A 144179-nucleotide genomic window follows, 5' to 3' on the forward strand; every position below is an offset into this window, starting at 1 on the left:
TCTCCGGACTCTGCTAAAATCACGAGCGAGTTAACGTCGCCACTGCCTTCGAATCCCGCAAGAGTTGACTTAATCATAAGAACGGGACGCGAAAATCGCTTCGAGTAAAACGAGCCCCCTGGGAGGAGTCGCGATCGGCCTCCTTTTGCTTTCTTTACCTTCAACTCGATCCACTGTTGCCAACTTACCCGGATTACAGTGGACTTACGATCTTATAGCCATAAGAAAAACTTTACCCGTTAAAGTGCTCCAGTGTTTCTTTTTTTGTTATTTAAAACGTTAGTGTAAAGAGGCGATCTACTTTAGAAGAACCTCTTATCCGCCTCGTAGTCGAGAATTTAAAAGACCTCCATTTCAAAGGTGTCGTATAATTTGATATTCTCGGCAACATCTATGACGAAACGTTTTAGTGTTAACATGATCTTACGTTAGATAATTCATGGACGTCAACTGCCATTAGGACCTTGTTAAATACGACACTAAACAAATAGGCGAACATTTAATAATAATCATTAAAAATTTGTGTAATGTCTAACACGCCAAAACGTTTTTGTTCAACTATGATTCTTCTAACAAATGTAAATAAGGTTTCGAATACAATGAACAAAAATACAAAATTTGATACGGTAAAATAGGTGTCTTGAGGGCGTAAGGGTATTACGCTAGCTTATGGCACTGTATTAATTTTGAACCGTAGTAACTTTGGCGGTGACAGAACTAAGACACCGACACATAATTCACTTTGTTACGCAAATGAAACTAGCGCTTAATTTACTGTTATAATTTAGTGAATTCCTTTACAACACTCGCCGTGTACCTACACCGTTTCCACTGTGGCTACGGGCTGTGGGTTTTTGGGTAGGATTTATTGGTGCTACGTTATGTACGTGATACATAACTTATGACTGAAATAATAAATTAAACAACGATCTACAAAAACATATATATATAAAATTAAAAAAGTTTATAGTCAATAAAATAATATTGGATCAATGTTAGGATTTATTAAAATCAATTTAAAGTATAAAAAAAATGTTATAAAAAAAACATTTATTCCGAGTTTCAAGTACTTTCGAATTACCATACTAGATATGAGCAACCGCACGTGAAATTGGCAAAAAAAAAAACGAAAGGGGAAATCACACGGCGTAGTAACGCGGGCCGACTCGGTTCTCGAACTACATTACACTTTACATAAAAACATTGCGTTGAACGACAACGGGGCATCAACTTTCCCAGCCAAGACATAAGCGAAATTGAATTACACATATTGAAAAAGAAATGTGTAGCTCCTTGGTGGGCGTGGTTTTGTTCAAGGCCCCTCCTACTCAGTCATCCGCGCATGAATCGCGGCTGCATCGCTTGAGAATCGCTAGCGTGCCGCGTGACACAGACGATGCCCAGTGCGAGTTGAGATACGCACCGGGCCTGTGTCGCATCCGCACGCTACTTCTGAACTCTTCTCGTGACACATTTTACGCGAAGTAACTTTTGGTGTTTACATTTCAAAAAAATATTAAATAAATAGTTTTTTTTTTTAATGTGTCCATAGACAATATTGGATGTTTAAAATGTAAAGAAGTTTTAGTTTTATTGTGAAACTATGAGTGCAGTGTTAAGAACGCATGTGTTGTATAATTAATAAATAATTATTATAAACTGATTCTAAAATGTTAATTATCAAATATATAAAATCTGGGTAGGTATCTTATTTATAAAATTAACACATTAAGTATAATTATATGTTATCATAATAATAATATTTTTTTTTATATTATGAAGTATAGTAGTCGTAGTTTGAATTATTATTTGTATTTTATTGTAAATAACTACTATCAAACGTATGTAATCGCTTTTATAATTTTAAATTAAATTTCTTGAAATAATCTATATAATTTAAATAACTTTTAATTTAACTTTAGATTAAAACAAAGTGTAATTAAAATTTTGCTAAGTATAATTAATTTAATTCGACGAAATGTTTGTTTAGTTTAGTTCAAGATAAATTCTTAAGTCAGGAGATTACTTTAAATGGAAATTACGTTAGTCTAGGATTAAATTAATTGAACGCGTAGTCAAAGGCGTTGAGAAACTAGAAAATATTTAATTTAATTTATAATCGTTGAAATAAATTTTAATTAAAACATTCGATTTTAAAGTATAAATTTTATATAAGATATTAACATTTTTAAATTAATTTCCTTCAAATCACTAACTGTATTTTGAGCTTTTTAAATGTAATCGATATATTAATGTAACAATAAGTATACTTCGTACATATACTTTTTATATATTTTTTTTTTATTCCGTCAAAGTTGTGATTTCAAATCACGTATAATCGAGCAGGCTTACAAATGTATCAGGTACTGTTAAGCGGTAGAATGATTATATTTTAGTATTATGTGAAGTTTTTGCATTTTCGATATTTATAAAACTTTTTCCTATAGCACACAAACCGCCACCATATTTACCCCTTTAAGGAGTGAATTAAAAAAGTACTAAATCGTTTTAGCGGTTTAAACGTGCCAAGCTAACAGACTGAGTTACTTTCACATTTATAATATTAAGCATAGATAGATCTATACATATAATGACTTTTATCAATTGACTTTACACGTAATTTTAATCTCTATTTACTTAAATATACTATGTAATAAAAAAAAATTGCAACCAACAAAAGGCGAATACATTACCATATTAGTTTCGTTGCTGCATGATTGAGACGCTTTGACTATATTTAATAAAAAAATATATAAGGCCATACGAATGAACAAAAAATGTCGAGCGCTGGTTGTACCATAAAAATTATTTTTAAATAAAAAAAATAAATGATCAGAAGTATTTTTAAACGTCGTAAAAAACATCCTAAACTATGTAAAAGTATTTATAAAAGTAATTAATAAAGTAAGTAATATCTATCTAAGTAGTAATGTATGTCTTGAAATATCTTATAATATTAATGTTACGTAAAAGAAACATTTTATATATTCCAGATTAATTAGTAAACTACAATAAAACTTCGTCAGATAATTATTCTAAGCAAAGAAGTATTAAGGACTTTGTTCAACATTGAACTTTCGCTCGGTTTCAAATAGTAAAACTTTAAATTTACGTACTCCGTAAATTATACTGGCTAAAATATTAAATCGTCATAAGGCTTAGTTTGCACTGCGAAATTATAACGTGCGATTTCTTCACGCGGTTTATACACGTATCGGATTATGTCAATGGAGTTGTGTGAAAAAGAGTGTGCTTATTGTTTGAGGTTTACTATTATAAAATCTCAGAAGAAAATAAAAGGTTGGAAGAAAACAATTAGTACACTCTCGTCTCAGGTTATATATGTAAAGCGCGCGTTATTATTTCCGGTCATATCGAATTAACATGCATGAGTAAAAGTGTCAGGGAAGGTAAAGAGCGTGACCCTCGTTTGTTCTTTACTGACTTATTAACTATTCTAATCACCTTTGCACATCAAAAATATATGCTTAAGTTACATAATAATCAATAATACATTATTAATTTATCCATTTATTTTATTAATAACGTTAAAATGTGTAATCGTTATGATTTAAAAATATCTTTCAACAAAATTATAGACTGATATTTTCTTCTTAATCAATTAAGGTAATACAAGTAAGGAGCATTTTGTTGCTTCCATTGAAATTAAAGAAGATAATGAGTAGATGAAGAAGAAGATACGTTAAGAAAGGTCCATGTGTCGAATAGCACTTTGCCCTGTGACCGTATCTAGGAAATTGTTGTCATTTTAAAGTTTATTTTACTCAAAAAATTATGACCAAAGTCAATGCCAACTATATTGTCCGTCTAGCGTCAAAATGAAACAATGTATCGAATCGAGATGGCCCAGTGGTTGGAACGCGTGCATCTTAACCGATGATTGCGGGTTCAAACCCAGGCAAGCACCGCTGCTTCATGTGCTTAATTTGTCTTTAAAATTCATCTCGTGCTCAGCGGTTAAGGAAAACTGCGTGTGACAAATTTCATAGAAATTCTGCCACATGTGTATTCCACCAACCTACATTGGAACAGCGTGGTGGAATATGTTCCAAACCTTCTCTTCAAAGGGAGAGGAGGTCTATAACCCATCAGTGGGAATTTACAGGCTGTTGTTGTATCTGTGTAATAAAATAGAAATAATTTGTGCTCAATATTCGACGAATTCTCTATTGTCTCTTTTGTCGCAAATACAAACTTGTTTACCACGCGAATTTTTAAATCGCGAACGCGTGCTCGCACACTATAGCATGTGTTTAAAATTTCCAAAAATAAACCCACGCGGCGTTTTTCTTCGCGGTGTGAAATAGCCCTTACATTTCATTTTATATGTTGGTAATCTTATAATAATACTGATCATGTTTGTGAATAAAAGTCTTATCGTCTTATATTTTTGGATCAAAATTGACTTATAAAAATTACCAAATGATTTTTAAATCGGATATCCAAATGACAATTATACCTTGCTGTCATTCGCTAATCGACATCTTCCATTAGCGATTCCTTAACGATAACAAATATATAAAAGTAAATCTTAATTATTATTTTGCAGCTTTGACATTCGACGTCGGTGTTGCCACTATTTCGTGTAAAATTACTCTTGTTTGAACTCAATAAAAAACATTCCAACAGACCGATTCCCATAAGCAACTCTTCACATAAGTTGCCGATATATTACTGAATAAAAATAAATAGCGCTGAAATCACTTTTTACAATTTTAAATTTCATACCGATGATACTTTTGTAATTAAGGTTAATTTTCATCGCCGCAAAACAGATTACGAATTTAATTTTTAATCTTTTAAATATATCTGTTAATAAATGTATTGTTCTTGATACTGGCGACTCGCCCCGGATTCGCATGGGTGCAATACTGTGTAGAAACTGCAGTAAAAATGTGTTTATTTACGACATCACTTTAAAACCTCTAAAATTATCAGTGCACCACTACTGTATTGTCTATGCATTATATACAAAAACCAACCTCTCAAATCATTCTATCTATTAACAAAAAAGCGCATCAAAATCCGTTACGTAATTTTAAAAATAGCATACATAGTGACATACTACGATACTAATAAAATATCGAAACGTCTTAAATTTAAAATATACATTAAAAATTTTAAACGTAAAAAGTAAATTATTAGTTTTGAATAACAGAAAACGTTAATAGGTTACAAATAATTTAAGATTTTAAATTAACCTGGTTATTTTTATTACTAAAGCTATTAATTTCGGAATATTTACCATGTTTACATGGTAAATATGCAACTTTAAATACAACCTTTAGTAATACAAACTAATTCAGTTTTTTTTTTCATTAAAATCAGTGAGTAATTTTAAATATTTATATTTTTCTTCGTATTATATAATTGTATCCGAACGTTGAACTTTCACAGTGTAAAAATATTAATGTCACATATGTGTCGGGCGACAAAGAAGGAATTATCCGGTATGGCGCCACGCTAGGTATAAAATCGAGTTTATTTATAATATCCTCTTCAATTATGCATTTCATATAATAACATATGTATTAATAATTTTATAGAGTGCATATTTGAGATTGTTTTTTATCTGTCATATAATAATATGATAGATAATAAAATATTTTATGTTATTCTGATAACAGTTTTCGAGATTTACTTGGATGTGTATAGGAACTGGAATGTTCCACTTTTGCATTGTAAAGAGGCACAGATTAAAAAAAATAGATATGTTCGACATCAATGTGTGTACAAAAATATATTAAAATATACAATATCCATGAAAACTTTTCTGTATAAATTATATTTGAATATTTAATCTCTAGTAATGATAATTTCGTATAAAATTAGTTTTATTCTATTGTTTTTGCTTTAATTACTTAAACAATTAAATCACTTAAATTACTAATTGAAATCACTTAATTTTTTTTTATACGGCATAAAGTAACACAAAGGCCTAAACGTCGATTAAGCCAAAACTTTTACCCCTAACACCCTACAAAAGAAATAATGTTTTTGTTTTATAAATTCATACTCCCAAGTAAATTATTAAATGATACGTAAATTTATTTACTCATTTTTTTATTTTGAAGATTGATAGCATATTTCTGTTTTATTAAATATGTATTATTTATAGTATATATTATTCTTAAAAACATCTCGAGTTAATTTTTATAAAACATCTCTGTATATCATAGATTCAATAGATTTTTTTTTTACTTATTCATTAACTTAAAAGCATCTTGAAAGCCAAACAAGAAGCTTCGTCAGTTTTATACAAAATGAGGATCAACATAATTTAATATTCTATTCATTTTCTGTATGAATATCTGTGTACGAAAAAAAAAATTTAAGAGCTTTCGAAAAAGCCAGTTCAATGCTTGAAGCTTTAATCCGAACATCTCAACTCTACGCAAATTAATACTTTCTTGTATTACGTATTGTTTAAATCATCAATTGTTTTTTTTTTATATTTTAGACAAATTTCCGATCTGTCTATTTGTAAGGCGATTTGTTAACACTGTATATATAAATATTATATATATATATATATATATATATAAACATTCATGTACATACAATTCACTTTTCGTATTATAACCTATTATGTATATATATATTTGCTTACTACAAATATTTACAGCAATGATTTGAGATAAAATAAGATTAACTTTCAAATTTTTCAGTCATACACGTATGGTATGTATTTCATTTTATACGTTCTAATAAAATATATTCAACGTTAAAAAAGTTTATACTACGTAGAGTGTATTTTTTTTATTGATGGAGTTGACATTTTTATTCGTAAAACTTATGTAATTATAAGCACTGAGCATACAGAGTTCTGTAGATTACATTATGATTACGATACTGCGTGATTATGGTATTTTATACTTTTAAGTTCAGTAGGGTTAGGTTATTACAAAGGACAGTCCGTTTTTAGTTTAATAATCAATTATTCGATGGTATGATAATGATAATAAGTACACAATTTCATTTCATTTGTAAGGCCGAGAAAATATAAAAATCGAATTATAATATTCCAGTACACATTAAATCAAGTTGATAAAAACGAGTTCAGACCGTAACATGACGTAAAAACAAAGTCACTTCAATAATGAAAATGACATATGATATTGAAATAATTGCTATAAATGCGTCGTTTTATAAATTAACGGGTCAAATATTTGTTAGTTTGATTTAGAATATAATTAATAATGTATCGTACGGTGCGTGTAATTGATTATTATTTTATCAGAACAACGGTCGTATTGATGTTTTCCGACGAGGGTAAGCGAGATAGTTTAATGTGGTCATTAATTTAATCCGATACCAAATGCGATATTATATTTATCTACTCGCTTGTAGTTTAAAAATATTTTTGTAATTTATATTTTTTTATATGGTATAGGTTGGCGGACGAGTATATGGGCCACCTGATGGTAAGTGGTCACCATCACCCATAGACAATGACGCTGTAAGAAATATTAACTATTCCTTACATCGTCAATGTGCCACTAACCTTGGGAAGTAAGGTGTTATGTCCCTTGTGCCTGTAGTTACACTGGCTCACTCACCCTACAAAACGAAACATAACAATGCTGAGTACTGTTATTTAGCGGTATAATAACTGATGAGTGGGAGGTACCTATCCAGACGGGAGAGTGAGACTGCATCGTTAGTTCGTATGACTAGCTGATAAGGCTTTAAATCTTCGATTCAAATCCTTATCATACTCTAAATTTTGAAGATTTTTATCAATATTTTTTTTATTAAAAACACAACTGATGTTAAAGCCCTTTCAATTATTAATTTTATGAAAATTTGGTGATACTTGCTCAAATAACACTTTCCTGTTGGTCATGCGTGTAATTTCTCAATACGTGGCTGTCACATAGACTACGGAGATTCTTAATCTTAAAGATGAGTCAAAATAATCGAATGGCGCTCGATAATAGTGATTAAATAACATCTTATATGCGTACTAAAATGATTGTATTAGCTAACATTATTATATATAACTTTTTAAATATTTAGTGATGTTAACTAATTTCTTTACTAAGATTTTCTAATATATTATTTTTCAGTGTACACACTTTACACTTATTTTTATTATTACAAATACTTTTAAATTGTTTAACGATTCAGCAATGCTATTATAAGATTATTTTTAAAATGTTATTTTTATTTAAATTATTATTCGACTGCTGATATACTTAGGATATTATTCACAAAAGTCACCATTGGATTTATAACAAGCACTAGTGCGCTAAACTAAGCACTGTGTTCAGACTTACATTTTAATACATACTTAGCCTAAAATTAAAAACATATATCTCAAAAAAGCAAGGGACCGTGTTATATGAAACAAAAGAAATCGTTTGACACAAACAGGACGTAATAAATATCTATTACAGCTTACGCGATAGAGGTTTTTAGTCGCTTATCTTAATAGTGTGTGAAATACAGCTTAGTAGATTTGCAGTTACGAGTAACGCTACATTTCCTGAGCGTTGAGTAATTTAAAGACGGCTACCACTGATATCTGAAGGCACGGACATCCATTAGCCCAACAATAAGGTAGAGGTGTGTTATAAATTATAAAAAGGTATACTTACTCCTTAATTTATATGGAACGATTAAATGTCTGTTTTGTCGGTGATTTAATCAAACGTTTCCATGTTTATCATTAATTAATGGGTCGATTTAATTAAATGAATATTATATTTGTACGGTTTCATTTTTATATTGAAATATATGCTGATATGACAAGTATAATGTAATTTAACTGCAAGGAAGATGAATCAAGCATTGTGCGATTCCAAAAATATTTTTTCAATCCAACAGGCGCTTTTAAATTTCCAGACAGACTTACCCACTCGATTGAATATTAATAAAATTAAGAATTGTCAATTCAAATATTATTATAATCATAATATTTATTTAATATATTAATTATGTAATTCATGCTTGTCAATTCCAATTACTTTTTTTAATTTAACAAAAAAAATATTGTAGCCTAAGTTACTCGTTATTATATCAGTTATCTGCAAGTGAAAGCCCCGTCAAAATCGGTCCAGCCGTCCAGAGATTAGCCGGAACAAACAGACAAAAATTGTAAAAAAATGTTATTTGGACCATGTATAAATACATATACATTTAGTAAAAAAGACCTATTTTAATATTATAAACAGACACTCCAATTTTATTTTATGTATATACGAATTGACAAGCATGAATGAATTTTGTGATTTTCGCTAAATGGGTGATTGAGTCGGACGAAACCTACCATATAAAATGTAGAACAAACCTTTACACAAATCTTCATATTACAGTAGGGCATTCATTATTAATTATATTATTTATAAAGTGGACTGTTAACTGGAGTATTGTTATAAAATAGATCATATTATTTCATTTAATCCGACTAATACAGAACGAAGCTTTCGAAAATCTATTTCCATCGTAATCTTCACAAATTAGATAACCTCTAAATGTATTCCGTCTAAGTGGTTAATATTTTTCTTGGCATCGTGCCAATTTCAACACACTCACACAAAGTAAAGTTAAATACAATTAACTTTCATAACACTTTGTACAATTACCTTGGACTATAGAAGTTGTATGAAATTGTTAATAGTTCTTTCGAGCAGGTTATTTTTAATTATTTCGCTGCCTTCCCAGCGGTCGTGTCATACGAGCTAAAATATAAAAGTTAATTATACAGTACGACTCAAAAAAAAAAACAAACGACAAATGGAATCTACAATGTATTTAATAAAGTCATTTTATTTACTCTAAATTGTGAAAAAACGTCATTTACATAATTTATTTTGAATAATTATATCATAACAAAGACAATAATTTTATTGAAATGACAATACAGTAAATTCATAGAAGCCTTATCCCAATTATATTTTGGATCGGCACAGCATGTTTTCTCCTTCCATACTTCTCTGTCGGACGTCATCTCACAATTAACATTCTAAATAGCCATATCTTCTTTCATAGAAGCAATAAATAACTCACGTCAAATATGATAACTGAAATAAAATCGCAGCATCAGAGAACGTCCGGCGAAAATCAATAGGCCGACCAATAGGTGCCTATCATTTAGACATCTAGCGTTGCGTACGCGGGTTACAGCAGAGCTGTAAAGCTAGCCGTTGATATTCGTGCATGTTGTATGACGGGCCACTTTTTGTCCGACACGTCACACTGACAATTCATTAGGCCTCGCTGGCTATGATATTAATTAAGGGATGCCTTCAGCGGAAGCCTCGTATGCAACGATAAGTAAATTGATATAATCACTTATGTACAATAACAATGTTTATATGTAAACTAGTTTTCGTCTACAGCTTTGACTAGATGCTATGCAGGTACTTAGTGGTAAAGCTTTGTGCAAGCACCTGGGTACCATGGTACCATTCATTCATCAGATACTCTATTTGAAGAGTGAGTCTTGATTTTCCATCCCAAAGAAGAGAAAAACAGTCAACTTTGTCTTGTAAAAAAACATACAACAGTAAATTAAACGGGATAGTCATTTTTATTGCATCTTCGAAGGTATTCACTTTTACGACTAAGAACTTAAATGTATTAAAAAAATATTTTTTATGGATATTGAACTTTACTGTAGCCCTTAAACAGTATTAGAATTAAAAAACAGTTGCGCTATCCGCTAGCTCACAATTTATAGTTTGTAAATCTTATTTACAAAATTTGAACGACACGCCTTTTCAACAAGCATTTCGGCGAACCAACCTACCAATACAATAATTCCAAATAAGATTTCCTTTCCATATATAAATACCAAATGTCAAATAAAATTTCGCCTGACCTTATAAATCAATTTATAAGGCTAAGCGAATGACTTTCACACAATATGACAAATGACGACAAAACCTTATAGCTTTTAATAATTAATATCAAAATATTATGCAAGCATAATACGAGAAGGATACGAGTAAATCAATAAATAACATATTGATTGTGAAATAACCACTATCGCAAACTCGTACAAGAAAACACCCTGATCTGAGTAGAAGAATCAGTGAAAAATCTTAGCGGGATTTTTCACTGGTTCGGATTATTTAAACATGTATGCGATATCACTAAAAAAGCCAGAAGGCCGTCGTTTCATTCCCAAGGTATGCTATCAATCATGAACTCTGGTTTTATAAAAAGCTTTTGCCCAGCGTACCTTTACAACTTTTTTTATTTTGACCGTTTTCTGGGATCCTGTTGTAAAGCCGTGTTCATTTCCATGCAGTAGAGTAACAGTTATGAGTATTGTGTTTATTCCTTGTTATGAATATAACATTTTCTCACCGAATAATGAATATTTTTCTGTTCATACATTACATTATATAATATTTAGAGAAGACACAGTTACTGTTTTGATTCCATTAAGTACTCTCTCTAGAGGTCAACACTATCCATAGACATGGACGCCGTAAGAAATTTTAATTATTCTAAGGAATTCGCGAATTCACCACCAACTTTGGAAATTGAGATGATATGTCCCTTGTTACCTTTAGTTACACGTGTTCACTCACCCTTCGAACCAGAACCATGCACTATTGGCGGTAAAATATATGATGAATAGATGACACCCAGACGGATTCGCACAAAGCCCAGCACCAAGTTTTATACACAAAGATCTACTAAGACTGATATAAACATTTGTCTGCACTTACAATGCTTTATCTGAATACATACTCTAAGGGAACGCTAAGGAACTAATCCCTTCAAAGAGTTGTGAGAATATATTCATGTGCATATACCAACTTAAAAGCTACTGAATTTGATATTTATCTTAAACGACATTATAATTTAAATTAAATTGAACGCTATGGTATTTTTGATCTAATCAATAATGATTTAGTAATTTTTAATAAATCTTGGTACGTATTAAGTAAGGTGCGTCATTTTTATTGTGATCGATCGTATAGTTATCATATATAAACGAATGATACTAATTCTTTACAATTATAATTATATAATTGAATTTTTTGCCAAACTCAGTAGGAGTTTGGTAAAGAATTCAACGTTCAGAAAAAAATATATTGCTTCACTTAAAAAAAAATAATAAAACTAGACCAGTCAGATATTTCTTAAGAACTTAAAATCATCTTAATTTTTTTTCAACTTAAAAAATACATAAAAAATATTTCTAAAACAAAAAATAAAAACTATAGTAATAAGGGAGTTACAATCAGCTAAGCGACTGTCCTTGTACCTTCAAGAACAGATTATATAATAAACATGAATTTTAAATGAGATTCACAAGCTCAGGTCAAAGTAGCAAGAAGTCCTTATTAATCATCTCTTAATCGTTGAATATTCAAAATATGCATACAATGTGCAAGAACATAATAAAATAGATTTACATGTGGTCAAATTCCTTACTTATTAGCAAACATATTTTCATCAACCTTTTGTATTCTCATTAATAAGCATGCTACTTAGTAGCATTGCTTTTAAATAGCATTTATTCATAATTAAGAGGTGAAGTTAAATTAATGATTCGATTTGAAGCAAATAGTCATTTTGTTGACATTCAATATTTAGACGCACGAGAGCTATTTTCCGTATTCATACTAATCACTTTATTGCGCCAAAGCATCAGGGATCGCGACCACATGCCCGGCCTGATTACACTGCTTTATAATTGCTCTTACAAATGAGTTGAAATTGCCAACGCCGATACTGTAATGTTTTCAGTTGATCGTTCATTAATTTGTGTATATTGTGTCAGTTTTAACATTTGTCTGATCAATGCGGTAAGCTTTGTGACTGATTTTGTATTGTTATTTAGAATATTACTTTTTGATGTGTATTTCGAGGGAAATTTAGCTCATCAAACTTCTGATAGACAATTTGATATTTTTTATAAATCTTCATTTTAATTTATGTAATCGTATCCAATTTTAAAATACTCATTATGCGATTAAAAATTACAACTATGTTGCATAAATTTTTATTTTGAAAACTAGATATATTAATTTGATCAGTGTACTATAAAACAAGTGTATTGTTATTTAGAGTATAACTTTTTGATGCCTATTTTGAAGGAAATGTGGCTGATGAATCTTCTAATATTTAATTTGATAATTTTCAAATTCTTGTTTCAAATGTATGCAATTGTTAAACAATTTTAAAATACGAATCACTATCCTAATAAAAATTAAAAAAAAAATGTTACATAAATTCTCGTTTTGGAAACTAGATATATTAAATTAATCACAATAAACGATTTAAAAAAATCATTAAAGAATTGCACTGTCTACATCTCGACTTAATAATCAGATCAGGACACAATAGGGGCCACATTAACAGACTGACTTAATTACGTAAAAGTGAAACAGTTTATTTCAGTATCAATCGATATGTGGTAGCAAAGATTAATAATAAAACACTCGAGCCACAATATAATGTTTTTAAAGCTGTAGGTCGCTTGAAAGACGACCTAAGTTGAGATAAGATTTGAAATCTTAATCATCTTTATGCGCCAACAAAAACGAGTCATGCGAAACAACCCTAAAAACTTGATTACTTTAAAACTATTCCTCGCAAATTGAAATAATTCACCCAGTCCGAGCGCATAACTTTAAAGTAACTTATGAACGAGCATAAAGAGGCTTTACACAATACGATAATGTCGTGCGATGCACGCAGCACGGAAGGGAAACGCGTTATGGCACTCACATTAATTACGACTTCCTATGGTTATAGTCTACGTCAAGAACACATTGATTCAACGTCTATTATTGTCTTATATAATGACTCACAATGTCGTTAATTTCCAAATAAATGTAATTATTTATACGTTTTAATCTATCTAATAATATTAAAGAATATTTTAGCTTTTAAAAAATGTGTTATAAGTGGAATCTAATCTCTTCGAGGGATACTTATTCGATCCTATATTTGGAATAATTTATTTTAATTATATTGATAGTATGTATTATATTCAAAGGATTCCGAAAGATTATTTATTTATAGATTCATTGTTTCAAAAATATATATAACTCACTATCTATGTCAATACATAAATACTGTATGAAATGTATGTTCCTGTTATAATGAAGTACACTCAACCTGATTTACAACTTAAGTTTTTTATCCACAACTTTAACGTTTATGGGTTTACTCTACATTTACTATATTACAATGGTTATGTACATACATTATTAACAGTAAATAATTACATTATTTAAATTAAATCAAAATAAATTTTAAAGCTTTATGAATTGTTACTATAAACGAAATTAACCAGAATATACCCAAACCGAAAATTCAAAAAGGCTCTAGAAAGTACTTTTGATTTTGTCTTTAAACAAGATTAATTTAAACCTAAGGCTAGCTACTCAGTAGTTACTCTTTATCAACGATTAGGTTAAATATTTACTTTATTCTGATTGGAAATCTAAGATAATTAACTCCACACCATTTAGGTGACTAAATCTTAATAGTTAGTCATAAGAAGGATTACGTCATTTTTTGATATATACACGCTAAATCAATATTTTCTTATCATATGACTTAAATATCTTATCGAACATTTTGCCGCCAAACAACAACACAACGCAGTATTTTGTTTGGTTAAAATAGTAAATGAGCCAATATACTCATGAGACATAATATTGTAATACCCAAGCTTGGTGGTCCAAGCTTGGTGGTCCAAGCTTGGATATTAAAACATTATGTCTCGCATAGCCAATGTACCAACATTGGCGGTAATGTACCAACATGGATGGATGGAGAGGGATGGATAAAATTTGTTATCCGCCAACCTATATGACGTTAAGTTGGCAAAGCTAAGTATATAAGTAATTTTATATAGAAGCGAACACTCTGTTCAATGAAGGATATATTGAATTTCTGTAAATGGAAACCAGGTGTAACAAATTTGCCTCTACTCTTCGTTTAAACAATGTTTGTTACCAGCTTATAACTCACGCTGGTGACTGCCAACTAACGCTATTTTCGGCTAAAATTTACAAGCATTACCACTGAGTTATATCAGCGGATACTGTATGTACCTACAAATAAAATAATCACAATTAATTCATTTCCGCATTTTAAAGCAAAAGGATATTTTCCGATTGTCGTATGTTTTATTCTTTAATATAACATCTTATTTTCGTTTAATTCAAGAAAACTTTTTGCAAAGTTTGCATTGCTTGTTTCTCAAGACTTTTGCCTTTAATTCGTAAATATTTTTGTTCGTAGAAAAAGTTTATCGACGTTCAGCCTTTGTGTTTGTTATAATCAAATTCACAACTTGGAAAATTTAATATAATTAACGTGGAATATTAAAGCGTAATCTTAATTATAATATTTTTGTAAACTTATTAATACTTATCGACCTGTGTCGGCGCTGCACAGACTTGACACAGAGTGTAAAGACGGCAACCTAATGTCCCAGTTTTTAATGCCGTAAACCCACGGTTAGGAAATTGGTGCCACACCTCGGGAAACAAGTAAATACTTATTCCTGCAGATTCCGGCGGATGAGAAAATGGACCAAATGATGGTAAGTGGTGACCACCGCCCATAGACAATGACGCCGTAGGAAATATTAAATATTTGTAACATCACCAGTGCATCAACGTTGGGATCTCAGATATTATGTCCCTTACGCCTGTAGTTACACTAGCTAACTCACCCTTTAAACCGGAACACAACAATACTGAGTACTATTGTTTTGCGGTAGATTATCTAATGAGTGGGTGGTACCTACCCAAACGAGCTTGCACAAAGTCCTTGCAGTAAATCCTTCACTTGACATGTCACTGGTCATGTAAATTCTAAGCCATAGATTAAATTAGTTATGGCAAAGAAAGTATATTTATGTTTGCGCACACATATCGCCAATAAAACACGTTCTGCGTAATAGTATAAAGAATGTTCGAATGTGTGAAAGGGAAATATCTTACGTCCTTTTTTATTCCCTAATACCGTGTATGCAAAATTTTATAATGATCATTTGAATAGTGAAGATAATATACCAGTGCATTTATAATATTAGTTAAGATCAACCACCGCGCCCGAAACTAGGCCAGGAAGAAATTATTAAGCCTTATCCTTGTCAATCGTATATTTTAATCTAATTAAGTTCAGAGCAAGTAAAGGCTTAGTAGCGCACGCAAATTACAAGAGGCACACATAAAATTGCACACCCTTAGACAGCGTTAAATTTGTTCTACAGACACTTCACGGCAGTAATTTATTAAATCCTCCTGACGCTTTTTATAACAGCGAAGTTTTTGAAAGTGTACAAACATTTTAAAGATACCTTATTAAAAACAATCTCATTCTTTATATATATGAAAGCGTTTGTATGCGTTCGTAAATTAACTCTTACACGATGGATTAATTTTGATGTTTTTAGGGTTCCCAAAGAGTGAAATGGATCATTAAACTAAGAATCCACTGGCCGTATTTCCGACCGTCTGCCTGTCTGCCACCAGGCTGTAATCTCGTGAACCGTGGAAGCTAAATATTTGAAATTTTCACAGATGATGTATTTCTGTTGCCGCTATAACAACAAATACCAAAAAACAGAATTAAATAGATATTTAAGAAGGCTCTGATACAGCAGACATGACTCGTTTTTATAGATAATGATACGAAATCCTCTCGAGCAATCCTACTCGGACTTGGCCAGGATTTTTTCCATACTGTAGTTTTGTTTAAGTTATACTTGGTATATTACAAATAAATAATAATTATAAAAAATATACCAAGATTTTATTGTACTCGAGCAGTACATCCCACCTCATTATATATGTATATCACTTACTCATCACATATTTTACCGCCAAACAGCAATAACTAGTGTTATGATATTGTGATCCGGTTTCAACGGTGAATGAGCCAGTGCAATTTCATCCATAAGGATATTAGCCTGAAATATCTATCTAGACAATTATCCTATTCGATCGTTTGAAATTACTTTCGATAAACACGACTAATTTTCTAATGTCAGGTTCCTATTTAACGTTCTGTATCCTAAATTAGTAATCGATCGTTTTTGAATTACTAATAGACAACGACAAATTTGATACTCGAATTTGAAACTTATATAACTTTTTGATAGGTATGATTTTGACTTACGCCTCGTAGACAATTCATAAAATCGTTTCATGTGTTAATCGGATATATTTTTTACTTTTATAAAATTCGAACACACGCTTCAAATTTTTAAAATACGTTCTCTCAATCAAACAAAATTTTCCGTCCTTCTAGCCATTCACTTTTTCTTTCTTTTTAAAAAGGTAGTTTTTTAAGTTAAGTTATTTGAGTATTTTTTTTGTATTACTATTGAACCATAGAGACATTTACATACCTGTATATGTGAGCATATCTTTACTAATATTATTATAATTAATGGAAATAGTTTAATTTCGTAAGTAAAATAATGATGACTTTCTTTAATCAATCCTCTAAGGTATGAAATGGAGGGGGGGGGGCAACGGTTTGTTGATTTGTGCAAATTTTAGGCAGTTCAAACAGGAAAAACCGCATGTTCATCTTGTTGTCAATAAATTATGTTATTCTTAAAATAATTAAGACAAAAATAAACGACTATAAACTTTATTCATCACTACATAGTACCTATATATTTTTACCTTAAATAGGCGGATGAGCAAATGTGCCATTGGTGTTGAGTGGCCAACAATGGTTCCGTACACCGCCAATATACGACCAATACGCCTTTACTTGTAGTCTCTTTCGGTTCTTTTCAACCATACTGATTAAATAATCTGTGTCAAGTTCATATAATATACAACCTGTACGGTGTGACCTATATTATTTAAAACTAAGTATGTAATACATCATAAACACAAATTTAGAACATGTATAACTCAATTAGTTTAAGGATCGTTTGGAATTCACGGCTTCATTACAAATACGCAAGCATATATCAGTTGCTACGATAATTATGTAATGCTTAATAATTACTTGATGGTAGGGCTTTGTGTAAGCCCGATTGGGGAGGTACCACCCACTTAGCATACATTATACCACTAAGCAGCAATACTTTGGATTATTGTTGTTTGAAGGATGAATGAGCAAGTGTAGGCACAAAAGACACCGTATCTCAGGAATGCTTAAAAGTACTCAATAGATTACGGTGATCACTTATCATCAAGTAAGTGCCAAACCACATATATATACTACAAAAATAATTATCATTTGTACGTTTATCATGCGTTATAAATATTTTATGTAAATCCTTATTCTATCCGTGTGAATTTGAAACTGTATTTAATAAATAATAAGAATTAAACGCAATCATAACATATTATTTAAGATTTACAGAACAATAATGTCTGTCAAATTAATAATAAACCAATATTTAAAAAACTCAACTTTCGTTATACTTACTGGTTTGATCAATTATTTCTTGTCATTGATAAATAAGATATAAACTCAATACAATATCATATTACTGTTAAAAAAGTGAGGCTTTGGAATTTGTTTATATCTATACAATAAAGTTACATACATATAACTCTAGTTATACTTTAATACTCTCTCATACACACACAGACATACTTTGCAATGAAAATTGTGGAAAAAGAGTAACTATTTTTTTTTTCGGTTTTCATGCCTGTTAGTTCTCGGTAGAATCTATGTTCCTAACTGGTAGTAGCTTTATATTTAATTCAAAATTGTTACATGACGATTCAAATGTAATTTTTGAGCCTTTTTGAATAAAGAATGACGTGATACTGATTTTGATTTTGATTATTTTCAAAATTAAACAATACATCAATGTTACGAAAATACTCTTAATCACCGTAACCAAAGAAATAATAAAAATGCAACAATATCTGTCATTAGGGATCTTTAACTCTCCTATTTGGAGAGTGATAATAATAATAAACAGCACAAAAGATCAAAAAATCATACGTAATTTAAATTTCATTACAAAGTATGTTCACATCTTATATAAAAAGAAATATCAATTCCAAAACTCTGCCAAATTTCGAATCATTGTAAAAATAAAGTCTAGCAATACTAGTGGCTTTAAAAGCTTACACGAAGAAGTCGCTCGGGTAGCGCTGGTAGTGAGTATTTTATTGAAAACTATCTCAAGTTTCGTTATCTTTATAAATAGTTCACAGAAATTTACTTAAGAAATGGAATTTAATATATTTGACTACGCTTGAGAAACTATGAAACAATTAGTTTTATAATTTTCTAACTCACTAGTTAACTTTATGTTCTACATGCTTGTAGCTTGAAATAGTGAGCTAGTTCAAGAACACATTAAAGGGTTTACCATTATTGATCCCATATCCCATTTTTGACTATGTATTGTCAAATCACAAGTATTTCAATACCAATTTACATGACCAGCTCAAACCAAGAGATTTAGTTAGTAATTACCAACTTAATATATTGGTTTTATTAGTGAAATGTCAGCGAAAACCTCAATCAATTAAGGAATTACTAATATTTCTCAGCTTATCACTTGTGTTAGGAATAGGGACGTCAATAACCCAAACGGTCGACCCAGCTAAGCGGCCCGTAAACCTTTGCGCTATGGACGCTCTGTATAGTTTTTCTATGAAGAAATTCTCGGTAGCAGCCCGGAGAAAGAAAATAATGAGAGTGAAGGTATTAGAAGTGCGCTTGTTTTCGCACATGAATTTTGTGTTCGAAACTCGATTCGATTTTCAAATATTTATGTATAGTCAGTAAATATCAATAAGTGTGACTATAGATACCAACTTTATATTTGACCTAAATATATTAAGTGAATTTTAATAAACGTAACTTTGGCCGAAATATGATTTAATTTTATCTCGCTACGTTACGAGGCCGCGAGCGAATCTTTGATATCAAATTCCTTTAGAACAGACCGCACGTACTCGTAGCTCCCATGCCGCATTCACTCATATATTAGATAACGTTCGACTGTTTTCTCGCAGACAGTATATGAATAAAAATACATTACCATAACTATATCGTAAGGATACTTTAGTTACAATTCATGGCGTTTAAAATATTCACGAATACAAATGCATCGTATTTATTAAGGCTAAATAATACTATTCCTTGGTTAAGAGGTCAAAATTAATGGTCTTGGATTGTAAATCATTCTGAAAAGTTATGTCCATTATATGATCTCCTGGTGGGCAGTTGTGACCTCTTACTATTGGAGATTTTTTGTGCACCCAAAATTTGGTGAGTAAAGGGCCTCCAAAAAAGTTTTGGAAATTGTTTACGAACGAAGTTTACCGAGCGATATTTTTATTCACAGTCGATTACAAAATGAATTTAAAAAGCAAATCAAGTACATGACAACACGTGGTATTGAACACGTGGTATACGTCACATTTGAACGGTATTCGGATCGTTCGATCAACCGCACTTTTGTATGAACTTTTATATTCTACTGCCAATATTTAGTATTCTTGTCTTCTGTTTTGAAAGGCCTAGTGCTACAGACATAAAAAAAACTATTGCTATTCTCAAGGTCGATGGTGCATTGGTGATGTAAGGAATGGCCAAGATTTTTCGGCGCCAATATTTACGGCAGATGTTACCAAAGTTAATATTAGGTGACCCATTTACCGGTGCACCTACAAATGCTATAAAACAAAACAAGTACAAAAAACTCAGAGAAAATGACAAAAATGTTGGAATGGCTTTATATAAGAAATTCTTTAATAAAAATGTTAAGGAACACTAAAAAATTTAAACAGTAATGTTATATTGAATTTCATTTTTGCAGAAGAACGTGAACAATGGACTTGAATAGAAGCTATAGTTTATGCTGTATAATGGAAGATTTAAGATGCAAAGAACTGAAGGTCGGTGGTAGATGGCAGCGGAGGACGGTAGCCCGCTGAAGCAACATGGCAGCGGGCGCGCGTGCGCGAGGCGGAGGACCTCTAGCGCGTTTACTGGTGCTGGCTGTTCTACAAGTCAATTTTATAGGTAACATAAAATTATTATATTATTAGGTAATTCAACTAATATTGTAATGTTTCCTAACTTTTAAACACCTATCTTTTTCCAACTTTTTTTCGCTCAAAAACTTTTCAAAAATCGTAAGAAATAAATTTAGTCATTTAGAATCTGCTTATGAATTGACTGCCTTTAAATTTTGGTATTCTACCAGTGAACGTTCCAGTATTCGTATAAATTCATTCACCGTGGCCATCTGTCTGTCCATCTGCCAAGACAAATGGCCAAATGCCAACTTCTAGTGAAATACAAATATTTTATAAGATTCGAACAAATTCCGATTCCAATCAATTTAGCCAACTAGAACTGTTACAACGACAATGAAAAAATCTTTTCTTTCATAATGAATACTTCAAATATGAGCATTATTTATAATATAAAAATGAATTTAGTTATGTTAAAAGCCTTCAACATTATTTGACTCATCAAAATATCATTTGCCACATATATTTTAAATCCGTCAAAATTATAACTTTCCGCTAGATGGCGCTGCAACAGATGAACTTCCATGCCGATCAACAAATCACAATAATGATTATAATTGATTTTGACAAATAGGCCAACCGTTGGTAATTGGTCACCAATGCCAATAAATATTGATACTGCAAGAAATATTGATCATTATTTTTGGGAACTAAGATGTTATAACCCTTGTGCCTGTAGACACACACACACATACATAACAACGTTTGCCGGATTTTACTAGTGTTTATATAAATTTATGACAGCTGTTAGATATATAAAAATTGTATTCAACGATTCGCATCATATAATCAAGTCATAAAGTATATATATAAAAAATATAATTAAAAAGTTTTAACGCTTTATAAAGCGATGCACCACGTTTTCGCAGATAGCGTTTTGCCCACACTAAATGTAAATGCAACAGCGAGATTGCCAAATAATACAGTACCGTACATTTACGACATTTGTGTAGTCCATCCAGAGTTTTGCAGTTTTCATCTAACAAAGTGCAAGCTTTCACAGCGTTTGCGTGAATTTCTACTTTATGACAATACACGGCCCGTTTGCGCGGTTATAAAAACATTCACACAAAAGATTATAGCGGGAACGGTTTATATGATATGAGGCGGCAAACCGTCAGTTGTCAAGTTAAATTAAAAATATTTACTTTAATGGACGCGTGCTTGTTTTGCAACTAAGTCGTGTGAGTTTTTAACTTATTCACTTTCAACTTCGTTTATATTCTGGATTCACTACAAATTACTGTTACCTGATTACAAACAATTATGGCAATAATTCCGATGATTTATTTTATTATTATGAAAATTTGAAAAAAGAATAAACAAATGTGACTTCTTTCTGATTTTAAAAAAACGCGATCATAATTAGAATGATTTGTTTTATCGTATTTTAAATTTAAAAATAGAATGCTAACAATTAACTGTAATTAATTTACTAATAACATAGAATCCTACCTTAACATTGATCGTTCATTGGTCCATTGTGCTATTGGTAAATATCGACTAATAACAGTGATGACATTCGTCAACGTTTCTTAGGTTTAAAATGAATAAATGTGGAGGCCCGGAGACAACCAGACAGTCTGGATAAACGGGTTGTAGTAGAGAAAATCGAAGGCAAGAGATCACGCGGTGGACTACCTACCCGCTGGTCCGACCAGATTCAAAATATAACGGGACTTACTATTCCGACTGCCCTGAGAATAGTCACGGGCAGAGTGGTGTGGAGGAAGCTAGTCGACACATCGGTAAAAGCATTTCAGGACAAGCACGACCTTCAGTAATCAAGCATACGAAAAAGAAGTGGAAGAAAGCAATGCTAAAATATCATTTTTGATGTCTGCTAATAAACATGCCAAATCTTTGATAATAACATTCCGAAACGGATATAATTTTAGATACAATATTAAAATAGAGAAAAAAAATGTAATGTACGTATGTATTGTATACGTCACTATTGCTGCCAAATATATTTTATTTCAAAATAATATTAACATTGTACGAACGAAGTTGATTTCACTATATATTATTCACTATATGACACACAATTGATTGTACAACGTTTGAAAATAATTCAATGTCAGGAAATAAAATTATTATTAAAAGTGAATGGGAATCTAAACAATTCCAAAAAATAATAATAACATGTAATATAACCGTTTATAATAGAAAGAGAAAGATAAAAAGAGAAAGAGAGGGAAAGGTTGCTTGGAGGCGGTGGGGGGTTGCGTCTCATAACGCTTTTTTTGTTCGTGATGATTTTCACCAGTACTATTGCAAGCCGCGTGAAAAGTCTAAATTCCAATTAAAATGTCTTTCGAAATATTCATATACCTAAATTAGAAACTTATTAAACTTCAAAAAGAAGATTTTCAATTACATCAAAGAAAATATTATAAAAATAACACAATACATTTATTTTTATTTAAATACTTAAATCAACTAATTACATCGTATTGGAGTCGGAGTCTGCGAAAGCAGGGCAAAGCAAAATTAATTAATAAATGTAATTATTTCATCTAATAATAAGGAAAGAAAAACTTTACTGTTTGCGATAGATAAACAAATAGTATCAGTTCAATGTAGCATTGCTGGTATTTAAAATACATATTTGTATTAAAATAGTCTTATTGATATCTCATTTATTAATAAGAACGACAACAACACCAGCCTATAAATTCCCACTGCTGGGCTAAAGGCCTCTTCTCCATTTTAGGAGAAGGTTTGTAACATATTCCACAACGCTGTTCCAATGCGGGTTGATGGAATACACATGTGGCAGAATTTCTATGAAATTTGTCTCATGCAGGTTGCCTCACAATGTTTTCCTTCACCGCTGAGCACGAGATGAATTATAAAGACAAATTAAGCACATGAATCAGCGATGCTTGCCTGGGTTTGAACCCGCAATCATCGGTTAAGATGCACGCGTTCTAACCACTGGGCCATCTCGACTCGACTGATAAGAACAGTAATAATTTTTTGTAAAATCTTTCTCTGTAAAGATAAGACTTTTGCCAAAAGGTCACCTTTAATGGCTGCATGTTTACTTTTTATTATTAATATATTTACAAAACTTTGTGATTGACAAAGTTCAAGTTCTCTCAATTTGGGTAATACAGAAGGTACTTATTTGAATAATTAATTCATAAGAAAATTACTTGTAACGATTATCATTATCACATATAATAATATATTATTTGTACTTCACTTCCACGTAATCTAATCTAACTACACTCGATTGCTTGTTAGATCAGTTGTGGTGAGGTGTAAGAAATTTCGTAAGACTTGTAATTTTTAAAATTATATCTTTCTTTTGAAAGTATCAAACTTAATAATTTTCCTCCTCGCCTTTTTGAAAAGGTTTGCAGCCTATACCACGCCACGAAGCTCCATTGTGGATTGGTGGTAGGTTATCATCCACCACGTGCCGCTTTCTTCAAGATGTTTTCCTTCGCCATCAAGCGAGATGTGTTATAAATACAAATTAAGCACTTTAATTCTGTGGTGCTTGTTCTAGGATTGAACTCACGATCATCGGTTAACATTTGAGTTTTGTGAACGGGGCCTACATGGCCGTGTATTATGTCGGTACTATAATTTAATTTCAAATTAAATTAGGAAAATTTACGCTTGATCTCTATGCAACTATTAACTCGCCACATAACGCGATCGTGAGACGTCAGAAAGTAATATGCGGCAATTAGTATTATGCGAATATAGTAATTATATTAATGGAATAAACGTACCAAAATAGCGTACATACTATCACCGTAAATCACTTTTCAACGTTCACGAGTGAGTGATGTTTTTCGTGTTCAGTCTTAATGAATAGCGAGCTTTATATACTATCTACAACACATAGTTTAAAGACCTTATTGGAATAATAATTATGATTATTAATTTGAAAACAAATGAACCACAAATATGAGTTATTTACAAAAGGTTATAAGTAACATTCACAATTATCTTTCTTACGCAACTCCTTTATTTAATGCGTAATATTAATCCTTTATATATTTTTTCAACCTAAATTAACATCAAAAATCATAAATCGTTTATTTTCGTTACACTTCGTTGATTGGCTGACCAGTCTAAAAATTTTAACATTTTTCCGAAGAAATACCGAGAAAGCCCACTGTTACTGACGGATAGACAGACACGAAAGTGATCTTTAAAAGGTTCCTTTTTCCATCAGATTTGAGAAATCTAAAAAAAAATATTAATATTTTTAAACAACAAGTACATTTAGTAAAATAACATTTAAGATCTCTCGTCTGAACCTTCAAGAATATTATCGAAGCAATATTATGTTTTTGGAATGGTGTTCTTTTACGAATTTCCTTTACAAATAACAAAAATATATTATATATTATACTATATAAATCCCGCTGAGTTTCTTTCGTAGATTCTTCTCAGGTTCTAGATTTTAAATTCCGATTAAATAATTGCGAGCCGATGGTAGATTGTCGACTATCAATAAGCAAGTGTAATCACTTCTATATGGAATAAAGATTTTTTACATTTGACTTTTTTGCGAAATGGCAGAAATCTTCACGTAAGTTCGACTCGATGGGACATAACGCATTTCGCGCTATGTCGACCTTATCGTTTTATTATTTTAAATACGGGTTCCGTTTAAAAAAATACATTATTTTATTTTACAGGATTTTTAGCAATATATAATCAGAAAGTAACATCGTTCCAACTAGGTTTACGACAAATTTTTAACAGTCTTTTACACAATGAATAAATTGTATTATAGTTGTAGTTACACAATATGAAATTGTTGTTATACAATTACCAACACAACAATATAAAATAAAGTATGAGAATATTAAATGCCGTAAGAATTATTAACCATTTCTTACATCGGCAATGCGTCACCAACCTTAGAACTAAGATGTTACGTCCTTGTGCCTGTGTGTGTAACTACACACTAGATCACTCACCATTCAAACCGGAACACAACAATACTGAGTACCGCTGTTTGTTTAGTGGGTGGGTTGTACCTGCCTAGACGGGCTTATAAAAACCCTACCACCGCGTGACTTATTACTAGGGGTTATATCCTAGATAACAAATTTAAAAGAAAAATTAAGAACAACTTTGGAAAACGTGAAAAAATTGTGCAGATAGATATTATGAAAAACCATTTGTATTGCTTACTTTAAGTAAAAAAAGTAAAAACATCTGAATAAATACAATACGTTGAACGAGACATTTGCAAATGAATATTTAGCCATTTTTAAAGCGATTCATTCGACGTTGATAAAAATATAAAAGCGGCAGAGTAACATGGATGAACCCTTTCAGAGCTCAAAGCGCTGGCTGCTTGAAGTCCTCATTGAAAAACGGTACACGGTCAAAACATCGGATCGCTTAAAACACGCATGATAGCTTCGTCCTTACAAAAATCGTTTTTTATCCTACTCACCAAAAGTCACTTACGGTAATAGGTAAGACAGGAAATTCATTTTTACCGATGTGAATTTTTGATTAATCATTCTTTATATTGATTTACAAACAAAGCATATTTAAAGTATGTTTGTATATAGGGACTGAAAAGCCTCTGCCTAGCTCAGCCGAGCGTACACCGCGACTGACGGAATTAAATTAATCTCGTTGTAAAATTTTCACTTGCCACCTTATCTCGCGTCGTATTGTCGTTTTATTGTGCCTACCCCTGAAACCATTAGCGAAAATGTCACAGCGCTGGCATTGTAATCGCGCGCCCGCGGCTGGTCCGCACAATGATGCGGCCATTCGACCCCGCCCGTGTACGCCCGCCCTTACCTTTACGCTATGATACAAATTTGACTGTCTATAATAAGCCTCGTATAATTTCGAGAATTCATACATCACCCTCACTCAATTTGAATTACGAGCGAAGTGCCATCGTAAACAAAGGTATAAGGCAAATGCTTTTAGAACGTACGCATATATTCTGGCGAATTCGTTTAATATGACTGAGAAGGAATTCCTCGTATGCGAGTCTAGAAATCTCGCGTGGACTCGTGAAGATTCCGCTCACGTTGTAAGCAAGTGGCCGACAAAGGAAAAAGGGCTTGCATACCTTATTACCACCTTTTTACAAAATCCCTACTTACGCCTATGTGAAACACGACACACTCGGGTAATTTAAATAAATAACCAAGCAAGTATCTACGTGATACCACTGATAATACCTTCCATGATACAGTGTACAGATTTCCTATGCAAATGTTGTAATTACGTGCTTTTGGTGTATTACATTTTTATGAAAATCCTTAACGAAAATTCGAAATATTTCTTTATTCTTTGACGGAACCAATTAGAAAATTCCTGCATATTTTTCTTCGTCAGAATGTCACTGCGGCTTTGCTCGCAATTAATCAGAAAGTCAATGAGCCATTTTGTTTGGACATATCTGATGAACCATCCTTCCCTAGCGGATAACGCAGGAACATTGCGTTGAATTAAAGTTATACTTGCTATAAAATATTTCAGAATTTTAACATAAAACGCTGTATTGTAAAAATAGTGAGTTCGATGACCTCATGAAACGTTTGGAAGGGAAACTAGAGGAAGGAAAATGTAGAAACAATGCGAATATTTATAGTTGTTATCTTATTTGCATGCAATTCAAAATATTGCTCCACCATACACCATGAGTCGTATTGCCTCCCGACTTGTTTATAGAATATTTACTCATAAACATGCAGATTGCTGGTGGGACGCGTTTTTATGTAAAAGAGGGAAAGGGGAGCTATTTTATTTATTGCCCTCTTGACATGGTGCGGCGACAGAATGAGAGATTTCCACGAGTGCATTTCAGAATTAAATCTCTTTAAGCAATCAGCGTCTAGTGGAAAAAGTGTCAACTCAGAATATTATCAAATAGGGGCTCACGTTTTATTGAAATGAAGACTTATGTTGTTTTATATTTATGATATTTTTTTTATATGTAATTTTTAAAATAAAAAAGAAAGTTTGGGTAAATAGAATATTAAATCTAATTGCATTGGACGATTTTCGCATATTCAAGCAGCTTGGTGAAATGAGCTCTAATTGTTCATTTTTATAAGCACGGGGGAAAATCCCTTTCGGAATGTGTGAGCATATATTAAGTAGAAATATTCTTTAGTAACATTAATTCAAAAAGATTTCATAAAATTATCTATACATGTAATAAAATTGAAATGTCTGTTAATATTAAAATTTTTACAAAATGCATATGTATGTATCTATATACATACATATATGTATGTATCTATATACATACATATGCACCCTATGGTACATGTACCAAAATAGCATTGTTTGCCTGTCTGTCTGTTTGTTATGATTAATCTATGGAACGGCTGGATTAATTTTGACCTGACTTTCACTGACAGAAAGCTGATGTAATAAGGAGTTACTTAGACTACAAGAATAACTTTAGTTAGTTTAAATCAAGCACGTAGGAAGTCGCGGGCATAGCTAGTTCATTTATAAATTTAGCTTTTTCTCGTAAATCTAATATTTATTTCATATAACAGAATATAAAAGAGTTCGTAACATAATTATTAAACCGTTTTCACTTATTTTGTAATCATCCAGCTTTTCGGCGTCCGACGTTATTGATCGAAATATGTCCGCCATGCATTCCAATTCCGTGTTAAAATCTTTTAAAAATAGTAAAGTCGGCACATTTTTTTGTTCTCAGCGTTTGTCGTTTTCATAATACTGATTGATTATATAATCAGCAATTAAATTTTTAAGTAAAATAACGTATAGTACTGATACTGATACTATTTATTTTGGACTATTATTCACATTAAATAGAAAACTCTTTATTAAAATAGTTGGTGGTTTGTTTTGAATCCAAACCGTATTGGATTCTATATATATATATTCGGTCTACAATGGCTATCGGGCATACATGGTGTTTATAAATAAAGATTTTACAGCAATAATTATGTGATATGAAAATTAGACAAATAACAGACACGGCGGCTTAGTAATGGTACTGATTTCAGTCCAAACAAGTTTCAAGGTTAAAACGGCCATTACTCAGTATTATTATTTTGACTCAGTCAAAAATCAGAAAATTGTCAATGCAAAAAAGACTTTAAATGCCAACCAAAGTCACGGCGCATCGCGAGTTAAATATAATTACGTACTTTTCATAAAAATAACACTTTAAAATGCTTTCCTATTTCTAGACGAAGGATCGTACAAGTTTGATTATCGTGAACGTAAATAAATAAAATAAGAATCGATTTCGAGTTCGTGATTCATTTCGAAAACAAAGGATATAAGTCTCCTTCTGCTCGAATTGTAAATAATATTTTTATACTCGGAGACATAAATGTTTTTGAAAATATTTGCAGAGCGCATTTCGAGATTCGATGGTTTAATAAAGAATGAGGAAGTAAAAATTTTATATTCAAATGTTATACCGTATTCTGTAGTTTTTCTTGGACTATTTTTTATTCGATAGCAACTCGTCAAGAGCTTATACGATATCCATTTACGTTTTTAATTTAACTAACATTCATCGTAACTACGTATATCTGATATCTGGCATCTTGTCAAAATAATACCAATTTATTTTAACTCATTTTTATGTTCTGAGAGAATAAAAAGATAAGTTTTACAACCAAAAACCAACTGCAGAAGAAATTGCAAACAAAAATTCTGATATGCTATTTTTATAATAAAACTATCATATATATTTTTAAAAAATAGTCAATTTATTGTAATGGAGTTATCTATGTATTAAAATGTCATAATTATAGTAAAACAATCAACGTACATAATCCCTTATTGAAATATTAAATGATAAATTGCAATCTAAATCTGTTTTATCAACAGTGCGAGCGATAAATGAGTTTGTTATATTTATATTAAATTTTTAATTCAAAACACAAACTGACCTGACCTGATATAAATATGTTATGAATGACTATATGTAAATATACTTGTATTATCTCGTGCTTGATAATTAACAACATCGTGATATAACCGAAGCCAAATTCTAGCAAACTATTGCCCAGCTATGAGATTTTAACAGACTATCACTTAAATTTACTTGGTAATAAGGTTTTGAGCACATTCATCCATGAAGGTACCACCGTATCACGTATTCTACTGATATACCGCAATTCTATTTACTTTTCCGTAAAGGTTGGAAGAGAAAGTGACCCAGTGTAGCTACAAACAGAGAGCCATAATATCTTAGTTCCCCAAGAACCGCCATGGGGATGTGAGGAATGGCTCATAGTATTTCTTACGGCTTAAATATACATTGGCAGTTATCAAATAGTCCATCCATCCAAAGAAAATTCGTATTTCTCAATTTGAAAACAATAACATTTATATGAAAGAGTTAAAGTACCTACATTTTAAATACATTAACTGAGTATTTATCATACATAATATAAATAACAATAATTATTACATCAAATTAGTTAGCACTTGAAAACATTTCATTAAATGTGAATAGCATAATAATACAATAGATATTGCATTTTTTCTTAAGAAGTATTTAAGACTTACCTTCTGCATCTGAGTGGAATGAGCGCCTTTTAAAATTTCAAGCGCGATTATACATATTTTTTTATTTCATAACAACTTCGAGGAAAGCCTCGGAGTTACACAAATAATCCGGAAAATAGTTTTGCGCCTCGACGCCTCATAACAACATATTTTGCGTTAGTCTGTTGCTTTAATGCCTTATTCCCGCTAAAGTCTGCCTTTAAAGTAAGAGGTCTATTTAAAGCTCTCCCCTCGAGCTATAAGCTATTATAGAAGGATAGTGGTTAATAAAACAATAAGATTTATGTTACTTAGAGATATTTTCGAACAGTCATTTTTATCAACATTACTTTTTTTTTAATACAGTAGTAAATGAGACGAAAGCAATTTTTGTAAAGCCTAACAAACAAAAACTAAAACCAGCCAAAAACAAATATCTTAAAGTAACTGTATGTCGCAACTTCAAAGACTTTTGAATATCGAACGTAATTTTCATTCAATGATAAAATAATGGTATTTATAATATATAACGTAATAAATTAGCAATTTTGCAATGTAACAAAAGTAAATTCAGATGTTTATTATAAAAATACCCTCCATAATTATGTACATTGGGTAATGACCAAACAATCTACGGATAATTTCGGGAATGGTCTCGAGAGGTTCCTGAATCCTCTTTCCACCGACTCATTCACGGATTCGATAATCACCGCTGAGTTCCCTGAGTTTTCCTCCTAATGTCGCTTGGCACTGACGACGCTAATAAACTGGCAATTCTCGTACTAATCGTAAACAAAATTCTTTGATTAATTACACAATAGTATTTTACATTAACTGCCTGTAAATTTCCCTGCTGGGCTGGGATAAGACGTCAAAATCAAAATCACAATAAACTTGATTAAAGTAGGCTTTTACAAGCACTTTTGAATTGTCATTTTACAATTAAGTGAAGCTACCACCTGTTCGGAAAGTAGATTCTACCGAGAAGAACCAGCAAGAAACTCCGTAGTTACTCTTTTTCAACATTTAAAAAATATAAAGTCAAGTTAGTTAAATACAATTATTTAAATTAATATATCCTGCTTGGAAGTCAACAGGTATTAACTCCACGCTTTTTTATCATCTATAAAATCTTGTATCCAATGGAAATAGAAGCGATCCCAGTAATTACAGGCCTATTTAAATACTCTTTCAGTAACTCTTTTAGTAAAATTTTGAAAAAATAATATTTTTACTCAACTTCTTATCCATTTCGGTACAAATACTATTTTTCATAGTGAGCAATTTGGTTTTACAAGAGGTCGATCAACAACTGATTCAGGAATTGCGCTTCTTAAACATATTAACGATGCTTGGGAGAAATCACAGAATGCTATTGGAGTATTCTGAGATTTATCTAAAGCATTTGATTGTGTAGAACACGAGACGCTCCTTTATAAGCTCAAATATTACGGTGTTAAAGGTAAGGCTCTTGATCTCATTGCTTCATACTTAATTCAAAGAATCCAGCAAGTTTTTATTAATGGAATAAAGTCTTCTGGATCTACGTTAAAAATGGGTGTTCCACAAGGTTCAATTTTTGGGTCCCTTTCTATTTCTGGTATATATAAATGATCTTCCTTAAGGTATTTGTGATATAGTATTGTTTGCTAATGATACTTCACTGATTTTTAAGGTCGACAGGAAAAAAACTGACTATAACGATGTGAACGGTGCATTATCACAGATACACGATTAGTTTAAAGTCAATAATTTGGTTTTAAATGCTCAAAAAACAAAATGTGTACATTTTACCCTACCCAATGTTAGGAAGCAAAATTATATATATACATATATTATATCTTTAAGCGGTGGCCGGCTTGATGTAGCCGGTGTTCTTGGGAATAGAATTGGATTCCAGACTTCAGTGGAGTCCACATTTATCATCCCTAACAGGAAGATTCAGCTCCGCAGCATACGCGGTTAAAAAAGTTAGAGTTATTTTGGCTATTTTCACGGTATTATGTCATATGGTATATTACTTTGGGGTGGGTTTATAATATTGGAGCTAGAGACTCTCTTTGGGATGTTTTTAACAGAGTAGGAATACTCATTGTTGCGTAGTAATATATTTACAACAATATCATGTATATTCACAGTAACATTGATGACTTTGATAAAATAAGTGATAATCATTGTATTTGCACTAGAAGTAAGGATAAGCTTATAAGGCCAAGTTTCCGACTCCGCAAAGTCAATAAATCTTTCTTGGGGCAAGGTATCAATTTCTACAATAAAATTATGCAGACATTTTTTTATAAACGATTTAAATTTACGAAACGACAAAGTTAAAAATGTCTGCGGAATTTTATTATAGAAACGGATACCTTGCCGCAAGAAAGATTTATTGACTTTGCGGAGTCGGTCATCTACCATTAAGGTGAAGGTTTAGAGCATATTCCACCATGCCGCTCCAATCCGGGAACCAAGGCGATACTATTTGCTTGTTAAATGTTATTTAATGTTCAAATTATCGAAATTCTTTACTTAGCATTCTTATTATTGTGTTAGAAAATTATACCTACATATATATAATTAAAACCTATTTTCCAAATATCGTCTAATTGGTCTTAACAACGACAACGACAGCCTGTAAATTCCCACTGCTGGGCTAAAGGCCTCCTCTCCATTTGAGGAGAAGGTTTGGAACATGTTCTACCACGCTGTTCCAATGCCAATGGTAGAATACACATGTGGTACATTTTCTATGAAATTTGTCACATGTAGGTTTCCTCACGGTGTTTTCCCTCACCGCTGAGCACGAGATGAATTATAAAGACAAATTACAGCGGTGCTTGTCTGGGTTTGAACCAGCAATCATCGGTTAAGATGCACGCGTTCTAACCACTGGGCCATCTCGACTCATTCATTCATTGGTATTCAATTCATATCAAATATCATCAAATTCAATTCAGACGTGAAAAACATCAGACAGATAGACAGACACAGTCTCTTCAATATATTATTCATCAATATGGAAAAAAATTAATTGGTACAAATTTAGTTCCAGTAATTCCTGTTAAATTTTATTCTATTTACATTTCAATTATATTATTATATAATTTTGGAGACGGTGATTATTAATTAGTATGTAACGATTAGTGTGTTAAATAAATATTAACAACACGATATTTTCGTTAAACAATTGCTCTAAAATCAAATGAAAGCATAAATCTCTGAATTGTTATAATAAATTAATTTATTTAATAATATTAAATTTAGATCCTATAGAATCAAATTAAAACATTATTATTATTATGCTTGTCAGAATTATCATAATTGAAATTATGTTACGAGTATGTATGTAACTCACACTGAGTGACTGTTTGAGTTTCGTCGAGTACTGCTCTAAGCCTTTCGTTATAATTCTAATAGCCAAGAAGAGTACAATGACCTTGAATTTTTTTATGGTATAGGTTGGCGGACGAGCATATGGGCCACCTGATGGTATGTGGTCACCATCACCCATAGACAATGACGCTCTAAGAAATATTAACTATTCCTTACATCGTCAATGTGCCACCAACCTTGGGAACTAAGATGTTATGTCCCTTATGCCTATAGTTACACTGGCTCACTCACCCTTCAAAGCAGAACACAACAATACTGAGTACTGTTATTTATGTTACCTACCCAGACGGGCTTGCACAAAGCCCTACCACCAAGCGCAAACAACGTACGATCCAAATATATACTTAATAATTAACTTTCAGCTGGTAAAGGTTTATTACAGATATATTGTAATATAGAACAGTGATGTCAATCATCTTCATGTCAGTGATGTCATCATTGCTACGCATGCTGATCGATATAAAACTATTATTATTATTACTATTAGACGACCTCCATGGTCGAGTGGTGTGTACACCGGTTTTCATGGGTACGCCACTCTGAGGTCCCGGGTTCGATTCCCGGCCGAGTCGATGTAGATAACCATTAGTTTTCTATGTTGTCTTGGATCTGGGTGTTTGTGGTACCGTCGTTACTTCTGATTTCCATAAAACAAGTGCTTCAGCTACTTACATCGCGATCAGAGTAATGTATGTGATGTCTCATATTTATTTATTTATTTATCGTTGTTCTTATAACAATAAGGTGCATTGTACTGTATCGAGAAGTTATCGAAAAATAACTCGTATTTAGTAGTAAAATAACATATTTGTAATATCGTTGAAATATATTATATAATAATCCGTTCGAAATTCGAAATTCTAAACCGAGCGTAAAAGTTTGTTTTTAAACATGCCATGAAACGAGTGGTGTGCAAAGAAGATAAAACCCTAGGGTTGTCTACGACAAGTGACGACGGTCACGTTTTTAATTACCTCCGTTCTATCCGTAACGTGTCACTAGACTATTTTGTCTGTACGTGGATAAAACTAAGACAGATTTAGAGGATCTACTACACATATAAATTGTACTTATTTAATAGTTGTTGTTATGACTTTCATCGTTTTCGTACTGTTTATTTATAAAGCACACATAACTAATTACTGTCAATGACATATTATTGTACAAAAATAATGCTACACTACAATTATACGTATTATTATTGTCTTATTAATTAATAATTATTACTAAAAAAATAATTGACAATTAATAAAATATATTGTTAAATATTTAGCAAAAAATTGCTTCAAAATATTTTGAATCTTGTACAATTCAGACGTGAAAATGTAGATATTATCTAGATGGAAATTATTCATTTCAATTTCAGTTTTTGGTTAAATTGATTGGCGCAAAATTAGTACAAATAACAGGCGATCCGTTTTAAATATTGATTAAGAAATAAGGATTAATTTGAAACACATTTATTTATTGAAATATATAATAATACATATAATTTTAAATATGTGTTGATTATAAAATTTGCTGATTGCTTCGTGCGGATTAATGGGCCCATAAAAACTCAAAAAAGCGTTTTAAATAATATCTCTAGCTTTATAATATTATTTATTGATTTGGATAGACGGAAACCCATCATATTCATATATTTTACCGACACGTAGTTTGGATGGACAAGGATGAATAAACCAGTATAACTACAGGAATAAAGGACCTACAATCTTATTTCCCAAAGTTGGTGGCGCATTTACGATGAAAGAAATCATTAGAATTTCTTACATCACCAACATCTATGGACAGGTATATATATTATCAACTATCTCGTAACAAAAATAGTTCAGTTTATGTAACCTAGATGACCCAATGGTCAGAACGCGTGTATCTTAACCGATGTTTACGGGCTCAAACCTAGGTAAGTAGCACTGATTTTTTATCCATAATTTGTGTTTATAATACATCTCGTGCTCGGCGGTGAAGGGAAACATCGCAAGGAAACCTGCATGTGACTGATTTCAACCAAATTCTGACACATGTGTATCCATCAAGCTGAATCAGAGTGTGATGCTCTAAATTATCTCCTCAAAAGGGATGCCATTATTATTATTATTATTATTATTAGCCCAACAGTGGGAAATTAACCGACTTTTAATGGGAAAGAAAATAGTGACAAGATGGAGATCAAAATGTATTTTGTATATATAGTTAAACATAAATACATGTAGGATTTTTTAAATAAATAAATAATCATATCAGATTTAACATTGTTTTGTATACGAATAACACAAAACCACAAAAAACTACATCGTAACGCTTTTGTCTTATCCGTTCACTTAAGTTTATAGCGTTAATAAAATTCGAACTGTGACAAACGGTTTTATGTGATGTAAAATCGTTAGAGGATTGACAAACGTAAGCAAAAGTTAAAGAAAAAAAACGTACCGTTGATGAAAAAAGAATCCTGTATTGTAAAATTAAATCACATAATAATATATTTTGTCAACTAGCCTCTAATGACACTTCAATCCATACTAATATTATAAAATACGAAGGTAACTCTGCATGTCTGTCTGTCTCGTTTTCACGATAAAACTACTGGACCGATTAAAATGAAATTTAGAACACTCTAGAGCCTGAAAAGGGACAAAGGCTACTTTTTTGGAAAGAGGGGTAAGACCTCTTTGTATACCAATCATCAACGTAATAATTTTAGTTAATTTGAAAATATATAATATAGTAACAGCTAGTCTTATATTATATTTTTATTAAATGTAAAGTGTTTTGTATGCTAATTATAATTATTTCCACAAAGTACTTTTTAGATGATAATTATGCTCTTTAATTAGGAAGCTGTATATTTATTATATATTTATTGTATAAATTTCGTTTTTTATGTTTCCTGTAAACTTCTATTGATGAAATCCAATCTAGCCCTGTTTGACTTTAGACGTTCGTGAAATAGCATACTGTTTTAAGATATGTTTGTGAATATCACTTCAATGAATTATAAAAGCAGTAGAAACCGCTTCATATGATATTATTCAATAAAATTATTTAGTATAAATCATTACAATTTCCATGTTTCAAATCTGCGCGAGAGTGACTACGTATTAAAAAAAATGTTTTAAAACTTTTTGAAACAATAACGTAATACAAAAGATGCAAGTATAAGTGAATATTCAAAGCCGAGAGGAGCTCATAAATGTTTATTTAAGCTTTGTCTAAGTTGCCACCGCTATTTCACGCACCGAACTTTTCGTTGACGAAATTTATTCATGAAGTGATCCCTTGTAAATACATTCGGGAGTTTATTGTCGTAATGAACGCGATGGATGAATGATATGGCTTATGAAAACAGTCTTATCTTAACATGCCGCTAGTTAATTTATATTTTTATATATTGTTTTCTATTCACGAAACGAGACGTTTAATCTATTGCTGCGCTACGTGTAGTAGGATTTCCTGACGTAATTCGAAGATGTAATTGGCACTTACGAATCCAAAGGCTAGAGATAGATGTATGAATATGACAGAATACTACTGTTCCACACTATCAATAATTAAATGTAAGTGTCAATTATATATAGTATGGATAAATAAAACAAATGGTTCCTGGAATATAATAACCAATATGTGTGTTACACACCGTTGTTGAATATCTGAGTCGGGATTCATATCCTTACAAAGTATGTGTAATTAGACATTATGCTATCTATTATGTATATGTTATAAAATTAGACTGTCTGTTTGTAATAGAAAAATTACCACTTTTTACTAAATATAGTATACACATACTGGTACATATACCCAAATTATTTTTTTATCAATTTTTGTCTGTCTGTCTGTTTGTTCCGGCTAATCTCTGAAACAGTTACTTTTATTTTAGAAGTATTTAAATATTAATAATAGTAGTAGTATTTAAACTGCAATGTCCAAATACTGTCTAGTACCGGGGGGCATGCCAACGTCTTTCCAACGACTTAATATCACAAAAGCTGCCTAATGCAGAATTAACTAGTTGTAGTAAAATTTGCGAACTGATTGCAATCACTTTTTTGTTAAATTCATAAGAGCACGAAGTCATCGGCATACATACAGTATTTAATTTAAACTTCATTTATCTTGTACCTATTAGAATGTTTAGGTGAAATCTTCCAATTCAATTACAAGCTAATCAAACCGTTTGCGTTAAAATTTTGCACGCACTAAACGCTAATGACAGTATAATCTCCCTGTCTCTCTTGCTATGTAGGTCTATCTCTTTCTCTCTTATATAATAAAGGGCTTTTCTTGCAATAAATATTATTTGGAAACAAAGACAAGGAAAGCAAAACGTTATATTTTAAATAATATCATTTAAGTAAGACCAGTTCTACTACTATTTAATTATTTACAAGATCAAAATAAATATTAGCTAAGATACTTCACATAACATTGGGATTGTGTGAACTAAATGACCCTGCCCTCGTGTGAAAACGGTTTAGCCATTAAACTTGATCTTTACACAAAATAGCTGTTCTAAATTGAATTCTTACCCATTTTGCGGCTTGTTCCCAAATGCAGATCTCAGCCTTTCCTTCGGTGTGGTCGCATACCGTGATCAAATTGAAAATTCCACGAGACTATCCTTAAAGACATAACTGTATATACTCGATACGAAGTCAATATATTAAAATTCAAGAATGCTTCCCCCGACTTAGCTTTAAAGGGGATATCTGAAATTGTTAGCATTATCGATAAGAGAGGGTTTTTTCCGTAATTATTTTTTTACATAACCAGTTTTATCTGGTTATCTGTTTATCTAACAATGTACGAAAGTAACCCTGTCTGTATGTCTCGCTTTCTCCCCAAAACTTATGGACCGATTTGAATGTAATTTGGTGCACAATAGTTTAGAGCCTGCGAAAGGACATAGGCTACTTTTTTGGAAACAAATAGGTAAGACCTCTTTGTATTCTAATCATCAACGTAATATTTTAAGTTAATTTCTAAATATATTAATATTCTACACGATCAAAGCTAACATCTAGCTAGTTATAAATTATGTAATATAACATCTAGTTAGTTATATTATAATAAATTCTTCTATATTATAACACTGTATATTGACAAAGAGCACTGCGCTTTTAAGACTACTTTATATTCTTTGAAAATGCTCGTAATATAAGCTATGAAACTACGTTCAACGATCAAATGCTGTTTCGCGTATTATAATTAAATTAGTAAACAAATAAAAAAAAAATCGAGTATTTAACCGCCATTTTCATTTACTAAAGCTACCATTTGTTCGAAAAATATATTTTGACAAGAACACTTAGTACGAGAAACTACGAGTACTTATTCAAATACATCAACAATATAAATTCTAATTTATCTGCGAATTTAAACGAACACTGCTTACATATAATTTAACATAGATATAACCTTGTTTTGATAAATTAACATTAAAACCATTTAATTAATAAACGTTTGGATACAAATAAATATACTTACTTTTGCATCCAACTTCATTAAAAAGTATCTTTTTTCTCTCTTTTTTTTAACTCACAGTGGTCAATTAAATTGGTCAATTAAAAAAAAAAATTGTAATGGATAACAATTTATTTATTTCAAGCTTGTCATCAATTGTACTGTACTGGGTTTTAACCTTTGAGTTATACCACTTATCGAACGAACAAACAAATATATTCATAATACAATTTTATGAATCACCTTCTTACGAGGAAGACAATAAGAATATACTAGAGGCACGCGAAACTTCACAATTATTCAACAGATTATTACATTTTTTGAAACCTGTGATGAAACCTATGAATGGGGGTTTGTTTTGATTTAAATTCCTTGTAAACGGACGACGTCGATTTACAAGTTTTACATTTATATTTTTCATTTTACACAGCAATAGCGCTCTACACGGTCAGTAACTTACTTCCGCTCTCTAAAATAATTTCTTTGTTAAATCATAACAATTTAGTAAATTGCAATCCAGAATATTTCATATTTTGCACATCTAAGGCTGAAGCTCATCAAAATAAGACCATAACCGATCTATTATATACAGATATCGTCCAGTATAACATTTATTTATTAAGTATTTATATTAATTTTCATAATAGCTGTAATATATCAAAACGTGTTATAAATATAAATTAATTAGTCTTATCATTCGATGCTGAACTTTAACGAGTATTACCTACTTATAGTTATTAAGGTTCGCCCTTAACTCGTATTAAACAAAACCGTTTAAAACTTTTAATATGTTAAAAGAGATTTATTCACGGAGAACATGTCCTATCAAAATATCTCGGGCCACACGTTATGTCGGCACATTCTTCTCCTAAATTGAAATTCTCGAACGCTCTGGCTTCGTAAACGGGACGGGGTCATGAGCCAAAAGACAAATAGAATGTTCGATTAATACTATCAAATATTATATTTTATTCAAACTTAAGGAGTAATATATTTGACATTATATGGCAGGTTATTATAACGTTACTGTCATAGTATTATGTTATGTGTGACGACTGGACTAAAGCCTCCTTTCTGTTTGAGGAGATAGCTTGGAACGTATTCCATAACGCTGCTCCGTGACATGTGACAGACAGACATATGGATGATTTTCATCTGATTCAAGTTCAAAAATTAAGCGTATGAAACTTCAAAAATATCTTCGGTTAAGACTGACATGTTTATAACATTGAAACCAGGGGAGTACCTATGTATAAACTACAATGAATTCCGCCTAAATATTAAAACTAATATTTAACTAATATGATTGTATTTTTTATGTTGAAAAAGAATAACTACTGAGTTTCTTGTCGGTTCTTTTCAGTAGAATCTACTTTCCGAACCGGTGGTAGCTTCACTTAATTGTTAAATGACGATTCAAAAGTGCTTGTGAAACCCTACCTGAATAAAGTTTATTTGGATTTGATTTAAGTAACTTTTGATTAAAAATATGAAATGAGAATTCGAAATTAATAGGATAAACATTTAGTAAAATAACAATTGTAGTATTGCGCAATATGCGACCTGTATGCCATTTTTAAGAAGCATTATATGACAAACGGAGAAGGTGGGGATTAAAAAAGCAGTATGACCTAAATTACAAAATAAATCAAGACATACAAACATAATTATATTATTACAGTTATTAATATTGATATTTTAAATAAATAATAACTGTAATAATAAAAATAATCATGTTAATTTTAAATCTTATTAATTATATTATTCGACAAGTTCGCAGAAATTTTTCGATCGGATTCAATAAACGTTATACAATATTTTTTGTACGTTTAAGTAAAACCAAGTTTTAAATCGACTCGCAGTTCTTTTATTTTAATTTTAAGAAGCTTCTAACTAATAAAAGTACACATCACATTGTCACAGACTGTAAAAAACAAAACAAAAGAAAAGTGTTGTCATTTTACTATATTTAATTATACAATCATTTATATAAGTTTTATAGATATCTCAAGTACCTTCAAAAAGTATTTATATTAATTCGAAATTTATGATTCGTTTAAACTTCGAACCTAAGAATCAGAATTATAAAGCACCCACTATACAAACGAGGCAATGCGCTTGTGTTATGCATATCATAATTATGTTTTAATTTAATCAAACGTAGCCATTGCGGTCATTTTACACCTGTTGTGGTTCCGTGACGCTACATTACGTTGCAATTTACATTACTCTTATGTAACACGTGATACTTTTAATGACGATTATTGCGTTATTCTCATAAAGTTTCCAATCATTCAGCATCAATTGCGTATTTTTTATCAGCATTCATATTTTTTGGTCGATTACTCCAATATTACACCAGCAATACAAATGTGTTGCTCCAGTTTTATTGTCATCAAAATTAAAAACTAATATTTACACGTAATCCGATCAAAGAAATATGCTGATTAAAGCAAGTAGCAAAGATCTCTTTTTCAATGCGCATTAGCTGACATCAGCTGTCTCTCTTTGTACTAATTCATCAAATCATTGATAATTGTCATAAAACTAAGTGCTGTAGCATATAAGAGTAGCATATATATTCACCGAAGTGCATCTTGACTGTCTTTGTGACGATTAGTGAAGACTGCGTCTCGATGGTATAAGGATAACAACGTAATATTTTTTTTATTTATTTGTAAGCAGACGAACAAATAACCAAACACCACTCCAAAATATTAGTTTAAGATACATAAAATATATCATAGACATAAAAGCACCGGCAAAGTTAGTTTCGATCAAGATGTTCAGTAAAGAATCGCAGGTTCAATGCTGACCCCTTGGGATATTGTCGTTGTCACTTCTAGCACGAGTTTTACGACTAATTGAACTATTACTAGTAGAAAAACCAATGACACTAGGTCAATTGGACTACCATTGGCTGTTGATTTGATTTTAAAAAATTGTATACCTCGGTTTCGATTAATTTACATTTTAATTTTTAAGTACATATAAGTATCAATAATAATTTTTAATTTATTAGCTATAACAATAAATAAGACAGTCTAAACAAAATTCTAATACGCATTGATCCAAGGCACTAGAGTTTCTTAACAAAACAACATGTCTGACAAAGGAATAAAATAAAGTCTATTCAGAATATTTGAAATCGATAGCACTATCAAAATGCGCCTGCACTAGTCAAAGGCCGGCCGCCCGACCGCTTCAAAAGCCTTCGTACGGACCAACCCTTACGTTCTCAGATTAATACTGGACGTGGGAGTCCTCACTTTTATTTTAAATCTTATCTGTTCTGTGGTTCAAACTCGAATACGAATAATACCTTAGAATGTTTCGTTTCACGATATATGTTTTATTATTTATGTATACATATTTGGTTTATATTTTTTTTATTGATATATATTTTTAATATAATTAAGACAAGAATAAGTAGTTTTTTTTGTTAATTAATTACTACTATTCTTGTATACAGTATTTATTCTTTGATTTATACCTGTAATAATTTTATTAATTTGTTTTAGTATGTCATAAGTTTAATACTGGCATAGATGTGATTTAAATGTTAAAGATCGTTACCGGGAGAAACTAAAGAAAAATAAAATGTTTGGCGAAAAAAGACTAAGTATTACTTTAATACATTATGTTTAAGTATTCATTATCGTCATTTTTGTATTGCTTTGTTCATCATATTTTATTGATCATTCACATAATATTACTCAACTTTAAATACGAGAGCATATAGCCAATCAAAATTCTGTTACAAGTATTTTTTAATTGATATAATATGTTGCCGGTAGTGAAAACATGCATTAATTTTGATGAACGGTAATGAACGAATTTATAAATTAAATGAATTATAAAGATTGGCGGTATTGCCGAAACGATGGTACAATTTCGCAATGAGCGGTTAACCTAATACGTTGAAAATATATCTTTGTAATGTTTGTTTGTATGTTTACATTAATCACCATAACCAATGAACCCAAATTGAATTTCGGACTTCATAATCAATGCGTAAATTTACTTTTTAAATTAAAGGTGGATGGGTAATTGTGGCACCTGATGGTAAGTGGTCACCACAGCATACGCTTTGGTGCTGTAATAAATATTAACTATTTCTAACATCGGAACTGCACTATGAACTTGGTTATGATGTTATGTTCCGTTTACCTGTAGTCAGATTGGCTCAGACTTGCTCTTTAGTTACAATATCTGATAGATACGTTGAAATAAAACTAGTTATAACGGATTTGAATCGCGTATATTAATTATTTTTGGCATCCCGACGTTTCGAGCACTTTACGGCGTTCGTGGTCACGGGTAGAGTCAGTCTACCCGTGACCACCAAAAAATAATTAATATACGCGATTTAAATTCGTTATAACTAGTTTTATTTCATTGTGTAATCGCAAAAATTTAAGACAACATTATCTTATAGATACGTTTCCAGATTTAAACAAACCTTACATAACATAATAAACCAAATTTATATTTATTTATTTATTATTAATTAATTTATTTATTTAATTATTTATTATAATTTATTTATTTATTATAATGTCCTATGCCAACCGGTTGCCTGGAAGAGATCGCTCTTCTAGCGATAAGGCCGCCGATTGTATACTGTATAACATTGTTTTTTTTTTCTGTTTTAAAATTTTATGTACTTTGCTTGGTGTACAATAAAGTATATTTCATTCATTCATTCATTCAAATTTCCTAACTTTATTTCCAAAACATGCTGTTAAGATTGGAAACAATCGTGCTTCGTTAATCTTCATAAACGAAAATAAAATCACAATCACTTCCTATAACTTTTTGCTCGGAAATAATTTTTCGCAGCAATTTTCCGCTTCGTGCTTTTTTTTTTATTTCTTTTAATACATAATCGTATTTTAATTTTAAAATGAGTAAGTAATCTCGTTGGAATTTACATAATCAGAGGGAAATTTTCATTACAAGAACTTCGTGTAGTACAAGTAAATTAAAATGCAAAACGTATCGCTTTTCAAAGACGAAAAACGATTTTATGTCACAAAACCAAGTTCCACCAAAGAAGTTTCAACAAAAAAGTCTTCATTGAATGCAGCAATTATTTAGCTTAGTCATGCATTATATTTCCGTTCATTAGATGTATATTTATTTAATTTACAACGGCTGGATGCCGGCGATAAGCTGAGGGCGTGCGCGCCTTAGACTCCGTCGACTGAATAACAATGCACGGGTAGCTAAAATGTTACAGTTATTTAAGAAAATTATTCATACAACTCTAAAAGAGACTTTATACATTTCTCTTTAGTAGCAACATTTTATACACTTTAAGTAAATCGACTCGCAATACTTTGACGCTTGACGCGTAACAAAATTAAGTTAAAAGAATTCACTTACAAGAAAATTCTCTACTATTTTACAGGGAATAAAGTACAGAAGATAAGATAAGCTTAAGCTGCCGAGCTGTAAATGTAATTTGCTTAATAATTGAGAGCACGTCTTTAATACTTAAAACGATATTGTGTTATTATTCTTTATTTAAATCGAAATTTTATGTTTGACAAATGTCAAACCATCTGGTCAAAACAAATGAATTACAAAACGCCCTACAAACTTATGTTCGTTCAAAGAATATGGCAGGCTCAAATCTGAACATGCCCTGGTTATTTTATTTGACTTTTATTATAGGAGAACTATATCACAAACGTATTAATGAAGTTATATATTAAAGAAAAACATAATTGGTGTCAATATTAAAATGAAATTGTTAACACTTACAAAGCCTTCATATACCAAAATTATATTCCATTCACATTTATTAAACAATAATGATTAATATCCAACTTTTGGTTATGTCTATACAATACGGTATTTAAGTTATACATGATTTAAGAAATCTTGTAAGGAAGTAAATATGTATAACCGTTAAAAGACAAAAATGAACATCGAACAAAAATACTATACAATACTCACAGTCGAACAAAATACTCGTAGATTTATGTGAACCTTTACACGCGTAGAACATGGTGTAAGTTGACCCCCGTCAGAAGCGCAAAGTGCTTCGATAACCGGCGAAACCGCGGCCCATCGCTTTTTGATAGCATCACTTTCGAAACTTGCCATCTGGTGGCCATTAGGTCCGGGATCGGGATATTGAAAAAGTGATACGCCGAACACGCTTAGGCTGCACACACATGGACGAAAATGAGAACGGTTTATTTTTTTTACAAAAGAAGTATTCTCGGATAATTTATTGAATATTCTAATATTGTAAACAGGCTTTGGCTATTCCAGTCTTTTATCTCAACTAGATTTATTAATTGGAATGATGCTTATAAAATATGACATTCAATAAAATGGGTCTAAATTAATATTTGCTTAGTAATTAACCAGCGAAACTTCCCAGCTCCGCGCGGGTGTAATGCTGATACTAAATATACTACAGAATGTCTTACAACGTTCACAGATTTTCAGTTATTAGGCAATACAAACCGCTACGCCTTACGACATCAATTTAGAACTAAAAATATCTGTGTTTCTCTGCTAAATTGTGCATGTATTACCTACTACGCATAAAACTTCCTCTTGAATCAATTTATTTAAAAAAAAATCGCATCAAAATAGTGTATTTTAAAGATCAAAAAGTATACATAGGGACAAACGCCTGTAATGTAAAGTATATAATATGTGTGATACTATGTCATGGCAAGTATTTTTAATGCGTATCCAAAAAAAACTTTTAAATCAATATATATTAAACTTATACTAGAAAGCGTTTTGGTACATAAATAGCTGCGCCTCGCAGTTTACCCCGTTTTAAATTTAGACTATTGACGCGAAAACCTGAATTTCGTGTTCTCGTAACACATAAATAACAAATTTCACAAAATGCATGTTGCAGATATCCATCGCATTTAATCAAATAGAACATATCTTTGCCTGATTCTCTAAAAAAAAATAATAATAATAAATCTAATGAATTGAGTGGTTAAAAAGCGTGCATCTAAACCGGTGACTGCGGGTTCAAACCCAGACAAGAACCACTATATATGTATATGTGCTTAATTTGTGTTTATAATTCATCTCGTGCTCGGCGGTGAAGGAAAACATCGTGATACACTAATGTCTAATTTAATCGAAATTCTGCCACGTGTGTTTCACCAACCCGAATTAGAACAGCGTGGTGGAATATGTTCCAAACCCTCTCCTTAATGAGGAGGCCTTAGACCAGCAGTGGGAGATTTACAGGCTGTTACTGAATAAATCTAAAGTAGTTAAAGTTAGCTTATAAATGATTCATTCCGAATCTCACTCGCTATTTCTCGTACATTTCAATACCTAGTAAATAAAGTAAACGGGAGTCAAACTAAATTATTTTACCTTTTAATTGGTATTCGGTTTATCCGTAGTGTAGTTCTTTTATTTATCTTACACGAGTAATTCGTTTTCCCGTGAGAATAGTTTCAACACGTGCCTTGTCTAGACCAATTGACTGTAATGGACTTTCTGGGCTTTTTCGATTTATTTACTGGGGAAGTCAGTTTGGCTATAATTGTTCGGATATTTAATTATAACGTTGCTGTATTATATTCTATATTTGAAAAAAAAAAAACAACGACCAAACAGATTTTTGACTACTGGCATATTATAAAAAAACTTGATTTAGTTTTTTTTTACGTTTTAACGCAAAGGATGATTAATATGTATACAACTTTTATATCATTTTAGTTTATAATATTTTGACTTGTAAAAGATTTAAATTGTATTTATTACTATACATATTTTTGAGATATATCATATTATGGTAACGAAGTCGGAGAAAAAATATCGCATATTAGTTACTTTGGAAAGAATTGCTGGTGGTTTTAGAAATGCTATGATATTTTTAAAAATACGCATGACATATTTCATCTTGTAAAGCCATAGTTGAACTTTTATATATCTTTACTTAAACAACGGCACGGGGCAAAATCCTTATTTAATCCTCGCGAATTCGCGACGCTAGTAAGCATAAAATCAAGTCAAAATATATAATAATCAAGTAAGCTTTTTTACGGTTATTTTTAAAGCTAGTTTTTCTTTTCCAGTGGTATGGTTTTATGCAAGCCCGTCTCAACTAACACCCATTCCTCGGATATTCTACTACCTAATTACTTTGTATTTCTTAAATATTGAAAAAGAGTAACCACTGAGTTTCTTAACGGTTCTTCTCGGTAGAATCTGCTTCCCGAACCGGTGGTAGCTTCACTTAATTGTAAAATGACCATTAAAAAGTGCTTGTATACGCCTACTTGAATAAAGTTTATTTTGATTTTGACTATACAGCAATACTTAGTATGTTATGTTGCAATTTGAAGGGTAAGTAAGTGTACAGGCACAAGGGACATAACATATTACTTATAAGGTTAGAGGTGCATTGGTGATGTAAGGGACGGTTGTATTACTTACAGTAGGTATTAATGTCAAGTGATAGGCGCTTACCATATTTGCCCGTCCATCAACTTATATCATAAAAAAATACTATACAGAAATCTACCACTCTTTCACAAAGTGGATTCTCACTGAGAAAAACTAATGAGAAATCGAAAATTATCCTTTCTAATAATTATGATTTTTGTAATAATGTGAATATTACCGTCTATTCATAATTCACGCTTGAACATATGGCATTGTTCGCGAGGAATTGAAATTAAGTTTGTTAGAAAAATCCTACAAATTGCATACAATTCAGGTCATAATGTCTATAATGATATGAAATAATGTCTTTGACGATAACTGCTAATGATAGTTAAATTTGTGTTACAGATTATTAATATTTTTAGGTATTTTTTTTAAATAAGTATTCAATAAGATAGTCAATGGTTTGATTTTAATCCTTGAGTTATTAAGAAACCTAATTGTTTCAAAAACAAGTTTCACAAGCAAAACTAGCTCAAAATACTAATGGACATACCGTATCATAATATCGAAAACTTTTCATAAATAAAAAAAATACATATAAGAAAACAAAATACGGGTCCGTGCACTATGAATCGTGTAGATTAAATCTCTTCTACCGTTGAAATTGAAAAGCGAAACAAGTAATTGATCAATCGAATCTGTCCACATTTCAAAACCGAGTAGACTAAGGCCTCAGCAATTAAGTCGCTCGAAATATTTAATGAACAGTGCTAGTTCCGCGGCGGAAATGACACTTAATCGGCTTAACTTTGCCTCAAAACTTACCCCAAACGACCCCTCCCCCCGCTGCCCCGCACCCTGCCCACCCTCGGACAATATGCTGCATCAAAGAAGTTGGAGAATGTGCAATTATGAGATTGTTTTAATTTAGAAACAATGTTGTTGAAGAATTTCCCTACTTCGACTGCGCTCTGCAAACCAGAACCAAAATTCTTGGTTTTGTATTACATTGTTTTAGGTTTATTGCCTGCCTTCTGATCTTACAATTTATTTTTGCGCAGCGCTCCCCCGCGGGAGTCTTTAACGCGATCATGTTTGTAAACTCGAATGTGGTTTGCTTTTTTCAGTAAATAACGTAACTCGGATGTTTCGTTGTTTACGAATTCAGTAAACGTATTTAGGGGTTTGTTTATACGATAATATTTAGAAAGAAAAATTGTTCTTTACTGATTTTGATAAATTACATTTATCTATCATTCGAATTACAATTCCAAATTTAAATTATTCTTTTTATTTTTTCTTAAAAATAAATGTCTCAATTTATGTACATACTTTTCTTATTACCATTCAACAAGGTCTTATCCAGTAAGAAAATCGCACTGAGTTTCATACTAACTCACTGTCTGAAACTGTCTTTCCGTCTCTCACGACCAAACCGCTTAACCCAATTTGATGAAATTTGGTATGAAGTAAACTTGAACTTCCAGGAAAGTCATGTGCTACTTTTTTGCCTAATACATGCCAACCATCACCCTAAAACGCGAGCTAAGCCGCGGAGATCACGAACTTTGTGTACAACGTTTTTTGCCCTTGCTTTTGGTATATCTATATTAAATTGGTAATTTTTGTTTATTTTATGCTTGAAATCTTAATGCTTAAAACACCAATTTAGAATACTGGCCGCTGCGTATAAAATATAAACAACAATATTTACTTAAAATAATGTACCTACATTTTATATAATCAGCGGCAATCATTGTATGAACACAAGAAGTAAAGTTAAATTTATTATAGTAAGTTTCTGAGTTCTCAAAGTCAATACGAACATCCTTCCTGGGGCAGGTATCCGTTTCTATAATTAGATACTGCGAATTTTACATTTATACAGTTTTCAATTTGAATTCCATATTTAAAAAATATACATACATAGATAGGACTTATTATACTATACAAGAATACATAATTGATAAAAAAGATTACACATCATTTCATTGTATACACTTAATACTTTTAATATCCGATGGTACGGCAATGGACGACTGGAGAAAATTCAGACACAATACCAAAGACTCGCCAAAGCACGTATGGAGATAATTTAGATGTTGTGATATACATTACGTGCTTTCTAAGACTCGAGAATATACATTTTCAACAATATACAATTCATGTCAAATTTGCGATAGCTTCTGAAAATTTATCGAAAAATTTAATTACTTTTACAATATTTTCAACATGGTGGAAGGGCTTTGTGCAAGCCCGTCTAGGTAGGTACCACCCACTCATCAGTTATTCTACCGCCAAATAACAGTACTCTGTATTGTTGTGTTCCGGTTTGAAGGGTGAATGAGCCAGTGTAACTACAGGCACAAGGGACATCTTAGTTCCCAAGGTTGGTGGCACATTGACGATGTAAAGAATAGTTAATATTTCTTACAGCGTCATTGTCTAGGGGTGATGGTGACCACTTACCATCAGGTGGCCCATATGCTCGTCCGCCAACCTATTCCATAAAAAATAGCACTTGAAATTCGATTCGAATACTAGTCCTAGTCTTATCAGCTAGTTTCTAGATCCGTATTATATTAAGCTGTTAATTAGGATGTTCACGAGTAAATTTCCCACTGCTGAGCTTGGCTGCTTCGATGCGGTTTGCAAGATACACATGTGGTAGAATTTCATTGAAATTAGACGCGATGTTTTCCTTTATCGCTGAGTTCGAGATAAATTTTAAATACAAATGTAAAGTCAGTGTTGCTTGCCTCATAATGAGTCCGTAATCACCGAATAAGATGATCCAGCTATTCAAATTTTTTATAAGTTCGTTGCCTTCACATTTGGTTGATCCAAGCATTTATACGCATTCATTGTATAACAAAAGTAAGTAAATATAAGTATTTAACTTAGCTTAAAGTTGACTTTTTAGGATCATACAAAGTTTAACTTTCAAACGACATGAATTTATAAAAACTTTTTGAAGTCGTTACGCTGTTTGAAGGAGGGCAAGGCTGCAGTTCGTGCCACTAGAGTCACACTTGGATTTGTTTGCCACAACTAGTTAAATGTTCGCTGAAACTTTATTTAGGATACCGAAGTATAAGAGATGTCGTAGTCTAGTTATTGTTGTGAAGTCCATTTTGAGAGGCTGTAGGGAGAAGTTTATTTATCGCCTATTGTTATGACATTCTGCCCACATTCTATGTTAGATATACGACATATCTTGAAATTAAAGTGATGTACTGAAACCTTATTTGTAGTTTATGTAGTAGAGTTTCATTTAATAATAAAAATAAAAATGTTTTATTTCGGACAACTTTGATCCATAAAATTGTTAGTAAATAGGAAATAGTTTAAAAACTTATATCTATATTAGTAGCTATACAATAATTAATAATTTACAACTAAAAAGGACGTAGTCCTCTGTGCCATTTGGCTGATCAGAATATAGATTTCGCTCAGTATACTGTGGCTGCTACCACGCACTTTGTTTAGAAATGAAGCGGTCTTCTTCCTAACGATTGCATCAAATAAGAGGCGCCATACTATATTTATTAATTGATATTTATTAATTGAAACTTTCAGATTTATAATATTAAGATAGATATTCAAACCAAGCTGTATAAATATCAGGTCAGAAGGATCAGAAGTATGTATAATGCTCACTACGAAAAATTAACCTTAAATATGCAATACATACTGTAGTAAAGAATCAACTTGTTTTTTTTTCTCACCTTACTTTTCTAACAGAGTATGCTGCGGAGCTAAGTCTGTTAGGGGCGATAAACTATGGTTTCGCTGAACTTCCGAATCTAAAGTGATTCTTTATGACATTGTAGTATGTTACAATAGATCTTTAATTTTATTTAATTGTAAGCAATCACCCGATCCATCTCACGGGTCAAAAAAATTACTATTTTGTATGTTACTATATTAGAAACATTCACGCAAAACCTGATAGATATACAAACTCATTCGAATGAATATCATCACAAAAGCAAGTACTATTTGTGTTTTTAAAATGCTACAGCTTCCTCTAGTCACAACTACCAGTTACAACATGTTTATAATATAGACAAAACATTGTCTGTCATTTTTTTTATGGTATAGGTTGGCGGACGAGCATAAGGGGCAACCTGATGGTAAGTGGTTACCATCACCCATAGACAATGACGCTGTTAGAAATATTAACTATTCCTTACATCGTCAATGTGTCAACCTTGGGAAATAAGCTGCTATGTCCATTGTACACACTGTGGTAGTTACACTGGCTCACTCACTAGACTCGTAGAATATCTGATAAGTGGGTGGTGCCTACCCAGGCGGGCTTGCACAAAGCCCTACCACCAAGTAAATGATATGAGTAATACCACCCAACCTATGTTCAGTGGTTACCACCGATCATTTTTTTTTTTTTTTTTTTTTTTTTTTTTTTTTTTTTTTTTTTTTTTTTTTTTTTTTTTTTTTTTTATCGCTGGAAAAACGCATTACGCGTTTCCCCCACATGATGTTGTATTGTGGAGGGGTATGTGGGGCTCGCCAGCGCTGAAGGCACCGGAATACCCACTAAAAAACCAGCGGTACCCACTCCGTCTCTAGGGGGGGCATCACGGGATCGCTTACGCATTCTACCGTGACGTCCCGACGGTTGGCCCACCATGAGCTTCCAAGCTAGAGGAGTTCCCGGGGTACAGAGAACATCTCTACTCCCGGCGACGTTTACAGCTGGAGGACCACCGATCATAGGACACTGCTTATAAAATACATAAACCATTTATTACATAGCCAATGCGCGATTATACCTGGGAGTCGATATGTTATATCCCTTGTGTCTGTAGTTATGCTGACTCACTCACCCTTCAAATCGGAACACAAAGATACGAATGCTGTATGGCGGTAGAAAATTTGATCAGTCAGTATGCTATCCAGACGGATATAACAACGCCTTTATTTCTTTCATATTCAAACAATACCAATTACCTTATGACTCCCTTGGTCTAAACCAAGTGATAAGTCGTTTTAATTACGAATTTATCTTTAATTAGACATATTATTAACAGAAATTATCAAAAAGTAATATTTAGACGAATAAGAGAACTGACAATATATTCGTTCTAAAGTTTTCAGAATAACGTTACTTAATTTCCGTTAGACGATTTATAGACTAGTAATCGAAACATGAGTGTCGAAAACTATTGTAGCTCAAATTTGTGTGCTATTCGAACATGTATAAGAACTAAATGACTTCGTATTACATTTAGACTTATGACCTATAAGCAATTGACATCGATATTTAATTTCATAACTAAATTCTTTATTATCTGTCAAATGATTGTAAATAAAAAAGCCTTGTAATATTTTATATACCATACACTCAGAAAGCTTTTACATTTTGTTGCTTTATATATTTTCAATGATATTAAAACGTCTTATATAACAATGTGGACGTTGTCACAAACATCTCATATTATTTGCAAGGATGTATATTTTCGCTAATACTTTAGTATTATTAGAGCTGAAGATATCAAATTTAAATTCTGTAACGTAAAATGCGACTTAAATTAAAAGTCTAACAAAATATTTTCTCTAGTAAAACGTTTTCCTAGTCGTAACTTCATGATATACAGTAGGCCATCGTTTACTGGTAACAACAATAGGACATAATTCACTATGCTCCCGTCGAGAGACTGAACGGAATCACTGAACCAAATTGCAAATGAAACAGTATTCATCCCCGTATCGGATCTTCAAGTCTGCATGTATTTTACTTCATTAAAGTAAATAAATGAATACTTTTTTAAGCGACTGTTAATATATTAAATAAAGAATTCTATTTTTAAAAAGTTTACGCGTTCATTATTTTTAAATTTAGATCGATGTTCTATATGTATGTGTTATAAAAAGATTACATTTCAATTTTAAAATGTTAAATTTTTCAAAATTAAATAAGAATTTAAAATTGGAACGTCATTTTTTTTATAATACGCTTAACATTACAAATACGTTGTAAGTCATGTTCTGTTAAAATTAGAGCCTTTGTCAAGAACATTGCCGTTTCTGCAATAAAAAAAAACGAAATGTCAAACTTTTCAATCAAAACATTACAATTCTACGCTGATATCTAACACCCTGATCCTCTATTTACAAAGACCGTCGCCAAGGCTCGGACACTTACTATTCACCCTGTAGTCCGGAATCATTTCGTTCGATAGAAATGTGTTCAGGGAATGTAAAGCAACACTTGCAATAACGATCCGACTCAAACAGACTTATTTTTATCTTCTATTTTCACCAGTATGTTCGACTTTTCCGTGTAACACATGACCCTGATACACGTTAAGTCACTATTTATTCTCGCTATCCAAATTTTGAATAAAGAAGCCGTTACATAAGTCGTTTTATTTATACTGAATCGTAACGATGGTTGCGGGTTCAAGCCAGGATAAGCGTCTCTGAATTATCACGTTGTTAAATGGTATTTATAACACATCTCGAGCTTGGTGGTGAAGGTTAATATCATAAGCATATCTGCATGTGATGCCTTGTGTTCTGTGACATTTTTTAAGAAAAAGCCTAGCTCGGGATAACTGGCCGTATTGCATAACTTTTGTTTTCATTGTATTTGAAATTAGAATTAAGAATATAAAAACTCTTTTGTATCAATATTTGTTTTCAAAAATATTTTTTATAGTTGTATTCAAAATCCGGTTGATTCTGTACTATATATAATATCGACGCATTTCAAATGTCAAAACAATATATGTTATAACATTTAACGCGAATAACTGATTATCGACGAAAGCCGCATAAAATCTGTTGCGTAGCTGAAGAGATCACCGTAGAGTCGGTGGGAAGCGCTTTACACTATGCAAAGATTGTGTGGATAAAACAGATCGTTTTACTTTAAACAATTAAATTTGAAAGCATTGCTTGATTAAATCTATATTAATATTCGTAAACACGTAAAACTAGACTAAACTAAACTATGCTCATTTCGGAGAAGACTATGTATATAATCAAGCAGGACATAACGATTATCGATGGTTTCACTTGAATGTATATAATAAAGAAATTTCAAAAATGGAACGCTATTAAAATAGAACAAAGCATAAGTAAAGATATAAATTATAACGAACTTCATTTGGAATTCAAGTGACTTCAAACATTGAATTATTATTAGAATCATCCGAAGATTCTTCCGATTGTATCTGAAAGATAATATAATATATGTATATATTAAGGGAATGTGCATAAGGTAAATAAAAATTACAAATATTTGTTAGGTAAATTATATTTTTAATTTAAAAATTAACGAAACGTTCCATTGAAACAATTATACAAAAACTCATTAAAGATAACAATATACATAAGGCCCAAATGAGAATTTGTCCGAACCCAATATAGAAACGGCTTACATATCCGTAGGTATGCGCTGGCATTTGAATGTGGCAACATTTGCACTGAAGCCTCAATTGACCCATTTGGGCTCACCACGTGCTTACAACGGCGATATATCGAGATGCTTTTGAGTTTCTTTTTGTATAAAAAACACAATATATAAATAAAAAAAATATTTTAACTCTACTAATTTAATTAATACGCTTGAATCTTATGTTAAAAAATATATTTACAAATTGACACTAGTTGCTCTGTACCGTCTTCGTACTATTAAATTCATACAAAGTAACATACTAGAAATTAAAAAATAAGCTTTCTTAGTATATGGAATTGACTAAACATAAATTATAAAAATTAACTGTTACAAAGAGTTTTTTGTCGGTTCTCCTTAGTAGAATCTACATTCATAAACGGCTGTATCTTTATGTTATTCTAGAAAATATGATTATATAATTCTTTCATATGTGCTTACATCGTGATTTTTTTGTCATGAAAATAATACTTTATGTCATCTAACTCATGACATTTGACCGCTCTATAGTTCGATCGTGTACATTTTTGACCAAGTAAATGTTACAGAACTTAGTAGTAGGCCTCTTCTCCCCAAACAACAATACTCAGTAGTGTTGCTTTCCGGTTTGAAAAGTCAGTGTGCCAGTAACAGGCACAAATAACAATGATAATAAACCGAATGTTTGATATTTCATACGATGCCAATGTCTAGTGATGATAGGCGGGCTACATACATATTATATTATAAAAAAATAAATCATAAAAACACTTAAAAAATTCAATTAAATGTAATAGGTTAAGTACCTAATTAAAACCTTAACTAGCAATGCATAGGTATTTTACGTAGGAATGGTTAATACTTCTCATAGCACCAGTGTCTAGCTAGCTATGGTGAGTACGACTATTTTATAAAAAAATATTCATTTAGTATAATTCGTAAGAATAATTAATGATTTTTTATTCAATTATACTCAGTAGAATTTACATCTACAGTGGTAGTTGTATGTTTAATTAATCTTGTAAAATGACAATTCAAAAGTGTTTGCACGATTCTACTTGAATTAAGTACATATAATATTTTTGGTCTTGCTCACAGGCGAGTGTGAAACATTTTAATATAAAATTTCCAAAAGGATTTTGTATCGATTTTTTACTTTTATTATATATTTTTTATTTTTCATGTGTTATTTGTTCCCTATATATTGTGAATATATGAATTAATACAATTAAACAATAACAATTCTTTTTATATATACTTTTTGACTTCCTCCTCAAAAAAAATAATAATTAATGTTATGACGTTTCATTCAATTTCGTTAACAAAACACAATTATATATTATTAAGTTACAAATACAATTAAAACAAAACGAATCTATTTAAAAACCTTTGTCTCACGAAATTTGGTGCCGTCACTAACATAACTCGATATTCAATTAAAATTAAACAAATAATAATAAAGTTTAAATAATTTATTAGACTTTATATAAAACATAAATTTATTTCGAAATTAAAGCTATTACCGATTACAAAGAGCAGTGCAAGTCAGCGCAGCATCCAACTCAATGAATGTAGAGCCAATCTTCCGCTAGATGTGTCTACAAATAATTCAACCATCGCTATTCTGTGAGCAAATAGATAGTCCTCACTTCCGACACATGTTTCCTCGGACAGGACACGAGGCACTGGTCACGTAGAATATTGACGCCTCGAGCCATCCATTTGCCGGGCAAAATACGGTATCTCAGCCAAGATATATTATTTTTAGGTTTTAAAAAGAGAAGTGTTCGGTTGATATTTGTATTCCAAATACAAAATAATATAAAAAAAAAACATTTATATTTCGAATTAATTGTCTGTAATCGTATACATTTAGTAGCTTTTTAATTTGCAGTGATTGTGTTAGTATTCACGTATTGTGCCCTAAATTTAAATTCATACAAATACTCTTTGATGTATTCGCACTGGCCATGTATGACATGATTTATACGTATATGATTTATACGTCAGTCGTTAATCATTCACGCATGTTAGTGCTAAGACCATACACACTGTCCGCATCAATTGTATCAGCACTGTCATTCTGTAAGAACTCACTCAGTATCTCACTCATGAAATGTTGACCAATTTTGTATAGTATGTAACATCACATTCTGACGTTTAATAATCGAGTTTTGTAGTGATTTTAGATTTTATTTTTAAGAATACCTGTTTTGATCATGGGTTATGAGAAGTATCGACTTTTAAGTCCTACATTATAAAAAGTTATGCAAATAAATTTTGTTTGATATTTAATTTGTTATAAAAGAGTAATTATTTTTTAAATATTTTTACTAGTTAGCAACCCAACCCTACTTCGCACGATTGCAATGTATTCGTGACAACAATGAATATGATTAATTTATTTCGCTTTATAATCAGTCCATTTGGTTTATAAATTGGAATTCGAATAACTTTAACTGCCAAAATCAAAATGTCAAGATGTATTGTTACAGCCAATTTTCCCAATACCCGTTTCAGCGAATGAATCGGTTGCACGTAATTTAGAATCGATTCTAAAGTCTCTATTCGAATGATTGATTGAGAAATTGTAAACCGTTTAGTGATACGAAAATACGCTTTCCAATTTCTGTAGTGTTTCGCCACGTGTTCTTAGAAAATAAAGGTATACTATTTTTATAGGATATTTTAAGAATTAAACTTTTTTAATACATTGCTTTGATGAATCGAGTAAGGCTTAGGCGTTAGCTTAAATGTACTAAATAGATTTTAATTTACTAATCACATTCATAGTTACTTAGAATAGTATTTACTGATTATATATACTATCCATCCTTTATTATCTACTTCTATTATTGAAAAACGCAACAAAATTTGTTGATTGCTTAAAAAGTTAGCAGAGTTACAGAGACAAAGGCAGTAAACGACTTTGTTTTGAATTTGTACTGATTTTTATTGTACTAAAATTTATATACAATTATTAAATCAATTGTACTAAACTATTACAAAACATAAGCGTATAATATAAATAGATTCCTGTACGTTAAATGATTCACGTACTACTTATAGTTTGCACACACAGTTATTAGTTACGAATATGTCGTTGGTGTGTCTTATAAATAAAATCATTTATAGGGTACACGAGTGTTTAGCCTCTAATCTAGGCATAAGCTATCTGTAGTCTCAATTTCAACCCCGTTTCAAAGCCGTTTATCAATCAAAATCACTTCATCACTTTTGAATCGTCATTTTACAATTAAGTGAAGCTACCACCGGTTCGGAAAATAGAATCTACCGCGAAGAACCGGAAAGAAACTCAGTAGTTACTATTTTTCAACATTTAAAAAATACAAAGTAATGTTAGTTAATACAATTATTTAAATTAATATATCCTGCTCGGACGTCAACAGGTATAAACTGCACGCTTTTTATCATCTATAAAATCTTGTATCGAATAATATGTTTTTTTTTACCAATGTGTTTTTTACAAACGATTTGAATTTACAAAACGGTAAAGTCAAAATGTCTGCGGAATTTTACTATAGAAATTGAGTAATAAATAGCCAAACGTATGAAAGTCAAACACTTTCACAATATTTTTCACCTTCCAATCTGAATACTACAAACTAACTATATACTTAAAATTATGTGGTAACATTAGCACACTATAAATATAATTTAATTAATCATATACATTAGTCGTCTTTGTGCGGAATTGAAATTGATTTGCATATTATAGTATTTAAACCGATTTGTATTGATCATAATTTCTGTTAGTACCGTTTGCAAAGGAGCCCTTTTATTTATTCATGATTTAAAGTACAGTAAAGGAGCTGAGATGGCCCAGTGGTTAGAACGCGTGCATCTTGACCGATGATTGCGGGTTCAAACCCAGGCGAGCACCACGATATATATGTGATTAATTTGTGTTTATAATTCATCTCGTGCTCGGCGGTGAAGGAAAACATCGTGAGGAAACCTGCATGTGTCTAATTTCATCGAAATTCTGCCACATGTACATTCCACCAACCCGCATCGGAACAGCGTGTTGAAATATGTTCCAAACCCTCTCCTTAATGGAAGAGGGGGCCTTATATCAGCAGTGGGATATGTACAGGCTGTTACTTTACTTTACTAAACAACAACCTGTAGATAATACACTACTGGGGTATGGTTCTGATTAAAGGTTAAACACATATACAGTACCAGACCTAATTGTACCTGAGTATGAGTTTGTTGGTAAGCTATTTTGCTTACCCCAACGCTAGGTAGGTACCTGCTTATCATATATTCTACCGTTTAACAGATTGCTGTTCACCAAACAAACAAGAAATAGAAAATATTAATTTATTTAGTATTGCTGTTTTCTCTTTTAAACGGTACGCGAGCCCAACTAAGGCACGAGGCACACAACAATTAGTTCCCACGTGGGTGGTGCATACCACTAGGTATATGATTGATTAATATTTCTGTCCTTAACCATCATTCGGCCGTTTCCCGCCAACCTATACGACATGAAAAAAAATATACCTTAAACATAATAAAACTCATAATGCTTCGTCCTTGATCACAATCTCCAATTAAGGTTCACGAGCTCTAACACTAAGTCATCTTAAATTCAATTAATTTTTTTTAGATAAAGTCTTTATTAACATAAGAATTAACAACATTAAATGCTTAAGTATATATATACAAATATGAACTAAAACTAGTTACTGTATAAATCTTGACCGCGTGGAATGGTGGCTAGAATGCTAGCAGCATTTCCCCGTTGAATCGCAATTCCGATCCTCTGGGCAAAAACGAACCAGCCCTCCTGTCAATAATGCAATAATTATAATATATTTAATCAAACTACACCTTGAAGAAATGTGAATAGTTTTTTTTTAAAAAGGGACCATTGTTTGAAAAATTCGAAACGAACTTGTGTTAAAACAATATTATCAACACTATGATAATCCTTTTTTATTTCATAGGGGCTGATTTTAAAGATATAAAGCAATAACAATAAATTAACAGATGGACAGTGCGATACGGAAGCGATTGCGTTCATTTCGATTTACTTTAATGCGGAGATACACCTATTTAAAAACAGACACGTACAGATTACGTCGATTAAAAACATTGTTTTTCATTTGCGTTTTATTGCAAAGATGTGAACGTAGCTTAATGATAATGCTATTATTAATAATATATCTGTTATACACGTACATTATTGCAATTCGATTTTTAAATCCCAAATATTTTTGATAAAAAAGTAATGCTTTTTTTTTTGTTTTCAGCTCTAGGTCTGGAACCGGATTTCCTGTATCCCCTGGAGAACGTGACGATAGCGCAGGGGAGGGACGCAACCTTCACCTGTGTGGTCAATAACCTGGGTGGTTATAGGGTGAGTGGCGACTCCGCCACCGCCAGGGTGTGTATCAAACCAACTCAATACAGCTAGATCGAATAGACGAGCACCCTCACTCAGCACTTGATATTGAGGTCTATAGTTGTACGCCTGGTAGTCTCTTAACATGATTTATTCAGAAGCCAAATTGATTTTCAGCGGGGTCTCGATTGCATAGAACTGAATAGTAATGAAGGTCTGAGGGCTATAGCAAGGCGGTAAATCAAAGGTTTTGCCAGGACTGATATTATTAGCGATTTGTAAAAAGCCTTCATTAAAATATGCAATACTAAATACGCTTTGTTCTACACCAAAAACTATTTACAAAATAGAGGTTATGATGCCTAAGAATGAATCTCTTCCAGAAAACCTGAAAAGTATATGAAATTTAATAAATCAGTTGTGTTTAAAAAAATGTTAACATAGGTTTATTTTTATATGAATGTTTTTTTATCACATAATAATATATTTGTTGTATGACATTATTTCGTGTTTTATGACGTCATATTAAATTAAGCAAAGCGTGTAATCGAAGGTAATATTTCTTAACTCAAATAAATTCCTAATCAATATATAAACTAAAATGTTTATCATATATATAATTTTAAATTTGATCGAATTAATTGATTTATGAGAAAAAATGCTCATATGATGATATGAATGATGATTGATTAAAAATGACATTCGCTGAAAATCAATTAAGGCTTTCTAAATTATAGACCTCAACAGAATAGTCCTCTGCACCAACTTTCACACTTCTTAGTACACAATCTTCAATGCACTTCTACTCACCTAATAGAAACTATCTCTACCTAGCATAGAGTAACACACTTGAAATGAATTGCACAGTTATTTCACTGTAGCATAGCTAGCAATACAAAGCACATTTTGCACAGACACCAACACCTGCACATAGAATAAAAACTCAAGAATATAAAATAAAACGAATTACGTAAACGTATTCTTGGGTTTGAATATAATTATGCACAAACTTTGCTATGTCGATAATATGCGAATTATGAAGCATGTATATTGGAAATCGATAGCACCGCCCCCTTCCTCTAAAAACATTTCATTTAAATAGACCCTTACATAAATCCAATTGATTATTATAATTTAAATAATTGGATAATATTTATATAAATACAAAAGTAATAAATTATTTATTATAAAATAAAAAGCTTACCAAACATCGGGCGAAATATAAATGAATAAACGCTAAATGAAATACGCTTCGAAAGCCATCGAACAAGCGGAAATGTAGTATGCATTCGGGTATCAATTAATTTGCAAAGCGAAACCGCTAATCCACTACGAGGCTATTCCATTTAGGCAAGGAGACCTTGCAAAACAGTCACTTTACGAAATTAAAATAAAGCCAGGGCAAACCCCCTTAGTCCCCGTTCAATCATTTCGAGAGGCAGTGCTCTCGACTGTCCTCACAGTTAATCTACAGTTGGTATCTTATTGTTGAATTATTCGAAATAATATCGAACGAGACATTTACAAAGGTAAAAAGCTGAACGAATTCGTAAAAAACTAATTGTTTTCAATTACGCAAATTACTTCCCCGATAAAGCTACTGCATCGCCCTGGACACTTTTCTTAAGAAACTCTATTTAATTATTTACAAAAACAAAAAACTAAATAAGAAACACGTCTGTTTCTGACGTGAGCTTATTAATGATTTAATTTTAATTTCTACAATGAAAACATATCACATGGTGGTAGGGCTTTGTGCAAGTCCGCCTGGGTAGGTACCACCCACTTATCAGATATTCTACCGCTAAACAACAGTACGCAGTATTGTTGTGTTCCGGTTTGAAGGGTGAGTAAGTCAGTGTAACAACAGGCACAAGGGACATATCATCTTAGTTCCCAAGGTTGGTGGCGCATTGACTATGTAAGGAATAGTTAATATTTCTTACAGCGTCATACTCTATGGGTGATGGTGACCACTTACCATCAGGTAGCCCATATGCTCGTACAAAAAGCTATTCCATAAAACAAAAAATATAATTCATCTATGTAAATCTAATCTAAATATAAGAATGAATCTGCAAAATCCTTCAAATTCAAAGTTTCGAAACAATCATTACGATCGTCTCCCAAGCGACTTCTCGAGACAGAGTAAGTATATCGCTAAGAAACAGTTCAGATATCCGAAGTCTCAGACATCGATACATTCGTTTGCTAACCCATACTGATCGTATTCTGTAATTACAATCACAGTAATACGACGGAATCCCCAAAGACAACGGCTGAACTGATAATCAAACATTAATATCGGTATTGGATATGAAACTAGATGGTCTTCGGAATTAAGAAATAGAATACATTATATGACTGAGTTCAGAAATATTCACAAAATCAAAATATACTTATGTAGACTTTATAAGCATTATGATTCATATTTTAAAAATTACATATATTAAGTGAAGCTACCACCGGTTCGGAAATATTGTACCGAGAAGAACCAGCAAGAAAATCAGTAGTTATTCTTTTTCAACGTTTTAAAAACCCATTCATGTTAGTTATATACAATAATATATTTTTATATTTATGTAATATATCCTGCCTGAAAGTTAACGAGTATTAATTCCACGCTTTTTTATCGTCTGTATAATCTTGTATTAAATCATTTGCCTCCTTTACTAATGTAGTTTTTACAAATTATTTGAATTTATGAAACCGCAAAGTTAAAACTTTATACAACTATATTTATAATAAATATCGTTAAGCTATAGGTAAGGTATGATTAAATGACGAACATACAAGATGTTACCGTCCGCAAATGGTACCATCCCATACAAAAACACACATTCCATAATAAAAAACAAATGACATGACTTCGATATGCACCGCTGGTATGGATGAGTTTGGAAGCCGGTAAATACTAAAATATATATTCAATGTTTTTAAAACTTTTATTTATTTTGTTAAATGGTTGATGCAATTTTCCAAAACAAATATAAACATGTTGATTTTATAAATTAATCCATTACCCAATAAAAGGTAAACATAATATGTATCGTAGTTTTTTTTTGCTTTTTTATTATTGTATAACGCGTTTTTAGACTTGACTTTAGACAAATTAATTTTAATTTTAATGTTTTTAAAAATTGCATCAAAGGATTCTCTTCTTTCCAACCTTTTTAAGTCAAAATTTAGCAATTGTAATAATTTAATAATTCTTGAGAAAGGGTTGGAAGAATTCACGTTAATTTTAATTTTATTTTTATGTTACCTGTTTCTTTTGGCACTATTGATAAGTTAAGACGTAGCCACAACCTTAGTGAAGTGCACAGATTAGTGATTGATGAAATGCACTCAGTGTTTTAAGATTGTGTAGTCAACTTTCCTTATAGCACCCACTGTAGAGCACTCTATCCTGCACTCTAATATATAAAATATCATAGAATATCAATTAAATACGACTCTCATTATAGTTTAACCAGTCCTCACAAAGAGTTTCTATATCAAACAAAATAGTTCTATGACGTTTCTTAAAATAAAATTGAGCTCCGCGTCCAACAAAATGTATCTGTAACGCCATATTTTCGTGGACATTTATTTCTTTTTTGTTACGCGCTATGCAGGAAATTAGCTTCTATTGCGATGTCGACGCTTTTGGTAAAGCGGGCGAAACGAGGGCGTTTTCACAGTACGCCCGCAGTACGCCTCATAGCGGCGACCAGACGAAAATGTAATTAAAAATTCCGAGAGCATTTTGCGAGGCGCTCGCAACAAGATAGTGTTGCCGGCGCTCGAGGATCGTTGTCATGACTGCCTCTTGGGAAGTATTCGCTTGTAATTAGACTTGTTCGCTATAAAAGTCTTCATCGCTTACGTTTTTTACAACCGCTAACGTTCTTCATCAGAGATAATCGGGACTGGTTATATATACTTTTTCTCTATCCCCAAAACGATGTTAGATAAGGTGACTGCGGAAGTATTTTAGTAATGCGCAACTGAAGAATGCTCTGTGTAATTCCCCGGGACAGGTTGCATGGATCAAAGCGGATACAAAGGCGATTCTGGCAATACACGAACATGTGATCACAAACAACGCACGTCTGAGTGTAACACACAACGACTACAACACGTGGACGCTGATCATCCGTGGTGTGAAGAGAGAGGACCGAGGACAATACATGTGCCAAGTAAACACAGACCCCATGAAAATGCAGGTAACATTATAAGATTCATCAATTATTTTAACAAGTTTCATTAATGCTGTATAATTTTAGTTGATAAATATTTATAATATGCGGACGTGCTATTAACATCCTTTGTGAAGAAATCGTAATGAAAGTATGTATTACACTATATAATAATGTTTTATTATTTATACGAGATTTAAATGAGAGAACTTTTAGTAATTACAGTACAATAATATAATATTTTCATTGAAAAGGATGACAATTGTAACTGATATTATTTATTTTTTATTAATTGAATTTGTATTTTTTGTTAAATAAGATATTATCATTTAAAATAAAAGCGAAATAAATTTGTATTTATCATCAAGTATTGTGTCCAATCACTGCTATTATCAAAATAAAAATATTTGTAACAGTTCATACTAAGAGGGTTGACAATCAATGTCATCTAAAAGGTACCCCGTCCAAAATACAATCACCCAAACCTTCGATATCTAAGTTGCCGCTGCGACGTAAATCGATAAATTAAAAAATTCGACGTCATTAATTTTATTTAATTTGGACAATTAATTTTATTTATTTTTTGCTTATATTAGTATCCTAAATGTTTGTATAGCAGTAACTGTCACTGAACCGAGTGCTATTACGCTGCTTAATAATAATAAAGCCTTTTTTATTTCCTATAATGTTAGCATATTTTATAAAAGAAAATACTTATATCTATGTTAGTGTTGCACTATTTCTGTTTTTTTTTGTTAAATTATACTATACGAACCCCTTCGTAGGGGTGCTAATTTTATCCAGTCTTTCTATTAGCATAATAATTCGAGATAAAAGAGAAACAATGTTTAAAAATAGATGACTAAAATGTCTCCCAAAAATAACAATCTAAAAACTCATCGTATTAAACCAATCAAAACTTTCAAGGCCACGAAAACATACTATACAGTAAGCGTTAACAATTCCCAAGCTAAAACACAAAATGCTATGAAGACACGAATCGGCACCCGGACGAGTAATGTCTATAGTTTTCACCGCACTATTTGTCTGAGTAGACCGGGAGTTCATAGCCAAGGCTAATGAAAATATTTATCATATGTATTTTTTACAGACAGCATTTTTAGAAGTGGTAATTCCACCAGACATCATTTATGAAGAGACGTCTGGGGATATGATGGTACCAGAAGGGGGGTCAGCTAAGCTCGTGTGCAAAGCACGAGGATATCCACCCCCTAAAATAGTCTGGAGGCGAGAAGATGGTGGAGATCTAATATCTAGAGGTGGACCTCAAGGCAAAACCAAAGGTAACGTATCTTTTGAATAGATATAAAATTTTCATATGTAGTATCCGTCGGTCTTTTACTAGTTATTCTGTGGATAATGAGCACGGAAGTCACGTGACTTAATACTGCATTGACCGTTCTACCGTCAGAAAACAAGTTGTTCTGCGACATTAGACTTTCATCATCAAAATTTCACTCAAACGCACTAGATGTTTTTATTCTTCATTCTTCACACGAACTGTCAATGTGATCACTATTTTAAGTAAAGTAGAGTAACTGCCTGTAAATTTCCCACTGCTGGGATAAGGCCTCCTTTTCCATTAAGGAGAGGATTTGGAACACCACGCTGTTCCAATGCGGGTTGGTGGAATGCACATGTGGCAGAATTTCGATGAAATTAGACACATGCAGGTTTCCTCACGATGCTTTCCTTCACCGCTGAGCACGAGATTAATTATAAACATAAATTAAACACACATATATAGTGGTGCTTGCCTGGGTTTGAATTCGCAATCATCGGTTAAGATGCACGCGTCCTATCCACTGGGTCACCTCAGTTCCTATCACAATTTCCACACAATTAAGGGTCAGTTTATCCTGACCATTATTATCGGGATATCTACAAGTCTAATTTTAAAAGAGATTTTCTAGGAATCGCATTCCATCTTCGACAAATCCCGAGTGGTTATCGTAAGAGCTGTATAGGTTATTTTTGTTAAGCTCATTGAATCGATAACGTGAGTTTTCCAACTACCCCAACCCCTGTAGTAGCGGGAATTCAAACTACTGACAAAAACATTCGCAAATGGTCGTTTAAATGTAAACGGCACTAAAAGTTTGCAAAATCCTGTCCAAAAAATAATTCACTGATATTCTTACATTGCATCGAATTTAACAGGACAGTTTATTATTAAATATTTTAATCACCTTCTTTTACAATAGAAAAAAACGTGAACACAGGAAACAAATAGGGTTTATTTAAAATAAATCATAAAATAACATAAAATTTATGGGTCTAGAATATCATGCAAATTTTATGGCTAACAGTTTGCGTGCTTCGCCATTATTAATAAGGTACCCAAAGGAAATATATGTTTATGAAGATCGTTATCAATAGTTTAGTGGTTGTATTTGTTTATGTTATAATGTGTTATATTTATATAATTATGTCATGTCAAGTCCATGATTTAATTATTAATAGGTACCAAAAAGCCGAATTAAAACCAAACTTCAACATTTAATACAGTGACATACATTAAATATTAAACAGAAGTCAATATAATTTTTGGAAAATTACTTTTTCATTCTTTATTATAGGTACATACTTAAAGAAAAAAATAGCTTACTCCTAACAATTAAAATGGTTATTTTATACCCAAATCGTGAAAGAAAATACCCAATCGTGGTAAATAATATACGTACCATTATTTTTTAAATTACCTATGACTGTTTTATTGGTAGGTTAATTATTGAATACGCTATTTTGATACGTGTACCTTATCAAATTTATAATTATTATAGCGAATGTCACATATGATATTTTGATATCTTACGCTCATATTCTGCATTATGCATACATTTAAAATAACTAAAAACTTAAAAACAAAATTTACAGATACTATCTTTGACCATTTTGGCAGCGTCTGCTAGGAGAGACCGCACAGGTCAACAGTTCTCTCTTCGAATATGTTAACGTAAAAAGCTATATCTCAAAAATTATAACAAATAATTACACATATACAAGTGAAAGATAATGATAAACTACCGTAATATGAAATCGAAATATGGCTCGAAATAATAAGTTTTATAATTATTTTTATAATACAAATAGTGGTCGAGCAAATGTTCATCCAAATGGTATGTGGTCACCTCCATAAACAAACACTAAAACATATTAACCTTTCATTACATATCCAACAAGACACCAACCTTGGGAACTAAGATGTTATATACCTTGTGTCTGTAGCGTACTCACCCGTCAAGCTAGTACAAAACAATACTTAATATTGTTTGACAAATAGGTATATCATAAATCATACTTCTTCCAATCAATGATTAAGGCAATAAAGAAATAAATGAATGAACAAAAAGTCATGTTGATCAAAGATCTATAAGTTGTGTTTAATTAAAACTTGAAAACACGAACTTTACAGTACAGAGTCTGTACGCTCATATAACTATAAGAGAGAGCTTGACCCTCAACACATGAGAGCCTCACTATGCATATATTAAGTAGGTTAATCCGGATAAGGAATTCTGTTGTACTACGTTAGATTCCCTTTGTTAAAATATCAGGCTTACATAAGTTTCTACAATATTCAAAAGATATATATAAAAACTGCATACAACATTTATTTACTATATACTTTTGATAATTCAAGTAAAACAATAACCATTTATTAATACACTTATAGCACTAATATTTCGTGTCCGCAAATATTTGCCCAGCTCATTTAATTACTCTACGCTGTTCTTAGTGGAATCTTGTGAACGAATCATTGTTACTTGTAAGTGTTATTTGAATTAAATTTATTCCAATATTTAGTATCGTAGAATTTATTCTCATACTAGCGGCCCGTCCCGGCTACGCACGGGAAAAGATAAGTATTTTTTTTTTGAGCTTTTTTTTTAACATGTTAACAAAATTGTCGTTATATTCCAACTTTTTTACACAGAAAGCTTAATAAAATATATATCTACACCTTCCTTCCGAATCCCTCTATGTACCCTAGTGAAAACCGCATGAAAATCCGTTCAGTCTTGGAGTTTACAGCGAAGATACAGGCAGACAGACGCAATAAGGGGACTTTGTTTTATAATATTAACTTGTAAATTCTTAAAATCAATAATTATGAAAGTCAAGATCTTAATACCACTAATACATATAATTAATACCACTAATACAATAGATAATTTATAATTAAACAGTGAAGAAGTTTAAGAAATGAGCCAGGAATAAATCAACTCTTAAAATATTCACTATTGAATCTTAGCAGTAAATCAGACCACAGCACCTCGGGGAGCTCCTATTACCATTCACGCCGCCCTTTCTAATCCCGTTGGATTACAATCTCATACCGCCCGGGAATAATTACTCACCTACTCATCTCAGCACTTGGCCAAATAAAGAAGCAACGAAACTATTAGTAATATACACCTACCTCTTTAATTTGACAGCATAAAAAGTAGATTTGATTTTTTTGTAGATATAATAATGGCAATTTTAGTATATCTTAAACGAGAAAATATTGTGTAACAAAATTTAAATTTAGAAGTATCCTTCTGAATTTTCTTTAAGAATTATTTTCAAAACCGTTACCTGAGAGAGAAAATACAGACTCTTCTAAAAGTTTGCATAGAATCTATTGATGAAATCAAATAGGTCTCGGATCTCTTATAGATGTGGTTGGCAATTAAATGGCTGATCGATTAACTACTAAAACTTAGAGCGATGGCATTTACTTGTATACTCATTCTATTTAACAGCATAATAGTAGTCTTAATACACTTAAGTCAAATTGATATTAGGTATTAGTGGAAACCATATCCTATAACGATAAATGGATAAATTGGAACTCGTGATAACATTCATAGTTACACAGTTTGCTCAACAGAAATATTATTTTACACTATACAGAAAGAATCACTTAATATTTAATAATTGCAGGGTAATTGGATTCTCTAATCTTTACTGCTAAGTGAAGAATCATTAAAAGTGTAAAAATGACGATGACTTTAATTTAGTCGGTCATTAAAACAAACCCAACTCAAAACAAATAGCTTGAAATAGATTAAAAAAGATACTATATGAAAATTGAATAATTTTAAATCGATCAAATATTATAGACAATTAGGCGGATAATGGTGTTTTTAAACGAAGCACATGCAGACCAAGGCGTTTGATATCTGTGTTGTAAGCCAGATCAGCTTCGCAGGAGACAAAAACAAAACAGGCTGTATGATTTCAGTACCCCAGTAAACACTTAAATTCTGGCTTCAGGATTAGCACACACTCAGCAACTGGTGTCGATTTCAAGACGCTTCAATATCAGATCGATGAAATTAAATGTCGAATCGATGGTCTTTTAAATATAGGATTGAAGTGATGAAATCAAATTTAATTACTCGTATCTTAGTGCGATTTGACGTTGCAAAATAAAATTATGTCTGAATTAAAAGCCTCCATAATTTCGACTCCTAATTCCATAAATGTTGTGATGAATTTAATAAATAAGTCAAAATTTAGCATTTCTTGTATGTGTGTTTAGTAAGAATGTTTAAATGGGGTAGCATAATATCCTACCCAATTAAAACCAATATAATTTTCATTTAATAACTTATAAATCAATATACGTCAAAATAAGCAAATTTTTACTTGTTTTTACTGCCTAGATTTTCTCTAAAATAAAAGTAGGCAAAAACTTTTCGTTAACATATTTCGTTACATATTTACAAAATTTCAATTTTCATTTATTTTAAAAATAAACCTAAATACAAAATCTCTTATAAAATTGAAACATTATTTGAAGTAAAATTAACTAAATTACGAAAATAAACTACAAGTATAACGTTATTATATTTCAAACACCTGTTCATATCAACCTCTTTCCCAGATCATAGAATTTGTCGAATAAATCACGTGGAACTTAATATTATCTATACAAGAAACTAATTATACCTTACTACTGAGGGGAATTCGTGACGAGTGGCAATTGGAAACTGTACCGACAGGGTGATTAATCGCCAGCTCCTACTTAACCCCACCACTGTTCAGACCTCCTTCTGCCATCAGTCAATTCATTAAGCTAACAAAGTACCACCGGTAATGACTTCTACAGAGGAATGAGCACTATACACTTGCTTAGATTAGAGAATTCTAATTCGTTTCTATAAGAACAGTTTCTAAATTACGTTGCATTACGATATTTCAATTAAGTACACCTTAAAGTCGCTTTCAAACTTATTATAACTAAGAAGATACTTCATAATGGAACATCAGTACGAACTTTCTTGAATGGTTTTAAATTAACTAACGTCAGCAACAATCATCAATTTGAGTGAAGAAGTCTAATTAAAGAAGCCGTTACAAGTTACCTCCATAAATCTGAATAGGAAACAATACTGGCTATCCATTACGTGGGCCAACGTAACTTCACAGAATATTCCAATGAGGAAACTTGGAGGGGTGTCCGACACGACAAATATAGTTTTTCAACGATCCCGAGCGGCACTTTCGAATTTGTTATGCGAAAGTTACGACGAAGTATGGCTGTATAAATCACTTATAACTTGTTATAGATTTAAAATACATTATTTGTACTTTGAAGTTACGATACAAAGCCTGCCTTGGCATATTTAAGGCCCTTGTTTATAACGATGTACCGCTTTATTTAAATTTACAAACATTAGGCGGTAGGTAATAATTGTAATGACAATGACTCTGGTTTCCAACAATGGGCAATAATTCAAAATTTGTCCCTTATTGTTTAACATATAACATGTTCTGGTGACAGCGGCGTGTCGCGTGCCTATTCGTTTAATGTTCTACAACAAATTATGCAGATAAGCGAATGAATGGTGGAAACTTAGTCTGAGACATTCGAATTAACTCCTTCATCTTTATATATGCGTCTACGTCTAAAAGTTATGCATTTTATATGTGTGGGAGAGCTGCGATGGCTTGAGAGCTGAGATGGCCCAGTGGTTAGAACGCGTGCATCTTAACCGATGATTGCGGGGTCAAACCCTGGCAAGCACCATAGATTATAACCTAAACCTTCCTTATGAATACCTCTGTCTATTAGTGAAAACTGCATGAAAAACCGTTCAGTAGTTTTGGAATTTCTCGCGAACATACAGACAGGCAATCGCAGCCGGGGGACTTTATTTTATAATACGTAGTGATATTTTGATTTTGCTAAATTAAATTTGAAATCTTCAAAATAAGATCATAATATTAGATATAGTTAAATATTACATATTTTGTATATCCCTTAACCTATACTTCTTGATATATATGATGATGTTTTTTAAAATGATAGTTCACACATTCGCAAATACGGATATACCTACTATACCTTCACATAGAGTGACTTCAACCCGCTATCCTAAAGCAGAGGCATGAGAAATACTGCTTGTTTCTTAATACTTCAAGATATTTTTGACTCAGAAACCCGATAATTTTTTTATTTGCTAGACTCGGCACTTCCACCTGGGACTCGATATCTGAGATATGATTTTACATACATATATTAAAATTTGCATTATTAACATTTTTTACGAGTTTTACGATTGCGTATTTAACATATTTCAAATATAAATGGAAACATTTATACAACTGTTGAACACAGGACTCTTTTCTAAACGGTGAGGAGTTGCAGCATATATGTCCAACATACTCAACTACGTATTGTTATAACTAACAGGTTTCCTCACGATGTTTTCCTTTCCCGTAGAGCACGATATGAAATATTATTTATGAATGAATGCTCCCCAAGTATGAATCCGCTATCTTAAGTTAAGATTTACCTTTTCTAGCCACTAGCTCCCCTTGGCTTATTAAATATAATTTATATGTCTTAAGAATTATCGAATTCAACAAAATATTCCTAATTTTAATTCAAACTTCAAAGGTAAATGTTGCTTTTTCATTTTCCCTGTAGCGACTTTAAATTATTGATTCCGCTGGCGTATAATTAATAATTTAGAGACAGCAAAGTTTAATATAAGAAAAATTCTTAACAGAATAGATTAAATTATTAAATTCGTAAACTTTATATTATGGTTGTACATCGTTTAATATTGAGTAAAAAGTTTCATTCAATAAAATGACAATGTCGTAAAATTCGTGTTGTCTGAGGAAACACTCCGCACTTCGTGTCCGAAGGGTTTGAGCGTCACTTGACTTGTGACACATCGACAGGCCAAGTTTATTTAACGACCCGTCTCGAAGACGGGAACAGGAATTACATGGAGTAGCAAAGATATAAAAAAAAATTATTCCAGACTTACTAAAAAACATTTTATGTTTACTATTTCTATGTTATTGGTGGAACAGCTGAATGAATAATAATGGAATTGATAAATATGAAATAAATAACTACAAAGTATGAAATTGAATTATTTTCTGACAATTATTTATTATTCTATAAAATTACTATTTTTCGAAAGCAAAGCTATTGATTATAATCAATGGAAATCAATTCCTATATAAAATACGATTAATCTGTATAAAAACGCATCAAGTAATACGTGATACGTTCGACATTGTATATCATATACAAATACTAGTACGCCCCCGCAGCTTTATTCGCGTTTTAGGGTGTTGGTTGGCATGTATCAGGCGAAAAAAGCAACCTATGTCCTTTCATGGTGTTCCAGTTACACCAAACACCAAATTTCATCAAAGTCGGTTCTGTGGACTGAACAGACAGGGTTACTTTCACATTTTTAATATTAATAAAATAGATAATATAGATTAAAAAGACAATATTAAATCACAAAAAAAAAATTCTAATCACTAACGACTCCATGTCAGCGTTGGGCTGCTATTGTTTGCTAACGAACCATGGCACGCCGGTCGACCGAGAGCTCTACACTTTAAACCATCACTCCCTTCAGTTCCTTCGAAAAATATTGCCCCTCTTTTTATCCTCTTGTTTGAATAATGCCTGTAAACGTACTTCGTTGCCATTTGAGCAAGGTGTCAGGAAAACAGCTTGAGTACAAACCACTAACCGCAATTGTTTATCAAAGCCTGTCTACTTTCGCGTTTGGAAGTGTTTTCAGGGACTTCTTGGTGAAATGTAAAGTAAGCACTATACGAGGGTATACAAATATTTGTTTTGTATTTTGGAATTAACGTGCTTATTCCATGTTACTGATTATTTATATAACGATCATTTACATCGTTCTGTATTCAATGTATATTTATAGTTTTGTTATAAAGAGATATGTTTCATTTGATTTTTTTTCCGAATTCACGCAAAAACAATTACTCTGATTGATATGGATTTCGTTTCATTTTAGTTTACGATTTTATAACAAACAAGCTATATTCTAAATCATATTATAAATTCAAAAGTCAATTTGTTTGATTGTTATGATTTTACGAATTGATTACTCAACTGATAGTCATTAAAATTTGCACACAATTTGAGAGGATATACAGAAGAGATCATGACATATCATACACCTAAACATAGGAAAAAAAGCCGAGGACGAAATCTAGTAGTGCTGTACTATACTTTGAGTAAAAGTAAAGTAAAAGTAAAGTAACAGTCTGTAAATTTCCCACTACTGGGCTAAGGCCTCCTCTTCCATTAAGGAGAGGGTAGGGAACATATTTCACCGCGCTGTTCCAATGCGGGTCGATGGAATGCACATGTGGCAGAATTTCGATGAAATTAGACACATGCAGGTTTCCTCACGATGTTTTCCTTCACCGCCGAGCACGAGATGAATTTTAAATACAAATTAAGCACTTATATATAGTGGTGCTTGCCTGGGTTTGAACCCGAATCCTCGGTTAAGATGCACGCGTTCTAACCACTGGGCCATCTCAGCTCATATTTACGTACTTTGTGTATGAAACAGTTTTATCTGTCGACATAATTGGAGTAAGATATATAAATGTGAGAAAGAGTTCATAGATAAAACTAAATACTGTTAATTAATTTATATATCTCTTATATTTAATTACAATTTCCGTTTAATGGTTGAACGAGGTAAAGAAATACGTCATCATCACTATTATCATCATTATTGTTCTCGAAAGAAAATACTTATTTTTGGAAAGTGTACCTAGAGGCAAAAGTAACAAAGCAACTTATTTCCCAAGGTGGCTTGCATTGATTTTATGTAAGGAACGATTATATTTGAAGTAGATATAGATATAGAATTGAAATTCGTTTTAAAACTTTGTGTTGTTTTTGTGTTATGTTTTATCTTTGAAGGTTTTGTTGTGGATTCTATTATGCTTATTGTTAATGATACGACTTTTTGTGACCTTTGACGACTTTAAGGAGAGTGGAGGAGAAAATTATAACTTTTGGTCCAAATTCTCATTTTGAACATAACATGTAAACATTCAAAGCCTTTATTAGGTGATTAATTAAATAATGCTGTGTCTCCTTCTTTTAAATGTCAAATCAATGATGACAGAAAGGGATGGGTGTCTTTCTGTCACCATTGATTGACGGGCTGAACGTGTAAAATTGGAACGCAAAATTTTCGCAACATAAGCGAAGGATTAAAATGAAGTATACAATTTAAAAAAAAAAACAAGCTTACGTGACGTTCTTTTGTAGAATTTTTTTTTTAATATTTTAGATTGTATCGTCACCAAAACAGAAATATATACAAAATTTTAGGCCAATTAGTTTAGTGGAACTTTAACAGTTGCAAGATTACAAACAACTACAAACGTGAAATTAAATAAATGAAAATTGTAAAAAATAACACAAAAACTGCTAAAACTATACGAACTGACATTTTAGCTTAAACATAATTCAAATTAAAAAAGAAATGCACTTTTATCTGTTCTAAATTTAAATCCATTTTGTAAAATCGAATCTGATTTCATATTATTTAATATTTGACGACATCATATATGCATATTACTCTGATACTAATGTATGTAGCTTTCTTTATGGAAAATCGGTACTACAAAGACTCAACATTGATCGACTAATGAACTTGTTCTATGAGCTGAGATGGCCCAGTGGTTAGAACGCGTGCATCTTAACCGATGATTTCGGGTTCAAACCCAGGCCAGCACCACTGTATATATGTGCTTAATTTGTGTTTATAATTCATCTTGTGCTCGGCGGTGAAGGATAAAATCGTGAGGAAACCTGCATGTGTCTAATTTCATCGAAATTCTGCTACATGTGTATTAAACTTACGAAAACAAACACACTTCTCGATCATGATGGTCGGAATATATTATTTATTTTCTTTTGTAATTTAATATAAATATGCTAAAATGATTTTAATTAATAAGATTTATTTCTGCCAACAGTGATGTCACTCGAGGGTGAGATAGTAAATCTGACTAAGGTGACGAGGTCAGAAATGGGAGCTTATTTATGCATCGCCGCCAACGGCGTCCCGCCCTCAGTCAGCAAGAGAATCATGCTGCATGTACACTGTAAGTATTGTAGTATAAGGCGAGCTGGAAAAATATATCATTCACTCATATTTTTATACAGATATTATATATACATATCTGCTAAACATCAATACTTAGCTTTATTATCTTTTGATGAGAAAGGTCAATAATTCAAATAATTCGGCAAAAGTAACACAGCAACTTATTTCCCAAGCTTGCATTGATTATGTAGGAAACGTATAATATTTTTTACAGTGTGAATTATATGGGGTGGTGACCACTTACCATCAAGTGGTACATTCGCATATCCTACCTATTACATAAAAAAATCTCCTTTAATGTATAAAGGCAGACGGGCAACGGTGTCCTTGCCAAAAAACACTGACATCTGTGGGGCTATATTATAAGGCCACAACAGCAATATTAATTTTCCTATATACCACTTTCAAGGCTAGTGAGCCAGTATAACTGCAAAGAGGGGCATGACATATCAGCTATCAAAGTTGACAGAGCATTGATATGGTTAAGATTACTAACAGAGTCCATGTCTGGATTGAACTGTAATGACGACCACATATCATCAAAATACCTCTTTAAAAATCTAAAAATAATTCTTTGACATACAATGGATCACTTGTTCTTTTAACAGGAGGTTCTTTCAAACCGAAACACATTTTATTATTTACCGATTAGTAACATTTATTTCAACAAAATCGCTGTTTTATTTGGTTACGATCATTTATTCAATCATATTCCTCACAAACACAATTCTATTTCTCGTATAATATTTCTGAGAAAAAGCAAATCAAATCGCATTAAGAATTCAAAACATGAATCAATTCATCCAGCGATAAAATCCACTCACCTGCGTGCAGTACCAATGAGCAAAAAGCTACGTCGCGAACTTATCAGACTATCTCGAAGGCTAATTTATAACAGAGTTATTCAATGCTCGGTTGGTCGGGATGTCGGGAACTGCTGGGCCCGACGTCTCAGACACGTAAGCACTTGGGTGATTTTCGTGTTATCACGTAACATCTTCGATGCGTGCCTCGCATCTGAAACGGATCAGGCCCGTTCCTAGCCGACGTGTTTAGTACTGCCATTGAATATCACTTTGTCGAATATTCTTTATGACAAGAGATAAAGCAGGATTGAATGCAATTACATAAATTGTAATAAAATGCGTATTGGCGTTAAAGATGGAAAGATTTTGTTCATATTTGGCATTAAAATGTTCAATAAATAATTCAATGAGTTGTTATTTTGTTAGTTTTGTGTTAAGAAATAAATATGTCTAACGTAGATACACACGGGCTTAACATTTCTGCTTGGCGTTATTTGTAGTGTGTTATTACATTAAGTAAAACCTTTCTCATAAAATAAACTATCTAAAACGAAAAGTTTTTTTTAATTTCTGATTTGTATGTCCTTAGATATAGAACATGTTCGAACATATAACATTATTTTGATAATATAGTAATTATATTGATGAAGACATAGACACATCTCACTGTGTCTGATGTGATTTCGGTCACGGTAGGCTTTCTTGTCGAAGCGAACCTTTAACACATTTGCATATTGTAGTACACCAAGGTATGAATGGAACTGTAGTTCCGCAGCACGTGAATGTAAAAACTGTCCAGGCTGCGCCTTGCTAATGAAAATTTACTGATGGAAAATCCTAAAAATCTTTTTAGTAGCGCGTCCCGGGCAATGAACCTGTGTTCGTGGTCTAGTATTATAAGGCATCATAAGCTAGCTACTAAAGCAACGAGGCAATTCATATGTAAAATCAAACGTGTCCTATATATCTGATGTAATCGTTAATATAATGTATTACTCTACTATTTTTCCAACGAGTAGAACGAAATCATAAGCAATCGGAAATCACTGAAAAAATAAGTGAATGTCGACTGATCATCTATTTTGAGACAGCCTTAGCTGGCGTGTGTCGCTTTCACCAAGCTAAAGTAGACTCCGTATATTCATTGTTTTAAATTTGGAATAGTATAAAAATACTGCTAACGGTAATCCAAAATAGCTAGAGCATTACAAATTCCGTGTGAGATTTTAACTCAAGACTTAGCTTTCATATGTATAAAAGGTCACGGAAAATATTATTTATTTGCATTAACAATTCAAAGTGCTTAATTATCAATCAAAATTCCCTCGTAATAAAACATTCCTGTTTCGTATTAAAACTTGAAGTGAAATTGGAAATAGTCATGAAAGTAGTTTAAAACCATAAACAATGATATCGATAACTACTTAAACAATTATTATCATCGCTGTCATTAAGCCTCGCATACAGTAACGAAAATTTCAGTCGCATGAAAACAAATGATAAATGCATTCTTTTCGGGTTGTTGAGCACTAAAATAAATTAATATTTCGTCCCTACATAACTTCTCATTCATCGGACGATTGTGAAAATGAAATAATATACAATTGTACGCTTTTAATTTGCAGTTAAAAAGTTAATCAAATGCACATTTCGCGATGAGAAACTTCGTTAATTTCAACGGGTAACAACTCAACTTTACTTCACACGGACACCATTGAGGTTTAATCTCTCTCTATATTTTCAAAGTATTCAAATACACACACAAACACAAACGCACTCACACACCCACGTAACCCGTTCCGTTTTAGAACTCTTTGAATAACAAATTTTTATCGTCATATTTTAAACGCGTGTCTTGTATTGAAATAAAAAGAATTCGAACCGTTATTTTTACTTTGAATATTAAATAAATGAAATAAATATAATATAATATAATAAATAGCCTGTAAGTTTCCCAATACCAACCTAGTCTCTCCTTTCGAGGTTTGGAGATAATACAAACACGATACACCAAGTATATGGTAAAATTAAAATGAACTTACTGGCTTACCCAATTTGTTTTAACAAATATACACTTCTAGTAGGTTCTAGTAGTTTGCAATAGGGATTTTCATTTACTCATTTTATGATATAGGTTTTGGACAAGAGAATGGATCACCTGATGGTAAGTGGTCATAGACAATGACGCTGTAAGAAACATTAAATATTCCTTGCATCGCCAATGCGCCACCAATCTTGGGGACTAAGATTAAGTCTTAAGCCCCTTGTACCTATTACACTGGCTCACTCATGAGGATGATGAGATAATTGTTACCTCTACCTCTCTGTGAGGACAGAGAGCAGAGGTAACAATTATCTTAGAAGCATTAATTAATCATAGCGAAACATACATTTTTTCAACTATAAATCAATGATGATCTTAATGATGAACGACAAGTCAAAATGTAGTGTGACCTTACCCTAGTTTACCATTAATAATTCAGACTAACAATACAATTTCCCGCTATTAATTAGCACGTCCTACACTTGTTTGTGTTCTTTGAAATATAAATTTCAAAACACATTTTATTATAAAGTTAAAAATATTTACACGCTTTGTTTTATATTTGTATTCGAATAGAATATTTCCATACGAAACAAATAGTTATTTCCAGTGTTCACTCGAATTAATAATGTTTTTGACTGCATTACTGGAATAAACTTTATCTAAATCAATATACATAAAACTTATAATCGTTCAGTGAACTTCGGAGAAGGTTTTATATGAAATATTAATAAACAAGTAGGTACGCAATTTCTCCCGGTTTGCGTCTGGAGCATGCATTTCGTGTTATAAACTCCATCTTGGTCTGCACCCGTATTTACCTCCACACTTTATAGGTTTTTATTTAGTATAATGTTTACTTATTTAATTTTATTTTCAAAGGTATACAAATAATCAAAAATTATATATGATTACATTTGGTTATGTAGACACGACATGCTTTAAATATAAGTACCAATTTGCTTCTAATTCATGACAGCAGCATACAAATTATATATTTATTGATTTAAGTGAATAATATTCACACAGGTACTTATTTACTATAGTGTATTATAACTACCTGTAAATTTCCCACTGCTGGGCTAAGGCCTCCTCTCCCTTTGAGGAAAAGTTTTGGAACATTTTCCACCACACTGTTCAAATGCTGTGGAATGCACATGAGGCAAAATTTCGATTAGACGTATTCAGGTTTCCCCACGATGTTTTCCTTCACCGCTGAGCACGAGATGAATTAAACACAAATTATGCACACGAATATTCAGTGATGCTTACCTGATTTGAACCCGCATTCAGAATTTAAGATGCACTCGTTCTAACCACTGGGCCATCTCGGCCTTTGTTGCTTATATACAAGTGACAAATACAATATAGGAATGAAAATACAATAATCTAATGCAAGTTGGACTCTCCTGTAAAATAAATCTTACTTAATTTCGTAAATAATTTGCAGCTTTGCATATTAAGATTAAAAAACCTTTTTCTCACAACGAGCCTCTTTATTTGGTAACGATGTTTTTCGTAAAAAAATAAATATTATTAAATTACGCCCTGAAAGCAAACCTTCTTAATCGGAATACATTTTCGCTATGATGGGGTCAGTGAACTTTAAAAAAATAACAAATTTCAACTTAAGAGCGGACAGACGGATTTTGATTTTCTTCGTGCATTCCGAACTATACATTTTTTTTAATTACAAATACAATACAACGCTCATCCTAACCTAGACTTAAAGTGAAAATGAGTTTGTATATTTGCTACGGTTTTAGGTCTTCTCCAATCAACCGATCGCTGTGAAATATTGCATACGCATAGTCCAATATGTAAGAAACATAAAACCAGCCCTCAAATCAGTCAAAGCCACCGACGTAAACTAGTTATATCTAGTTTAAAACAATTTTTAATAAAAACTAATCTTAAGCTACTCAAATATTTCATAATGAAATGCGTCCGTAGGTTTTAATATTCTCGCTGAGAGTTTAAAAAAATAGACTGTATAGTTTTATTAATTCCTAGCGTTTTATAAAATTTATTTTGCTTGAGCATACATGAGAACGGGTCTTTATTTTATTTTATTGTATTTGCATGTATTCAATAGAAGTAATGAAATATAATGAAACATACATTCTAATTCTTTATTATATTTTCGATAAGTATTAATACAAAATTTAATTGGCATAATTTTAAGGTTAAATTATTTTTAAATAATGCACTATCTGTAAATAGTATCAAATTAAGTCGCTTTCAGTATATTTTGCTAAGTTATGGTAAAGCACTTGTATTTTTAACCGGTTTTTACTAATAGAAAGAGTGTAGTAATATTTCATAAAAAAATTCTAACCTTTGACGGTGCTTTTGACCTAAAACTTTTAGTTTTCATAAATTTACATAATTAACGCTGAATAAACATCAGGAGATACACGAAAACAATGTACTATCAATTTTAAGACGAATATATTGTTTTTACCGACTATGGGACAGTGCTAATACTAAAAATTATTTATCTATTTTCTTATATTAATTATAATTCCTCATTATGATAAAAATTTTAGTTATATTGGCTGTTTAAGATAGATTAACAATTGTCTTTTTTCACATTAGTATTCTAATTAATAATTTAAACAAATTACCGTCTCCAAATTATGTGCTACGAAAAAAAACGAGATTGGTGGTCAAAACTGGTAACAGTAATACTTTGTCATTATTAGTCAATTTTTTTTAATACTCATTTGTAGCATACGTTTTCTTTGTTAGTAAAATTAGCAGCCAAGTAATGTCGGGGAGGACACTAGTATATTTATATAATACAAACGAATGATGCCCGAATTCCAAAAATATTATCGGAAGCATCCAGGACAGTGATCCATCATTGTTTATAAAATTCATGAAATTTTATATTAATTTCGACAAAGCGTTCGATCATATTACTTGCATTGAGATCTCACGAGTGCGTCAACAGCGAGACAATTTGAATTATAAAAGATATCGTATCAGTTTCGAGACGAAGATTTATCAAGAAAATCGTAAAAACCTAAGCGTTTATAAAAAAAATTGAACCATATTTTCTTGATCTTAAGCGTTTAAATAGCATATCAAATGATATTAAACTAAAAAGGTACTAAATCAACTGGTTTATAACACACAACACATGTTGATATCAATTGTTTCAGATTGCTCGTTTCACAAAATAAACAAAGGCACATGTAAAAAAAAAAAAACAAAGGTATTCCATTTTCAAATCCATTATATAAAATTCAAACTCACATCCTGAACTTGTAATTGAAACCAAAATCTAAACTTCGGTCATTCATTTAATTCAATTAACCGCTGGCATACTTTTCAACGTTAATTAACTGTTCTAAATTCATGAATTGGATCGGTCCACTTTCGGTTTTAGTTCAATATGTGTAAAAGTTTTTCGAGGCTTTAGCCGCTGCCGGTCCGAGCGTTGTCCGATAGGTATTTGCATTCAGTTATTGGCAGTACCGATGTAAACACTCGACTGATTGGACTGCCGTGTGTACATACTTGTTTATTAACCTACATATGTTAAAAGTATATCGCATATATATATTGAATGTAAAAAGCTTTGGACTATCTAACTTGACATCATTTCATATAATGCTAATCTACATTCATTCAGCTAGAAAAAAAAAACGTACAAGATATTACAATTTATATGTATTGTGTAATTAAATAGGCAAATGGGATACCAGATGGTAAGTGGTGACCACCTTTACACATAAACTTTGGCTTTGTCAAATATTTCAACATTCTTTACATTATGTTACGTCCGTGGTGCCTTTAGTTATACTGGCTCACTCGCCTAACAAGCCGGAATGCATCAATACTAAGATTTACTGCTTGCTGCAGAATGTATGCGTCGGTGTATCATATGGAAGGGCTTGCACAAAGCCCTTGTAGCCGAATTAATCCTTTGCCAGTAAAACTAACTTAACAATATATAATTCTAAAAATTATATATTGTATAAATACATTCTATGCAATATTATTAGAAGCAAGATTGTTTTTTATTAAAATTTAATTTTCACAAAATTCAGAACAATTCAAATGAATATGAAAGCATCATTAAAATATAATTAGTAAATGAAATCTTAAAATAATACGAACGAAATTCGCACAAAGACAATGTAAGTCTCATTAGCAAAACAACGTTTAGTGGTATGGCACTTTAAACTCGGATCTATAAAACAAATAATAAAAGCGCGCTTCTCTTAGTGACAACTAAGAGAAATTCACTTCATAGGAAACGCAATTTCAGGCGAACAAACAAACTACAGCCAGGAACCCTTTCACTCAGTTTAATTACTTCGCAAAGAATGCGTCGTGTTCGCTCGATGAGGAGACAAAATTAACGCTCTCAAATATTTAATTTAAATTTCCTTCCCCGAAAACGAATGATAACGGCCTATCGCGGACCTGCGGCCGCCCTACGGGAACATAAAAAACACTCTTTGGACCGGTACGAGTAAAGCAATTCATTTGTAACAGTAAGTGCCTCGTAACGCGGTGAGTTTCTTTTAGTTGATTCACTGGAGCCTCGAGACGGCAGGTAAATGAGTTTAGAGAAAAGAAACGCTTCAGCGAAGTGAACAAATCGTAATCAATTACCCCGAGTCTCTTGGTTTAATCTAAAACAAACGTTTTCTTGGAGATTATAAGCTCTGCAGTGCCGTTATTTATGTGGATTTATAACGATGTTTACAGACGACGATATTATCCTCAAGTTTTTTTTTTTATAATAATACATCACAAACATTTTTCGTTCTACAGTTGCAAAAACCGCAAACGTTTCAAGTTTTAGATAAATAAGAACAATGTGCTGGATAACTGTAAATTTCAGTAAGGAAATGCGCTCTAACCAACAAATACGTTTTCGTTAAGCTAGCAAGAAAGCAAGAAATCTCGATAAAATCTCAACCTAGTGCTGACTACAAAACACCGCGATCCGAAAATGGCGTAGCGTGTGCGCCGCTCTGTTAATCAAACTGTCACTTCAAGAATTCCGCGCGGAATCCTTCCCGAGAAAACTCCCGTAACTTTTGATTGCTGCGGAGAATCCTAAGCTACTTATACGTTCGAAAATTTCTTAATCAACTCTGTTAAAATTTGTTTTGAAATTTTATATAAAACATTTATTGAAAATTCGAAAATCTATATTCGATAAAGTTATGTTCCTCAATTAATTATTTCGATTTATTTACAAGCAAAAGGCGATCCTTATTGGCCCTTCGAGTTATTAATTAGAACAAAAATAATTGTTCAGATTTTGTTCGCTAAATTGGCCACTTGAAGTCGTAAAAGCCGTCTAAAGGATCATAACGACGGTCAAAGAGAATAACCGCAAATAAGCTGCAATCTAAGGCGAATAGGGAAAATTCTTTCCTTAATTCACTCTTAACAGACTTAAAGGAATATCGAAAAGTTTATTTAGAATTTTATAATTATAATACTTTAATACGGTAACTATTGCGGATACTTTTAATTGACATTTTTATATCAATATATGAAAAGGTTTCTTGATGAAATTTGCATGTCGAATAACCGGTTCGAAATTGCCTCAATGAGCTTACACGAATAAAGAATATTTTGGTTTCGATACAACAATATTATTTCTTAGTGGTATCTTTGGGTATCTTTTTATGCAGAAATAGATGAGACAAAATTGTTAGCCCAATAGATAAAACACTTACATCGAGGATTCCGATAAGTGCTTAATTATAAATCTGCGAAATAGCTGTGAAAAAAACATCGTGATTGAACTAACAAGTGTGAGTTGAAATACTAGATATATAATTTCAGACCAAATCAATCTGCTGCCATTGCCAATTGCCAATATTCTGAAACTTTCCAGGCTATTCCTTTAATTAATTATATATCTGTTATTTGGTAAAAAATCTCTTTCTGTCTTATTTATAGCTAACATAAATTATTATCGTAAAAACTTTAACAAAATTATTCGTCGCGTTTTAACAAAATTTTCATTGCGTCACCACTGCACATTATAATATTCGGAGTAATTCATAAGATGTAAAAACAATGAGAATACGAGTTTAATTTGCGAACAAACGGTTAGTCCGACGAAAACACAATCCAGGAAGCCGGTCCTGGGATAATGCTCTAAGCAAACAGCTGACAAATGCAATGAAAATTTACCACGAAGTGGCGAAGCGACGATGGAAAACAGACCGACTAACATTTGAAAACTATATTACTCTAATTAAAATTTCTATTTCATACCTAATACTACACTGCCTCGGGGCTTTACTCGCATTTAATTTATTTCAAAAACTAGCGACCCGCTCCGTCTTCACTGTACTATAGAATTTGTCTGCTTACGACATCACATCTAAAATTATCAGTGTTTCTTTACTATATTGTCCGTGTATAATATACAAGAACCTTCCTCTCGAATCACTCTACCTATTAAAAACACCGCATCAAAATCCGTTGCTTAGTTTTAAAGATTTATACATACATAGGAATATAGGGACGGAGAAAGCGACTTTGTTTTATAATAAGTAGTGATGATAGCGGGGCTTCATCCGTATTTGAATTATTTTAAAAATGGAACACAGAACTCCTGAAAAGAGTTTTTAGTGATTATAGCAATCTACGTATGATATACTAAGGTAGAAGTTGTGTGTTTACCAATAGTTTTGGCGATCGGTTGAACGTTTGAAATCGATGTGCAGCGGCATATATCTGCAAATACAACACAGTGAATAAAAAATTCATATCTATAGCAACTGCTATTGCTATCAACAAAACGATGCCGAAACTTATTAATCTGAAAAAATAAAATATATCCGTTTTTATTTAAAAGATTGTATTCCATTCGGTTTTACCCGCATTAGATTAAATGTATTGGAACGCACTAAACTAAACACGTTAAAATTTTCAATAGCCGTAATATGATTCTCTAGACATCTATAATGTACTATTATTTTTGTTTTACTATAGAGAGTATAAATCGATATTTATTTTGTTTATTTTGATGTATTGTTAATTATTAAATATTATCTTCATCGTTTTCTGTTTGACCTAAACGTTAAAATGCAGAGAATGCCAAAAAAATAGGCATTAAATCCGCCTCTTATTCCATTTACTTTGTGGTAGTGAATAAAATCTTTAGATAATAAATAAATATCACTGAAAGAAAAACTATACTATAATCATGTAAATAGTTATAAGTAATAATTAAATTTTTATGCCAAACATAGCAAGCGGTAAATATATATATACACAAATTGAACATATTTATGTTTATATAATAGTTTTCATAGAGTCTAGATGGCCAGTGGTTAGAACGCGTGCATCTTAACCGATGATTGCGGGTTCAAACCCAGGCAAGCACCGCTGATTCATGTGCTTAATTTGTCTTTATAATTAATCTCGTTCTCAGCGGTGAAGGAAAACATCGTGAGGAAATTTTCACATGCAGGTTGCATGTGAAAATTTTCATAGAAATTCTGCCACATGTGTATTCCATCAAACCGCATTAGAACAACGTGGTGGAATATGTTCCAAAACCTTCTCCTCAAATGGAGAGGAGGTCTTTAGCCCAGCAGTGGGAATTTACAGGCTGTTGTTGTTGTTGTTGTTGTAATAGTTTTCATATAATAAAGACTGTATGGTAACTTGGTATAGCCTCGACAATAATCTGCCTAAGTATTAAATTTTTTACTTTTTTATTAAGTTATTAGGCGGTCGAGCTGACCTTATGGTTAGACATTGGCGCCATAAAAAAATAATTTACACAACCTTGGGTATTGAGATGAAGGAACAGAGTTATGTCCCGGATGACTGTAGTTAAACTGTAGTTGTACTGGCTCATGCTCAAACACAACAGTACTAAGCATTGCTTCTTTAGTACAATATATGAGAAGTTTAGAGTACCTACCCTTTCGGGCTCGAACAAAACTCTATCAACAAGTATAATAAGTATAACAAGCTTTAAAAATGTTCACAGCTTAAAAACATACGACCTTTTTCACTAACAAATGCGTTACGTCACAAAATAGTAATATTCATTATACTTAAATTTGTATTGAATATTTTAAATAAATATTTTTATAAAAAGTAAAGGATCAAACAATAAGTGCATTGTTTGGATCGGATGCATCGGATTTCATTTAAACGACCTCTGTTTTAAATTTGTTTTAAGCTTGTAAATTATTTTACAACAAAGTAATTTAAATAAAAAAGAAATACCGATACTAGTAAGGTTCTGGTATAAACACCTGACAAGTGCAGAATTTCGCCGCGAAGTGGCGAAGCGAGGCGTGCTGAGCAAATATGCTGGGTGCAGGAATGCACTAACGCATTGTCGACTCTTAATAATAAAAAACGCGTATTTTTTATGTTGAGTCGTATAAATATTTTTAAATAAAATTAAAAGCTATAAATAGTAAGCAAAGTATTGTAATACAGGTATTTTGCTATTATTTTAGACTATTATAACTATAAACTTGACTGTCAACTTCTTACTGTTTAATTATATCATATATTATAGCTTTATTTTGTAAAGAAAATTTATATTAGATTTAAAGTTAAATAATTTGATAATCTCATCGCCTTCCCTTCGATTTGAATGAAGCTCTGCATATGCAAATCAATATAATATGTAAATATACTTTTTTGATGTCAAAGTACGTTGGTCATACTTTTCAATACTAAATTAAAATATATTAAAATTTTATACAACAAATTTAAAACTTTGTTCGAAAATCGAAAAATAAAAAAATATTAAAGTTAAACGATTCTTAGTTATACTTATATGTATAGCAATAAGTATGTTAAGACAAGGGCTTCTTTTTATCAATTGATCACCATCATCCACAATCTGACTCCGTAAGAAATATTAACCATTTTTAAAAAAAACCAATGCCCAACCTTGGTAGCAAGAAAATTTTCAGTAACATTTAATCACTATACATCGCCCGAGGACCCTTTAAAGTTACCTTGGCTGTAATCTTGTATAACGGGTGTGATAATGGCGGAATATCAGAAATAAAAGTGGGTTGTAATTGTAATTGTAAATGTACACAAAATATAATACGGTTCAGTTGATTTACTTATATTGAAAGCCAATAGGTTAGACCATGTCTGCCTCGTGCGACGCTGACAAGTTGAATAAAATCTGTCAGCACGATTTATGACACACTACTATTAGGGACTAGCCGATCTTAACATAAATTTTAGATTAAAAATAAACAATTTGTTATAACAATAATCACAGTCATTATCAGACCGGATACAAACAATTGATCATAAACAACATAAACGCCATTAACAAAAGACAAACTATGATTAATACAAAACATCATTTGAAACTATCAACGCTCCGTCATATATTATTTATCATTTCTTACTCATACTTGGTGGTAGGGCTTTGTGCAAACCCGTCTGGGTAGGTACCACATACTTATCAGTTATTCTACCGCTAAACAACAGTACTCAGTATAGTTGTGTTCCAGTTTGAAGGGTGAGTGAGCAAGTGTAGTTAGTTCCCAAGGTTGATGGCGCATTGACAATGTAAGGAATAGTTAATATTTCTTACAGCGTCATTGTATATGGGTGACGGTGACCATTAACCATCAGGTGGCCCGTATGCTCGTCCGCCAACCAATTCCATAAAAAAAACACCAACCTTTAAACTAAAATATATTATGTCGCTTGTGCTTATAGTTACACTGGCTCACAAGTATAATACTGAATTTACTGGTTGGCGGTAGAATATGATTGTACGGTATATACCCACACGGGCTTCACAAACACACACATCTACTAAATCTACGTCATACAACAACAACAACAGCTTGTATCCTACCACATGTGAATTCCATTAATGGAATTCACATGTGGCAGGATTTCTATGAAATTAGATACATGCAGGATTCCTCACGATGTTTTCCTTCACCGCTGAGCACGAGATGAATTATAAACACAAATTACGCACATGAATATTCAGTGGTGCTTACCTAGGTTTGAACCCGCAATCATCGGTTGAGATGCACACGTTCTAACCACTGGGCCATCTCGACTCCAAATCATATAATTTCATATATTATGCGAAATTAAATAGTCCTAAGCCTATAAACTCGGATTATTTTAACTGTGAAATGCAAAAGGCCGTATCTATCCAGCAACGCAAACAGCGCTGCAAATAAATGAAAAGTTGTGTAAACATAAATGTGGGTTAAACTGCAATATACATATGTGTATTTACAGCACTGCACTACGCATGCAATCTGTCAATACTGTCCAGTGAATAACGAACCTTAATATGTACTATTTAAATATGAAAATCGTACGCACAAAAACGTTGAATGTATGTTGCGGTCAGTATACATCATCGCAAACCGCTAGTCGGCTACTGTAAAATAGCTATTTCATATACTCAAAATTGAAATAGCAGAAAACGTTTGCGGTTTCAAAGTTTTTTAATTTATATCCTTTATTATATTTTAGTAAATTGTTAAGCTGTTGGTTCAGTATATTTAATTGATATATGGAATGATTTGAATGCATAAACTGCGTGTACGCGACCGCGTGTGATTGGAACTCTATGTATATTGAGTTTAAGTACTTACAGTATTAATTACAAAAAGAAAAAAACTGCTGGACTAAGGTCTTATCTCCCTTTGAGGCTTGGAACATATTTCAACACGCTGTTTCAATGCGGGTTGGTTGAATACACATGTGGCAGAATTTCAATTTTAATTTAGTCTGGGTTTGAACCCGCAATCATCGGGTATCGGTGGTTCTAACCACGGGACTATTTCGGTTTTAAAAATGAAAATGAAAAAATAATTATCATTATATAAAATAAAAATAATGATTATTGTGATAAATGTAATTTGTTCTTTTCTACAACACTATAAAAGTCACTCAAAATTTAAACATTATTAATTAACATTATCAGGGCTAACAACGCACCTACAAGTAAAACGTTGCACATGCCCATGGGTGGTGGTAGTCACTTTCCTGCGGTGAGCCCCTGCTCGTTTGCCACGTATAACTTCAAGTTGTTAATTTGTCAATTTCGGGTGTCTTGATATTTAATTGGGGGCTTAGTGAACGATTTCATCGCGTAGTTTTAATATTCTTTGTGCGCATAATAAAAGTTTACACTTTTTCATAACGCGCTTAAATAATACTATCAACTTATATGGCCATTATGAAACGCCTAGTTATAATATATATAAAAACTATGAACAAATATAAAGATCATCAAATACAACATTCATGTTCCATTATTAAATTATTTAATTTCTCATATATTTTATAATAAGGGAGTATTATTACCTCAGCATACCCCCTATATATTTAATTTTGTATTTAAAATTTTGGAAAAAAGTAACGACTGAACTTCTTTCCGATTCTTATCGGTAGAATCTGCATTCTGAATTGCTGATAGCTCTACGTTTAAAAAAAGCTGTACATTTAACATCCAAAAGTCTTGAATAAAGTATATTTTGATTTTGATTTTCACGAGTATTTCTTGATAAAAACGATACTTAAGTTACTCTTCATTTTCGCTTTAATAATCATTATATTATGGGCGGTTATGAATTTATAGGCGGTGGAGACCACTTGTGGACCATATCCTCTTTCACTTTGAAAAAAAGAGATCTTATATAGTCATCATCACCGTGTCAGTCGTAATACGTCCACTGCAGACGTCTTCGTCCAGACAAAGGCTTCCACAAAGGATATCGCACCACCTTGATGTCCGAAAATCCACGACAACGCGATTTCTTAGACATTTTCTGCCTCGCACAACCACTTTGTGGAACCAGCTTTCGCCGGCGGTTTTTCCGAACCGATACGACATGGGAACCTTCAAGAAAAGAGCGTACTTCTTAAAGGCCGGCAACGCACCTGCAAACCCCCTTGTGTTGCAAATGTCCATGGGTGGTGGTAGTCACTTTCCATCAGGCGGCCTCCTGATCGTTTGCCAACTATGTCTTAAAAAAAATATATCCACAATAGCGTGTCTTGTACTGGCCTCGCTTCGCACATCGCTCTTGAAATGGGCCTGCCCAAAGTACGTGTTTTGTTTCGTGACCGACACTCGAAAACTTTCCTGCCCCAGAGGCTGATTCTACAAGCGATATCAGTTGAACAATTATCGTATAAACACTCAATTTAATCGGATTATAACCAAACAAATATTATAATTCTATAATTATAACATTATCTTTACACGTATAATAATTGTGGTTGCATTCTTGCTGATAAACAAAACTGTTTCCTAAACCATGAAAAAAATGTTTCCTACTAAGGGATGCTTTCAAACAGCTTTAAAATTCAATCATATTGCTTTTTACAAAATCACCGTCTGATTTATGTGTAGATAAATGATATTCAACGCTTTTGAAATAATCAACAAAGTCTCGTGGAATAGTTATTCAAATATAAAACTGTAACACGAGCACAATGTAACTTATATAATACATTACGCATTCATTCGATTGTATTTTTATTTTGACATGGTTATCCTGCAAAATACTTTTTTACTATATTTTTGCATGCAAATTTTCCGTTTTGATGTGTGTGTAAGCTATTGTACAGGCACACAAACACATATCAGACCATAATAATGACCGATTAAGAATAATTTAGAACTAAGCGACTTACTATGAATAACTAATTAATAAGAATTATTTTTTGCAGTCCACCCTCTGGTACAAGTGCCGAATCAGCTGGTAGGCGCGCCGACCGGCACAGATGTCACTTTGCAGTGCCACGTGGAGGCTTCACCTAAAGCCATCAATTACTGGACGAGAGAGAATGGTAAGCTTAATATCATATCTACGCACACACACAAACACACACATACATAAATAACTTTGTTTGATTAAAGACAAATTTATTACCAGTTCGGAATTAAATATCATAAACAATATGTTAGGATATATTTTTACGCAACAGATTATCATGCAGTATATCCGTTTATACAAAGCATTAGAACTATATATATATGTACATATATTTAGAACTTAAATATATTAAAAAAAAACTAATAAATTTTGCCATCAACGAACCGATTTTAAAAAAAGATGAATAGGTGACTATATATACATATCTACATATATACACATTCCTCTTGAATTCAATATATAAATAATATAATATACATATTATAGTAGAGAAAAACTGATAAATATCAACTTTGTTTTTTATGTTTGTCCCTCAATTTAAAAGGTCTAAAAGTCCTTATTGTACCCGCGTCAAGTCGGAACTTGTACCTAGTAATAATTAATACAATAATTGCAACATCATAAGCTATTCAAATATACATTCATACCATAAAACGATTCCTTATAAATTTCCCATCGTCCTTAACAACACTACAGCGCTATGAAATGAAAAGCGAATTTTATTCAATGGACATCACAAGCTCGTACAGGCAAATACGGAAACGCAGAAAAAACATTTAATATACTTTGATAAAGACAAGTCCGATATTTAACGAGCTACTCGTAATTCATAAAGCTTATTAAGTCTCAGGCACGAAACTCAAGAACGGAATAAGCAACTAATTTAATTATTCATAAAGAACATTGAAAGCGTTAAAGTAGTCATTAAAGAGGTCGTTATTCATATTTCTACTATCTATCCTGACAGGCCTCGTGGGCTAGTAGCTTGCTCACTAGATAATACATTTTATTAAAAAAAAATTAAGACAAACATCTTGTAAATTTTCAAAGGCTTCTCGTCATAATATAAATGAATGGGTTTTAGATTTCCTCACGATGTTTTCCATATGATTTCCATACATATGTTATATATAAGTTATAAAGTTATTTGTCGTAAATGTTTAAGCTTTTGTTAATTTTAAATTTGGAATGAAAACACAAGTAACCCAAGGCACGGACGCCGATATCTGAGGTAGAAAAAAAAAGTTACAAAAGAAAATTTGCTTAGCACAACATGATCAATTAATAATTAGTTAAAAATAGAATTATTAATTGAAAATAAAAATAGCGTATGATTATATATCCTTACTAGATTTGAACGCGAATCATTATTAGTTTTCGGGTTCCGTACCCAAAGGGTTTTTACCCTTATTACTAAGCTCCCTTCCGTATGACTATCCATCTGACACTAGCCTATATCTCGTGAATCGTAATAGACAATTGAAATTTTTATAGGTAATGTAAAATGTATATGGGAGACCCTCTACTAATATAATTTAATGAAACGATCGCCTCCTGGCTATTTCATCTCATATTAAATTGTTTATTTATATAATATATGAGACAAACAAAAAAAAACCCGCTGATTTTCTTTCGCCGGTTCTTCTCAGGTCAAGGTATTTTCTTTTCCGAACCGGTGATAGTGTTTCAATTGACCATCAATAAGAAAGTGTAATGCTTCTATATTGAATTAAGTTATTTGAGTTTGAGTTTGAGTTCATATCGTTTGTTTTTATTATTAAAGATAATGCTACAAAACCCTTCATGAGCGATTACGATTCACACTTGACTATTTTTTTTTAAACACGAGTACACCAACTCGACTCATCGTGCTTAGTTTTGTTTTTATTATAAGATCACATATGTTTATTTCAATTTTTTTCATTCTTACACTTATTTAAGAATTCTCTGTATCCACTAATGTGTCACTAAAACGTAAATCTCATAATCTAGCGTATGTGTCGCTGTAACTAAAATTGCAAGTTTTGAAGCGTCAATACAGCAGCGCTTAAAGAAACAACAAGCGATGTATAGTCAAAGGATATGTTGAACCCTGGACTATCCTTAGAAAGAAGGGTAATATTTCCGATTGTTTATATATGTGATAATAATGTTACATTTTTAATAACTTTATAATTATTTGATTCAAGGTAATATACAGCGTGTATAAAAAAATATATCGTATTTTTCATGTCGGTTTTTCATTTCGTAACGATTTATTTTGACTTTGATTACATAGCGTCAATGTTACAACTTATTAACGGCCCCGTAATTATACGAAGGGATGACAACGTAAAATATTGCCGGAGCGGGAAAAATTAATAACCTGAAAGAAATTCTAATATTAAATTAACTTTATTACATTTTTAGAAGCGTTTTGTACTGTTACGTTTTCACATGTAAATACAGAGTAATGATAATACAGATACCATGAGACATTTCGTCTAAAACTTTTGTCGTTTGAAACTATAAATTAAGGTTAAGGCCAAAAATAATATACAGAGTACTGTCTTTATAATTAACAAAACGAATGGAAGTAAGGAAATTGTATAAAAACACGTTCTAACTAATATAAATAAGGCTCTTAGCCTAAGAAAACGTAGAGGGGTCGGCAACTTCATTACTTCTCATTACAACGACACCCTGGGAATGAAAGTTGCTTATTTAGTACCCAGGTGACAGATGGTCAAAAATACAACTCGCTGAAATGATTACGTAGGAAGTATTTAAATGGGAGGTTTTCTTTGCCAACGATGTAGGCGGAATTAACTTTATTGTATCATTTTATGTCATTCTTATGTTTCTTCATTAAACTAAGACGAAAGAACTGATAGAGCATAGACGTAACGTACATTTTTTATTCTTAATTTCCAATTCAATAGATATTAAAAATATTGTATAAAGTATTCTAGATGAATAGTAACACGTAATCGAATAAAGTTGTGTATGGCAAATTAAATTTAGCGTCGCTTTTTTGTAACAAATATTTCAGTGAAAATATATTTTTTCGATCTTTTTCGCTCAGCCTGTACAAACTTTTAACGAAATGCACCACTCCATGTAAATAGGACAAAGAGATGCATTCCGAATTCGAAAGTGAAACAATTTTCGAATACGGCTAATGCAAACAGGGGAACATTCCAGAGGCGCCGATATCCCCGGATAGTGCGTTTTGCAGCGCGCGACAACGACCGGCCACTAAAGTCGAGTTAGGAATGGATTTACGTTGCTCGCTAGTGCACCCACGGCATGTGCGGCCGAAAAGCAGCTGCCCCCGACCGACAAAACGTACAAAAGTTGTTCGCAATGCGGTCCTTAAATTGTTTTTAAACCGATGACTTTCGGGCCGTTCGCATAAGTTCCAAAGATTTGTTTAATTTTATTACCCACTGTTTTTCAACTGCTAATGGGCTATTTTAACGTAATTTTTATTCGTTTATTTATATATCGAAAAATTTATTTAAAACAACGACATATGTTTATTTTATGTTCTTTGTCAGTTACATTCGTAGCCACATAGTTTCGTACGGTGTTTTTTTGCTCAAATGCTCTATAGACAACAAATAAAACACATCATAATCGTATTTCGCGACTAGAATTGTAGTGGGGGCAGATTTAGATGCAGTTACAAAGGCAACCGAGCCCGCCATTACGCGGCCGGAGCGACTGACCGCGCAAAAAGCGAACCAAATTCTATTACCGCCCGATATGCAACAAAGACCGCCGGCCGCCCGCTTCAAATTGCTTTAGGCTACAGTCGCGATATTTACTCACACATATCACAATATCCACACAAATAAAATTCAATTTTATATTCACTTTTCGATATCTGAAAACATTGTTATAATATGTTGCGTTCTGTTGATCATTTATTCGAGCACGCTGATTTGTTTATGGCCTGTTTACAATAGTCACAAATATAGGTGATGGACGGTCAGACGGCTCTGTAGGCCATAAATTGCGAGGAGTACAAATTAAATTAGGTAATACACAGGCGTGACGAGCAGGGACAAGCGGCAGGGCGGCCGCAGCTGACATGGAATGGGTGTGTCCGATGTCGCAGGCGACCGAAACAGCCTCTGCAGTTTTTGCCATAATTTTGTTGTCAAACCTAATTAAAATTCCAGACTTATCGATTTTCGCTCAAACACCGAATATTAATATGAGAATTTATGACATCAACCTTCTTTGCTTTTACGAAACCGTACGAAAAGTATCTCATAATACGGGTACAATGAAGTATTCATATAAGACAATATAATTTTTACTTATTCTATAGATAATTTTGTTTTTGTTTTGCTATGCATAATGAAAATTAAATTATCAGCTTGGCTATCGACACTTATCGTTAATTAATAAACTTGTTGGGTTATAAACAAAAGAGGGTGTGTCCTTCGCAGACCAACGTCAAGCAAGGTGTCAGTTGCAACGAGCGAGCCGCAGATTTGTGGTCAATTCATACGGACTCAAGCCCACAGCCGGCTGTCCAGTCAACGTTCTTGCCTTATAAATAACCTTTCAATTAGAAATATATAATACTAACTAGCGATATTTGTACTATGATTTATGAAATGAACAACTGGCAAGTATCGATTCTGTAAAATGAAACAATATGTCAATATAAACGAAACAACTTAATTGAAAATAATAATAAACTTTAGATTTTAATTACGCTATATATTAGGCTCATTTTCGAATGAATTTTTAATTTATTTACGGTTGTTTTACTACCACCGTTTTCATATTCGAATAATTTGAAATGTAATAAAGTGATAAGAATGCAAAAACTTCGTAATAAAAACAATCAAAAACATTAATAAAACCAAAACGTCGAAATGGGAATGAAGAAAATATTTAAAAAAAAAAGGAAAAATAAGCAATATATAAAGAATTCAAGCTATTTTTAATATAGGACAAGTAGAAAGCAACCTGACCCTCGACCGCAGTAATAATGTAGCTAACAACGAAAATCCAGCGGAATCGGTGGACCGACTCGCTCTTTACACATTTTAAACGTTCTCAGCGGATAAAGTAACGAGGTACTTACAATATCTCGGATAAAGATGATCTACTGAAGCTTTCCCGTTACGATATTTATGAGAATAAAAATAGCGAGTAATCTGTTTTATAATGTTTTATTAAAAATATGAATTCTTGTATAATGCAATCTATTAGACTATGAACAGGATGATTTTTCTTGAGTGCTATCTGCAAGCATTACGAGTGGATCCATATTTTATATTGTGTTCCTGTTTTATATGTGCAAACGAGTGAGCAGTAACAGTGCAATTGCAGTCTCGAAAGTCGATGGAACGCGAAATGTGACCGTAAAGAGATGAAGCACAAGATCGACAATTTTAGGTGCTATTTTGTGGAAACACTACCAAATTCTAAACCCAACTTTATGTCGATGTGACTTGGAGTTTGAACCCAGGACCTCCAGAATTATAGATTTTAGGCTAGCCACTAGACGAAACCAGCATAATATACTAAACCCTAACACATGCATAGTTGGTGATAGGGTTTCGTCCGTCCATTGGTATGTTCAGTCAATAGGCGTGAGTAGTAAAAAGCAGACAGATCAGACAAGCCAAACAGGATTTTCCCTGGTTTTACTATCAGAGAAAACTTAACTTATATACTCTACATACTCTGTATGATTTCGTGAGTTCATGCAATGAATATGCCAAACATGGATGTTTCGAGAACAACTAAAGGAGATTCCAAATGTTATCCAATATGGTACACCAAATTTCTGACTAAAATACTAATGAAAACTTATACTGAAACTCAAATTACTTTATTCAACGCATAACATTTTCTTATTGATGGTCAAATTAAACACTACCACCGGTTCCTAAAAAGGAACACCTTGACCTGAGTAGAACCGGCGAAAGAAACTCGGCGAGTCTTTTTTTAGTCAATTTAATAGATACATAATTGTATATAAATAGAAACAGCATATAGATTCAGGTTAAGTCAATTAATTATAAAAATAAGAAATACGAGCATGTCCGGATTTTTATATTTTCGAAGTCTAGAAATTGAACTTAGAAATTGAATTGCTGCAACAAATTGGATAATGTTCAAAATAATGTTCAAGAATCTTAACAGAAATAGACAGCCTATCACCATTTGGCGACTTTTCGACACAAAAATGACAAGAAAATCTAAAAATAATTCCATTCCGTCTGTTCTTCATTTAAAAAGGGTGTAAGCGGAAATGGTTCTGATGTCGTCAACCTTTTCGTCAAATATTCTGATTGTATATATTCAGAACAAATAATTAACAATCAGAACCACTTAATATCACAAAAGTACAAAGTTTATCTTCAAAATACAGAAACAGATGTTTATAAAATTTAAAAAATAGTAGATTTTGTCACGCTTTTAAATAAAAGTAGTAGCAACAAAATCAATTGAATAAAAGTTTAACATCTTTTAAATATCTCACTGGCAAATCACAGCGTCGAACTTGTGGAACGTAAATGAGCACTTAGAAGCGATTCTTTCAGGTCCCAATTTTGGTCCTGGATTCAAAACCAAGATCGGGCCGATAATGTTACAGGGTCGTTCTATAGAAGTATGTACACTTCATTGTCTCAGAAAGCACGAAAAGCTGTTGGTTTTGCGCCTGATCTCTTAAACTGAAAATGAGGTAATAGAAAATCTCTCTTTTTGAGTATTCAGATTTGTTTTGCACTTCAATATGTCGACTGGTCTATCTTAAGATTGGCCTCCGTAGTCAAATACGGAAATAAGCGTTCATTTTTCCTTTAAATTGAGATATGTTACCTAAAAGGGTTTTATTATTACTGAACGTTTGTGTGGGTTTTCATCATTTATTAAATTAAAACCGGGCACGAAACATTGTGTTTCATCTATAACAATTATTCCCAAGTCATGAAACAAAATCAAGTAGTCCATGCCATCATAATAAACATTTTTAATAAGGTATCACAGATAGTGTGTTGTGGCGAAGAATAAAAAAATGCCCATTTCTTATTCTGCTCTCAACTGTTTATCAATAAAATCTAACATAAGCAATTTTGGCGAATCTCTGATGAGAAATACCATCAAAAATAAATACGCCTTACTATTTTACAAGGTTTTAAATGTAGGTATATGTTACTGTAAAAGGTCGAACTACGGTAAATCTTAAGATTTAAGAGTAAGTCTTAGGTTTTACCGACATGGGTTGGTAAATGTAAATATTTCTGAAAATGAGACTTTTTTTCGGGCTTTTACCATTCCATTTCAGTATATGTTAGGTTAGGTTAGGTTATTAGAAACGCAAACCCGTTTGGACATTTACTATTAAGAATAGGTAAATATTAGGCTTTACTGGGTAGTTTAAGGATTAACCGTAGTCCAAGCTTCTACAGTAACATATATACAAAATAAAAATAGTAACTTGCGTTACCGAACGAATGTCATAACTCAGATACATGAAAAGTAAATATAAATCGTAAAAAAAAGTAAAAACTTTTTACGTTTCACAGTTGACAAAGTCTCGAGTTACAAGTTGTTATACATACAAAGTGTATGATCACGTGTAATATTACTCGCATAACATGTCGAAACAACATATTTCACTTCGGTATCGGGCGGACAATGGTCGGAAGTGCCAGAATATAAATGATCGGAAACGCTCGTGCCTATCGAATAAAGGGAGAACCAATAATAGCGTCAATGAAATCTATATAATACGTAGTACACATTAGATACATATTTTGAGTGTACAGATTTCATTAGAAACTGATTTTTTTATACTGTGGTTGTATAAGCTATGATATGATAAGGCGTTCCGTTTATTTTCAATGCGCTTCGGGTAACATTTACTTGGTAAGCACTCGAACTGAACAGTAAGTCTTTATCCGGAAACTACAATAGGATATTATTTTTCTAAAACTGAAAAAAATATTACAAATTAGCTTGTACTGAAGATATGTATTCTTAGCTAACCTCTCAACTAATGCCTCAATTCTTTGTGGCGTAATATATTTAAATAAAAAGAATGCACGATCAAATATCGCAGAGTTGAGTATGTTGATTTTCGCGCGAATTCTCTTTTGACAACAATTATTGTGTTGTTGGCTATTGTCTATTAATTAATTTCTGTTATTAGTTATTATTGGTTCTGATTGATTTATGATGTTATTATTTGTTCATTTAAGATTATAAAAATGTTATTTTATTGTTACGTTATTTTTTATTATTACTGCACCACCGATCTCATATTCTATGAACTATCCTACCGTTGGATGCCTGGAAGAGATCGCTTTGTATGTTGTCACCAAAATTGCCTCTTTTATTAATGCCAAATTTATGTTGTATATTTTAATTTCTCTTTGTTGTGTACAATAAAGAATAAATAAATAATAAAATAATAATAAATATGAGACAACATCACATACATTACTCTGGTCCCAATGTAAGTATCTAAAGCACTTGTGTTATGGAAAATCAGAAGTAACGACGGTACCACAAACACCCAGACCCAAGACAACTTAGAAAACTAATAATAATCTACATCAACTCAGCCGGGAATCGAACCCAGGACCGCGGAGTGGCGTACCCATGAAAACGGATGTACACACGACTCGACCACGGAGGTCGTAAAAAAAAATTTTTAAAAAACGATATATTACTTCTGTTCTCCTTCTTCCGAAACCCATCGTAGAACAAGCGCGTTAAATTTAAATTATAACATTTATACGATACTCAAAATATTCAATGTAAATCGATTGCCAACATTTCACGAGTGAGATTCTAGTGAATTCCTACATAATCTCACCACTGTCTATAAGAATATTATAATTAAAATGACAGCACTGTCGACGTATTTACAAAAAGTCGCGTCGTGTCCCAATACCGGGAATTTGTATTCGCTTTTGTTGCATCAATATAAATTTCTGCGAACTCGATCTAGCTTTTCTTTTATAATCTGGACTGTACGAAGTATAATTTTATACCAACTGTTCTTGATGGCTTCACCCACGCTAAACGCTACTGTTCTGCCCCCGAGTTTCATCGCAAAATATTTCTAAAATTGGACTACTTCATCGTGATTTAATTAAGTACAGCACACAGTTGATATCAAAACTAAATTTAGTTTCAGGTGCTAATTTTAGTGATCGTCGGTTAATTATCATTTTACTTTGGAATTGGAACTATATTAACCGATCGAGGTCATAATCCCACAATGTATTATGTATATAATATATTATATTTTTAAGAACTGTAACAAGAAACTCGAAACTCATAATAGAACGCGAACCTGAATTGTTAGAATGTTAAATGCAACATTGCCTATACTAATTACATATATATATATTTTTTTTTATATTATTCTTTATTGCACAGATCAAACATGTACAAAGGGCGGACTTAACGCTATTACAGCATTTTCTGCCAGCCAACCCAGAATAGTGCAGGAGAGAAGTCAGTAGGGTGTGCACAGAAGTTAAAGAAAAATTTAAAATATATACATACCTATAGACCCCTATACATATGTATATATAATAATAATACAGTAAATTAATTAAATCGATGTTATACATAATATAAAATACATAAATATACATATACATAATATACATAAATATGCACAAACATATACATATATAAGTACATAAATATTTAACATATATACATAAATATAAATATGTATATATATATTCATATATGAATCCAATTATGAGAATGGTATTGATGAAAAGACATCACACAGTGTTGACAGACGACAGATAAAATTCTTTTACTTGGCGCTTGAAGGAATCGCGCGATGGAGCTCTACGAATAGAATCAGGCAAAGTGTTCCAAAGCCGGGCTGCAACTAGAGAGAAAGAGTTGGAAACAAAGCCAGATTTATGGGAAGGTATGAAAAGGGTAAGGAATTGAGAGGATCGTAAGGGCTTATTATGAGTAGAGGAAAGAAGAGAAAATTTAGAGGATAGGTAAGTGGGAGCATTAGGGTCGGTAAGAATAGAGTAGAGAAGACATAGAAGCCGAGTATATCTACGTTCCCTTATAGGAAGCCAGTGTAACTGTTTCCTAAAACGAGAAACGTGGTCGAATTTAGTTAGCTAAAGATGAAGCGAATGCCAGTGTTAAGGAGACGATTAAGTTTATGCAGGTGTTCTTCCGACAGATCGAGATAGCAGGAGTCCCCGTAATCAAGAATTGGAACCAAGAGGGTAGTAACGAGCTGGATTTTAGTTTCCATGGGCAAAAAATTTTTTAAACGCATCATGGAATGCATAGTGGCGTAGAACCTACGAGAAACTTCTTTAATATGTTCCCCCCAAGTGAGTTTACTGTCAATGATAATGCCGAGGTCTTTAACACTACTACTGAACTCTATCGGTATATTATTATATCTTAGGCTGGGCAGAGTCAGAACATCTAGCTTAGCTAACTGTCTCCTGCTACCTATAATGATGGCTTGACACTTGGATGAATTGACAGTGATACCATATTTAGCGGACCAAGAGAAATGCGGTGGAGATTATCATTTATGGAGCTAATAGCCGCGGCAAGATCATTGACAGCAGAGTGTTCGTAGAGCTGCAAGTCATCGGCATACAGATGGTAGTGCGAAGTTAAAATTTTAGTGATGGCGTTTATATAATATAATATTATAGGCTGTGAACTTCTAAATTGTTGTCGAGATGAAGAGATTGTTAAAAATATATATACACCAGAATTTTAAAGATTAATTTTGTAGTTCCTTGATAGTTTTGTTTACTTTTTAATGAATTTCATTTTTATTTTTACTAATTTTATTTCATTTGTTCTTAGTAGTATAGTATATTTTATTAAATTAGTAAGATTTTATTTTAATTGTTAAATAAATAATTAGTGTCGATACTTGGGGTGAATACTTTAACGATTATATTTTTCAACTGAAGATTATAATTATTACTATAGAATACACGTATCAAAATGGCGTATCAAAATTTATCGTTGTCCAAATTTCAAGAGTGAAATAAGAAGGAAATTCTTACAGAACCGCAAAGTTGGTGAAAAAACTTACATATATCTACGATATATTTTGAATCTATGCCATTTAAGAGAATCATCTAATCTGCAACCGATAAGTGACGCTGTAACGAGGGTAGCATTAAGATCACTTAATTTATTGAGTTTCATCCCCTCCCTTTTAATACAGGCGTAATTTCAAAAAGCCTATACATTACTATCACAGACTGCTATAATTTTCAAATGCGTGTTATTTGTAGCGAAAAAACTACATACTGTATTTGTTATTTGAATTTATTTTCGTTTAAATTTTAGTTATATACTTTATGTCTTCAATATTTGCCAAAATAATTTTCTAAAACTTATATATTAGTGTTAAATAATTTATCTTGACAAAGTGGGGCAACTAGGACTGTATTATACATCCTATAGTCAAAATGCTATTATCGTAATGTGTCTTGAAACCTTCTTTAATAGCTTACCAATTTGCACATTTTTGACTTCAAAATTGAAGACCTTGCATACAATCCTTCATCCCCAACTCCACTCCCTTAAAAGGTTGAATTGAAAAAGAAAGTAAAAACTAATTTAATCGAAATAGATTTAGTATTTAAATCGTGAAAACGTAACAGACAGAGATTTATAATATAAATAACAATAATTACTGAATGTATTTAAGATTTTTCTTAGTCTTCTTTCTTTCTTTCTTAATCATGTTCCGAACTGGTGATAGCCCCACGTTATTTGGACATATTTTTTACAAAACAATATACCATCTTGATTTTTGTCCCGGTGATTATGAGACGAACCTGCACAATGCACATATACAATCAGTTATTGTGTTATTTTGAAGAGCCGTAGTTGTGCAGATAAATAAAGAAGATCCTTGTTTACAATTTAATTAATTTTTACTATTTAAATAAAGGAATAAAATACTGACCACTTACAGCTGTAAAAGAAAAAAAAAAAACATCAAAAGACTCCAATTCCGACGCAACTAATGTACTCTACTTGATATTAAAAACTTCTATTTAATTACTAGTAAATGTTTCATCGTTTTGTCAACAAGTGTAGATGTATATGAACTTGCAGTTTACAAATAAACGATACCAAAACAACATCACAAGTTTTGAAATTCTGAAAAATATTTTGAATAAACGCGAACTTTCGCGAGCGACCCATTAGTAAACACACACAGTAGGCACACACTAGTGGTCGCCCTCGGCTTTGCGGTAGGTTGTTAGTTGTCATGTGTTAGGTAAAAAAGTAGCCTATGTCCATTCTTGGAATTCAAGTTTGCTTCATATCATCATCAACAACAACGGCCTGTAAATTCCCACGGCTGGGCTAAAGGCCTCCTCTCCCTTTGAGGAGAAGGTTTGGAACATATATATTATATTCGCATTGGAACAGCGTGGTGGACCACGCTGTTCCAATGCGGGTTGGTGGAATACACATGTGGCAGAATTTCTATGAAATTTATCACATGCAGGTTTCCCCACGATGTTTTCCTTCACCGCTGAGCACGAGATGAATTATAAAGACAAATTAAGCACATGAATCAGCGGTGCTTGCCTGGGTTTGAACCCGCAATCATCGGTTAAGATGCACGCGTTCTAACCACTAGGCTATCTCGACTCTTGCTTGCTTCATATCATAATTAGTCAAATTTGTTTCAGCGAATTGGTCGTGAAGGTGCGACAGACAGAAAAAACATTTTTTTATTTTTGAATATTATGTTTACTTAATTGATTGGATCAAATGTTTCTCACAGGTGAAATGATAATATCAAACGACAAGTACCACATGAGCGAGATCAACAGTTCTGCGTACAGCGTACAAATGCGGCTCGTGATCAGGAACATACAGGGCACGGATCTCGGCGGATACAAGTGCATATCGAAGAACTCCATTGGAGATGCTGAGGGGAATATCAGATTGTATGGTGAGTTATTTTATTTAATATATTTGACGACCTCCGTGGTCGAGTGGTGTGTACACCGGTTTTCAAGGGTACGCCACTCCGAGGTCCCGGGTCGATTCCCGGCCGAGTCGATATAGATTATCATTAGTTTTCTATGTTGTCTTGGGTCTGAGTGTTTGTGGTACCTTCGTTACTTCTGATTTTCCATAACACAAGTGCTTTAGCTACTTACATTGGGATCAGAGTAATGTATGTGATGTTGTCTCATATTTATTTATTAATACTCAATTAATATCAATTGCTCCTGATTCGAGATCCTGAGATGGTATCTTCACTTGATTGAGTTTTGAAAAATGACGATTTGTAATGCCTGTGAAAGCCTACCTAAATAATGTGGGTAGTAAACGGACTCGTGGTATTATCACTGCTGTCCTTAACACTATCCTCACATTTAATTTCAATGTGATAGCAGACAGACTGGATTTGTTTTGTTGCAGCCTGAGTGAACTCACAATAATGTTACTTGGAATATATCATATACAATTTAGTATTATATTATAACATGGATAGATGCAGCAGCAAAAAAGATGTATAATCATTTCGATCATAGAATTAATTAGTTTTAAGTTAATCATAGTTTAGTTTTGTAATGTATAAGGTAGCCCTACGAGAACTACATACTCATCTTATTAACTCAGTTCCTAAAATGACATTAAAAAAAAAGAAAAACGTGGATAGATATTTTAAATTTGTTTTTTTTAAAAGTGCTGTTATATCGAATTGTGACACAATCATGTAATGATATGTATACAGTGTGGCATTAAATAAATAAATAAATTTGAAATAATTCTAGCATAGAACTAAAGTACTTTTTATTTATTTTTTATATTATAATTTGACATATTATTTTAATTTTAAAACGATATTTTTATCATCTCTCATCGTGTTATATTCCATATTTGAAGTATAAGTCAGCCAGTGTTACTAGTTACATAAGGGACTACTTAATTCTTAAGGATGGTAGCGCATTGGAGTTATAAGGGATGGTGATTAGTTCTTCAATGGGTAATGGTGCTCACAATTTCCCATATACATTGGCAGCGTAAGACTTACCATAAGTGGGCACTAACATATCAGCTCGCTGATACCAAATTATTATATTGTCGTCCATACGAAATATACTAAGAAAGTTTTTCATTGATAGGACATTTGAAGTACTTTTAAACCAATATACATCAAACTTATACAAGAAAATGCATCGTATTTTTGACAAAGGTTTAGTACATAAGCACGACAGACATTTGCTGGTGGTTTTACTTGTTATATATCATATTATTAGTACACAGACTAAACACTAGGCTAACTAATAAATCAGGAATATGTTACTATAAATTAAACACCGCAAAGTAATGAATTGTGTTAATCCGAATATCAAAATTACTATTGAAATTTTGGTTTACAAGCTATATAAGACTAAATTTGATTTCCAAAATATATTGTATATCTCGATATCACAATAAAAGAAGTAATTCACTGCCAAACAGTAATATTTAGTAGTGTTTTAATAGTATTTTAATATTAAAAAACGAATGATTCGTTGTATTCAGGTATAAAAAACAACATCTAAGTCCCGAATGCTTTTTTATATGATATTGGTAGGAGAACGAGCATGTGTTCCACCGATGGTAAGTTGTAATAGATGATTGCGCTATAAGAAATATTATCCTCTCCTTACGTCGCAAGTCACCTGCCTTGGGAAGTAAGATGTTATATTCCTTATTCCTGTAGATACACTGTCTCACTTTTCCGGAGAAGTGGAACTCGACAATGCTGGGTACTGTTGTTTGGTAATAGAATATCTGATGAAAAGGTTGTACCCAGACGGGCTAGCTATCTCCAAGGATGGAAGGAAGTCTAAATATTTCTTATAGTACCAATATCTAAGCATGTGGGTGACCACTTGCCTATCTATTTACAATAAAAAAATAATAACTGTTAAAACAAGTTAACTTTACTATGTATGTATGTATTTATGATAAAAGTTTTAATTTGAATCTTATTCGCAACAGAAATGGAGTTGCCCTATCGCAAGAACCGACCAGACGATGATCGCGATTCAGATCTAGAAGAGACGAATGACGTCCGATCCAGTCTTCAAGGGTCACTCCGAGAGGGCGGGCGTACGGAGGACGCAGGCTTCCTTGGAGGAGGAGGGCCGCCCTCCGCCGCCGCGTCCCGGACCACGCCGTACGCAATCTTTTTAATATCAGCCCTAGTCTACGCCATGGGCCAAACTTTCTCCTTTGTAGGGTAACCACGAAAAATTAAAACGGATAACGTACAACGTACAGGTAGCGACGAATTAGAATTATTGTAATAAATACAGGTTATATAAATTTACATCGAGCCCGGATAATTTGATTTAACAAATATTTCACCACGAATTTCGATGGCACTGTCCGGGAAAAAGAGAAAGCATGGCAAGACTACCAAGAGATCATATGCAAGAGTACCTCGTGGTATATCACGAATCTATCGTTCTTCCAAGTTTTAAACATGATTTTCTCATTACCGCGTCTTCCCACTCTATACGGTTGGATATGAAATCGCTTTTGTGAATTGTTATTTATATTTGTCCGATTTCATATTTAACAAGAGCAAACTCGTTAGGATTTAATTGTATAACTTACGGAAAACAAGGACCAGATAGTTGGAGATTACCTCACAGATGTACATCAGTGTTGCTATGTTTTATATGAACTTATAGTGACAATTAAACTGTGGATATGTGATGTGACCGTGTATAGAGATCCCAGCTAAATAATAATCGTTGTATATGCTTAGATATGTCACCGGGTAGTTATAAATATCAACGATTATAATAAATTTGGCGAGATTGTGAACTGTCAAAAAACTTATAAAGAAGCGTTCACATTTACGCGAATGTTAGATACTTCATTAATATGATATTTTGTTTATTAATACCCTTGCCTAACTTCATTACTACTACTATTTATACTATTTATACTATTACTATATATACATACATTTGTTTTAATAAAAAATATAAAAAAAGATATGTAGTAAAAGGATTGACAATATTTAGGAAGTTGACATTTTCGCTAGATTTATTATAAGTTAGCTGTATTTATACTTCCCGGAAACAGATACATGTGATATTGTCAAGCGATAATAACAATTAAATCAGCCCATGTAAAATATATAAAGTGTACCACTTAGCTCCTCAATATACTTACTACTTCGCCGTCATAATGTAACGACTTTATACTACTTCATATTTAAAGAATATGCAATTTGATATTTTATCTTAATTTAGCTGTTCTAATAGATTCATTTGAGATTTAAAATTGAGTGTATTGAAGCTAGAAATAATCACAATGCTGTTTAATAGAAAAAATATATACATTGATTTAAAATTACAAAAAATAAAATAAAAAATATATTTGTATATACGTTACGTTAAACTTATAAATGAGTAGCTTTCTATGGAATTATATATAGCTTTTTTTGTAAAATGTATATGTATAAAATATATATAGTAATCAGATTATCATACTTATAGTATTAATGTATATTGAAAAGCTATAAAATATAAGATATACAATAATAATTGTTAAACATAATATTGTTGAATTTATGAACCACCATTTATAAGCTATTGTAAATGTAATTAAATATAGCCATTAGTTAAGCTTAGGGAATGTCAGAACGAATTTTTATTTGTTGATTAATAATTATTGTTCCGTTTAGTTGACGTAAACAACATGTACCTTTGCTGCCAGTGTCTACGTACAGTCTTATAATGAATGTATAATATTGCCTACAAACCATTATAAACATACATACCTAAAAGGGTTGTTTTATTTACCAAATAGTTATATCAAAAACGGCCTTATCATTACATAGTAGAAAACAAAGTCGCTTACCATTGTGTGTTCCTGTATATGCTTAGATCTTTAAAATTACGAAACGGATTTGGATGCGTTTTTCTTAATATATAGAGTGATTCGAGAGGAAGGTTTTTGTATATCATACAAGCACAATTTGGAAAAAAAATACTGCTAATTTTAGAAGTTTCTAATGCGATGTCATATCATTGCACCCGGGCAATACCGGGGGGGGGGAATCGCTAGTTACTAATATTATAATTTTTTTAATTTTTTAATCATTTCTTATTTTAGAAAAGGTATGACAATAATCTCGGTCTGAGAGATTTCGGCGATGGCTAATTTCAAGGATTTTTTGCCAATGTATGACATATTATAGTTCACAAGTGTGTGTATATAGGAGCACTCTTCATTCCTCTCTCCTATAATCCGATGGAACTGTGGTCGATTTAGAACACGTTAACAAGTTAAAATCTCTGACGAACCTTAGAACATTATCAAGTAGAAATCGTTACTCAACATAGAAGAATAACGTTTCTTTTTTAACAAAACTATATGAGCAATCTTAAAAATTGTATTTAATTGTCTTTCTGTATTAGCACACTCTGAAGCCAAGAGTTTACCTTGATGTAACATTACTTTAAGAAGTAGTAAATATCGTCAACTCTATTTAAGACACTCCCTTCTTTTAAGTGCAACCCGTCAACACAAGAATCAAAAAATATAAATACAAGTATGTTGACCTTTTAAACTATAATGTGATTTAGTTATACTTAATTTTAATCTTTATTTTGTTAATATTAAGCTACAAAATCAATTGAAACAACATTTTGATTTATAACCATACTTAACAAAGGCAAGCAGGGATAACAAGAAGTTAAGCCGATACGTCAGTAATTCGCCGCTAACCATGGGACCAAAGATGTTGTATCCCCAGTGTAATCACACTGCTCGCCCTTCAAAGCGGAACTAAGCAATGCATATTGATGTGAAATACAATAATTGTATTGATATAGGTGGTACCCACTGTCCTATACAAAGCTCTACCAAATGATAAATGGAGTTGGCTGAAGCTCAGAATTAATTAGATATTAATTCATCTAGTTATGAGCATAACTATAATTTAAATTAAATTATTACATAAATATTTCAGTGTGCATTTTAATATACAAGTATTATTTAGGTAATGTATATATTCAACAAAAACAGCCTTAATTTCCCACTGCTGGGCTAAGGCCTCCTCTCAGTTTGAGAAGAAGGCTTGGAACATATTCTAACACACAATATTTATATATTCCCATTAGAAATTCAGGAGCTCTTATATCTTCTATCTTGTAGCGAAATGAACACCCCGAGCTTTTTGGTGTTTCGCGAAGATTTATTCATTAAAATCGAGCAAATACAAACAGATTTATTTGTCTTATTTATTTATTTATTCTTATATATCTTTAGTATTTTCAATTGCTGCATAAGCTACCTGCTGCTGACGATCTGGAAGATTTTGGTTGAAAAAAGATTGTTTTTGCGTACGATTGTGAATCGTGCGTTTTATTTCTCTTCGGTCACCTGGAAATGTCATTCGAACCGTCATCCGACTACAGATTTTTATGTTTTCTTTTATGAAAAAGTACAGCATCCGAACTGTCGTACAATTGAGATTGAAAACTTTTTTGTGAAATAAATTGAATAAAAATTACTGATGCCAGTACCAAAAATATGCAAATAGTACACAAACAATGTGTTACAGAGTAACCCTAGCCTTCAATACGGTGTTATGAGATTTGATTCTATATCATAATTTATATCACACTGTTCTTGCATATTATGAATATAACAGCGGCTTTTGAATTTACTTTATTATATACAATTATTATTGTAATTAATTGATCAATAATTTGTAAAACTGTAATTAATATTATTTTCTATGGCATAGCATTTAATACTGGCATGTAACACTATTTCTTATTTAAAATATGATTGAGCTGTCATTAGAAAACAATTGGACGATAGCGTGGTATTCTAACAAGCATAATTGTAAAATGTAGTATTATTTTGGTCATCCCGATCTACTGAAATTACAAATGATAAATTAATAAAATCATTACATTACAATCAAATTAAGCCCCCCATTTGAAATACAGAGTATCTAATAGTTGTATGTCTTGTATTAAAATAAATATACCACCTGGGTAGGTACCACCTACTCATCTATTTTCTATCGCTAAACAGCAATACTTGATAAGATGAAAAAGCGTAATTGCAGACAAAAGGAACCGTTATAAGATTTCGTACAGCCCTAAAGCTATAGACAGTGGTGACCACTTAACATCAGGAGACTCATTAGCCAATCCACATACCCAATTGACATATCAAAATCAAAAGTCATGTAAAACCTTTTTAAAACAAGCATTCTTTATAAGTTATGTGTAAAGAAAATACGATGAAGTCATGTACATGTGGTCAGCGCTCGACTCTATCGTGATACTCTCAATACCATCTAGGTCTATAGTATAGTAGTATTGTCAAAACAAATCCAACAAGCCCAAACATGACGAAGATATTTCGAAAAGATTGGGAGTCCCTATAGTCATCTACCGGTCTCCTCGTGAAACCACAACCATGGAACAATAATATTACTAAAGTTACATATATACTCAAAATTTAGTTAACTTGGTGAAAACTGGTATAAAATTTTATTGCAATCTATACTGTATACTAAAAAGTTAAGTTAAGATCCATCGCAATCACTACATAGTATAAAACAAAGTCACTTTTTCTGTCCTTATATCTCTATATATGCTTAAATATTTAAAACTACGTAACGGATTTTGATGAGGTTTTTATTATAGACAGATTGATTTAAGAAAATTTTAGAGGTTTCTACTGTGATGTCTGAGAGCTGAGATGGCCCAGTGGTTAGAACGCGTGCATCTTAACCGATGATTGCGGGTTCAAACCCAGGCAAGCACTACTATATATATGTGCTTAATCTGTATTTACAATTCATCTCGTGCTCGGCGGTGAAGGAAAACATCGTGAGGAAACCCGCATGTGTCTAATTTCATTCCGCATTGGAACAGCGTGGTGGAATATGTTCCAAGCCCTCTTATTAACGGAAGAGGAGGCCTTAGCCCAGCAATGGGAAATTTACAGGCTGTTACTTTTACTGTGATGTCATATCATCGCACCCGTGTGAAGCCGTGGCGGGTCGCTAGTATATGAATATGTCGCAGCTAACATGTTGAATTAGCCTTTTAATTAACAGCCTCGCCATTTAACTCGGTACAGTTCAACAAACGTCCTAAATAATATTGATTTAATTTATCTTTCATTCATTGAATAGTTCAATTTCCTCTATCTACTGATTAAGTAAATGATTATGAATTTATAACTATATCATAGTTATTAATATAAGACTTAATAACATGAAATGCTTGAATACTATATACAAACACTAATTAAAAATTGTTATATATACTGTATAAATCTTGACCGCGTGGAGTGGTAGCAAGAATGCTAATATCATTTTTCCGTTGAATCGTAATTCTGATCCTCTGGGCAAAAATGAACCAGCCCTCCTGTCACCAGCGGAGGCAATTTTAAATATTTCTATATCTATTTTGAGTTCTTTGTATATATATTGATGCATTTAACAAAACTAATCACTATTGGGCTCTCATGACAACCACGTGTAGGCCCTGCTTATATTCTTTTCAATCAAATACCATACTGTTATGATTTTTTTAAATATAATTAAATATAATTTGAATTGAAATAACAATATTTAGTACGGCTTTATTTGAAATAACATTTATTAGTATAATTATTGATTCGGTTATCGACACTATAGTGGGACTCCCGTCACTTTCTCTCGTAGCGTCGTGTGGCGAGCTAGTACTGCCTGGTACGAGAAAAACAAAAGGCGGTGGATTTTGAACGGGCAGGGCAGAAGAAAGCTACATTCGTGGATGGGCGGTAAAAGGATATAATTATATAAAATAAGCGGATAAATAATATATGTGATTGGTAAATTAATATAGTGACATAAATTAATGTTATGTGAGTAGTGTTATTACTTTACAACAATTTATTCTTTTTCGTTCGTCGAACTCAGTAATTCCATTAAAATTACAATTAAAATAAGATGTGAATCTCAGGCGAATATATGAAATTCTGAGAATGTAGCCTCGCCCTTATAATTGAATGAGATTGCCCCTTTATCAGGAAGGTATATCTCATGTAACCCTATTACAAAACCTATAGTAAATTTGTTATCGAATATCGAGTATACCGTGCCTTATATAAATTAATAATAGCAGAATTAATACCACATCGCCCCCAACTTGGAGACGTAATAACTTAAATATATTAAGAAACTCTGTTAAATGTCAATCAATAACAACATTTATAATTGTTTACGTATACGAGAAACAAACAAATTTATGCAAAGATGTCAATCTAGTTACCACTTAAAATTAATTCAAATAAATTACATTTAAAAAAAGAATAAAAATAAAAACAGAAAACAAAAAACGGTAGTAACTCTTTTAAGGAATACGTAAAATATTTTTGTCTTCACTATTAGTTTTTTTGTAATAAATTGAAATAAGACTAGGTAACTTGGTGATAGAGCTTTGTGTAAACCCAAAGAACCCTTCTAGTCATCACTTAAGTTAAGTATAAACAGTATTACTTAGTATTGTTGTGTTCAGAAAATCGAGTGAGCTAATAAAAATTGTAAGAAAAAAAACAACTTCTCGGTTCCCATATGTGGTAGCGATAGAGCTATTTAAAATTGCGTGTAACATCGATGGTGAATGTAAATCGAATCGAGTATACTAAAAAGAAATAATAAAATAATGTTTTTCAATCGATAAATATTTACATCGATTTTTCGTGATTACTTTACGTACAGTACTGACCTACAAATGTAATGTAATTATAAATCGAAGACGGTGGTGACCTACGTTGCTACCTATTAATATAATTTAAACTATATATATCTAAATATTTAAATCGATTTGACGTGACCTTACGTACAACACTTACGTCAACGATTCCATAATACATATCACTAAGCGCCCCTCTTAATTGGTACCTTCGAGTAGAGAGGTGTATGTAAGTGTGATCTAGATAGGGCGAAACCGCTTGCATTAGCGAAATTACTCGAGGCTTTATTATTTTCATTGCGACATCCCTAGTTAAGAGTTTCGGGTAATAAAAGGGGTGTAGGAAACTAAATAATTCGAGCTATAACATTTAAATTCATGTGTTTTATTCGTTTAATATAGTTATTAAATCTAAGAAATTGTTTATGTAACTAGACGAGAAAGATATGTAATTATTTTTTTAAAGAATTATTATAAAAACATCGATTTATTTGAATCGGTTTAATTTTCATTTAAATATGAAATCACATTTATAATAAATCATAAAACGAAGTTGTAACGTATTCCTTACGTATAATACTTACACAGACGAATATATTGAGGCAAATTTTATTTTCTTTATAATGAAATAGTTTATACCTGCGAGTTTTATTGTATTTTAGTTTCATAAGGACAATGAACAATAGATCAAATCACATCAAAATAAAAAAAATACATTTCAAAATGATCTTGGCAAATGTTCTACTATTTACAGTCTCACTGTGCTATAACATAACATAATTTGTATTAAAAATATAAATTGAACATAAGCAATCATTAGAGACAAGAATTATAGTACATTTTTAACTATTAAATAATAAATAACAATTAATAAAACCAATAACAAATACCATACAGTTAGAAATGAGCACAAATAAAATTATTTATGTTTCAATTGAAGTGAGTGCAACTATTTTGACACAGTCTAAATTCTTTACGTGTTTACTAAAGGGTGGTACTGCTTATGATAGTTAGAACGGAAAGAGGTCTTTGGTACTATGTTGTGCAAAATTTAGGAATAGTAATCATTGTGTAGCTATAATTTGAATCTGTGCCAAGTTTGACTTAGATCCGTTCAACCGTTGTGACGCGTTTGTAACAAACATCCATCCATCCAAATATTTTTAGCATTAATAATATTCTTAAGATAAAAGTTTACACTTTTATAGTAACTTACCTCTTCATTTGACTCATTAATATTTAACACTAGCTGTTTCACGCTAACAACAAAAACCTGTAAATTCCCACTGCCGGGCTAAAGATCTCCTCTCCCTTTGAGGAGGAGGTTTGGCACATATTCCACCACGCTGTTCCAATGCGGGTTGGGGGAATACATATGTGGCAGACTTTCTATGAAATTTGTCACATGCAGGTTTCCTCACGATGTTTTCCTTCACCGCTGAGCACGAGATGAATTATAAAGACAAATTAAGCACATGAATCAGCGGTGCTTGCCTGGGTTTGAACCCGCAATCATCGGTTAAGATGCACGCGTTCTAACCACTGGGCCATCTCGACTCTCACGCTACGCTGTGTCATTTTTTTATGCTTTCCTTATCAAGGTTACACGCTACTTCTATGCTGAATTTTATAATATCGCTTCATTGGTTGAGACATAATATTAAAAAAAATACAAAGTTTCAAATTAAAAAATCAGCTTTATAAAGAAAAAATATTTAATGCGTAACGATACTGCAATTACTTAGATTTTCGTCAAAACTGTGTAAAGACTATTTAAGACTTAAGCGTTTAATATTACTACTTCGTAAACATTTTCTATTTTATAATAATCTCAATAAACGAGCTGGCTAAGGCAAAAAGAAGTATTTTGAAATCGGACTAGTAATCCGGCTCCTGAGATCGTCGAGGCGCGCTCAAACAGACAAACGGTTTGTTCCTCGTCAGATTTATCATTAGTAGAGATTATTATATTCATTACAACTTAACTAAACGTATATAACATCTTACTTAGTATTAAATATACCGCCTCTGTACGCTTAGATTTTTACGCAGTCTTTATCAATTTACAAATTACAGAGTTATTCAAGGGGAAGTTTTATATCTATATTAATATTATAAATAGAAAAGTGACTATACCTGTCCGTCGCTTTTTTACGACACAACCACTTTGTGGAACCAGCTTTCGCCGGCGGTTTTTCCGAACCGATACGACATGGGAACATTCGACAAAAGAGTGTACTCCTTTCTTAAAGGCCGGCAACGCACCTGCAAGCTCCCGGGTGTGGCAGATGTCCATGGGCGGTGGTAGTCACTTTCCATCAGGTGAGCCACCTGCTCGTTTGCCACCTATGTCATAAAAAAAAGAAACTTGAGCTCCAAGAGAGGACAAAGACTACTTATATGCCTAACAAATGACAACGAATATCCTAAAACGCGAACGAAGAAGCGGACGACTGCTAGTGTATAATATGCACATTTTATATTTGAGAAAAGTCTTGAATTCAAATTTAACTAATCGGAAACATAAAAAAATCCTCTTAAGTTTGTTCTTATGTATACCTAAGAATTGTATATAGACTGTGCCCGTGCCGTGACAGCTAGCTATACAGATGTAGATTACAATATTCATTACAATTACCTAAACCGTCACCGAAGCGATACAATGAGAAACAACTAAGGAAGACATATACAATTATCGTCATCTCTGGGACCAGAGTCACGATAACTCAATATAGGCGTACACTTCCGAACGTCCCCGGAGTACGGCTTGCCAGCCGCAGTTTGCATCCGACCCACCGGCTCACTGTACTATACAAATACTCAAAGGATCGCCGAGCGGAGAATTAGACGGGAGGTAATTTTCTCAAAGCGTATTGATAGCCGAATAGACGGAAATTCCAGTTATACTCGCAGTTGGAGTGTTCAGTTCTAAGTAATACGTATTGTATTTACTTAGATAGTATTCAATTTTATTTTATTGAATATTCGATCGATATATTTACTTTAATATTAATTTTAACATTTTTTTGGAATGTGATTGAAATATATATTTGTATTTATATTTTGTCTAAAATATCTAGTGTAATATAAAAAGAAGAAATAAATTACTAATAAATAAAAATTTTAACAAATACAAAAACCGACTTCAAACTAAACACTAGTTTAAAACCAATTTGATGTGTACTAAAAAGTAATAAAAATAGTTGTGTATTCAACATATTTTTTAGATTCCTCCTAAGGAAGATGAAATGAAAAATATTAGACTACTTAAAAGTCGATTTACGATTATATAAAGTAGTTATAGTTATTGCTATATTTGGAGCCGGTGTCTGTTAAAAGTTATGAGGTAACAAACAAAAAAATACAGACGAATTGATAACCTCCTCCTTTTTGAAGTCGGTTGAAAAGAAGTATTTATTTAATCCACGTACTAAATTAATTAAAATCAGATTATTGTAAAACACAGTTGCAAGATTTAACGAATACATTCTAACAAATTAATTTAAATGAAATCTTGTAAATACCGAGGCGAGCAAGCAGCGATTCATTGAACTAAAATCCCAGCAAGCACCATAGAGATAATATTTGTTTAATAACAATACACTTAACTCATTGTTGTTACATAATAGATTTGCACAATTCAGTGAAGCATTTTACTAACCAGGCTATAAAATAATAGGTATTCATTGTGATTGTAATTCATCTCGTTACAAGTGATGAACGAAAACATTGCGAAGAAACCAGCATTGAGGATGAAATGAGTTCTTAGCTCTCTTATCAAGAGTAAGCGTTTTCAGCAATGACATTTACAAGTCAATATAACAACATGTACAGCAATAAAATTCCCCTCTGGGTTAAGGCGTATCTTCCCCTGTAAATTTCCCACTTCTGGGCTTCTTCTCATTGAGGAGAAGGTTAGGTATATTACATGATGCTGCTCCAATGTGGGTCTGTGGATTAATGAGTTTTTTTTTATGGTTTAGGTTGGCGGACGAGCATATGAGCCACCTGATGGTAAGTGGTCGCCATCACCCATAGACAATGACGATTTGGCGGTAGAATAACTGAGGAGTGGGTGGTACCTACCCAGAGGGGCTTCCACAAAGCCCTACCACCAAGTAAAATGACATAATTTCGTTGAAATTATACAAATTTCACGACGTGTTTCATTTGCTTCCGAGCACGAGATGAATTATAAATAAAAATTAAGCACACGAAAATTCAGTAGTGCTTGTCTGGGTAAGTACTTCTTAGCTAGGTTTGAACCCGCAATCATCGAATATCGTATTCGACGTGTTATGACCACTAAGACGTCTCGGCTCTCCTCATTTACAGGTTGCTTTGTAAAAATGAATCGCTACCGATATATAATTTAGTTCAGCTCCTATCCAATGCATTGACAATTGCATTTCCTATTACAATATTCAGAGAGCATAGTGATCGCCATTGACGTATATTTGTTTACAAGCGCGTCGTCCCGGGAATACCCTTACCGGGACGTCCGGCAACAATCTGCATAACAATATCGCCAGTAGTTACCCGCCCTCCAGATGGATAGTAATGTTCTATTCGTAATTCATATCCTAATGAAGTGGGAAATAGAAATTGCTCTGTAGTTACGTCGATATTGAACCAACGATTATACATTTGCGATCATGATAAAATTATAAAAGCCATCACCTTGAACTAAAATTATACGATAAATTAGTAGAGTCGAGATGGTCCAGTGGTTAGAACGCGTGCATCTTAACCGATGATTGCGGGTTCAAACCCAGGCAGGCACCGCTGATTCATGTGCTTAATTTATCTTTATAATTCATCTCGTGCTCAGCGGTGAAGGAAAACATCGTGAGGAAACCTGCACCTGAATACACATGTGACAAATTTCATAGAAAATCTGGCACATGTGTATTCCACCAACCCGCATTGCAACAGCGTGGTGGAATATGTTCCAAACCTTCTCCTCAAACGGAGAGGAGGCCTTTAGCCCAGCAGTGGGAATTTACAGGCTGTTGTTGTTGTTGTTGTTGTAATACATACAACGAGTATGTATTACAACAACAACAATTTTTATATAATATATATTAATGGACTGAAAATGAACCATCAAGTAAACCACTTTAATAATATTGTTTCACTCACTCTTGGAACCGTAACAATACAACTACTACATCTACTTGTTATATATTACTATACTTGCCGTGAAGTACACGTAAACAGGCTTGCTCATAACCAAGATGGTCTAGCACGTGCGTTGCCGGCCTTTGAGGAAGGAGTACGCTCTTTTTTTGAAGGTTCCCATGTCATTTCGGTTCGGAAAAAACCGCCGGCGAAAGCTGGTTCTACAAAGTGGTTGTGCGAGACAGAAAATGTCTTTGAAATCGCGCTGTTGTGGATTTTCGGACATCGAGGTGAAGCTTCGAAATTTGACGAGATGTCCGAAGGTGAAATTCAGCAGCCGGGATTAATCCGAACAATAAATAAATATTATCAAGAACTTTCTTTTTTTTGTATTATAGGAGCCAAACGATCAGGATGTTGTGGCCAAACGATAAGGACCCATGGACATCTGCAACACCAGGGGGCTTGCAGATGCGTTGCCGAAACATGTAGGTTACAAACAGGTATCGTGGTATGCCTGCAATTAGCTTGAATTATTTAGATAAGAATCTACAAAATACATTATCACAATAATCGAAACTAGTGAATATGGCATAAACATTAGCTTTTTATCAAGCTTTTATTTAGAAAGCTATGTTTGTTTAGGTCAAATCGTTCGAGCTGAATAAAACCACTGTCCCTTATCTAGCTGAGTTGAAAAGAAATGTGTAACCGACCCAAACATAGCCGGCCTGGAATGGACATACAAAAACATCTCGTATATTATTAAGGCATTAGTGCTACTATGCCCTGTATATTTTTTTTCAGGCTTAAAGGCTAGGATTCTGAATTCTGAAACACTGGAAGTGAAATTGATAGTCACTGTAGTACACATATAAACGTATAGGTAATGTTCAAGATGGTTTTAACAAACTATCTGAACCTGCAACTTTGTCCTCTCGAAATTACCTAATTTTACCCCCTCAGGGGGTAAGTTTTGCAATATCCGTTCTTTGCGGATGTCTAATTATATGAGGATGCATATATGATTTAAATTTGTAGGTGTTATATTTGCTTAAATTTAATTATTCAGTCAGTGATATTTCGCATGTATAATGTATATACATATGTATATAAATAGATGTACTAATTTTTAGATCATTATAATCTTTGGAATTTTATATAAGTGTAAATGTGATGTGTAATGGTGATACAGAGCTTTTTTGTTTCAAAATATAGACTAAACTAAAACCGAAACCACTTCATAATATTATTTTATTTCAAATAACAATAAATTCATCCATACTTATATTATAACTGCGAAAGTATCTCCTGTTTGTCTGTTACGTCTCCATTGCTAAACCACTGAACCGAAATGAAATTTAGTTTGAAGCAAGATTGAACGCAAAGGAAGAACATATAGGCTTTTATACCTAAATCCTACGACAACACCAATTAAAATAAACAAAGGTAAATCCTAATACCAAGATCCCATGTACCAGAACTCTACGAGAATTATAGTGACTAAGAGTTGGTCACAAAGTACACACACACACATGGAAATTAATATGACGTATGGCGAATGTTAAACGTAGCTATCAAGCACAGTAAGGTAATAATATAGTAGGTTTGTTTGTTTTTATTTATTGTTATGCTCTATCTAATTATAAAAATAATCGAAGTATGTTAATAAATTAATGCTTATGCCATGAAAGGTGTAAAATATTTCCATTCATTGAATGAAAGACTATTCTATTGATTTATTTAAATTAATCTTTAAAGTTACATTTTGACTTTCACTGGCAGATAGTTGATGTAACAAGAAGTAACTTAGGCTATTTTTATTTTAGAATTAGTGTTTAATTCAAAGGCAGAAGACGCGGGCACTGCTAATGTCATGTACAATGTAAAATTAATCAGTGATTTATAATATCTTTTATAAATATTAAGCACCTATAATAAATAAGAAAATAATATTTTATTCAAAGTACAATTAAAATTTTGTGAAAGTACTTAAAACAATGGTTCGTTTCTTGCACTAGCCTACTTAGATTTAATGTCACATTCAAATATGTTATCGTCAAATATTTGTTCAACGTGAATATTAAAATAGTTTTTATTTCAAACGTATAATGGAACATATAACATTGTTTTTTTAGATTTTATGAATTCACAGTTATATATTTTTTTATACTTTACAATGCAATGCAAATCAATGTACAGAAGCATTTCGCATATCATAGATTACATTGTAATATTTTTTGTTGTTATTGTTAATATTAGGTTAATAAATGAAAACTTTTTTTTAAATGAGTAATCTTACTAAAAATACTAATAAAAAAACTAACAACTAATACACGAATACCAGAAGAAACAGCGAGAAAGTTATACCTACTTATTTTATAAAGGCGTCGATAAAGACCACTAAACCAATTTGGATTTAAATAAATATAGTTTCAAAATTGGGAAAAACATCTTAAATTATTGATAAAATATTGATTATTTGACGATAGCTGCAAATTAAAAATCAGTTATAGTCTCATTTTATAGAGCTCCAGCCGTAGATGTGCAGAAAATTAAAGAGGATTCTTGATTGCAATTTACTTAATTGTTACAATTAATCAAGAAACAATTTTAGAATGAGATTTTTTTCAATAACCGCGAAGTATTGCAGGAAATCCACTATTTATTTATTTATTTATATACTATTTATTGCACACCAATATAGACAAAAATAATAAGAGTAAAACAAAAACAAAGAAAAGAAAAATGTACAATAGGCGGTAGTTCAGTAGTGTTTCCACTAGTATTTTTATATCCCTCGAAGGGGTGAAACGGTGAGTGACGGTTTGTGTGTGTATAGGTAAAGTCTTACATTCAGTTTCCACTAGTAAATCTATGGCAGAATACGTCCACTGACGGTTTTGTTTAAGACAAATTAAGATTTTTAATTTATAAAAGATATTGTTTTTGTGTTCCAAACCAGGTAAGCACATTCTCATTTGCTTAATGTTTGACCTGTACGTACAGGTTTCCTTACGATACAAATACAAATTTATTATTGCAAATAATTTCTACCACGTGCGTGTACTACCCTATTCGAGCGAGGTGGAATAAGCTGCAAACCTTCTCCTCAAAGGTAGAAAATACTTTAGCCCTGGTTTTCCTTTTTTTTAATATACTTGAAACTGGAATATTTGAGATAACTGACAGTTAGAATAGACATACCAATGTATATGTAAATACTTTTATAGATTTGAATGTTTAAGGTAAATTAAATTGAATATTATATTTTGTAATATTCTTATTAAGCATTTGTTCCACAGATATTAACGATTGTCGGTCACATAAAAGCACACGAAACCCTTACGGTTCAGTAGTGTTTCCGGTTATAAGTTTCGTTCACTGAACTATATCTTTGTGTATGACCATTATTTTAGTAAAATAGTAATTCAGAGCATAGTAAAGTAATAATATAAAATCAATTAGAATGGACATATTAATAATTAGAACGAGTTTACGACTGTTTGCTTTATACCTTTTTTATGGTATACGTTGGCGGGCGCGTATATGATGGTAAGTGGTCACCATCACTCATAGACAATGACGCTGTAAGAAATATTAACTAATCCTTACATCGTCAATGCGCCACCTACCTTGGGAACTAAGTTGTTATGTCCTTTATGTTATGCCTGTAGTTACACTGGCTTACTCACCCTTCAAACCGGAACACAACAATACTGAGCACTGTTTGGGGGTAGAATAACTGATGAGTGGGTGGTACCTACACAGACGGGCTTGCACTAAGCCCTACCACAAACATTAAACAAAATTAAAACTAACATAAATATTTTTCATACTTAATCGTTTTATCTTATGGAAGATAATTCAATTGTCTATTATTTTTTAGCTGAATATATACTTTTCATTGGAAAAGTGGTTTATTGTGTTCTTAAACAAAGTTATTCAGTTCACTTTGTGGGCACATTGAATAGAGCCATTGTGAGCGACTCGGGCCCAGGTGCGGCCCTTACCCATTCACCTAAAATAACCCTATGAATGTCAAAAATACTCAACTTTATTTACGTTTTTTTTTTATCGTTCCGTGGCCAAAATTGAAAGAAAGCATTAATATAACAATTACGATTGCGTTTCGTGTGAAAATATTGAAAGACTTGTTTTGTCACTTCCAGTAGTAAATATTAGGAGATTACATTTTTATTTTCCTTAAAGTGCGCTCATACCTCGAGACTATGAAAATATGATTCCATAAGAGATTGACATCTTTAAAGATTAATTTTTATTGATTCAATTAATTAAGTTTAGGCGTTTTCCATTCATAAAGTAATCATGATATGTATTAAAAGATAATAACTATATTTACATATTAATTATTACCTTTTATTATTTGTATATAAATAAGGTATATCCTTATTTATATACAAATAAGAATTAAAAGAATAAGACTTTACAAATCATGAACGCGTGGAATGGTGGTACGAATGCTTGTAGCATTTCGATCTTCTTGTCAAAAAATTAACCAACCCTAACCTGTCACCTTTAGAGGCAATATAGCGTTTTTAGCACTGCTACTGCAAAATTTGAGTGTTGTCCTTGCAAAAATAAAAAAGAGAATATAAAATTAAAGTTGTGATATATTTACTACAAGTGATTTCGATCATGAAGTTCTACTTAAAAACGTGCAACTTCTCACGAGAAATTATAGAGTATACGAAAACAAAGGTGTTTTGTATAGCACGGGCGTCTCTTATCAATATATTTTTTTAAGGAAATCTCAATAACTATTATAAAACTGACCTGGGATTATATATACACAGAATATACTGGACCACCGCTACAAGACCAACAAGATAATAAAGTAAAGTAACAACCTGTAAATTACACACAGCCGGGATAAGGCCTCCTCTCCCATTAAGGAGGTGGTTTGGAACATATTCCACCACGCTGTTCCTATGCGAATTGGTGGATTGCACATGTAGCAGAATTTCAATGAAATTTGACACATGCAGGTTTCCTCACGATATTTTCCTTCACCACAAATCACGAGTGCTTGTCTGGGTTTGAACCCGAAATCATCGGTTAAGATGCACGCGTTCTAACCACTGGGCCATCTCGGCTCTTACAAGACAATAAACCATAGACAATTTAAGATAAGTAATGCAATACACAGAGGTAAACTATGAAAAAAAGATATGATCCTAAAATCATTCGACAATAAAGTCAGATATTTCCAGTCGGATATTGTTTCATGAATAGTTGCAGTAATTCAGCTCTCTATTAGCGCCAAACGTCAGTTGATATAATGATAGTTTTTCAGTAAAGGCTAAATCATTATCTCATGTTACAAGTAAACGTTTTCACTCTATCCTTTCATATAGATTGCCAATGGCTGCCCGTCTGGTGTAATTGGGTAGCACTCCCGTACACGTATGAACCCGCGCATTTTAATGACTGATCAATTAGGTATCTGATGAAAGTTTAAAAGCATAATTACCGACGTCACAGCCGATTGACCGCAGCCTACATTGTACGTAATTAACTAGATATAATTAACTTGTTATAAGGTTAATATATTTATAGACGTGTTATTATAAAATCGTACTTTAATTTATTAAGATACTTGGTTATATGTTGTTTATGCTTTTGACCTGCAATTATATATAAAAGTCGATAACCGTCTTACGCTATTTTAAAAAACCGTAAACATTTATTAAATACTTCTACTGTGAATAAAAATTAAAAAATATATATTTTATGAAATTGCCAGATGAATTTTAATTTTTTTATGTTTCCTTATGTTGAAGTGTACCTAAATTAGATTAAAAATGATCATCATCTACGACTTTTAGTTTTCGAGAAATTCGTGGACAAACATTCAAGTGCTTCTTCTTTTTAAATCTTTGTAAATTGTTGTTGTGTTTGACATTTTATGTAACATTTTAACAAACGTTCTAATTTTTCAATCTTTATAACACATAACCTTCATAATTAACCATAAGTCTTTGCTTATATAATCTGATTCAATCTTAAATTTTTATTTAACATTCCTGGTCCCTATTCTTAACTTCTTTTTTTTTTTTTTAACTTTCTTTTTTATTTTTTGATTAAATTGATTCTTCTTATTTAATTTTTTATTCACCCCTTTTGCTATTATCTGTAACTATTTTCCTCAATAATCATAACCAGACTTATTATTAATTGAGAATATTACTTTCAATTACAGTTAACTATTATGATGCCATCGACAATCCTTACTCGAAGAGCTACATCTAGAGATTTGGAAACAAAGCTAAAACACACCCTTTTAGAATTAAAGGAATCAAAACAACAATGTGAGCAGCTTATGAAGGAAAGAGAAGATAGTGAAGATGAAATACAACTAGTTATAAACAAAAACTCTCAATTGAAAACACAACTAGTAGAATTAGACAGGAAACTTCAAGACAAACTTTATGAAAATCATCGTCTCCAGGAAGAAATTGCCTCATTCAGGGAATGTAGTGTTACTCACGAAAGGGCCCTGTGTCGCATCAATGAGTTGGAACAGAGCTTGTGTGAGGCACAAAAGTCAATATCACACTTTGAAAATGTCAAAAGTTGTATAGACTCCGATGCCACACAGAGTCTTTTCAATGAGCTTACTAATTATGACTCGCTTGGTATGAACAACATCACCACTATTGACTTAACGGAGGATGTATCACAGTGTGAGAGCAGGATAGTCATGGGAAGTCGAACAAAAATTAAGAAATACATTAAAATTAGCAATATGATCAAAAGAACAAGAAAATTAATACAAAAGTCTAAAAATTCTAAAAATGTAATATTGTTAAGAAAAGAAAACATGAGTCTAATTAATGCTCTTAATTCTTGCTCTTTTGAACTTCAAGAATCAAAACATAAATATGAAACTGACTTAGAGCAGTTCCAAAATGAAATTTATAGACTAGAATCTGCTCTAAAAAATATTAGTAATAAATATGAACTGGCTCAAAAACAAATAGGAGAGCACATTCTTGCAGCTAATGAGCTATTGAATATCAGCAACTATAATATGGAGCGATTCGACTCCCTAACAAATAAGCACATAAATTGTAACTGTCAGTCCGTTCACACTGTGCAGCCACTTCCTATGGTCAATGAGTCACATAGTGTCAAAGAAAATAGTATTACCAAAACCATTTCCCAGAAATGTGTCACTACCAATATTAATAGTCCAAATAGTCTGGATACAATGTCTGACACTGTCTGTAATACTTATAATACATATATGTACTCGGACAAGGTAGGCCAGGGCATGGGATCATTATTAAGTAAGAATTTGAAGCAAAAAGTAATTAACATTTGTAGCCCAGGGATTCCATACATAGAAATGATAAACAAAATTAAGCAAACTAAATATAAGGAAAACTCTAATATTATAATTTTCTATGGAGACAGTTTATCAGTTAGGAAAAAAGATGTCTTAAAATCAATAAACATCCTTCTTGACATAAATAAAAATTATAAATGTAAATATTTACTATGTGCTTTCCCATATTCTAACTTATTAACGGAAGCACAAAATAAATACATCTATAATTTAAATCTATTTTTACATAGCATGACATGCCGTCATAGTGACGTATTTATTAATTTTGACATAAATAAATTTATATTTAACTTTAAGCTGACAAAGGATACAATGTACCTGCCACTTAAATATAAACGACATATAGCTACATTGTTAGCTTACAATATATTTGATCCAATTGTAGACACTACAATTAAAAAAAATATTATACCCTTGATTAGTAGTTGTGCTACTAACAATAATAAATTAAAAAACTAAGCAATAAGACAACGGATAAGCACTGTAAATATATTATTAGTATTGTACATCAGAATATACAGAGCTTATCCAGCAAAGATAACGAAATTGAATTATTTTTAAAGTACTATAATATTGACATATTTTGTATTAGCGAACATTGGATCTTGTCACATCAGCTACCACCTAGTATTAATAACTATAAATTGTCAAGTGCGTTCTTTAGAAAATTAACTAAACACGGAGGATCATTAATATACACAAAACAGAATATACATTGTAAAGAGCGAAAAGACATTGTGGATCTTTCAATAGAGCGCACTGTTGAACTGTCATGCGTGGAACTCGAGCATACTATAGCTATGTGCGTATACCGACCTCCACAATCGGATTTTAACCTTTTTGAATGTGTGATGGAGGACGCCCTTAAGCGAGTCTGTACTGGGCGAAAGAATATAGTTATTTGTGGAGATTTTAACATTGACATTTTAGTGCAATCTTCCATAAGTACTAGGTTCATAAATTTATTTCAATCTTATAATCTAAATAACATATTTTGTGAACCTACAAGAATATCAGCGACTTCCGCAACCTGCATAGATAACGTGTTTTGTAGTTGTGAGGCCGTTAATAAGAAAATCTTATCAAACCTTACATCAGATCACTTTGGCCAAATGGTGTCAATAGGTATAAAAAAAAATCAAAAGAAACGAAAAATCACTTGTAGGCCAATTACTGTGAAAGGTTTAATCAACTTCAATAATGCTTTACACTGTAGCCTTCCAAAATTGAATCTCAGCTCAAATGATCCCAACTCTTTATATAATTCTCTTTTACAACTAATTAATAACGAATTCAATAAAATATTTCAGTTAAAAACCTTTTATCAAAACAATGAAATGCAGTTCTCAGACTGGGCCACTACCGGTATCTATATAAGTCGAAATAAATTGTATGAGCTATATGAACTTAAGAAATATAATCGTGATTGTAAATTTATCAATTTTGTTAAAAAATATTCCAAGTTATTTAAACAAGTTTGTCAAACAGCTCGTTCGTTGCATATTAAAAATAAAATCTTAAAATCTAATAATAAAATGAAAACTACTTGGGATATTATAAGTTCGGAAACAGGTAGGTTGAAGTTTGATGCAGGGCAGTTATCCCTTAGTATAAAAGGCAAAATTGTAGGCAAAGATCTAGATGTGGCCAATGAATTCGAAGAATATTTCTCTAATATTCCTCTGAATATTACTAAAGGACTTAATGCGTCTCCTAATGACGCTTTAGACCTACTCAAATGTTATGTTCCCCAGAATGAGTTAGAATTTTCTTTTGAGAATATAACTCCGTACGAAATATTAAAAATATTTAAAACATTAAATCTGAAAAAAACCTGTGATCTTTGGGATTTATCAGTCACAATTATTAACAATGTAATTGTTGACTTGGCTCCTTATTTAGCTATAATCTTTAATAAAAGCGTACAATCTGGTATTTTTCCTGATATGTTGAAATTAAGTAAAGTAATCCCATTATTTAAGTCCGGTGATAAAAATGATCCAAACAATTACAGACCGATCTCTATTTTGCCAGTATTAAGTAAAATTTTTGAGAAAGTCATGCTTAATCAATTGCTATTATACTTTAACTCGAATAAGCTATTGCATTCTCAACAGTTTGGTTTTACTAAGGGTCGCTCGACTGCTGATGCGGGTGTAGCATTTGTTAAGCACATTTATGATGCATGGGAAAAGTCGCAAAACGCTATTGGAGTTTTTTGTGATTTATCAAAAGCTTTCGATTGCGTTAGGCATGATATTCTCCTAGAAAAGCTTAAATATTATGGTATCAGGTGCCCTGAATTGAAATTAATTTCCTCCTACCTTAGTGAAAGAGTTTTGAAGGTTGTGGTTAATGGTGCAAAATCAAATGGCGCTGTGGCGCAAATGGGTGTACCACAGGGTTCAATTTTGGGACCTCTCTTGTTCTTAATATATATAAATGATTTACCTTATTTCGTAAAAAATACTTGCGATATTGTACTGTTTGCAGATGATACATCCCTAATTTTTAAACTTGATAGAAAAATAAACAACTATGACGTTGTAAGCAGTGCCCTGTCGCGGGTTCTTGGTTGGTTTGACATAAATAATTTAGTACTAAATGCTAAAAAGACTAAATGTGTTTTGTTTTCCTTGCCAAATGTCAAATCAAATCCTTCTGCAATAACTTTGAAAAATGAAAGGCTTGAGTTTGTTGAGTCGACGGTCTTTTTAGGGATAACCCTTGACTCCAAACTGCAGTGGGGCACCCATTTGTATGCCCTGGCAAGAAAACTAAGTAGTGCCATTTATGCAATAAAAATAATTAGAAAACTTACGGACATAAGTACTGCTAGACTAGTTTATTTTAGTAATTTTCACAGTATTATGTCATATGGAATGTTGTTATGGGGTAATGCAGCAGAGATTGAAGTTGTTTTTATTCTACAGAAAAGAGCTATCCGATCTATTTACAATATTAGCTCCAGGACATCATTACGCGAAAAATTTAAAGAAATAGGTGTATTAACGGCTGTTTCACAACATATTTATGATAATATAATCTTTATACAAAAGAATATTAAAAATTATTCTATCAATGCTGATGTACATACTATTAATACAAGAAATAAGAATAAACTTGTAACCCCCAGTTTCCGTTTGCATACGGTAAATAGAACGTTTTTGGGCAATGGTATACGCATATATAATAAGATACCGGAAAATATAATCAATTTACCATTTTCAAAATTTAAAAATATTATTAAGACTAAATTAATAAATAAATCATACTATTCATTAAAAGAGTACTTTTTAGAAAGAAACGCCTGGAGTTAGGCTCGGGTTCCATCATAGGACGCTAATTACTGTCAATAACAGCATTGTAAATGTGTTTATTTGAAAAGAGCAACTATGCGAGTTTCTTGCCGTTTCTTCTCGCTAGAAGCTGCTTTCCGAAACGGTGGTAGTATTTGATTATTGACGATTTAAAAACGCTTCATTATGAAGCTTACTTGAATAAAATTGATTTGATTTTGATTTTGATTTTGATTTCAAACATACACTAACGAAATTAAACACACGTGCTTGGAAGCCTAAACTAATACTCAAATATTTAATTCTAATAGTGTACATACATATGTGATATATACATGTCGATCCGGCCACCTCTTTTTTTATAAGTTGGTTAAAAAGGGGCTTCTTTATGTTACATTTGGCAAAGGAGCTGGAGGCTCATCTGATGCAAAGTTACTACCACCACCCCTTTGCAACACTAGGAGTGCGTTGGCAGCTTTTAAAAAATGTTTACGTATTTTTCTTAAAGGCTCTGAAGTCGTATCGGTTCATAAAAACAACCGACGAAAGCTGAAAGTTTCCGAGAGTGGTCGTGTATGCCAGAAATAAATATTTCAGCATTTTTTTTATATTTTCCGTATTTAATTGTATTTAATTCATAGAAAATTTATAGAGTTTTATTCCGTATCGATTGCGTTTCGTAACAGATTAATATAATTCATTAATTATTATATAATTGCATTAAAGCTATTAACATCCAGTCACGATGAATTTTCTGGTGACACGTTCACGGTTCCTGTGCAACTTAGTTATGTACATTAACATTTATATGCCTTTATAAATTTACTGGTGCAGTAACGTAATTTGTGTGATGATCAGATTTTATTTTCTCATCAGAAATCAATAAGTACATAATCCTTTGTTATCAATTATAAAATTCTTTCTTTTTTGTGTAAGACTAGCGACCCGCCCTTTCTTCGCACGGGTGCAAGATGCAATTTAAGCCCAAAATAATTTAATACATCTCTTTAAAACTTCTATTCAGTGGTTGTCTAATATATTGTACTACATGCACTTATACATAAAAATCTATCTATTAACGCATCAAAATCCATTCTGTAATTCTAAAGATCGAAGCGTACGTAGGGACAAAGAGCGGTAAGCAACTTTGTTTTATACTATGTAATAATTATTATTTACGTAGTTTTAATGTAAATTGTTATAAAAACTACATGGATCGGGATCTGAAGTAAACAAAACATTTTATTTATTTTTATTTCTCTATAAAATAAAATACATTTCACTCCAGCGTATTTCACTAATGAGCTCTTTAGAATCGACATTTCTAGGAATTAAATTAAATGCAAAGACACCAACCGTTCGGATTATAGATTCTACCAAGAATGAACGGCAAGTAACTCAGTCGTTGATATTTGCAGAAATGTAATAACATTAGTATTGATATTATTTTATTTAATGATTAATATTATTTCCAAATCACATTTAAATTCACAAAATCATAATCAACAAATCAATAATGCATCTGTAAGTTCTAACGAGCGAGGCCGGGAGGTATAAATAAAACGTTTCATTTCTAAAACAATTTTAGTTGCTAAAATATATTATGAAAGGGTAAGGTAAGATCTCAGTTACCGATACTGTAGTCTAGTGTTATTATAATATGCATCTAAAGTACATATTTATCTGTGTTTCAGACGTCAGAGATGCCTTAGTATTCACATATTAAATTCAACGAGTTTTCTTTTTTCAAATATCACATTAAGTTAATTAAATCTATATAAAAATAAAAAATAATAACTATTAAAGAAACAATTCGAAATTTAAATTTAAAAAAGTTGTTATTATAAGCATACACCTGGACTCGAAGATCGTTCACGGAAGTCACAACGTTTTACACTCATAGCATCACTTGAAAAAAAATCCATGCACTTAGTGCTGAAATAAGCGCGCCTTTCGACCGCATTCACTTTTAGCGATGTAGTTTTTCTCCTTTTACACCCTCCACACCCATTCTCCCATCAGCATTCACCATCTCTCTCCGACAACGCATCTCCACGGCTCTACTTTGTTCGCTTCAACGTTTCGTGACACAAAGCAATATGTGAGTTAAGTTCACTGTAACGGTTCTTGTTTGAGTTGCGATTTAATGCCTCCTTAAACTGAGATGGTTTACGGGTTAACCCGGCTGAAAAGGTTGAAAGTATCAGCAGTTATTTACTTTTTGGATCCGTTCAATATAAACTTTAAATCCTTTGAAGACACTCGCGCCATTAGACATCGAGATGAATAAACTTTTTCAGTAGGCATTTTAACATTAAGAGATCATTTTATCCAAAACTTTATTTAAGATAAAAATCTTTGACAGCACCAAAAGTCAATTAAAAAGAAAACTGTTTAATCTTGTTCATATAATATTTTAATATTCTCAAGAGTCGCGAAAACTCAATTGAAAACAAGTTCCTTACACTTTATATGTAATAAATAACAAATGAACTGCACTTGTAATAAAATGAACAACATTTGACCTATAATAAAAAATTAAAAAATTAATAAATCAATCAATCAGCCCATTCTCATCCACTGTTGGACATAGGCCTCTCCAATTGCATGCCACTGTGATCGTTCTTGGGCTACTCGCATCCAGCTCCTGATATTATTGATGAATTAAAAAAAATGATACAGAAAGACCAGGCTATACTTTGCTATAAAAGTGTCGTTATGATCAAAATTATACACCTATTTAGCCTAAAATACGATACGATACACCAATTGTAAATAAACCTGCAGTGTGACATACAAAAATGATCAACCAAAACATTTGTTTCTTATCTTGTAGAATATTGGCTACAGCGAAATAATCAAAAACAAATAACTATTCAGTTCCAATAAGGCGAATCCACTTAAACAAACGAATCCCCGTCTGATTAAAACTTCCTCGCTCATCTGAAAACAATTTGGTGGGAAAAGTGCTGAGATTAAGAGCTAATCTATATTTGCCAATGAAACAAGCATCAGGGAGACCACAACTTGTCCAATTTACATGACGAAGGTGGCGATATCGCAAAAGAGAGTTTTCGACAACTTTTATCAGATCCTCCCATTGCGGTTGATGAGTACAAAACTTTATTAACCGGCCCTAAACGATGATCGGAACTCATGGAGAGAGATTCGTCGATTGATTGTTTATTATTTTTGATGATATCGAAATTAAATATTGTTACACAGTCAATTACATTTTCATTAGAATGGCGTTACTCACTTCATTTTCTCGGGGAGTTTAAATTAAATAACCCTTTAAGTTAAATTTTATCGGAGTTCTTATTGGATGGTTTCAAATTTCCCTCCTTTGTTATGAAGCCAGATAAACTTAGCGTATTTGTAAACTCAAAAATCGATAACGTTTTACAAAATTATATAATTATTGTAAAAATCTATAAGACGATTAATAATAATAATTTTTTTTACTATTAATTACTTTTTTCACATTTAATGTTATTTTTATCACATGCAAATGCAAAAATATACTAAAGTTTTTCTTTCTGTACTATCTTCGAAGGTGGTTGTTTTTAATTTGATAAACTATAATAAAACGTAATAATTCGATTAATTTTATAGTCCACCATTAATAATATTTCTATTCCAAAATAATTATACAGTGAAATAAAACTAGCTATAACAGATTTGAATCGCGTATATTAATAATTTTTAACATCCCGATGTTTCGAGCACTTTACAGCGTTCGTGGTCACGGGTAGACTGTAATTATACAGTATCACCACCATCAATAAAGTATAATAATAAAAATAATTTTACAGAATTAATAACAAAATATTCTATGATTAATAATTTTCACAAATAGGTAACAGGTTTAATTTTAAGTATTTATTTTAGACAATTACAGAATGGCAATGAATTTATGTTAAAATAAAAATGTAAGCGTTAAATTATACAAATATTTTTATTTTTATTATTCCCTTAAACGATTATTTATTATTTCTTATATTATCTTCTTCAGACTTGAAATTAACAGATTATATTGAACACACCAAGCAACGATACGAATAAAATAAATGTTCGAGAAAAATTCGATAAAAATCGCAAAAAAAATCAATTTATGTACATTGAATAAAACCCGTCTCCATATTATGCTCACTGTAGCTTACAAACTCTCGAACTGACTCCGAGGGACTCGGATTAGGCAATTCCTACAGCCGACTACGTATTACACGAAGAGATTTAAACTGAATTAACCGTTCGATCGGAAAATTGGAATGCCACACAGATAATTACCTGACACTCACAGAAAAGGAAGCCTTTTAAAGGAGATTCAAATAAGCGTGGTCGAAGGACCAACTGAGGCGACTAGCTCGCGCGGTCTTTCACTAAAATAACCGATACCGTCAGGACGTTCTAGAATTCTTAGCTATTACAAACATAGCTTCAGCTTTAAGTATTTATGCACACATATATAAAAAAGTAACTGTAAAATCAATCATCGATCAAATAATTGGAATTTGTAACGAGCTATTTTCATGATGAATTTAATTCGATTATTCTGTAAAAAGCAAATTCACTTCTGTACATTTTGCCATGATAATATTTTCGTTTGTGTTTTTTTATGTTATATACATACAACATATACTGGGTAAGATGAAGGAAGATCCATTTTACTCGTATATAATTTTTGCCATCGATCTATAATTCTTCCCTAAGAAATAAATACTTTATTGATATTTCCCCAGCACAGAAATTTCGAATGGATTATATGTGGGCGCACTCATATAAGACCTTCTATAGACTGCATGACTTGGCTACCAACTGGCAAGAGGCCCGACAAATGTGCGAAGCGGAAGGAACAACATTACTCATCCCCGATACACTGGACGAAATGGAAAACTTAAAACTACTTATGAGCAACATGAAGGCACACTACACGGCCATTTTTGTTGGAATTCACGATAAATTTTCTGTTGGCAATTACGTCACAGTAAAAGGTACAACAACAACAACAGCCTGTAAATTCCCATTGCTGGGCTAAAGGCCTCCTCTCCCTTTAAGGAGAAGGTTTGGAACATATTCAACCACGCTGTTCCAATGCGGGTAGGTGGAATACACATGTGGCAGAATTTCTATGAAATTTGTCACATGCAGGTTTCCTCACGATGTTTTTCTTCACCGCTGAGCACGAGATGAATTATAAAGACAAATTAAGCACAGAATCAGCGGTGCTTGCTTGGGTTTGAACCCGCAATCATCGGTTAAGATGCACGCGTTCTAACCACTGGGCCGTATCTCTACTCTCTCAGTAAAAGGTAATTTATAACATAATGTATATCACTTAAGACGTTTTCGACTTTAAAGGTTTTTGGTGTTGAATTTTAAAGGAGAACCAATAACGGGTACGATCTTGGAATTACTCTGGGCTGAAGGTCGACCTGATAATCTCAACGGCACAGAACATTGCGTTGTTATGACGAGGGAAGGTTTGTTTGATGATCGCCCATGCTCTGACATATATCCTTTTGTGTGCAAAATACTAGGAAACGAGACGAAATATAATGAACACTGTGATAACTTTGATCCAGGTAACTAATCATTATATAACTTTTTAATAGATAGCAACTTCTGAAATTTTTCGAATAAACTTTGAAATTTACAGATATCGCCACATAATGAATGAGCATCATAGGCAGGCTTCTTTCGCTTTGTCTTCCTCTCTATTTATATTCTCTCTGATTTCTTTGTTATTGTTTTAATTCACGAGAGTTTTTAATAACATTTTTTTCATGGTATTTGATTATTCTTAAACTGCAATACTAATCAAACTAATATTATAAATGCGAAAGTACTATTACAATTTACGGCCTGTACCGAATTTGATTAAATTTTATGCAAGCTGTAACCCCACAGAAGGATATAGGCTACTTATTTGTACTGAATACTTGACGTCCGACCCCTCAAACACAAACGTAGCGGCGAGCGTATAACAGTACATAATATATGGCGAAGGCAACCTCGTTTCGATCGGGTGTCCCACGACACCTTTTTTTGTATAAAATTATGCGTAGCGACTCCCATGCCTCGTACTACGTATGGTATTATGTCGGAATTTTATTCGGCCATGCACACAACAACACAACAAAATTTCAGCACATCATATTCACGAATCGAATGTAGCATCGCATCGCAGTCGCATACGGGACGAATCAAGAAACATTTTCTACAAATAAAAATTGACTGTGCATTTTCCTATATTGGTAATGTCAAGTCATGTAGGTCAATAAACAACAATATTATTCTGATGAATGCAAACTTACGGTCATCGACCTTTGTTTCATGTGTGTGTGTGTGTGTGTGTGTCCTTTAAATGTTATAATGATTACAATCACATATCACTTTCTGACATTTCACAATCGTGTTCTTTGGTGAGATTCGAATAACTTGTTGTTGCCATGTATTATCAATGAAGTACTTAGTCGTATCTTGGTAGTTGCTTTGTCCAAGACTACCCAGTAGGTACCACCTACTCATCATATTATTATATATATTCAACCGTGGTCTGAGATGCTTATTTATCTTGCACACTTATTTACAAGCACAAGGCATATAACATCGGACAGACAACAAATCCTCCTATATGACAAAGAGAATAAAAATAAATAATTGACATTAATTTACACAATATAACCTAAAATTCCTGTCGTATTATTTAAAGCCTTACTTTAAAAAGTTTCTTAGCTGGTATTTAGTTAAACAATTATTTCTCTCTTTCTGTCATCATTAATTCGACCTTTGAAAGAAGGGGACGCAGCATTTAATAAAAACTCTTTTCACAGGATACGCTCCCCATCAAGCGATAAGTGGTAAATGTTACAAGTTTCACTCGGAGCCGTTGTCTTGGCATGACGCCTACTTGGCTTGTAAATTGGAAGAAGGACGTCTAGCTATAATCAACTCACCCAAGGAAGCGAGTATAATCGTCGGCTTCCTCGGCGAACATTTGAATAGTAACATTCCAGATCCTAACATACTGTACATCGGCTTCAGTGATCTGATGTTCCCATATCAATATAGAACTATTGAAGGTAAAATTATTTCATTTATATTTTTTTGCTAACGCTCCCAACTTCTAATAGGACTCTTTAAGGATATTTTTATGAACATCTTTTATTAATCTAGTAATGCCTGAAAATAATTCAATGAAAACAATTAGTGATTTCACCTATTTCGCTATCGCCTTTTGTTATATATATAAGGCGAGATCAAAGATATTCCACAATAATGTGGATAATTTATTTTTATACGTCATGTGTTAAACAATACTCCTTGACCACAAGGACCCAAGACCAAAGAAAAGAGATCTCTTACAGCGTCAAGCGGCCCGTATAACATTCAGCGATTGTTGCCATCAACAAATAAATGAAAATAATAGTTACTCTTTCCTTCATTCAAACTATAATACACAGACAGAGAAATCTATGTTTGTTTTTCTTAGCCGTACCAAGGAAGCAACGCACGCAAGTATGCAAGGAACATACGAAGCGTATTAGTTCAGTATTGAACATATTACAAAGTTTCCTTAAATCTATTCATAGACTAAGTCAATAAGTACATTATTGTCACCGCTTGGAAATATCCCGACGTTTTTTCATTACAAACTGACAAAATTTCTTAATATTACATTGCAGGTCAAACCCTTGACGACGCTGGCTACGCATCATGGAGTCCTACGAAAGAGGACAATAAGGAAATAAAAGTGAAACGTTGTGGAGCGATTTCTCGAACTGGTTTCCTTAAAGTTACGTACTGTGATCGACCGGCGATGTTCCTCTGTGAAAAAATACTCAGCAGAACTGTAAATTCATTATAGAACTAAAATACAGTTTAAGCCACCCTTGGCAACAAAAACATTAACAGTTGTAGGTTATAATAATCATATATTTTTTAAGATTGAATGATATGCCAATAAAAATTAAATATAGTTACTGTACAAATTATGACCGCCTGTAATGGTAGCAGAATGCAAGCAGCCTTTTCCCGTTGATTTGCAATTCCGATCCTCTGGGTAAACAATCAACCAGCTTTCATGTAAACTTATTGATACCACTTGATTAGATTACAAAATTACTTTGAAAATAAAATAAAACATTAGAATAAAAATAAACACTAAAGTACCTAACAATTCATCAGTAGTGTACTAAGCTAAACATCGCTACTAAAAAATATTATGTGCGGAGTTAAAGTATGCCAACCAAGTTTCATTAAACGTACGAAGAACATACCTTCTTAATTTTCAAGGTTATTACATTGATGAGTAAGGACTAGTTGATACAGCGCTAAAAAGGTTATATATAGGGTAATGGCGACCATCAGACGTTGAACCATCCATTAGTCAGTACGCTTTACAAATATAAATAAAGAACAATGAATATTGCAAAAGGCCAACCAATCAGCATCAATAACAGCTCCAAAATAAAATATCATTTTGAATATAGAAAAGTGAGTAATTGTGTATTCGGATTAAATTGTGTTTGTGTGCGTGCCTGTATATTGACGTGCATGCTATGTATGCGACCACCCTATGGAGGTACATTAGGACATCGCGTTCGCCGAGACCACCAACGACGGCCCGGTACCAGCAACCCTTGCGCAACATCTCGCCGCCCAACAACGGACCACACCGATCTTTCTGTATAATTTCTGTGTCTCTTAGAATTAAGAGAAGTATTAGTATAAGTAATATAGTAATTGGTTCTGAGGGCATTCTGTGTTACAACCTCAACACATTAATTAGTCTAATTAAGTTAGTATTAATAAATGAGTTTGTTAATTAAAATAAATTAACTTTTAAAGTACTTTCGGTTTTTTTTAAGTCCTTCTGCGAACGGCGTAATTTTCATGTGTATGTAGTTTGTTTAAAAACTACAAATCTATTTATGTAATTATGTCATAAATTGATATGGACGCTACGACATAAGAGCCCACGTTAGTGGCAGTTAATGTCACTCGTCATGACCTCTCATCGGATTCAGTGTGCCCGACAGGCACTGACGTTTGACGATAATATGCCTGCAATATACATTTAAAAGCAGTGATGCGCGCGACTCGATGAATTGCGACTTTGTGGATTACAACCGCGGATTGAAAGGAGTTAATAAGCGTGAAATACTCGTATTGTTTGCTTTTGCGTTTAATTTATAAAACCAATTATTAATATTTGTTGATGTGTGACATCTATTGACGACTTGGAAGTCGAACTCGTATGTAAATGTAGAAAAATATATGTGAAAAAAAAAAAATATGTTTTGAGATAGTACGTAAACTATTTGGTTATATATTTATTTAACACTTTTTTGTATACCACAATTACAATCACAAACGATTACCGAAAAAACAAACTAATAAGCTAAAGGTGAAACAAAAGGCGGCCTTATGGCTTATTAGCCATTTCTTCCAGACTACCTTGGGTTAGAGGATTGTGTTTGGAAGACAGTATAACAGTATATATCATGTAGTATGGGTAGGAAGCTTGTCATAGTTATGATATGTCTGAGTTATTGGCAAAAAAGGCTTATAGCTTTGTCCTCAATGAAGATACAGAGGTTAGAAGTGCACAGAATAGCTTAAGAGAAAAGATAAAGAGCAGAGAAAAGGATAGTAGGTATGGCCTTGAGAAATTTTTCAGGGAACCACCGTATCCATAGATTAATTAAAGTAACTCTTTGTTTTTATTTATATAAATACTTACAATAACTTTTCTCAGTAATCATTAATTATTATATTTCACATCTATCCCGCCCTAATCTTTATTTTTTCATTTATCACCTCCAATCTAAAACGACATATGTATAAAAAGTTCAGTCAATTCGTATAAATACTCGTTTTTTTAAAAAAGAACAATATCGTTCTATTTCGCTGACTCAACAAAAGGAAATGAATTACAAACAATACAACGAAATACTTAACCTCATCATTCAACCAATCTACTTCCTAAGCCCTCATCGCATCTCTATTCTCGAATTCAACAATTGATATTCGTTATTCAAATTACAATATCAAAGCAAAAACAAATTACAGCATTCGCACGTAACTTAAATATTCGCAGCCGAAAAGTTTACACGTGAACTTGAACAATTAAGTTAGTTTGAACGAGGTAGTTCATGATTAGAAGGATGTCCGTTATCCTTGCTCGCGGCGTCTGTCGAAGCAGGATACATACATAACATGATTTTGAACATTGTTTCAAACAAATCTGTTTTGATTTATCAACATACCTATGTAGCAAGTTATGCTTCGTACCCACCTGTGCTAAATTCGACTATGGGTGTCTATAAATATAAATATTGGACAACATCACATACATTACTCTGATCCCAATCTGTATCTGTAAGTAGCTAAAGCACTTATGTTATGGAAAAACAGAAGTATCGACGGTACTACAAACACCCAGACCCAAGACAATATAGAAAACTAATGGACTTTTCCCACATCGCCTTGACCGGGAATCGAACCCGGGATCTCGCAGCGGTGTGACCCATGAAAACCGGTATACACACCGTTCGACTACGGAGGTCTATGAAAATGAAACTATAGATCACAACACTGCTACCTCACTTCGGACTAATAAAAAAAAAATCCTTTTCTGTTTAAAAGTTTCTTCTGTTCATGTAAATGTATTCTATAAATATATTGCACATTTAAATAAAAAGTACATTATAACATAGTAAGGGTAATTAAAAGTGAATTGTAAACATAAAATAATGGCACAATGTTATCGATGTTGCGTACTAACGAAATTATTCGTTATACGCAAGTGCTATTAGGCCCCGATCCCTCCGGGTGATGAATAAACTACTATCGTATTGGCTTACGGAAATATTAATAATTAGCAAATGCATCGCGCGACTCTGATTTCATTTCAAAAGATTTATAGCTATAATAAAATTGTAACACGAGCTTTTTTTGTTTCATTTATTTATACAGCCATTAATATTAACGATTGGGGGGGGGTCGATTATACTACTATACTATTTTAGGCTATGCTGTATACTATACACTGCTGTCCGTGGACAGAAGGAAACTATTTTGTATATTTTATGTACTAAACGTGACTTTATGCAGGATTATTTTTGTTCTGGAAATTGAAAGAGGCTCCCACGGGATAGTCGTGTATTAAGTAACCTGGATCCGTACGATGTGAATGACAAAACATTTTTTTCCAAATAAGGGTGTAAAAATCTTTATTTGTTTCTTTAAAATGGCTATATGCATATTCGTGCAATGTTTTGAAATATGAATATAATATCTTATATTACTTATAGGTTCAATGAAATTTTAGAGCTTATTCCACCACGCTCTGAAATGAGGTGATTGTGACGGATTTTCATTCAACAATTATATGACTCAGTGTTGCTTGACAAGATTTGGCCGAGCCATCCTTGGTTATGATTTATTTACCCTTAAATAGTAACTTATGTGTACATACTATTTAAAGCAATAGGTAGTTTGGCAAAAGGTCACCTGATGGTAAGCGCCCTATATCACCTACATCTGACATCACCAATGCGACAGCAGGCTGACATAAGGCTCTAAGATTTTATGTCAAGTGCTTGATGTGATCTGATTCCTCTAACATTATACTACCTTTCAAACAGGTACACAAAAATTCCAAGATTGCTATTTGACGGTACCATATGTGATCAGGTGGTGGGTACACAGCTAGACGGTTTTGTATAATGTTCATCGACCAATATTCATATTTAAAACTATATTATAAATATAATTGTACATTCTTTTTTGTCTTCATTATAATATAATTAATCACGAAAATTTCCATCCGAGTACTTACTGATATGCATCAATATTGATATTAATATCTATATTAAAAATGGATGGAACCACCTGCATTAAACAGCTTTTGCGAGCGCTTGACGGTCGGGTTTGAGTTAAATTTTATTTGATTGCGAGCCCGTCACGACAACAGGCTGATTGATGTATCGCCGTCGCGCTACCCGTTGTCAAAGATGGCGGCAATTAATGTACAGAAATGGATACACACCATGAATATTTTGTTAAGTTTAATATTATTTTTGGGTTCATTTAATATTGAAAGTATAATAATCGAGTTGAACAATTTAATTTTAGCTGAATTTAGTAACAATGATTAGAGTTCATTTTATTTTCTATATTTTTATATGACATGCCACCTGATGGTAAATTGTCACTATCCCGTATAGACAATAACGCTGTAAGATATATTAATCTATCAAGCCAATGCAATACCGACCTTACGAATTTAGATATAATGTCCTTGGTACCTTTACTTACATAGGTTTACTCGCCCTAAAAACTGGAATACAACAATCCTGAGTACTGCTCTTTGGCGGTAGAATATCTGATGAGTTGTTTGTATAACTACATGAGGACTTACACAAAACCACCAATGTAAAACTACCAAAAATTGTTTAGTAATTCAAGGTTGGAATATAAATTCTAATCGTAAATTTACAAGATCAAATTAAACATGTCATCGCTTCGGAATCGTTCTAATAAGGACTATGATATTCAATATTTATTCTATAAATAAATTACTTAGATATATCAATTAAATAAAATTCAACCAACATGAAAACATCGATAAAGATGTTAGACTTTTGATCTTACATCATATTTGATACCCTCTCAAATTAAATCGGTAAAAACATAGGTCATTTTAGAACTATCTAAATTAATAAATCCTGGCGATATTCTATTAGATATATTCAACAAATGAATCTTTGTTATCCTAATGATAAATTACAAATGAGCTTATAAGTCTACGCAGATGTTACACTAATTCATAGATTCGTGACACATGAAAAGTCGCGATGTCGATAAAACATCCCCTTTCATACGACATTAAGTACGTTAGTTACGGCACATTTCGTAACAATCTGTAAGGTGGTTCAGTCGCGTGTGAATCCGAAGATACAGCGGTTCATTTCCTCAATCCCAGTCACTAGTTTAATATTAACCTTGTAATAACAGCTTACAATTATATCATTCAACAAAATACACTTATACGAAACATTCTTATATGAAACGTAAAACAAATCTATCACAACTAGAAAAAGGTTGGTCAAAACAGTTTCAATCAATTCAAATCACATAAACATATAGATACTAGGAAATAAATTATTATATAAATCTTATTATACAATAAAGAATAATCAAATAATTGTAAAAAAATAGCATTGTAAATCTGTTTATTCGAAAAATGCAACTATGCGAGTTATAAATACACAGTATGTAACAGATGCAGGTTTCTTTACGTTTTTTCTCTTCAAAGCCGACAACGATATGTATTCAGCTGTTTGTGCAGGCTTGATTCTGCTTTGAAATAGTTCAAAGCCGTAAATGTTAACCGTAACATTTTTTTCTTTTTTTATGATATAGGTGGCAAACGAGCAGGAGGCTCACCTGATGGAAAGTGACTACCACCGCCCATGGACATCTGCAACACCAGGGCACTAGCAGATACGTTGCCGGCGTTAAAGAAAGGAGTACGCTCTTTTTTAGAAGGTTCCCATGTCGTATCGGTTCGGAAAAAACCGCTGGCGAAAGCTAAACATTTACGGGTTGTTGGGTAATTATTACTTAAATGGTACAATTGAACATTTTTGCAATATTTGCAATCAAATAGAATCTTTGTGTTGCTTTCAATAATGATTTTTTTATCATCATTTTTTTTTAGACAATATTAGGTATAAGATCATATTTATTGTGTTATTATAAGACTTGTACTAATCTATGAGGGTACCCATATTAATTATTCAATGCTTTTTTTGTTCAATCAATGGTGAGTGAGCCAGTGTAATTCCAGGAACAAAATAAACCTGCAAAATGTATATTTTTAGATTCTTTCGTCGAACAGATATATCTCAACGTACAAAATAAGATTATGGGACGAACAACATATCAGATACCATGGTTTACATATGAGTAGTATGTCTCTAATTCTTGCTAATTGAGAGAATATAACCACTTACCATTAGTATGTTTATTTACTCGTCAGACATTATTTAAACAGAAAATAAACTATTCTATTTAATTGAAGTTAACAATAGCCTCCACGAGACTGTGTCCTTTAAGGCATTAAACAAAAAGCTATGTGTATTTTGATGGTCATTTTACTTTACACTAATTTGATTTACAGTTTCAATTATATAACGTAATGAATTAAATTATAATGATTTAAATGTTTATCGTAGAAGTATATATTTTTGGTATTTAATTCCAGACTTCCAGTCACAGAAAACTTGTGATTTGCAAAAAATAACGATAACTTCGCCGTTATTTAGTGTATAATAAGGAATCAAAATTGTTTTAAGAACGCATACAAATAAGATTAGATTTTAAATTTCGAACTAATTTTTAAACATTTAATAGCATTTAGTATATCCAAAAGTTCTTGTAAAAGCCTACTTGAATAGAGTATATTTTGATTTTGTTTGTATTTTTTTGAAATGGAGTTTTTAAATATCGTTATTTTTATCATGGAATTTAGCTTTGCTGCTGCAATTCATCTCTAAAAACTACTTGCACATCTCAGAACGCCCAAAAGAAGTGATAAACCAATCTAAGTTGGACCGGCTTAAGAGAAAAAGACAGAAGAGAGGATGACACTGTAACGCGTTACGTAACGAAGCAGTTTACCCACCCATAAGACGTCATCTCTACAGAAATACTAACATATAACGTAAACGCAGCTTACATCTCTTCCACAACATCCACCGTCCACTTCCGTTACAAAATATATCTGTAGAGTTCGTTTATATAAGCGTCTTTTTCATTTATTAAAAATGTTCATGAGTTATGTGCCTGTGACGCATTGTGGATTCTGAAATTATTGCCAGTAAATTCTCTTTTGTTTATTGTAAAACATAAATTACATCATTAAAAAAACCTCAAGTACGAAGGGAAAGAATGTTTCGTAAAGTGAGTTAAAGATA

The 144179-nt window shown here is 32.2% G+C and overlaps 2 protein-coding genes across 3 annotated transcripts; both read left to right on the forward strand.

Annotated features, from left to right (window-relative positions):
* Positions 1 to 1415: 1415 nt before the first annotated feature.
* LOC124534043 (lachesin-like) lies at positions 1416 to 108453 on the forward strand. 2 transcript variants are annotated; one of them, XM_047109683.1, is made up of 9 exons: positions 1416 to 1699; positions 20765 to 20970; positions 60411 to 60544; positions 64525 to 64710; positions 65795 to 65987; positions 75988 to 76116; positions 91668 to 91787; positions 104451 to 104621; positions 106670 to 108453. In XM_047109683.1, the coding sequence occupies exons 2-9, from the start codon at positions 20889 to 20891 to the stop codon at positions 106912 to 106914; spliced, it is 1260 nt and encodes a 419-aa protein (XP_046965639.1). In that variant the 5' UTR covers positions 1416 to 1699; positions 20765 to 20888; the 3' UTR covers positions 106915 to 108453. The 2 variants fall into 2 exon arrangements, with proteins under 2 accessions (XP_046965639.1, XP_046965649.1); XM_047109693.1 differs by having other exon boundaries at positions 60411 to 60517.
* A 25305-nt stretch (positions 108454 to 133758) lies between these two features.
* Positions 133759 to 137214, forward strand: LOC124533254 (C-type mannose receptor 2-like). The gene is made up of 5 exons (XM_047108463.1): positions 133759 to 133834; positions 133932 to 134183; positions 134574 to 134774; positions 136026 to 136274; positions 136878 to 137214. The coding sequence occupies exons 1-5, from the start codon at positions 133780 to 133782 to the stop codon at positions 137057 to 137059; spliced, it is 939 nt and encodes a 312-aa protein (XP_046964419.1). The 5' UTR covers positions 133759 to 133779; the 3' UTR covers positions 137060 to 137214.
* Positions 137215 to 144179: the final 6965 nt, after the last annotated feature.

The sequence above is a fragment of the Vanessa cardui genome, chromosome 1, assembly GCF_905220365.1.
Source record: "Vanessa cardui chromosome 1, ilVanCard2.1, whole genome shotgun sequence".
In the NCBI taxonomy this organism is placed as follows: Eukaryota; Metazoa; Arthropoda; class Insecta; order Lepidoptera; family Nymphalidae; genus Vanessa; species Vanessa cardui.

Bases quoted from the DNA above. Each gene is read 5' to 3' on its own strand.
- LOC124534043 (XM_047109683.1), top strand. From the start codon at position 20,889: ATGGCAGCGGGCGCGCGTGCGCGAGGCGGAGGACCTCTAGCGCGTTTA. The intron at 20,971-60,410 runs GTAACATAAAAT...TTTTGTTTTCAG, and splicing joins TCTACAAGTCAATTTTATAG to CTCTAGGTCTGGAACCGGAT. The intron at 104,622-106,669 runs GTGAGTTATTTT...TATTCGCAACAG, and splicing joins GGGGAATATCAGATTGTATG to AAATGGAGTTGCCCTATCGC.
- LOC124533254 (XM_047108463.1), top strand. From the start codon at position 133,780: ATGATAATATTTTCGTTTGTGTTTTTTTATGTTATATACATACAACAT. The intron at 133,835-133,931 runs GTAAGATGAAGG...ATATTTCCCCAG, and splicing joins ATACATACAACATATACTGG to CACAGAAATTTCGAATGGAT. The intron at 134,775-136,025 runs GTAACTAATCAT...CTCTTTTCACAG, and splicing joins CTGTGATAACTTTGATCCAG to GATACGCTCCCCATCAAGCG.